Source organism: Astatotilapia calliptera, chromosome 17, assembly GCF_964374335.1.
Source record: "Astatotilapia calliptera chromosome 17, fAstCal68.1, whole genome shotgun sequence".
Taxonomy (NCBI): Eukaryota; Metazoa; Chordata; class Actinopteri; order Cichliformes; family Cichlidae; genus Astatotilapia; species Astatotilapia calliptera.
Window position 1 is genome coordinate 20,393,459 of NC_137438.1, and position 111,563 is coordinate 20,505,021.

The 111,563-nt window shown below is 41.7% G+C and overlaps 2 protein-coding genes and 1 non-coding gene across 16 annotated transcripts; 2 read left to right on the top strand and 1 right to left on the bottom strand.

Annotated features, from left to right (window-relative positions):
- Positions 1–1,700: 1,700 nt before the first annotated feature.
- On the bottom strand, positions 1,701–67,004 carry grip1 (glutamate receptor interacting protein 1). 13 transcript variants are annotated; one of them, XM_080292070.1, is made up of 26 exons: positions 66,769–67,004; positions 24,630–24,710; positions 21,761–21,896; positions 21,011–21,156; positions 20,838–20,921; positions 20,691–20,766; positions 20,455–20,600; positions 17,907–18,054; positions 17,381–17,550; positions 16,906–17,043; positions 16,673–16,822; positions 16,235–16,421; positions 15,778–15,923; positions 14,152–14,232; positions 13,635–13,704; positions 12,772–12,917; positions 11,380–11,524; positions 10,384–10,523; positions 8,955–9,158; positions 8,722–8,875; positions 8,092–8,130; positions 7,655–7,766; positions 3,732–3,842; positions 3,523–3,639; positions 3,287–3,433; positions 1,701–3,198 (listed from the first exon to the last, which is right to left on the bottom strand). In XM_080292070.1, the coding sequence occupies exons 1-26, from the start codon at positions 66,821–66,823 to the stop codon at positions 2,890–2,892; spliced, it is 3,438 nt and encodes a 1,145-aa protein (XP_080148196.1). In that variant the 5' UTR covers positions 66,824–67,004; the 3' UTR covers positions 1,701–2,889. The 13 variants fall into 13 exon arrangements, with proteins under 13 accessions (XP_080148196.1, XP_026001944.1, XP_080148190.1 ...); XM_026146159.2 differs by lacking the exon at positions 66,769–67,004 and adding an exon at positions 46,001–46,745; XM_080292064.1 differs by lacking the exon at positions 66,769–67,004 and adding an exon at positions 32,240–32,519.
- Positions 67,005–74,265: 7,261 nt separating this feature from the next.
- On the top strand, positions 74,266–74,338 carry trnav-uac (transfer RNA valine (anticodon UAC)). The gene has a single exon. It is a non-coding gene; the product is annotated as a tRNA-Val (tRNA).
- A 4,134-nt stretch (positions 74,339–78,472) lies between these two features.
- On the top strand, positions 78,473–103,361 carry cand1 (cullin-associated and neddylation-dissociated 1). Of its 2 annotated transcripts, none has more exons than XM_026146945.2 (26): positions 78,473–79,264; positions 89,643–89,718; positions 89,821–89,888; positions 89,973–90,127; positions 90,312–90,435; positions 90,519–90,606; positions 90,692–90,860; positions 90,947–91,052; positions 91,124–91,269; positions 91,448–91,599; positions 91,686–91,826; positions 92,252–92,408; positions 94,070–94,278; positions 94,366–94,534; positions 94,616–94,705; positions 94,840–94,993; positions 95,080–95,317; positions 95,396–95,584; positions 95,713–95,856; positions 96,116–96,251; positions 96,326–96,502; positions 96,596–96,691; positions 97,874–98,043; positions 98,124–98,288; positions 98,532–98,639; positions 102,051–103,361. In XM_026146945.2, the coding sequence occupies exons 1-26, from the start codon at positions 79,197–79,199 to the stop codon at positions 102,273–102,275; spliced, it is 3,720 nt and encodes a 1,239-aa protein (XP_026002730.2). In that variant the 5' UTR covers positions 78,473–79,196; the 3' UTR covers positions 102,276–103,361. The 2 variants fall into 2 exon arrangements, with proteins under 2 accessions (XP_026002730.2, XP_026002731.2); XM_026146946.2 differs by having other exon boundaries at positions 92,252–92,393.
- Positions 103,362–111,563: the final 8,202 nt, after the last annotated feature.

Below are 111,563 nucleotides of genomic sequence, written 5' to 3' on the forward strand. Positions count from 1 at the left end.
GTATAGCTTTCCAAAATACACTTTCCAGATATACTAAGCTAAGCATGGTTTGCAGATTCTTTTCTATTCAAACTGCCTACATACCAAAGATGGACAATTTATTTTCCCAAGGAGACACATGCTAAACTGGGACTGTTTTGGAGCTGAAATAAGCTGAAATAAGTTCTGCTCAATATTATTTTTTTCTCTTTATAAGTTCATTGGTGCAGAGCTCCACACCAGTCCCAGTTTCTCATGGCCTCCTCCTGGAGCATAGATATGCAGAAGTGATGTAAAAGCTGAATAGCATTAAGTATACATGAAAAATCAAATTACCTTGCCCTCACACAGAGCCAAGGTAAAATTATTTCTCTGTGCTTTGCTCCATTTTTTAATCACTGAGAGTTTTATATACTCAGCTGATGTTACACCCATTTTTATGCAGGCTTTTTAAATGTACTTTTTTGCAATTACCTTCTGCAAATTTTAACCTAAACTCTTTACCACAGTGATTTATGTGTTGAAATGTTTTGAGTTGTGTTCTGTCAAATTTTTAGTATTCCTTTCTAACCATACTCGAATTTCTTTTAGAACTTTGGTGATGGCTAGCGGTTCTCCAATCGTGCATATCATGTGTATCTAAAAAAACTAACAAAGGCTTGTTTAACAAGACCAATAAAAATTTCTCTGGTCCGAAAGCACCTTATCTTTGTCTTTTCACTAGCTTCAAGCTGAGGCGCAACAAACATAAATATATATGCAGCTGCAGGTTTTCCTGCTCAGTAAAAACCAGTATTGTAGACATGATCAAAACAGCAAAAGGTGACCTCTAGCGACCACATAAGGTATTAACCCAAGAATGGCTCCTACAAGTATCATGTTTCAATGTCCAGCTCTGGTTTAAAACTTTAAAACAGTGTTCATCCAGAGACCAACATCTCTGCTCAAATGCTAACTTTTCTCATATTATTCATCTGTATAGCGGCAATGGTTAGTAATAATGTAAATTTTGTGAATGGCGTCATAAAATATTAGAACTGTCAGTTGTAATTTATGGAGAATTTAGGAAATTAAAGTGATAGAGAGCAGGTTACATAAAATATAGCAGCCGTTCAACAGTGGAGCCAAAGTACAAGCCAAACCTTGTACAGTTTTAGTTCAGTAAAGTGCATAATCGAACTTGACTAAGTGCTAGTTATTATTTTTCCAATAGAATGGTAAATAAGAATGCAACAATGTTAAAACCCCTCAAAGCTGTCTGTCAACCTCTGCCAACTATTTAAACCAAACTAGTGAGCCTTAGTGTCTGAATTTTATCTGGTTATCATGAAAAACTACACCTGGTAATGCCCACAGGAATAAATCTCTGGGTTGCCAGACGAACTAGCTTAGGAGGTCTTTCCTTTTGTACTGTTTAATTTGGATATCTCTTTAGGTTTCCATGTCATGTTGAGCATTTATTTTAAGGAGGTACATCTCATCATAACCTTATGAATCCAACCTTGTATACTTGCCAAACCTCACCTAATCCCAACCATTTTTGAGCTCGAACTCTCTTTCTATCGTCATTTCCACTTATACCCTTTCTTCAAAACCTGCAGTTAACCAGAACCATTTTTATTCTCATCTCTTAAACCAACCTTCTGATACCGGTTTCTTGTGGGATCTGTACCTTCTTGTTCGAAAGCTTCTTTCTTTAATTCTATGTGGGGCAGTGCCTAAAACTACCTTTCCATCAACCTTCCAATGTCAAGCATAACTACTTGGAAAAGTTACACCTTCAGTAAATTCAGACTTACCGTCTTCTGCATTCTGAACAATCTAATTTTTAGTGTACTGAGGACCAGTTATTTCAGCTGGTTAAATATCAAATAGAAGACTTTCATAAGGATTTCTTATACACAAGCATAAGGATTTAGTAATCAGTATATGTTCAGTAATATCATCAGATGTAGACACTGATCAGAGCATCCCTAGTCTCCTTGGCAACTGTTATGCCCATCAGCAGGTTTCGGTATCTGGACTAGTGTCCCATCAGTCTTTGTGCTGCTGTGGATCTCGGCCAAATGCCACAAATCTGGTTCTAGTAGGCCCAGGATCCAGGATGGACTTCCCCAAGCACTGGCCATGGCAATGGCACAGTATCCATAGTTCCTTGGCCAGTGAGACCACAAACATGAACCATGCTTTGACCAGTAAGACAACTAGATTAGCCTCTGGTTTCACTAGAAACAATAGCCATTGTCCTGATCCCACTAAGACCAGTACCTGTGTGTCTTGGTATGCTAAGACTATTGGCTCAGGTGCTTGTTTAGTAGGACTTTGGTGGAACCTGGAACCATAATTCCAGAACCCATGTGTCTTCAACCTAGAATTCTAGGCTTCTAGAACCAGTAACCATCAATCTTAAAAGAGTAAGACCATTGGCTGCGGCACTGACTTCATAGGGATATATTTCTCGGCTTGTAGACCGTTAAGACTATTGGCTGTAGTTGTGGCTTCAGTAGAACCAGTAGCACTGGCTCTGGGCTAGAAGGACCAATAACTATTAATCTTAGACCAGGTAGGCCAGTAGCCCCAGTTGTGGCTATAATAGGATCATTAGAATTCTGGTTCCAGTGACACTAGTAATACCAGTATACAGAACTGGTTCAGGTTAAAAGGTGTGGAGTTGCTCCAGTCCATCACTGTGCTTTCAGGCTGCTTTAGCAGTTCAAGGGTCAAACTATAGTAGTCAAAGGTCATCCAGAGGGTGTGTGTAGCACCATGGGCGGTCTACTCCGAACCAGTTTAAACCAGTTTTAAATCAGTTTGATTCAACTTTGTTGTCCCCTTTTTCCTCACGATCTCTCCAGTCTGGTGTGGTTGAATCCAGTGTGACATAATCCAGTGTGACATAATTTTTGTCTGCTATAAGGAATTGTTTGTAACCTGCCCCATCCCAATCCCTGTCCCAAAGCCATCTCCTGGTTGGCTCCACTTAATTGGACCACTGTCCTCTCCCTGGCCAACAGAGAGCTCTGAGGATCCCAGGTCACTGCCAACTGGCTGAGAGGGGTGGCTGCTGTTGGTTGTGCCATCGGTGTGATTGGCCATCAGGGTAGAGGAGGAAGAGGAGGAAGGGTTTCGGCTGATTACAAGCTCCAAGCGGTTTGGAGACTCTGCAATCAGGGGAACTACAAGGCAGCAGTCAAAGTCCCTGGTCCGCACATGGTTAATCTGTAAGAAAAAAGAAATCTTAATTTAAACCAAGAAATGAAGAGTTGAAGGCTGTGGAGAGATTAGTGAAACTGGTATATTTTTGTACCTGTAGTATTCGGTCATAGGCTTTGAGACCACCCCGTTCCGCTGGGCCTCCGGGTCGGATGTTATTAACATAGACGCCGCGGTCCAGCAATCCATCAGAAACGCTGAAACCAAAATCCTCCAGGTCTGTCGCCTTCTCCAGAGTGAGCTATGAGTACAAAAACACACCTGTCAGTTAATAAGGATCACAGGGTTTGTGAAACTCCCTAAAGAGAGCAAACACAGGCCAAACATTACCTTGTGAAGTTCCACAGGGTTCTGGTTTAGGATGTCATTTACTTCCTGTCTCATCTTCCTCATGGCGAAGGCTCGGCGCTGAGGGTCAGAGGGCAAGGTGTTGGATCGAGGAGTCACCTGAGAACAATCACAAGAAAGTTGTCTTCAAAATCAATATTTCACAAAATAACACATATCACAGAGAGAGGTTAAAGGTCAGCGGCATGTACTTGTGGTCTGGAGTTGCTGCGCTCCTGGAAACTCGCCTGGCGTCCCAGTGTGCTCCGCAGAGGGGTGGGATCATGGTTTAGACTGAGGGTGGAGCCTGACATGATGGTAGCCTATGAGAGTCAATCAGAGAACAGCAAGCGCAAACATCCAATCAGAACCAGATAAATAGCAAACATGGTAATTAAAGATTGCTGCCTTTGAACCCAGGTGGCAGGAAAGGACCTCTTTCTAATCATACATCACTATTATTTACTGTGCCTCTACTGATGTTTCTGAATTTCCATTCCTAGGATCTGCTGCTGTTTTTGAGCAGGCTCAACTGTTGTCACCATTGACTGTTTTAACTCATATTTACTGACAGGATCTCTTGTTTTGTACAGTTTAATGGCCTGTAATATGAAGCAGGTTCAACATAACAAAGAAAATCTGGCTTTGCTTACTCTGATATCAGCAAGCAGCCACACGAAGGTGGTTATTGGTACCATTCAGGTCTATACAGTAAACTGTTTGGGGGAGTTTTTTGGCATACACTCTTTATATTCCCAGTGTGTCATTATGTTTTCCAGTGCTTTTAGATTTCATTTTAATATTTATTAACTGGAATTTTCTAACCTAGCAGTAAGTTTGACAACACCTATCAGGAGCTGATGATCTCTCTATAATAAACACACACCAGCCACATTTTTTTTTCTTTTTTTTAGGTAAACCTTGCTATTACCTGGTTGCAGAACTATCTTAATTCTTCGAAGTCCAAGTTGGAACTTCTTAATGTCATCTTGATGACATGTAGAAATGCACCATGTCATTTCTACATGATTGGGTGATTAGCTAATTGCTTTAACAAGCAGCTGAACATGTATACCTAATAAAGTGTCTGGTAAGTGTATATTACTCTATTTAAGGCTTATAGGAAAATAAAATTGCTTTAAAACGGCAGTTTTCCATTTTTCTTACTGGTCAGGGAAATAAAAACTACATACTAGTCATCAAGGTGTGAGGGATCTTCTAAGAATCAATACTGATTGATCAGTAGACTAAGGCTTTGTACATGCAGGTCTCTTATCTCAAGCATAGCCGACATAATCTAATAAGACATGAACTCTGAAAGCTCAGCATTCAACCTGAAGTTAGCTGTCTAATCATAAATCCTGCTTCGTAGTACAGACCTCTACAGATAGATTCTACTTTTGAGCTCACCCAGAGGATTTCAACTCTCTGACTGTCAATGTTTGATGATTGTGCTTATTTTCCACATCACACCCTTTTTTTTTTAATGGCTAAACTTCCCAACCGATGCCCACTTCAGCCAATCAGAATCAAGAACTCATCAAACGCATGCATGACTGACAGATCTGCTTCATGACTGGCAAAACAAAAAAAAAAAAAAAAACTACCCATGAGGCCTTGCGCAAGCTCTCCAAGCATGCCTTGCTCAAACTGCCATGCCTGGTGCAACAACATGACTCTGCCATGTGACTGTGTTTGGAAGCTGGGTGATGTCACTAAGATGTCACAATGACGTCACCATGGTCTGCTGTTAGAATGCAGTTAGAGTCACATTCAAAACCAGCAAACATGTCAGATGTTTGACAACGCTGGAGGTCCAGTTAGAGGAGACAGAAGAAGAGGAGGACAGGAGGAGTTAGTACAGGGGAGGGAGGATGGGGAATACCAGAGTGAGGAGGTGTGTCTCCTTTCCAGACTCCTGGAAGAGAAGGAGTCTCTTTTTTACTTCTGTGTGCCAGAGAAGGTATAAACATGTAGTTCTTTCAGCATGAATTGGACAAATATGACTAAACTTTGACTGTCAGTCCTCAGGGCTGAACAATAAGCCTCTCATCAGTGTTCACATCACTACATGATTATTTGTGTTAACAGTTTTTGTCCAGTTCAATAATTAAAGTGATCAATATTTCAGCTATATTTGGTTTGTCTTCATTCTTGTGGATGTGTGATGTGGTTTTTAAGTGTTTCTGTGGATAAGAAGAGCATTATAGTTGAGCTCATTACAGACTTCCAGCCTGTGTTGCTGTTCAGATCAAAATATCAATGTCATCCTGTAACAGTGCAGTGTATTGGGCACAGGAATGCTACAACTGTTTATTACAGAAGGTCTATACTGTAACTTCTCCAAAGCCAAGTGGGGAGACTTGATCTGGCTTGCTGTCCAAATGTTAAGTACTTGTGACAGTGTGGTGTATGGGTCACAAAAAGTTTATCTGTTTTTAAAAAATGCTTAATGAAGACTGTAAAAAGTTCACTTATGTTGAGCGTCTTTTTCAAATTGTGCTGAAATTGTGGACTTCAACCTACAAACCAGTTTTTAAATTGTGTTAATCAGCAAAGTAAAACCGCAGTTATGATAAATATTTTATGCCATACTTCCTCAAAACTGTCCTCATATTTAGTGCAGGAAGAAGCTATAAAAATGGGATTTTCTAAGGACAGTGACAGTTCTATCACAGAGATTTATGACACTTAGTGTGTTTGGACTGTGTTCTTAGTAGTGGTGCAACGGATCAAAAATCTCACGGTTTGGATCAGATCAATTTTCGGATCAGCAAAAAAAAAAAAATGTTAACATTTACTTATTAACTTATTTAAGTATTTTTTGCCTATTAAAAACATTCAACTCAAGACTCATTCCACGGAATTATATAAAAACAAATTAAGGTGCAATATAGGGCAGTACAGGGCTTTGTATCTACCACTCCGCTGTGATATAACGAGCGGTCACGGTCACGTGGCTTTCCGTTGCCCTGGAGGTCGACCCATTTGTAGTTGGGCAACAGAAGATGCCTGGGACAGTTCAGCCATAACTTTAAACTTTTCCTGCTCATACATGCCTGGGTACGATCTTGTCACTGAAGTGGACGCGCAACGGGATATCATAGCGTGGCTCAAGCACGTTCATCACAGTTTAAACCCCTTGTTTTGCACAACGGAATACGGCCTCCCGTCTGCAGCTAAACACCCCAGTAGCTTTTGTAATAGCTTTAGCCCGGTTGGACTGGGCAGCAAAGGGCTGCTTAAATGCCGCAAACTCCTCTGCTCCTCCACTTGGACCGCTTTCGCTGACCATAACTATTGCTTAACAGACTGACCACGCGCACCATACACATACTTTTTTGAATCTTCGGATCACGTGCGTGCCGAACCGTGGAGTGGGATTGGTTCAGATAACGGATCAGCCGTGATCCGTTGCACCACTAGTTCTTAGTGTGTAGGGTAGTTTTTTTTTTGTTTTGTGTGTCATAACATTGAGACGACTACTGAATGTCACAGATGCCAGTCAACAATCCACCAATGGCAGACTGCAGCGTAAACGCTGTCTCCTGGTGATCCACAGGAGGAGTTTCTACACCTTCAAGGTGTCAGGCCTGTGATGTGCCCCCTTGTCTTATGGTAGACAGGAATTTAATGTAAATAACTACCACATTTGTACAATTTGAAATTTACAATTTATATTTGCATTTCAATGTTTGTGGTTTTCACACTAATAAAGTCTAACTGTTGCAACTCTGATTTTTTTTGTGTGTGTGATTTTAGGTCAATTGTGTTAATACAGTATGTCAAAATGGAAAATAACTGTAAAGACATACATGTGAGATTTTATTGAAAGTAAAATCAAAAACCAAATAAACTCAACTCCAGAAGGTTAAAAAATTAGCCTTAATCCATCATCTTTTCAACATTTTTTCTATATCTTCTTTGAGAAAAGCCAGCCTATCAAACTTCACAGTGTAGGTGCTGGTATCCATACACCAGAGGGCGATGCAGAAAGGCATTAGCATCTGAGAATTCTTCATTTGCTGAATAAAAATTTCAGAAGCCTTACTCCTGCTAATACTCAACTCTTACTGTAAATACTTCTTCTACTGCTAACACTTCTCACTATAGTAGATTTCGTGGCGTTCCTCACCTCCAGCTCTCTGAGGATGCCGCTCTGTCCACAGGTCTCCAAGTCCTCCAGAGCCTGAGACCAGAAGTTCTCCTCCTGGTCTGGTTCTGTCCCATCATGTCCCACATTAAACCTGAGAGGGAAAGGTAACAGGTCAACCAGTCAGCATGATGGGTACACACACACACACACACACACACACACACACACACACACACACACACACACACACACACACACACACACACACACACACACACACAGGAAGCTAGTGGTCATGCTGGAGAGTGTTTTTTTAACAGGAGGGGGCATGGGCAGTGATGACATACACATCCACCAGGTATTGATATCGGTGTGGCGGGGGTTAAAGGTCACCAAGTGAGGGTATCTGCTGGAGGTTACTGGGTGTCACAGAAGACTGTGTGTGAAGGGTTAAAGGTCAAAGGTCACTGTGGTACCTGCTGTCAGAGATTAGACCGCTGGGCAGATTACAGCCTCTGCAGAAAGACACACTACTGTTATTGCTGTTAGCTCAGTGCTACATACTCCATTGTTCTGGATGAGGAATGCTAACAGCTACAAAAGATATGCTGCAAAATGTATCCGTGCACATCCATCTTCAGGCCTCTCTTCTGATGTGCTTCTGGGTTTAAGGGTATACACATACTAGGCAAGCTGAGTTTGTTTAGACTGATCTTATCACACAGTTTGAGCATCAGTGTCATAGTTTCAGTGAACTGCGCCAGTTTGTGATGTAGAGGAGGAGGATCGAGTATCTGTACCCTCAGTATTTCATCTGTATCTGATAATTCATGGGAGAAAACTTGAAAAATTGCATTCTGAGTAAATTTGGAAATCACTATGTGGCATAAGTGGCTGCTCAAAACTAGTATGAAAAGCATATTAATCCTTCTCCCTCCTCTGTAACAGTTTTGAATAATTGTGTTGATCAAAGTACTTTAAGCCCTGAAAACAGCTTGATTAAACCTGGAACAGTTGAATACTGTCTGTTGTATAACAAAGGTTATTACAGTTTTCTTTACTCAAGTTTTTATGTTTTTCACTGTGCCGTTCACTCAGTCTCTCACCCTCCGAGAGGTGGCCGGTCCCAATCATCGTCATTCAGACCCAGATCCGACAGTGGATTGGCTCTCTGGCGAGTGGAAGATGATGATTGGCTGTTGCTTGTCTTGGCGCTGCGCCACTCGTGGAAACTGTACAGTGACGACTGAAAAGTAGGAGCTACACACACCAGCAAAGGAGAAGTGTTTCATTACTGAGGCATTAATGAGGTCAGCAGAGGTCAGAGGTCGGTCCCTACCTGGGGTGGTGAAGCTGCTGTCCATGTTGGATCCATCCCAGGACTCCACAGCGCTGTCCACGGACGGCAGTGTGCTGAATGCTCTCTGGCTTGTCGGAGGTGCAACCATGACAACAGGCTCCTCCTCCCCATCCTGGTTCTCCAGGTTAGGCCCCACTCCTGGCCCCAGACCCGAACCAATCACGCAAGACTTTGGGCTTGACACTGCAGACAGACGGAGTACGTTTGTCAAACCACCAATGTGCGTTCGTGAATATAAATGTGTAAATCTGTAACTCCACTGGAAGTGACACTGTGTCCCGTCCCTTTAATGAGCTGTACGTTCAACTCTTCCCCTACCGCAAGGGGTCGCCACAGTGTTATGGGTAGCTCTGCATCTTTGATTCGGGAGCTTTATTCCCTTCCAGACAGAAAAGAAGGGACTGAAAAGGGGACTTTTCGCTTGTTGGGTGCTAGTTTGCACCACCAAACTATGGAGCCACTTAATGACCTGTACAAATAACGACCATCATTCAAACCTCTCCATGAGGTGTTAACAGCAGCGATGGCATAAAAGTGCAGGTTATAAAACTTCCCTAATGAAATCTTTAAATTACGGTAAATTATATTCAACATGTGCTCTGTGGAGGACTGTTTATAAAAATGGTTCTAATTCTTGAACAGTTAATGTTTAACTTTGTCAAACAGCCTGAATTAAAGCTTAAAGTCTGACTGTTCGATTTAACATCCAAACCACCGCCACAACTTCAAGCTGGATAAAACACAAAGCAATAAAAAGGAAAGTTGATGCCGAGGAGGGAGACTGGGTTGTCAGTTTCTTTTTTTCAAAGATCATAACTGGTGCTGATATTTTGATGTTTGAATCATTTGAGTCACAGAGGGGGAACAGAGGCTTCAGAAAGTCGCTGAAGTGGAACGATGCATTCAGCCACTGCACAATGTGTCTCTCTGAGGCCATCTTAAAGCCATGGAGCTGTAAAAGGAGGTTTCCTTTTCATGTGCAGCCGGTTTCACAGCAGAAGGCTTGGCAGTTTGGTACAGGTAACTGCACGATCAAAAAGCTTTTACTTTTCTTTCTGTTTAAAATGAAAACTCCCACACAGCTGCTGTAAGATCAGGACTAGAAAACAGTCTGTGGGCTGCTTGTGTGCAAGAACAAAACTTATAAGTTATTATTTTGCTCTTATATCAGGACATATTTGTTACAATTAAATGTCCAAAGCTGGTGAAACAGTTGGTCGTGAATTATTCTGCTTTATTAATAGTTTATAAAGGCTACTGAGTGATTGTTACTGGTTAAGTAAGCTGTATGAGACACACTACACAAGCCTGGCTCTTGATGTGAATCTCATTTCCTTGTGTTTTGCATTTGCTGTTGATGCTTGTGATTATGAACGGTGTTTATGGTGTGAAAAAAGCGTCTACGTACGTTCTCCCTGCTTCTTGATCTTCAACGTGACCGTCTCGCCCGCCTGCTGCAGCAGACTGATGGCTTCACTCAGAGGTTTCCCCTTCAGGCTGCTGCTGTTGATCGCAAGAATACGGTCGCCTACATGGATCGCACCAGTCCTGTAAGCAACACCAAAACACACAGAAATATACACTCAGGGTTCAGCAACTCAAAAATCATACTTGACAAGACTTTAAAGAAGACTGGAACTGAGTTAACAGTCTCAGGGAAACACAAATATACTTATACACAAAATAGAAATGAGAATCATTTCTGTAGGAAAGAGGTGAAAACCCAATTGATGATGAGGAAAATAATTATTTTTAAACAGCAGAGGGCGACACTCTCCACTTCATCTGGCATCCTAAGCTTATCATGTCTGTCACGGTTTCACTCCATATTTCATTCCTCCAGTCACTGATGTTATTTTTAGAAAGATGAAAAATCTTTTCTTATTTAAAATTTCCTTAATTTTTTATAGTGAGACCATTTAGATGGCCTGCGCTGATACTGTATTTCTTATTTTATACATCATTAAACATAATCCCTCAGATTTAGGCAGCCAGCTTTAGCATTTCCTCTGTTTACGACCTTTGACATAAAGATGGCGTTTACACAAACAACCCTGGTTCTAAGCTTCTTAGTGTCTGAGTTTCTGTAAATAAAATGCCGTATTAAGCACAGAATGTATTTAATACTAATCCAGAATCATACATAACACCAGCAGGGAACTACTAAAGACAATAGAGCCTGCACTAATGATAATAATAATAATAATAATAATAATAATAATAATAAACATCTATTTATGGCACTTTATAGTGAATAAATGCGATCCTCCAAATAGCTGAAAAGAACAGAAAACTAGATGTGCTGATTAAGTGATTAAATAATCCACAACCTTGACATGTTTTCTACAGGTGTGACCTGTAATTTATTTTTTATGTAATGTAATTAGAGTTCATGTGCGTGCACCTCTCTGCCAGCCCCCCCTTGCTCAGAGAGGAGATGATGATGGGGTCGAAGGGCTCCTCGGTGCCTGAGATGGTGATTCCCAGCGGACCACCATAGCGTTGAAGCTCCACTGTGTAAATGATGCTGCCAGACACCTCCTGTTCATCTGGAACATTCAATAAAGATTGATTCCACATAAGGTCAGTGGTGAACAGATGATCAGGAGAAGATGGCATGGGAAGGGATGATGTGGTGACACAGACTAAAACACGCTAAAACTAAGCCAGAAGTGCAACGTTTGTCCTGAAAGTAGCATTAGACACCTCCTTTAAACCTTGAGTAGGTTTTCAGGGACTTAAGGACCCTGTGTACCCTTAAGAGCGGCTGAGGACATTTAGAAAACCTTGACTGGGATCTATATCGCCATTAAAATGTTCTAAAGGTTATCAAGGTCCAGGGTCTGCCATAAGTTTAGTGAAATCCTCAATCAAGGTCAAAGTATTCAGCAATGTTTGAGTTAGTTTTGAAAAGAAGAGCCACCCTGGTAAGACACTTGAGAGTCCTTGAGGAGTTGATGGCAGATTTCAAGCAAACAGTTTGCTTTCCAGTCGTCCTTTAGGACGGTTGACGATCCGGCTCTACATCTAGTAGTAGTAGTTCTAGTAGTACCTTAGTAAATTTCTGTTCGTCCTTATGGACGATCGAGTCGATTTAGAAAATATGAATGGGGTCCTGAAGGATTCAGGGATGTTCTAGTTGGTGTTGAAGATACTTAAGATTGTGCTGGTCCCTTAGAGTCACTGATAAGGTTTGAAAGAATTTGGCCATCCTGAAGATCACCAACAAGATCCTAAATGTTTTTGAGAACATTCATTTTTTGGAAGAAGATTTCAAGAATAATGGATTAGTTTCTAGTCCTCGAAGACTCCTGACAGTCAGGTTGTGATCAAGTTACGATTAGATTTCATGTTTAAAGAGGTTTTAAGTTTAACTTAAAATGATACAAGACAAATGATTTCAAATCAGCTATTGATCTAGAGAGTTTAGGACCCCATCAGGACTCTCTAAAGTACAATAAAACTGTCATAAAGATGCTAAAGATCTCAGGATTGTCAGAAGATTAGTGAAGATTTTATGAGCACCAGTTTGGCTCCTACATGCTTTTAAGTACCACTGTCTTTTCACTTATTCAAAAGGATTTAGGTGTGACTGTTGGTGTTGCTAAAGCTCTTTAAATATGATCTTTTGAGGAGAATTTGGAAAGGTCCCACAGCTTATTAAAGTTGGCAAGTAGGTCACCACGGAACGACTCTAGAGGTTCTTTTTAAGGAGGATTAATGATACTGTGGGCATCCCTGAAAGCTGGTTTATCACTCGGCCTCTTGCTTTTGGGAATAGACTTAAAAGCGATACCAGAGTTGTCTTCATCTTTGCGGATCTTCAGTTTGACGAGCTCCTCACACTGCTGGAGGATCTGAACAGCTTCCTCCATGGAGCAGTTCTCCACACGGATGTTATCAATGGCCAGCAGCTTGTCTCCCAGCTCCAACGTCCCCGTCCTGAAAACACATTCAGGTAAATTAGAGGAACAAGTTTAATAAAGAAGTCAGCTGAGATCGTTATTATGTCATATTATCATAATCATGACTGCAGTGCATCTGCTTTATGGACAGGATGGAATTTTGCATTAATATTAGTTCTTCAACATATGAAATATAACCTTACAAATTTTACATGAAGATATGTTAACTTGTACATGAAATAGGAGTGAAGATATTGCTTTGGGTTTAAACCACGAGGTACAACTTAAACCAATTTTTTAGGCTTTATTTGTTTACATTTTGGGAAAATTAATCCCAATCATTTTACCTAATATCAGTTCTTTTTTAGTTTGTAAAGGACATCGAAGCTGGAAGATATCCTCTGAAATTGGTCCAAAATCTTGTAAAACCGCCGGCACTTTCTTTTCCGTATGAAGGTCTATAACTAGTCCTCTGCTTCCTGTTTCTAAAAGTCCTGCAGAGTAAACAGATGCTACCTGCCAGCAGAAGCCCTTTAGCTCATATTCTGCTTCACAGTCCAAAACACATGACCTACAAACCACGACATGCACAGGCCTGGACCGTTAGCCTAATTAACCAAACACGTACAGGCGGCAGTCTGAGGTTTAACACAGCTGACACTGTTTTATTTTAGCCTCACATACTGTGTGTAGAGTTCAGCCTCGGTTAGGTTTAAGGCTGGATTAGAGTTAGTTTAGCCATAGTTTGTGTCACCTGTGTGCGACGCTGCCTTTTTTGATGTCCGAGATGATCAAAGGATCACCTGGTTTCCTGTTGGACGGAGCTGCAGACACACAAAGAGACGAGTTGAAGATGAAACAGAAAACTGTAAATAATTAAACCTGTTTACACCACTACAACCAGAAGTAACGATTAAATGTTAAAGGGGAAAAGTAAAATCAAAGCAGGAAATGTAATATTGAAGTGACACCCAAGAGGAGGTCGGGCTGGATCTGGTCTGATGAAATCTGTCTTTCAGAATGAAAATTTAATTTCCCCGATGTGTAAACATGATGAATCACCAAATTAAATCATTTAATAAAAAATAAAACTACTGTCACTGACAATAAAAAGACTTTTATAATATTCTAGTTGCTTGTTTTGGCATTGGCACTCTTTCTTAATCAATAATTAACACAGAGCTGTGTTACTAATAAAGTCCATCTAAACCATCCACAGTAGCGACCTCACATTAGTGTGCGTGTTTGCGTAGTCGTTTCTCTTTACTTACAGCTGATGGTGATTCCCAGTTCCACTCCTGGTTTCTTTGGGAGCTTTACGTGGAACGTCCCTGAACTGGGGATGACTGACTCTGTGCAGAAAGATGGAGACATTTCAGCAGTAGAAATGTTTAATTTACTGTGAAATACATCAGAAGAGGAATAAAGGCTTTCTGCTCAACATCTTCTCAGTCAGAATCAGGTGATTAAGCTTCTGTTCGAGGCTTTAATCATACGCTCTGTATACAGTCCTGCCTGGCTTGATGAGAACCAGGGTTTCAATCTTACTCACACTTGGTTTAACGGTTATAAATACAGGAAGAAATAGAAATATTTTTTACTCAGAGACCTCAGCAGACATGTGGAAAACAATTTCAATAACAGTCAATGATTAATCACAAAGTGAGCTCATAGGTACGACGTATATGTTAGCTGTCCATGTATTAAACCTGATTCTACATAACTTAGAGGACACATCATGCTCTCAAATGTTTATAGAAGATCAAAGTTCAAAACTTAGAGGTGATCATACATAAAAATCTTTCCTGCAAGTCAAAAATCTTTAATGCACCATTTGTGATGACATCTGTCTGTTTTGTAGCTATTATGTTAAGAATGTTCAGGAAGTCTTTTGTGCTGTCCATTTGTACATTTTATTAATTTATTAAGTGAAGTATTGAGATTATTAATTGTTAATATCAACACTGACTGATAGAGACAAAAAAAGACTGCTACAGATTCACACTGGCCGTAGATGCTGACAGTAGGTGACGTAACATTTAACTTCACCATTATTAGATGACGCATAGCTATATCGCTTCTTCGCTACCATTCGGTACAGTAGACTGGACATCACAAAATAAATTGGGAGTTAATCTTTTACATAAGCCTTTGTTTATAACTGGCTATGAGCATGTTCATAAACATACATCCACTGCTTGGTCCCTTTATTCCGAATATCCAAAGCACTGTTAAGAACTCATGTTAAAACTGAAAATCCAGATGATCTTCTAATTATTAAAAAAAGCTAAATTGATCTGTTCTTGTTGAATTATCCTGTGTAAAGATTATCTATTACTCACTTTCCATAAAATCAATCAGCATAGATGATGACATTATAGAGATTTGTAAAATAAATGATTGTAGTATTTGGCTCCTTGCAGGTTTTGGAAGATGTCCCCTTGGACTGACTTCAGTTATGATGCTTTCAGGAAGTGAGGAAAATTTTCTCAGCCTTATGTTTCTCTGGGAAATAACATCCACGGTCTATATTCTTCTTTTGGTTAAATAGTGACTCTGACTGTCCTGTAAATGACATCTCATACAGTTAACCTTCCTGCAGCTACAAATCATACAATATGCCTGTGAGTCACTACTGACAGCTTGTTGTGTCGTTCTATTAAACTCAGGCGTAGGTGGTTATTTACACCAGCTGGAGTACGTTACATCCACAAAGAGTCTGACAAATTACAAAGAAGCAGAACCAAACACAGACTGGCAGTCAGTCAGCCAAAACACGACGACACAGAAAACAGATGTCTTTGCCCAGCAGACAGACATTCATCAACAAGCACAGTTTTCAGTGCTGATCAGAAGCATGAAAACACAATTCTGATAAAATGATTTTTTTTTTTTACCAGCTACATCGAACTCAATTTCCAGTGTGAGCTGAGCAGTGATGGACGAGTCTCTGAGAAGCTGATTGGTTTCTTCAAGGGTCGAATCTTCGGTTGGAACGCCGTTTATGGATAAGATCCTGTCACCGATCTGCAGGATGCCACACCTACACATATATACACAAATATCTGATCACTGGAGCTCTCCTTACAATACTGTAGAGTCTGTACAGAAGGACATGAGGTAATGGCATTTTGAACTGGTGCTGCAAACATAAAATGCAAAGCTGCGATATAGAAAATAAAAATTATATATATGTTACCATGATTATCAATAAAGACAAAATATTAAATATTTCCAAATTTCACAAAAAAAACCTGAAAATTGGGGGGGAAAGTTCAAATCTGAGAAGCAAGGGCAAAAGAATTTTTTCTCAAAATTTTTTTAAAGCCATCATAGCTGTGTCAGTGTGTTTACCTCTCAGCGGGGCTGTCGGGGTCGATGTAGGCAATAAGTGGCGGGGATGACAGCGTTTCCGTGGCGAACACTCCTCCCTGCAGTTGCAGGCCAAACCCCATGATGCCGTCGCCAAGCAGCGTCACCTCGGTGGTTTCCGTGTGGACTACCTGACCGGCCAGACCCACAGTGCTGGACGCCAGGGACACTGACAGAAACAAAGATTATTCTATTTTTTAGTCTCATTTTCCTCCCGTCCTGTGACAGCACCTCAGTCCTGTCCTTGTTTTCTGTCATACATACGCTGTTAGAGGGTGCAAGCTCATATTAAAATGTCATGGTTTAAGGGTTTGTAATGTTTTTTTACATTTTGTTGGTCATTATTGGTCATGTTATGAATTCATGTCTAAAACCAGCTAATAAAATAATAAGATTTGTTGGATTTGGAGACAGACTCACAGGAGCTCTTAAAGTCCTTTTTCTTGCCCTTCCTCCTCATCAGTGTGCCCCGTGGACTTGTGGGATACATGTTCCTGGGCAGGGTGCTCATGTTGAGGGAGGAGAGGCTATAGGCCGACATGGAGCCTGGAGAGAAGGAGTGGCTGAGCGCTGCAGAAAGAGAGAGGGCTGATGAGGAAAGGTCTCTCTCTCTCAACAGAAAACATGAGAGAGAGTGAGAGAGGTGCACGTACGAGGATTGTTTGTATGGCGGTTGTGCGATCTGGCGCCTGATTGGTCAGGGTGGTACGTGTTGTAGTGGTAGGGGGGGAGGATAGGGGCAGAGCCTCCGGTCTCCCAGGGGAGGGGGCGGGGACTACGCTGCACCTTGACTGCACAGACACACACAGAGGAGGGTGTTTAGGTTAAGACAAGAGGAAAGGTCAAAGGTGAGGCAGGTGCTTGGATCACAGCATCGAGATACCTCACTGGGAAGCCAGATGAGGAACTGTCATGCATACACAGGTGTGTGTCTTTCACGGCTTTATAAAAGATTACTCCTCTCTTCACATAATCTTTTATAGGGCCTCTTGAGTGTGTGTGTGTGTGTGTGTGTGTGTGTGTGTGTGTGTGTGTGTGTGTGTGTGCGTGTGTGTGTGTGTGTGTGTCTCTATACTGGTCTGTGGTGCATTCAGGGCCTTGTCGGATGTGATGTGTGTACGTTTATACCGTGCTGTGGTGCGTTCAGGGCTGGTCGGGTCTGGTGTTGTGGCAGGATCTCCAAGCGGACGGTCTGACAGGAAGCAGAAAGCAGCTGAGTGGCTTCAGCCAGGGAACAAAACTCCATCGACTTCCCATCAACGGACAGGATATGATCTCCTGCATGAAGAGCACCACACCTACACAAAAACACAAAAATAAACAGAGAATTTAAACCTGAACTTGGACAAAACTCATAAGTTAAATTTCTGCAGTTAAAAGTGCAACAAAATATTTCAGTTTCTGCACAAATACTGAAGTTAAAGTGTGACTGAATGAAGCTGAAAGATGACAAGGTGGTTAAAATAACCAAATTTACATAGAATCAAATAATAAGATAAGAAAACGGTGGTAATATTAGTTAATAAGCTGAAATTCCACTTTAGGCAAAATGAAAGCAGCTGGAACGATGCTCAATACGTGAAATCAATAAATAATAATAATAAAACAATGCAGTTAAAACAGTAAAACAGCATCAGGGTCAGAGGTTAGATACCTGTCTGCTATACTGGCTGGTTTGACCTTGTCGATGATGATGACCTGCTTGTTGCAGAACATGGAGGTGGACAGGGCCACACCCAGGCTAGACCCTGCCGCCTTGGCAACTTCAACCAGCAGCGGCCCTGATGCCGTGGCAACAGAGTCTGAAGGAGGGAAAACAGACAAAGTTTTTACAGTTTTTACATCGTGTAATTTACAAACGGTCCAAACGGTGTTCATCAGGGTTCCATCCTGGGTCCTGTTTAATTTTATGTAAAAGTTCCAAATAAACTAATCATCTGAAATCTTTATAATTCAGATGATACTCTTCTTCACATGTTGGTAAATTTTTAGAATTTTACTCTACACAGTACAAAGTACAAATGATCTTTTATTTTAACCAAAAATCACATTTTGGGTTTCAGATAATAAATACAAAATAATACTTCTCATGCACTGTTTCCTAATGTTAACGTTAACCAAGAACAGGACTTCACATAATACAGTTGGGATCAAAAGTCTATATCGACTTAATCATGTGCATGAGTGTTATGGAAATTCCAGTATCTATTAGTAACTGTTCTTTTTCCAGGGTTAAATGATTGTGCAGCATACATCTTTAATTACATAAAAAATAAATAAATAAATAAATAAAATTAGCTGCACAAGTTTGAATTTATTTTGGATTTTCTCTACTCCACAGTGCCCCTAAAAAAAAAAACCATGTTTCTGCCATAATTCGGGCTAAACGTTTGACCAATCATCTTGGCAGAATTGATACAGTTCATTTAAACTGACTGGTTTCCTGGGACATACACTGAACAAAAATATAAACGCAACACCTTTGTTACTGCTCCCATTCCCCATGGGATGGACGTAGAGACCTAAAATTCATTCCAGATACACAATATAACCATCCCTCCCAAACAGTGGTCACAAATCAGTCCAAATGTGTGGTAGTGGGCACATCTGCTATATTGAGATAATCCATCCCACCTCACAGGTGTGCCACATCAGGATGCTGATCTGACATCATGAGTAGTGCACAGGTGTACCTCAGACTGCCCACAACAAAAGGCCACCCTGGAATGTGCAGTTTTTTGCGCTATTGGGGGTCTGGGGACCCAGAACCGGTCAGTATCTGGTGTGACCACCATTTGCCTCATGCAGTGCAACACATCGTCGCATGGAGTCTATCAGATTGTCAATTGTGGCCTGTGGGATGTTGGTCCACTCCACTTCAATGGCTGTGCGAGGTTGTTGGATATTCGTGGGAACTGGTACACGCTGTCGTATACGCCGGTCAAGCACATCCCGAACATGCTCAATGGGTGACATGTCCGGTGAGTATGCTGGCCATGCAAGAACTGGGACATTCTCAGCTGCCATCTGCCCTGAACAATGTGAACCATGATTCATCCGTGAAGCGCACACCTCTCCAACGTGCCAGACGCCATCGAATGTGAGCATTTGCCCACACAAGTCTGTTACGGCGACGAGCTGGAGTCAGGTCAAGACCCCGATGAGGACGACGGGCATGCAGTTGAGCGTCCCTGAGACGGTTTCTGACAGTTTGTGCAGAAATTGTTTGGTTGTGCAAACCAATTGTTCCAGCAGCTGTCTGGGTGGCTGGTCTCAGACGATCTTGGAGGTGAACCTGCTGGATGTGGAGGTCCTGGGCTGGTGTGGTTACACGAGGTCTGCGGTTGTGAGGCCGGTTGGATGTGCTGCCATATTCTCTGAAACGCCTGTGGAGACGGCTTATGGTTGAGAAATGAACATTCAATGCACGGGCGACAGATCTGGTTGACATTCCTGCTGTCAGCATGCCAATTGCACGCTCCCTCATTGCTTGTGGCATCTGTGGCATTTTGCTGTGAGACAAAACTGCACATTCCAGGGTGGCCTTTTGTTGTGGGCAGTCTGAGGTACACCTGTGCACTACTCATGATGTCAGATCAGCATCCTGATGTGGCACACCTGTGAGGTGGGATGGATTATCTCAATATAGCAGATGTGCCCACTACCACACATTTGGACTGATTTGTGACCACTGTTTGGGAGGGATGGTTATATTGTGTATCTGGAATGAATTTTAGGTCTCTACGTCCATCCCATGGGGAATGGGAGCAAAAACAAAAGTGTTGCGTTTATATTTTTGTTCAGTGTACTTATGGTCTACTCTCTTATTATTTTTCTACTTACAGAAAAACATTAATGAGTTCTGCAGAACACAAACTTACTTCTTTAAATTGCTTTTGTCATTCAATGAACATCTCAAAATTGTATCTAATATCCACATATCAGGATGGACACAAATTCGAGCTCAGCTGCAGTCCTGGCACACTGTTTGGCATCGTTTCTCATCTGTAAGCCCCCTGGCAACCTACCTCTACCCAAACTTTCCATTAAATGTAATTTCAAATTTAATAACAATAAATGTCAAAACCAGTACAAGCAAGATTTCAGCTTGAATCCCCACAACCTTCTCCTTTTCCTGCACAGTTCTGATGTTAACTGATTAACGCTTTAAGCTCTGCTGGGAGGGGACACTGATGACTGACCCATCACGGAGACGTCATACTCAATCAGCAGCGTGGCCTCCTGTCCACACTGCTTCAGGATGCTCATGGCCTCTGAAAGTGTGCTGCCATGGAGACGAATCCCATCAATGCTTAACAACCGATCACCTGGCTTGATGGTTCCTTCCCTGCAGGTAAAAGAGAAAGAGAACAGTTTTTAGTCTGTACAAAGGCTCCCAAGGGACAAAAATCAGACAGACAGGTCAGAGGCCACGTACCGGTCTGCTGGGCCGCCTGGCCGGATGGTTGTAATGACGATGGGACGGGACTTGTTCCTGTCTTCATGGGCTCCACCTGCAAACACGCGGTCACATCACCATGTTTATTTTGATTTATTCTAAACACACAAACAGAACTCGCCTCACCTCTGATGACGAAACCAAAGCTGTTTCCTTCTTTGTGAAGCGTGACTTCCACATTCTTAAACATGACCCCTGACCCCTGCACCGCTGCAACACACCAGAACATCAACAACACATCAACATTGCAGCCGGCCGGGTGCAGCTGAGTGTACACGTCTTCTGCTGGCAGAACTTACAGACAGGCGGCAGCTCGTACTCGACCTCCAAGACGACCCGTTCACCCACGTTCTTCAGCAGACTGATGATCTCATCGTGTCTGAACTTGGCCAGGTTGATGCCGTTGACAGACCTGATATAGTCGCCCACGTTCAGCTGGTCACTCCTGAGCAAACAGCCAAAACATCAGCTTTAATTTTACTTAATCAAACCTTAATGAGTTCGTTTAAGAAGAGGCTGTTCCAGAAAGGATGCTGCTAAACATTAATAACTGCCACTGCTTCACCAATATCCATTAATCAGTCACCCAAAGTGTTCTGTGTCATTTTTGCTCATTGTCGCTTTGTAGCTGGTAGTTGATCGTACATTGCAGGCTCCTGCTGCAGCCCAGTCACCTATGCCTAGAGGGTAACGGCTGAGAAAAATATATATTATCAGGCTGGTTAAAGAGGGGTTGCTGGAGGTTGCTGGGAAGCCAGGGATCGAACCACCAACCTTCCGATCAGTAGATGACCCACTCTACCACCTGAGCTACAGGCTACAGCCACCCCTGGAGCCCACTATGTGGAATATTCATGTAATCTATAGGTTTTCACTAAGTACAAAGTGATGTAGAACACGTTTTGTCTTTTTAATATCTTATATCAGATTGCTCATCCCTTTAAACAACTGAAAATACCTGGCACAACTCCAAAGTTAGTCTCAATGGCGATTCTTTGTTTTTTGGCTCAAGTCCTAAAAACACAAAGACCAGATGTAGAAGACATTACCGGGCCGCGATGCCTCCCTGCCGCAGGTTTGAAACTCGAGGCTTCCCATCTTTGTCGATTCCTCCTGAAACTGTCAGCCCGAGCGTCGTCCCCTCCTTCTTCATCAACTCCACCACCGTGCATCCCCGAAACTCATCTGCAAAAAGGGACATGGGATGAACTGAATGCTCTTCCTCGCCATTAAGGATTTTTTTCTTTTCTTCTTCCAGTAAAAATTATTCCTATTTGCTTTTTCTTCTTCTTGACTGCATAGCTTCTACTCTCTTTATTTAAGCATGGAAAAAATAAATAATAATCTGGATAAAAGGAGAAATGAAGTCATCCTCTGTTCTGTCATCCATCTATATTTCATCAAACAGATGAAATATTTAACACACACAGAGAGAGACAGAGACAGAGACAGAGAGAGAGAGAGAGAGAGAGAGAGAGAGAGAGAGAGAGAGAGAGAGAGAATTTCAGATCAGACCTGCTACGATGGGCTGTGACCAGTTATAAGGTAATGAAACTGAAATCAGGTTCATCCTCTTTCATAAAGGCAGGATTAAGACGATCAGTCTTTGGCAGTGACCATCATCGTCTCCTCTTCACTCATCTTCCTCCTCCAAAGAGGCTTTACAAAAAAAGCAGCAGCGCCCTTTTCAACTTTTCGAAAACGGCACAGCTGACTCACACTCGGAAATAGAAAACCCTCAAATCTCTGATAAAAAAAACAAGATGAACAAGTTTCCTGCAGCGGCGCTGGTGTCAGCAGCGCGGGGGGGGGGGGGGGGGGGGGGGTTTAAAGTAGAGCTGGGCGATATGAGATTTTTTCATATCACGATATGTTTTTTTCATTTCAGGCGATAACGATATATATCACGATATAAGCCAAATAACTATATTTGTAAGATTTAAATGTGCCGTTGCTCACAAGTAAAATGTGAAATAATCAGCAGCTTGTTTTTATTTAAATATTTATTTCCCATAATAAGTTCAACAGGGTAGATGTACTTAAGGAACATGAGACTTTTTCAGATAAATAAAGGCAAATATTGCAAACTACACAAAAGGCAGCCGCTAAAGCGTTTAAGTTTCAAAATAGAACAAACGAAACAGACTACTAAATTGTCAATTCCACTTAGAAACAAAATATTAATTCTAAAAATAAATCTTAGTTTGTTTTACAGAAGAACAGACAAAACTAACTTTTGTCAATATCAAATAAACTGAGAACTAAAAGGAAATTCTCAATCTCTCCTTGTTGTATAGCTTAGCTTTTCAAACAGTTGTAACAGTTACTTTAGTCTGACAAAAGCCGAATGACGAATTAGCGCTTCCAGTCAGAGACTGAGGCTACGTCCACACGTACACGGGTATTTTTGAAAACGGAGATTTTCCGTTTTCGTTTTAAAAAATAATCCCGTCCACACATAAAGGCAGAAATGAAGGAAAACGCTGCTATGAACATGCCAAAGCAGCAGGTGGCGCTAGATTCCTAACCGTGCCGAAATGTTGGCCAATCAGAAGTCTAGAAGCCTCGGTGGGAAAAAGTAAACAAAGCTGGGGCATAGAAGCAGAACCGAGTCGTATGTGTGGAGGGACAGTAACTGTGTGTATATGTAAGCATTTAAACACTGCAGAGAGTAGAATTAACAGTAACAGTATTGTAGAAATTCATTTCACCGAAACAATAACGTGGCGCACAATGTGACGCATGCACCAGTTTATTGTATTTCCAGACTTGCTTTCGGCACAATTTACAGTGCACGCTACTCTGTTTTTTGTCAGACTTGAAATAGCCGAAGTACCTTCACACTACGGAACTTCTATGGCTCTTCCGTTCGACAATCTCTCCGGCATTGGAACCATCATTGGTTTTCTCTTCGGTCACGCTCGGTTGATTTTTCTAGTCGGCACACTCATTTCCTCCATTACCCGCTGGCTCCATTACCCGCTGGCTGCTTCCCAAACAAACACACATGCGGCGTGGCACTTGTGCTGTATGTAACAAGTCACGCGACGTGACGCTGTGGCTGTGATTGGTTCGGCTCTGCGCTACTTGATTTGGATTGGCTGACCCTTTTTTTTTTTTTTTTTTTTTTAAGAGGACAAGAGCGGCGAGGTCTATCGCGATAGCTTAATTTCTCTATCGAGTAAAAGTTATATCGCGATACATATCGTTATCGTTCTATCGCCCAGCTCTAGTTTAAAGTTAGCTTTACGCTGAAGGAAGCAGCACAAAGTTTCCCTCAAAGGAACAGAGCTTTGTTAAAGAGTTTAACATCAGGGGTATCTGGGCTAGGAAATCCAGACTGTATATGATGATTTAGCCTCTACGATGTCACCCACTCGTTTCTACAATCCGTGTTTTCAAGCTTCAGTATTAGAGCTCTGGTGTTTTTGGAGTAAGAAATGACCATATTTGAAGAAGAGGGTGCTAAGCTTATCAGCTAATATTGGTTAGTTTCATTTTTAAGGGCGGTTACCAATGCTGCACTGATACATTTGACCAATCACAGTACACTTATGTCCCTCAAAGTCTTTCTAATCTAGCAAAGGCACCCACTTATACTAAGAGCTGAGGAAAGACCTAAAACTGAAGTTCTGACGTCTACGATATCATCCCTAGGCTGTCTCTGACGTCAGTCTGACGGCTCTCCAAATCAGTGATGCAATTTTTATTCTCACAGAATTTTTGATTGTAGCACAAAGACATCACAAGTAGGACACCAGCTCCAGGTGGGAGGAGATAAACTGCGACTGCAAGCATCTTCCTCTTCAGGTCACAAAATGGGAAACATCAGCTGTTTCTGAGCGTGCTCTATTTTCAGCTGTGTTAATGAGCTCAGCTGGTGGATTCAGACACTTTGATTATAAAAATGTTTGTTACCTGGTATACTCTGCCTCCTGATGGCCAGCGCTCCATCTGGAGGTCGCGACCCGGCGGAGTGTTTCGTGTACGGCCCTTCATCTGGAACACAAGGAGACATGCAAGAATATTACAGACTGGATCCAGACTTTAACTGGTTCCAGTAGCTAGAAGTAACGCCTCATAAGGCAGGTTCTTTTCAATAGTTTGGACACAGTGGCTCTGATGGCATATAAACCCCCATCATCACCTTGCACTGAGTCCAAATCTCCATTTCCTCTTGCAGAAGGTACCAGACCTTAACCATTTACTCTAACTTGTTTCTAACCAGATCTAACTGGATCAATCGGGTCCTTTGACTAGTTTTAAAGCCTTTCCTAAAAACTGGTTAAATAGTTGGGATTTTTTGACAGAATGGTTACAGACCTTCCTCAATATTGGTATCTGACCTCTACCATCTCATCAACATGGTCTGTTTGATTGGTTTGGAGACTCCACTAGTGTCTGTAATTGGGTATAAACATAAACCAATTTCTTCAACTGGTCTCCAAGCTCAGATTTTTCCTCTAAGCGACCCTTACCAATTCAAACCTACTAACCAGCCCGGTTTTTCTGACTTGTTTTTAAACCCGTAGAACCACCTCTAGCTGGACATATACCTCACAAAAAATCATGACGCGTTTCCAAAGTTTTGGTCCTTCAAAGTGATTCTAAACTATATCCAGTTTATCAACAGTGTACCTGGCGGTACATCTAACTGGATATATTCCACAATTGTCCCACAAACTGGTTCTGAGGTTCTACCAGTTCTCATCACTGTTTTTAAATGCTTTCACTGCCCCTACATTCAAAAAGCAACTAGTTCCTTTAATTGAAATGGAGACGGTTCAGTTCCTGGTCCTAAAGTGTTTAAGAGGCTTTACTACGTCCTCTACATGGATCCAGACTAAAATGGCAAACTGGTTTTCCTTGACTGCTTCCTTTAGCAAGCTCCAGTTCAATCAACTGGTTTTGGAGACAACAGGAGATTTCAAAAGTTAATCCAACAATTTAATTTAAACTATACAAATATACAACCAGTGGCCGTTTCCAATATATAAAAATTCATTGGTTCCTTCAGCAGGTTCAAATGCTCCACCAATTCATCCAACTGGTTTCAAAAGTCAAACTGTTCATCCTTTAACTATTTTTCATTATCCATTATGTTTAGAAGCTTAACCAAGCTTCCTTTAACTAGTTGTGAAACTCTAAAATTAAACCTGCTGAGTTCTGACACAGATTACCTCAGACAGTATCCCCACACCAGGCTCCCATAATGCATCTGTACTCACCATCATCATCAGACAGTGCAGAGCTTCCACCACAGAAAAACATATCAGGGATGAGCTAAACAGCGAACACGTTAGTATGCTCGCCTTCAGGTTCTTTTACTCATCATCATCGTCCAGCAAAGCTCTGAAGGAGATTTCTCCTGACCACTGGTGTGTCTTGCTCTCAGCCTGAACAGCTGCTGAGCAGTCTGTCAACTCATGAATAAAGAAGCCACAGCCAGAGAGCGGTTACCTCATCAGCACAGCGACCAATCCCTGTGGAGAGCAGAGGTGGTCCAGCTAAGTCTGCACCAATCTCAGCAGCCCACCGGGAGATCCCGCCGGTGATGTCATCACGCTAAAAGCATGATGTCATGTAGATATATCTGGATGGAGTGGTTTGACTGTTTATTCCCAGTTTACAACAGGTGAGACTCTCCTATCATCTACTGCACCTGACACCAGGTACAGGCTTGAACAGCATTTGATCAAACCCTCTTATTAAATCTGACGATCCACCCGAAAGAGGGGAAAACTCGGGAAGATACGCATATTGCCTGTGAAGTGAATACTTCTATTATTAATTAAATGCTAATCTTCAGTTTTGTCTCCTTTTTATTCCTCTTTAGTGTGGTGTTGTTCTATTTTAGTTCTGCGTTTGGCTCTATTTTATGTCATTCTAATTTATTCTAATCTGCTCCGGATCTATTCTGTTTGGTTCCAGCAGCTGAGCTCAGAAACACAGCGAGGCCATTACGTTACATTCACCTCCTGAATATAACCTGAATATAACCTACCGTGAACCCCAAACCTCATACCAAGTCTTTATGGTAAAATCTCACTCGGGAACTTCCTTTTGTTCCCAAAAAGAAAGTCGAGTCCCCACAAAATGAGCATGCAAACAGAATTAGGTCCCCACAACATGAGTAATACACACACACACACACACACACACACACCATAACAAACTGAAGATGAAAGCTAAGCCTCCTCCTCCTCCAGATGTAGGACAGCAGCAGCAGCAGCTCATTTTTTCTGTCTCCATCTACAGTGCAATCTACATATACACACATATACTGGATAATACTACATTCTACACGCTGCAGTATCTCCTGTGACACACATGCACACAATCTTAGCTCCTATTACTGAGCTGCAGTTCTTTAAACGAGGTCACGCATCATCTTTAAATATCAAGCATCTGAAACCAGCATTTGAGTCCAATCAGGGAAGAAAAATACGAGTAGCTGTGAAATGGTACATATAAAAAAAAAGACTCCATGATAGCAACAACAACAACAATATTGATAATAATAAACACATCTTACAGGCAAGACAAATGCAACCAGTCAAATGTGTCTGCAAAAATGCCCTCACCACTAACAGACAATAAGGAATCACTAAGCAGCTGCAATAGAAATGCAAATTACACACAACGCCACCTACAGGCAAGACAGGTAACAGTAAAAATTTATAAATGAAAGGGCTCAAGAGTAACAATAATAAATGCAAGAAAACTAAGAAAAACGCACAAAAATATACATGTCTTATACACAAACGTCTGCAAAAATTTTTTTTTTTATATATCTATGATTATTATATGTAATAAAAATCATAAACAGCTAGGATGTGCAGTAAACAGCAAAACAAAACTGTACATCATGCTACTTAGGTAAGTAACAATATTAAAGGTAACTAAAATGACAGCAATAAAACTGAAAAATCAACAATAAAAAAAAGAAAATGTTAAAAATAAATGCCACCTACGGGTGAGAAATGTATTGTATTAGAAAACTGGGAGATCTATATAAAGCAAATGTGTTTAAGTCCTTTCAAGAATTCAAGGGGTTTAGCAGAAAGTGAATCATGGAGATATTTACAGCTGAGGAGCTGCATGAAAAGCACAGCAGTTATCGTAAGTAATAAAGAAAACGTATTATCATCCTTTTTAAATCTGTCTCAGGAAGCTCAATCAGCATCAGTTTTCTATAAATACATCCTTTGAATCAGTGGTGGCAAAGACTAAGGAAGTGTGGTCTGACATGGAATATGAAACTGACAGAATATAAAGGCAGGTGCTCTTTTCCATTTTCTGCCTCCACTAAGTTTTTGGAACCACTGTCCAAACACTAGTACTTAAAAATTGTATTCATCTATTATCATTTAATTTATTATTTTTAAAATAATATTTTAAATATTTTTTTTCTCCAATTACCCAGACTGTAAATATGTTCAATGTGTTTTAGATACTTTGATGGAAATGAAAAGATTTCTAAAAATTTGAGTTACAAAACTAAATAAATAAAACAATAAGTGACGATGCATTAGCAATGGTAAATATCCATATATAAAAATATCAACAATAATATGAGAGTATATGAGGTTTATGTATATAATACCTTTTACTAGATTTACATATTGTTTATTAATACAATTCAGACTATTCTCTTGCATAATCTGTTAGTCTTGACTTTTATTATTTTTTGTTAATCATTTTCAGAAGATAAAACATTTATTGACACATCTCTAAAGAGGAAACAATTATCAAACTAGTAGGAAACCTTTTGCTGAGATTAACTGTTAAATTTCCTAAGCATAAATTATTATGTATTTGTTTTTGTACAAGTTTTTAAACTTCCTACCTCCCGAGCACAGACGTTGTTTTACTTTTAATTAAAGGTTTATGCACACGTTTGGGTTAATTGTCAGTACTGACTGTGCAAAGTGTTTTATATTTTACGTTTTTAAACATCTTTTAATGTGCAAATGAGCTGGCACCGCTAAATGAACCAAAATGTTTTAATGGCATTTTTACTAATTATTTAACTTTTACGCACCAACAAATTTAATCACTGCTGTAATTCTCTGTACAATTGAGCAGATGTTTATTTATTCAGATAATTCACATGTTGGCTCTCTACTTTGATATTTAAAAACCTGAAAAACATGGATGTTCAGCCAAGCTCATGGATTTTTAAAATAAACCTCTTCCACTTACATTCATTTACAAAACCTCCCAAAGCTAACATCTAAGGTTTTACAGCCACAAGCTGAACTGTGTTTTCACTTGTATAATTAATATCCACTGAGAGCTGGAGCTCAATTTTTAATTATATTTATAACGCTCCTCACAACACATTCAAAGATTTCTCCAAACACTCAAACTTTCAGCAGACCTTGAACAGAAGTCAAATCTCCCAAAGAAACAAATACAAACAGCAGAACTATCAAAGGAAAACCAGAGCTGTGAAGACTTTGAACACAGCAGGGGTAAAACTTTCTTTGTCTGTATGATTATCTCAGCGCAGGAGGTGTCATCGAAGCCTCGTCTAATTTACTGGAAAAGGAGGATTTCAGCTCTTCCAGATTAACTGGCTTCCAGTTGAGGACAGGGCTCCGCATGTTCAAGTGTTTCTTCTTATTTCCATAATTAAGAAAAATCAAAGAGGCTGGGTGGACTCCAGAGCCAAACCCAGCTGTGTGAAGATAACACTCTGAGACCAGCCAGGTTTCCTCCATGTCTTCTGCTGCCAACAAACTGAACAAACTACTCATGCAATCCAAGAAGAGTCAAACTTTCCTGGCTTTCAAGTGGAGGCCAAACAGTGGCTGCTGAATTTCTCTGAACTCCTTCCTCAAGATGTGGACGTCAGCGACTAAAGCAGCTTTTTGTCCTTTGTCACCAATTTAAAAGCTTCAAATATGTGAACCTCACAGTTTATTTCACCTGTTTATGAAGTGATGGAGCGCCACATAATTTAGAAACTGGACTTCATGTTGTGTTAAATATGACCTGAAATTACTGAATGAAACCATAAACTGATCAAAAAAGCATTTACTGAGGTTGTAAATGAAGCCAGGAAAAGGTTGATTTTCTCATAGACGTCAATACGATCAGACTTCATATCAGAACCAAAGCATTCACCACTGGTGGCAATTAGAAAGAATGCAGATTTGCTTTACTACCTCATCACTACACCATTTTTATATATACAGCCCAGAATCTCAGTACTGATACTGTTGTTATGCTGGGTATAATAGTATCACTAAGTATCCAGCCCACCTAAAGATGGAATCAGAGTGTGAGGAGTTCTGTCAGATAACAGACTAGCGTGGATCCAACAACAGGTTTGGTGAGTGTATCATCAAATAATTTAGAGGTTTTAAGGCAAACAGAGCTGCTACAGAAATAAACCACACTTTCATCTGGTATTCTCACCTTCATCCACATGATATCCAGCATTTCCTACAGATTTACAATGAATTTGTGTTTGTGCCCAGCAGCACATGAACCTCCTGCAGGTTTTGCTTAGACCAACTTTTGAAAGTGGAACAAGCTACTGTCACCAGGTGCACGTGGAGACAGAGCAGATACAGCTTGTTTAATCATGAGATAGAGACCCTCTGGAGAGGAAGTTGAAGAAATCGAGGCCCTGTACAGCCTGTTGGTGGGCAACACTAGTGCGTTTTCAACACTAGGGCCAGCAGAAAATAAACTAAAAATAAAAGTGAAAGATGGTCCAAGGATGACAAATGGAGCAGTAATCAGAGGCGTCTACAGTCAGTCTCTCGTCCCATGGACGGACTTAACCTCTATTGTCTAGAACCACAGATGGAGATGGTAACCAGTTTTCCACCTGCTGCATTTTCTACTTTGAATCTAATTTAGCCTGGACCAGATCACCAGAGTAGAAACAGCAAATACTGCTTATAGCTGCATTTGGAGTTGGAGTGTACTGGAATGCAGGATGAGAGACTGAGTTTACTGTAGCAGCACAAATCCAACTTGTCTGACTGGAGCATCCACCTACCTCACAGTCCAAGATGCTGGAGTTGGAGTCTATTCAACAAGGGGACAAGAAACCTCCTCTCATGAACAAACTCAAGGTTAAATGTTCACAAGCCCGCTCAGGTCTGAGTACGTAAATTTGATTATTAGACGGTGACCACAAGGGTCCATGTGACTGTACACATGTTAGCCTCTTTTTTGAGCTCTAAAAATGTTAACTATAATGCACTACAGGCAATGGACTTAAAATAAACTTGAAAGAAGTGTAACAGGAATGACTGCTCAGCTGTCAGGTCCACTAAGAAATATAAACAAGGCTTCCACCATCTTGGACTGCAGCTGGTTAAACAGTTAGTAGTTCAAGAATGGAGACAGAGTTTGACTGAAGTTTCTGAACATTGAAGACCGCCACAACAGCAACGTACAGCTAGTCAACAGCAAACCACAAGACGGAAAGGGCAGCAACTTTTTCTTCCAACGAGGGAAAATAAAAATAGCAGAGCAACATTCTCCTAATGCCATTCTGTAGATGAGTTACAGGTCAACTGTCTCAGACTGAGACCGCCACAACAGCAATGTACAGCCAGCTAGAAGGGAAACATGACAGGACAACAACTGAGCTTAACTTAATAAGGAAAACTAGATGGTTCAGGGATGAGAAATTAAAAACAGCTGTTTCTATATTCAGTAATCCAGAGAACAAACTCCAGATCAGCTGTCTTAGACTGCAGCTGGTGACGCAGTCCTTGTTCAGCTGAGTAACATGTTAACCAGCTCTCCACCTGCTGCAGTTTCTGGTTAGAGTGGCCATGTAGAACCACCATCACCAGCTGTGGTCTACAGCGGCAGACACCGAATTCATCTCACCAAGGGAGGACAGGCTTTCAGGACATCGAGGACCGCCACAGCGGCGACTTGTGCCGCCTGCTGGTAGGTAACACAAGACAGAAAAGGCAAAAGCTTAACTTTTCAAATACGATTGAGGGACTGTGCATGGAGGAAAGATAGATATAATTTTTTTTTTTTTAAATGCTCAAATGAGTCATGAAATTTAATTGATCAGCCTAAATTGATGAATAAAGTTAGACGCTGGACACCTGAAGCTTCAAACTGAAGGAATTTCATAATCCTGATCGCTCTCTCAGGCTCCGCCTGCCCTGCTTTCTCTTCCCTGTTAATACAAACCATGAATATTACATTCATGAAAACAGGACCCCATGCTCGCGCGCTCGCTCACTCACTCTCTCTAGGGGTCTCTCGCCCCACAGCAACCTGCAGCCATCGACTGAATGAATCCATCAGGAGATCATTTACATCACCACACACACACACACACAGACACACACACACACACTTACAGCCGGCGTTGGTCATATACAAGCCACTCTCTCTCTTTTCAATGTCAGCAGTTTACAGCAAATGTCTCTCGACCACTCCTGCATGTATGTTGCACATGAAATTCTCCTCCATCACACACACATCCTCTCTCTCTCTCTCTCTCTTCCTCCCAGTGTTCCTCTGTGTCTCTCTACCTTTGTTCACCCTGCGCAGGATCTGGCAGCGACATTTAAACGACACGGCGATCATGGTGAAGCCGAGCCGAGCGCCACCTCCCCCCCAGCGCCATGCAGAAGACGTGCAGCCACCAAAAAAAACCCTACACCTCCCAATCCTCTTGCTCGCTCTCTCGTCTGCAAACGACCGAATGACCGACGACCTCCTCCTCAAACAGAAACCATCATCGAGGCGCTTCCTGAGGCTCGAGAGAGAGGGTGGGAGGGAGGGAGAGAGAGAGAGAGTGTGCTGCAGATGTGAAGCGCCTCCATAAAATCAGGGAGGGGGAGGGTGGAGGAAGAGTCTGCGCAGATGGGAGGATGAAGAGGAGCGGGAGGAGGAGGGGAGGAAAGAGGCTGCCATATCTCTGTGCTGGTTTGTAATGTGTGTTTGTGCAGCTGGAGGGAAGGAAGGATAGATAAAAAGGATTCTGATGTGCGACTGTGATAAGGAGACAAATGGAAGATGGAAAAAGGGACCTGAAGAAAATTATTAAAATTAAAAATGGAGGAACAAACATAAAAGAACAGAAGGAAAAAAGCAAAGAAATAAGAAAAAGGTTAATTGGATAATCCAAATTGCCACTAGGTGTGCATGTGAGTGTGAATGGTTGTCTGTCCCTGTGTGTTAGCCCTGCGACAGACTGGCGACCTGTCCAGGGTGTACCCCGCCTCTCGCCCTATGACAGCTGGGATAGGCTCCAGCGCCCCCCGCGACCCTGAAAAGGAGAAGCGGATGGATGGATGGAGATGAAAAAGGATTACAGAGAGAGAGAAAATGAGAGAAGAAAGGAAGGACATATTGAAGGAGAAAAGTGGAAGGATGGAGGAAAGGACTGAAAAATAAGGGAAGAAAGGTAGGAAGAAGAAAAGGGAAGAATTGAAGGAGACAAGGAATAATGGAAGGGATGTGATGAAAGGAAAGCAAGAACATTAAAGAAAGAAGGGAAAAAGAAACAAGGAAGGAAAGAAACAATAAAGGAGATGGAAATAAATGAAAAGAAGATAAAATGAAATAAGGAAGGATGCAATAAAGGATAGAAGGAGACAGAATAAGGAAACAAAAAGCAAAGGGAACGAAATTAAAGTAAGAAAAGGAAAGAGGGACTGAAATTGATAAAGAACAGCAAGGTTGGAGGTCAGCAAAACAGGAGGGAAGGAAATGAGAAAGTGGAGAAGGAAAAAAGAAAAGCAAGGAACTGAAACATAACAGAAGGAAGCAAACGAAAGGAAGTGTGAAAGGAAACAAATAATGAAGAACTAAGAAGGAACGGAATGAAGAAGGAAATGGGAAAGTGAAGATATAAATAAAAAGGCAGGAAATAAGGAAAGCAAAATGGTGAGTGAAAGAAGGAAGCATGAAGTGCAAGGCAAAGGAAAAACACTGGGCCTTAAAGTGTTTCTGTGGACATCAGCTTGTGATGTGTAAACCGGAGTTTAAACCCTTAAAACTGAAAATTTAATCAGAGGAATCTGAGTCTGCAGCCCTCCGGCCACCGCCGCAGTTTTCAGGAGTCAAACAGCAACAGATTTGTCTGCAGGAGGAGCGAGGTGACGAAGATAAACCTTTTAAAATCGCTCAACGGGGAGCTGTAAAGGTACTTCAGAGCCTTCCCTTACCACTCAGCATACGCAGCTGGTCTGATTTACATGATATGATTGGTCAGCTCCTGGGGGGCGTGTCCAGTAGCAGGTAGTGAAGTGGTCAGACATGTAGGTCAGTGTTTCAGATGCAGATTATTCTGGATTAGTGTCAGTGTGCGAGTATTAAAGGTATTAACAGTGATGTTACCATAACTGCAGTGAAGGCGGGTCAGTGTGTGTGTGTGTGTGTGTGTGTGTGTGTGTGTGTGTGTGTGTGTGTGTGTGTGAGTGTGAGTGAGAGAGAGAGAGAGAGAGAGAGTGAGAAAGAGACACGCACAGTTATTATATCAGGACATTTTTGTTCATGTTATTTAGAATGAGGCATGCTGCTGCTGATCTCTGCCGCCTCCTGCTGGAGACACTGCAGCAGCACAACAGCAAGAACTGCAACATGAATTTATTTAGCTTTTTATAACAGACAAACTCCTGAAACACAGAAAAAAAAAGAAAAAAAGAAGAATCACAACAGCCACAGGACGAGTGGAGACCCTCTGTGATGTGTTTTAGTACTGAGGAAAAAAACAGAAAGGACGTGAGTGAAAAGAAAAAGGGACAGAACACTAATAAGGGGGGGGGAGGAGGAAGGGAGAAAAAGCAAGGATGAAAGGTGAGAAAAAAGGAAGGAAGCATAAGAGTGAGAAAGAAGAAAGAAAATAGACAGGAAATGGGAGAACACTAGGGATGAAATAAATCCAAAAAACAGAGAAGGAAAAAAAACAAAATGGGAAAAAGGGAATCGGGGAGGGGAATAATACAGTGAAAAAAGGAACAAAATAAGGGCATAAACGGGCATAAATGAGGATGAAGAAGAAGGAAGGTGAAATGGTCCTTAGTTTGGAGGGTTTTTTACGCCATCGTCTTTCCTCTGTAGAAGTTTTTAACTTGTCAGGAAACTGAGATCAACAAGAAACGCCGGTTCTCCTGTCAGCATCACCCTCGTTATGTTGGCTGTAGCACATGTTTTGAAGCTTTACATTAGTCATTATGGTAACAAAACATGATCTAAAAGTCTTATCGACCCACAGTGAGATCATAAGCTCAAGTTCTGGTTTTATGTGGTCTTGTTTCTGTTGTTTTCTGTGTCAGAATCACACTGAATGAATGACACACACACACACACACACACACACACACACACACACACACACACACAGGTTCTTTGATTTAAAACACAAAAACATTCAATATAAACTTTACAAGCAGAACGTCCTGTTTACAGCCCCACATCACTGATAAAACACAGAATAATGAAGTGTTGAAGCCCGTCCTGCTCATGTCAACACACACACACACACACACACACACACACACACACACACACACACACACACACACACACACAAGAATGGCTGCAGCTGTTACCATGGAAACAAGCTGATGAATAATTGAGGGGAGAGAGCGAGCGACCCGAGCTGCACAAAGACTGATTTTTGAGAGATGAAAGAAGTGTTCACACCGGCTCACACGCACAAACAGACACACATACACACACACACACACACACACACACACACACAACTACAGGTTATCATCACAGCCGGCAGCATTTCAAAACAACCAAATCAGAGAATAAACCCTGACATGTAGTGTGTGTGTGTCTGTGTGTGTGTGTCTGTGTCTGTGTGTGTTAAACATGAGTTTGAGTCACTGTGCCATCGTCACATGCCCCCACACACTCACAAAAACACTCAGAGTGCTAATGATGCCGTTACAGAGGTGGGTGGGGGAGGGGGGAGGAGAGGACGGATGTGCAAACCTTTAATTAGCGCTAACGGTCGCAGTCAGACTGACGGGTTCACGTGTGTGTGAAGAACAGATGGGATGAACTGTCACTGCCGCCGCCACACTTGCTGTCAGACCCTTCAAGCAGATATCAATGCTGAATTTCCACTTATTGAAGGTTATTCAAAGTAGTCAGGACAAAATTGAAACACGCCTTGTTCCCACTTACTGCTCCTTACTTACTATCATTTGAAATTAATCTTTTTCATCTCAGTAGAGAAGATGCATTGTAACAGCTGGAAAGCAGCTCTACTGACTTGACTTGACAACTGAAGGTAGGTTTGGAGAAGAAATGGTTAACTACGTCAAGCAGAACAAGAGGATGTGCATACTAGCAGATAGCAAAGAATTAAATGTTTCTACAATGAAGTCAGCTTTTATTTTTCTTCTACAGCAAAGCACTCAAGCGTTAGTCTCAAAAACACCAATCTGTGAAGGGACGTTAAATGAAAGTCGCTCTACACACACAAAAATGTATACTCCATTACTAAATGATACTAAAACCTTCTGGCAGTATCCATCAGATAAGACACTCATTCATATCGATATCAACCAAGAACTGCTGCAAACACGCAGGTACACAGCCCTTCCCTTCACTAGCAACTGCACAGACAAGCTCCCCTCTTCCCTAGCAGCTGAACACACAGTCCCTCCCTTCACTAGTAGCTGAGCACACATATACGCCTCCTCTCAATAACAGTGAGGAGGAGCTAAGTATGTCTGTGCTCAGCTCACTAGCAGCTGAACACATACAAAGCTCCTCCCCTCACCAGCAGCTAAACACACACAGAGCTCCTCCCCTCACCAGCAGCTAAACACACACAGAGCTCCTCCCCTCACCAGCAGCTAAACACACAGAGCTCCTCCCCTCACCAGCAGCTAAACACACAGAGCTCCTCCCCTCACTAGCAGGTGATTATGTGAACAGGAGTTTAAAAAACTGATCAACACTTTAGAAAGAGTTTCAGGAGGTCATTAAAGATCCTGTTTGAACAACATAAAATATTGAACACTTATAAATGTTAGCTTTGATTAAGCTCATGTTACTGTTAGCTGTTTAACTATTAACAGTTACCCAGTAACCACATTAACCATTGGTTAAGTAATCATATGCAGTCAGTTCTGCCCATCTGTGACACTGTAACAGAAATGTTCTAACAAAGTAAAATTCAAATTATTAGAAAGCTAGGAAGTACAATATTAGAAAGACAAAAGTCAGCAGCAGCTCCAACAAAAGCTGAGAATTGAAGTTTAAGGAAAGCAGGATTTATCGCATTAGTTTGAGATACGTGTACCTAATAAACTGGAAACACTCTGAGGACTCTGAAGAGTAAAGAAAAGGAGGAAGTCGTTGTTCTTTAATTTAAAAGAACTAATTAAACATCAAATCCAAATAATGTGGAGAAAGTGCTGTGAGTCCCGAGAGGCCTGCAGATTAATTAAGGTGGATTTCTGCTCTACTTTCCGCCTCTCTGGTCAAGCGTGTTCATTGGCTGCAAAGATAATCCAGCGGCGAAAAGCACGCCGCCTCCGAACCACCACGGATTCAATCTGAGCAAATGGAAAAAAGAAGGAAACGTGGGCCGGCAGAGTCGAGAGGATCTAACGCAGTCACACATGAGAGCATGTGGGCGTGATGGCAGAGCTAACGGCAGCCGGGAACACAGGAGGACGGTTTCACCACTTCATCAGAAAAATCCGAAGCAAGAGTCGATGAAAAAAGAGAAACAAAATTACTATTCGAGGGCCAGCCTTCCCTCCTGCAGCCCGTTTTCCTCTTTAATCTCCATCATGTTGAACACAGGACCAGTTATGCTAATGAGGGCCTTATTTAAAGCTTTAATTAGCAAATATTTCTGTGTCAACAAGCCTCACACAGCACAGAACTGCTGTGAACTCTTCGCCGTGTTACAGTCACTTCATTAAGGTGCAAATTTATGCATCGTAATGTTTCAGCATGTAATGAGATCAGCAAGCACACGGAGAGGAGATGGCGGCCGGGCGGCGGGCAAGCCCGAGAGGGACAGGTGAGTTAGAGGTGTGGCCTGAGGCTGCAGACCAACACTTTTAACCTGTGCCCCTCAAAACTGGCAATACAAGGCTAAAAATACTCAATATTCTCGTATTTATTTATTAATATAAGTGATTAAGTGAAGTGATGAAACAAACAGTGGAGAGATATAACCACACATTGAGGTTAAAGGACAGCTTCAGGTCATTCCTCCCACCTGAACCATTCCAGAATCAGCTCATTGCTTCTGCTTATGTTTTTACAAAATGATTATATGAGATTGTTTTTATGACTCAACAGGAATCAAAGCTAAAAGATGAGCCTGGTATCGAATATAGGCAAAAAGAAGACCTTTCATATGCAATAATTAGTTTTGACTGGTCACCTATTCCACATGAGTTTGGTTGATGTTAGGTTTAATGATCCCCCAGTTCATTTCCCATGTTTTGAGTGGTGCAGGATAATGATTTTAGGTTTTTGCACATCCCGTTCTCTCATGTCAAAATAAGGATTTTTTTGTTCAGGTCCATTTTGTTCTGCAACAAAAAATGATTTTATTATATGCTATGTGATGGTTTATCCTTTAGGGTGTCTTAATCTTTTCCTTTTTCAAAGAACACCAGAAGACAAACACCAAAGAACTACATCCATCCTACACACGCTTCGGGAAAATCATGAAAATACATTTTAACCAGTCACCAAAGTTCAACACAAAACAATCCTCCAACTCTGTAATGGCAGTAACGGTAAATCAGTGAGTTAAAATACTTAAAAACTTCTTCAATTAATGATCAACGGTGTGCTGAAACAACTTCTATGACTTTATAGGGGCGATCGTGGCTCAAGAGTTGGGAGTTCGCCTTGTAATCGGAAGGTTGCCGGTTCGAGCCCCGGCTTGGACAGTCTCGGTCGTTGTGTCCTTGGGCAAGACACTTCACCCGTTGCCTACTGGTGGTGGTCAGAGGGCCCGGTGGCGCCAGTGTCCGGCAGCCTCGCCTCTGTCAGTGCGCCCCAGGGTGGCTGTGGCTACAATGTAGCTTGCCATCACCAGTGTGTGAATGTGTGTGTGAATGGGTGGATGACTGGATATGTAAAGCGCCTTGGGGTCCTAAGGGACTAGTAAAGCGCTATATAAATACAGGCCATTTGCCATTTATATCCAAAACATCTGTGTCTTGTGTCGAAAGGATATCTGCAGCATTTGAACTCAATCTGGGGCACCCTTTCCCGTAATACCGACTCGCACCATAGGATGGTGCCATGAGCCAAACAGGCATTGAGAGTATAGTCTTATTTACAATAGAATCCACCTGAGGAAATAGTGATGTGGCAAAAGAAAAAAAAATGGCAAAATGCTGCCCCTGGGGGTGAAAGTTTTAGTTTAGCTTTGTAGAGCATAATTACAAAAAGTCTTTCCTCCACAGCTCGGTTCAGGTATTTGATTTCTTACTTACAAAAATCATGAAACGGGAAATAAAAGTTTGTATTTCTTCATTTTCACGAGGATAGAACTGTTACATTTTTTAGCACAGTCACAGTCAGCACAGTGATTGTTTTTCACAGCATGTATGCAACAAACATTCAAGACTCATCAAAGGACCCATCACACTGTTAACCAAGAAAATAAGTTATCTTTTAACTCAAACCATCATATTTTTCAGGACTTAACTGTGTAGTTTTTAATACATACATCCAAACTAGTAGTTTCATATTAATATTATATATATATTAACAATCTAACGATCCAGTTTGTGGCCTCTAACCTCCAACTTCTAAACTCAGGCACACAGTTTCCAGCTTCCAGCTTATAGCATCCAGGTAGCATCTAGCCTCTAGCTTTTAGCATCTAGTCTGCAAAGGTTCCAACCTTGAGCTTCTAATTTCTATCTTCTAGTTTTCAGTTTCCAGCCTCCAATTTTGCCATTTTACAAGTAGAAAATAGTTATTTTCTGCTCTTGGATGAATCAATAGATATGAGACTATGAGACTGGTGTGTGAAACATTTGAGTTCAAATAAATTAGATCTGTGTCCAGAAACACAAATCAATACATCGTAAAATACTCAAATCAGCAGAAACTGACATGAGACTGTATAATATTTACAAATGATAAAGAAAATAAAAACAAACATCCCTCACAACAACTTAAAAAAAAATAAAGTGCAGCCGTTTATCTCAATGGTTTATAATTTTGGTAACAAAGAGACAAACCAATCCGGTCACAGCGCTCCCTTGGTGCAGGTAACAATGTTTTCTCCCTCTTTGCTGATTTTCTGTCGTGCTTTAAGGTGAATTCTAGGAGGGAGCGTTTCAGACACGGTTAAATGGACTCGACTTTAAAGGACTGCATGGAGGCTTCACCGGACAACCTGCTCTACCTCCTGAGGCTAAACGCAGACGCCGAAGTGAGCATTACAGACCAGGACCAGAAACAACTGATGTCATCTTTGTGTGAATGTTTTATTCATGAACTCTTTAAGATGCTCGGTCCAATAAACCAGGTTAACAAGGTCAAACCAGATTGAATCAAAGAGGAAATACGGGACGAAAATCACCCTAAACAAGGAGTGAGGAGAGGAGGAGAAAGAGTGTGTGTGTGTGTGTGTGTGTGTGTGTGTGTGTGTGTGTGTGTGTGTGTGTGTGAGCCAGTCAACCAACCTTAAAGTGCTTTCATATACAATCACATGCTGTGATAACACACACACACACACACACACACACACACACACACACACACACACAACCCCGTTCAGCTATCTTAGTGAGGACCTTCATTGATATAATGCTTTCCATAGCCCCTTACCCTAACCATTAAAAATGAATGCCGAACCTTAACCCTTACCCTAAATCTAACCATAACCCTGACACAAAAACCACATTTTGAGCCTCAAAAACACCTTTAAATGCCTTCAAATTTGTGAGGACCAGGTTGTGTGTCCTCAATAGTGACTGTTGGTTCTCACAAGTATAGTAGAATGCAGATTTCGGTCCTCACAAAGATAGCTAGACAGGATCACACACACACACACACACACACACACACACACACACACACACACACTGCTAGCTGGTAGCTTTGAGAAATGCCTCCTGGCAGTTCTGCACTACACACACAAATGGTTTATTTTCACACAGGAATAATAAGTTCAGTGTCAGCTATTAGCATCCAAACACTCAAATATGTTGCTCTTAATTATTAAATAATTAAATTTACACCCATAAGATTCCACAAAGGCTCCAGAAGGTGTGTGGATTTATTTTTGTTTAATCTGTGCAGAGAATCGGTCCAAATGTGTTCCTCGAGTTCATTCAGAAACTTCTGAGACACCAAAGTGCCGCTCGCGTCATCTGCTCGCCGCCCGCAAACACTTCTTAATAGGTGTAAATGGTTTAGTAGATGGCAAGTTCAAGTCCTGCTTGAGTTTTCTCTGCAGGGAGACAGATGGAGATGGGTGAGGCGTGAACCAGAGTTCAACTAAAAACATAGGCAGTTTTTTCATTTTAGCTCAGCTGACAGTTTTCTGAGAGGAACGTGTCAGAAACACACTTTCCTAGAAGCATGTGGACACAAAGAAGTTTCTGAGGGTGGATTTCACTTGAAAGCATTTCAGAAAACATTATCTTGATTTTGAAAAAAAAAAAAAAAAGCCATCAGGAGGACTGTGAAGGTGAAAAAATAAACTAGAGCACAGTAAGCTTCAATTTATCACTACCTGACTGGTTCCTTTGTTAACTCCTAGCTCAGCTCCCATCGTCTCATCAGAGTTAAAAATAAAGAAGAAAAACTTCAGAATGTGCTTTAAAAACACATCAAAGGGCATCAGAACAAACAGAATCACAATCAGAGACCAGAATAGAGTCAAGACGAGACCAAAATAAACTGAAATTCACAGCAGATCATTACCCGACAAGGGTCTGACCACACTCCTCCTGCCCTAAAGCTTAAACTCCTCCTGCTTTATCACCTGCTCTTTCTGTAACGTGAAACTAAATTTGCAACATGAACATCATCACCTTAAAATAGCGGCTGAGAACATAAAACGATCAGGAAGGTGTTTGCAGACAAATTTAGGAAGCGGGTTATTTTCTCGAAGACATGTTTTTAAACCAGAGGAGGCGCCCCCTGCTGGATATCAGAAAGAACATCATTTAAGACACCTCAGTATTGGCTTCAATCTTCACTCCTGGAAGCTACGTCCATCTGTTGCATATATCAGAGTTATATTGATGGATAACCTCGAGCACCGATGATGATCAGACTGATCAGTGATAATTTACTGATATAGGTGGTTGTTAGCTTATTTTTGCATTAATGCAGGGGGCCAAGTGGGTGAGAAAATTGCAGTAAAGTTTTTTTTAAAAACCAAAAGAGAAGAACAGATTCACTGCTTATTACAGAATGCTGGCCAGACCCACTTTAGATCAAATTGGGCTCTTTGTAGCCCATGAACTAAAATAAGTTTGACACGCCTTTGCTGGCGTGTCAAAGTTACATCATCATCATTAAGAGATTCGTATTGAAGTGAATCAGCCTCGCTAAGTGACCAACACTTCCATCGAGTTCAGCTGTCTTATTTCTGTCTGCAGGTGACGTGAACGCTGCTCGTGTGCAGCGACGCTCGTTAAACTTCATTTGCCGGTGAAAGACTCGGCTGTTTGTGTGGAGAGCTCGATGATGAGTGGAGGAGAGACTGGTGACACGTTTTACACAATTACAAAGCGGACTGGACGAGTTAGTGGAGCTATGAAGAAGACAAAAGGCAGGCAGATGTTATGACTTAATAACACTTTATCTGCTCAACTGATGTCCATCCACTTCAGCTCACTAATTACTACTGACTGAATCATTAATCGATAGGCGAACGAGGCTCTTCAGCTGGGACAGCTTACATTACTTTCTCTTCTTGCTTTACTTTCTCGGTGTGCATCAGGGAGGGAGGATAGCGTGATCCCACGATAACACTATGGAGATCACTCAAGCCTAAGACAAAGTTCACAGAAGAACAAAGAAGGAGAAGAAACCATTTCATATGATCCAGGTCCACACCTGTGGGGCTAAAAACAAACCTGCATCTCCACCACCAGACTGTAAACACACCAAACTTACAGTTTAACAAATCAAAAATCAAACTGTCTGTCACAATATGTATTCATTCAGTCATAAACAGCATGAAATGGAGGAGATGGGTTGCAAAGCAACTTGCAGATGCACAACAGCTGTAGGAAGGCTAAAGCAGCTTATATGGCTGCTAATAAGACGTCTAGAAGAACACCAGCAACGTCAGAAACAGGCTTCATTTATCCACAAACACAGAGGAAGAGTCTGGAGTGTGCTTAACTAGTCGATCTCAGTAGATCCACCAGCATTAGCTTTGTTGTTGTTGCTGATGCTCTATAAAAGTGGCCGAGCATAAAATAAGTGTAAAAGGAACCCCCAGATATGGGTCACAAGAAGACAAATTATATCTAAATGTAATTAACCCTTTAAGACCTACCATAGAACCAAGTTCGCCAGAGCTTATATTATATTTTTACATGCTGTGGAGCCATTTTTGGGAGCATTTCAAGTTGCTATACATCAATACAACCATTATAGCCCAAACTTTAATAATATGTCTGCATTAGGTGCATAGTAATTACATAAATTGCAAAAAAGTGCAATAAACTACAAAAAAATTGAAAATCGTTTTTGTTTTTTTAACATATATTTCTAGTTAGAGAAATTTAAGAGGCTTATCCCTCAAAACTGTAAATACAAAAAAGTTACACAAACTAGTTTCCCACCACAGGAAATTTATTTTGAGTGTCTTCATAGATTTATTTTTGAAATACACCAATTTTTATACACTGCAGGAAAAACGAAAATAAATATTATACTGCAAATTTGCAAAATAACAGCATATGCATCAAAATAAACTATTTCCAGCAGTGCAATATGAGTCTTAAGCACCACAGAAACGACACAGAAAGTCATAAAGTCAAACATAACTTTTTAAAACACATAACAAGTAAAACACAAGCTCATAAGGCCCCGATCGTAAAAAACTACATTTCCGCAAAATGACGTCACTTCCGGTTTCGGGCAGGTCATGCGGTCATGTGATAGTTCGCGCTGATGGACGTAGGAAGTGTTACAAACAGCTGATGGATCGGCGAAGCGTGTTTCTGGAATATCATGTTTTTGTTGCTGCAAGTGATTTTTATGCAGTTTTTGCAAAGCTATATGTGGAAGGAAACTGTGACCGAGGACAAGCTGATGGCATAAGATGTAAGTACAACTCCTCCAGTTTCATATGCAAAAAAAATTATTGCGCTAGCTTACTTGGTTGCAGAGCTATCGGGATTTAAAAATAGTTACGCAAAACAGAGCGTGCCCGCTCCGATCGGCTGTAAAGGGTTAAAGATCAGATAATTAAAGTGGAAGTGTGAGCGCCTAGAGCTAAACACATTATTCACGACTTAGTGTATCACGATCTGCTCCTGATGGGGGAGGAAATCCCAACTGGTCATATTTGGAGCAAAAGTTTCGTAGGTTCAGTCAAGAACATGGAACAAAAAAGGAGTAGAAACTACCGCAGGGCCCCAAAGAAGGACTGAAGCGTGCAGACTAGAACAACACAAGACGTCAAACCTGGAATTAGTGTGCGCTTTCCCACATTGTTCACATTCCTTCCTGCAGTAAACATCCTGCCCTGTTATTACCCACAAACCACCTGGTTCATGTCATCTGAATACCTGAGTGAGCGTGTGTGTACTGTAACTGAGCAGCTTCACTAACGACCTTCATCTATAATACAAGACCTTAAACACACACACACACACACACACACACACACACACACACACACACACACACACACACACACACACACACACACACACACACAGTGAGAAGAGCAGTATTTCCATCCCTTCACAGGACTAACCTCAAAGTCTTCACCCTGAACTTTACTCCATCACCTTTAAGAGGACTCAAACTTCTACACTGAACCAAGGTGAGTCTTCACAGTAAAAAAAGAAGCAAAAACACACACACACACACACACACACACACACACACACACACACACACACACACACACACACACACACACGCACACACACAGCTAACCCTGAAATTTGTTCCTTCATCTTACAGGGACTCGAGCTTTGTCTCCATGAGGACATCGAGTTTAATTCAAACTTCAAAGTCTTCATCTCCTCTTGGGAACTCATTTTAGTTCCCTCAAATTGGACTAGCTCTAAGTTCCTCTGGTCAGAGGGCCTGGTGGCGCCTGTGTCCGGCAGCCTCGCCTCTGTCAGTGCGCCCCAGGGCAGCTGTGGCTACAATGTAGCTTGCCATTGCCAGTGTGTGAATGTGTGTGTGAATGGGTGGATGACTGAATGTAGTGTAAAGCGCTTTGGGGTCCTATGGACTAGAAAAGCGCTATACAAATGCAGGCCATTTACCATTTACCATTCCAAGCCTTCAACCTGAAATTTTCTCGATTACGGTGGTTTTCCCTTCATAGGGCTCACTCTTTATTTAGACTCATTTTTTGTTCCCATAAGGAAGTCAAGTCCCTACAGTGTAAGAAGAGCAAACACAAATACGTCAAACCAATTACAATAAGACACACCTACAGCCCCCCCCCCCCCCCATTATATCATTACTATATATAGGACTCGCTTTTTGTCCGCATGTGCTTCCACGTAACCCATAAATACAAGACTTCACACTCTAAATATTTCCACCACTTTAAAGGTCTCGAGCCAACCCTGAAAGTCTTCACCCTGACATCTGCTCCCTCACCTTACGGGGGAGGTGGAGTGCAAGAAAGTACCCACAAGCCAGTGTCCCAGGAAACAAATTAAAATAGCACACACCCATGGAGTTGTATTTCCATCGCTTCAGAGGATTTACGTTTGTCCCCTGAAGGAAGTTGGGACTCCACATTACAGAAAAATTAGTGCATATATTTCCCCCTTAAAACACAAAAATTAAAAGACATCACACACACTCATTGGATTTCTTTTACTTTTGAGGAGTCGAGCTACCTGTAATATCATCGTCCCTGAAATTACAGCAATTTTGTCCCCTTGAGGAGGTCCCCACAGAGCACTAAAGTAAACACACTCGAGTCCCCACAATACATTTAAAACAGCGCACACCAACACAATCTAGGCCACTTTGAGTGCCATAATCTGTTGATAAGCCCCTCTCTCTCTCTCTGCATCATCTCTCTACCTCACTCGCTCTACAGTAGGACAATAAAACAAAGCCTCTCTCCCTTTCTCCATTGTTTCTTTATGGGACTCACTCACTCAGTAGGTGTGTGTTGTACTTGCTGGTGTAGTAGTAAACGTCTTCGTAGCCTTCCTGGTAATCATCATCCGCCCGGTACCTCCTCCCTCGCCTCCTCCTGCTCAGCAGACGTAGCAGGGCCAGGAACCGCTCCATCCCCACCACCTCCACCACAATCACACTGGGTCCAAACTGGGCCGGGCTACGCTGCAAGCTAACAGCAAGGCCAATAACGGTGAGGGCTAAGCGTTTATTCCACACAGAGAGATAGAGAGAGTGAGATCAGGTTTCCTCCTCCTCGCCTCCTCTTTCTGCTGCGCACACACACACACACCTCTGGATATCACACACACACACACACACACACGCATTAGCGCACATGTAGCACACACACACACACTCCCTCACACACTCCCTCACTCGCTCGCTCTTTGTATTCTCTCCTCTATCTGCAGCCTCCCTCTCCTCTGTTCCCGTCTTCTTTCGGCTGTTGGTGCATCTAGCCGGGTTCAGCCAATCACAGAGCTCGCAGCTCACAAACACACACACACACACACACACACACACACACACACACACACACACACACACACACTTTGCTCGCTTGCTGCTCTCGCCCTCTAACACACCACTCCTCCATCTCAGCCCTTCGTCCTGCACTTCCTTTCCTTCATTAGATCCTTCCTTCCTTCGTTATCTTGTCCCTCTATTTCCTTCCTTCCTTCAATCCTTCCTCTTCTTTCTCTTCCTGTCTTCACATTTCCCTTCCTCTCCTCCTCTTCTTCCTCATTCATACACTTCATTCCAGTGTGGGGGGAGGGGAGCCGGTGAGTGAATTCCTCAGAGTCTTCTGTAAGTGTACCAAGAGGAGGAGAGAGGAGAGGGGTGGAAACGTGCAGGTAACTGGTGGAAAACTGAGATAAAACCAGATTTCAGGAACTGAAAACCAGGATTATCCTCCTGGTATCAATATCAAGGTCCTGTTTGGGTTTGGGAGAGCACTGGTGTAGTTTTACACTCGATTCAGGAAACAAATGAAGACACAAACCACAGACAAAAGACGTGAAACCCGGATAAACATCAACAAAGAGCTCTCAGGTTCCATTTACCTCAGAAACAAGTGAACAACATCTGCAGTCATCCTTGGAGCACATCTGGCTGACAACATCAACTCAGGGACAGCCACAGGTCCACCTTACATGATTACTGACCTTTTAGGCCACATCTGGCCCCGTTAACCTCTGCCGTAACCGACATAAATCCCAGCTCCTTACTTTTTGCCTCATCTAGTTCTTGACAACCGTTGGAGTTGCAGTCCAAAGCCTAGCTTGTGACATCTGGGCAACATCTGGCCCGAACAACTCTCGCTGTACGTCACAACCATACTGTCTTGTGACTTTTGAGCCACCTCTGGCATCAACTCATAGACAGCTCCAAGTACAATTTATATGTTTAGTGGCATTTGAGGAACATCTGGCTCATCCAACCTTTTACATAATCGACATCTGGATCACATCTGGCTCATCCAGCCTTTGCTGTAACCCATGTAAAGCTCAGTTCGTGACTTTTGGGCCTCATCCAGTATCAACTCAAAAACAGCTGCCAATACACATTCAAACACACATTAGGTGATATTCAAGGAACATCTGGCCCTGACAACCTCTACTGTAACCCACCTCGATATCAGTTTGTGACTTTTGGGTCACATCTCAGGCATTACAGCTAAGACTGTATTTTTTCCCCATTTAAACTACATTTACAGCACAAAGAAAGAACTTGTAAATAGATCATATTGTATATATACTGTAAACTTGCAGGATGTTTGTCAGGTTAGTGAATAATTGTGTTACACAATCATAATAAACTTTTGGTTTCAAGCTCTTATACTTTTCCTGCTTGCATCACACAAAGAACTGATCACTCCATCGCTGCCTCATATATGTTACACCGTGAAAAGCCCGACTGTAACAGGATAATCAGTGTTATTCATCTTCAGTGTTTTGAACACCTGACCAGTGTATAATCCCTGCAGGTGTTCTTGGTCGGCCACCCAGAGTCTACACAACCTCCACAGAGACCTGAAGTCCAGACCTCACGCTTCCTGCATCAAAAGGGTCTGGTCAGGATAATAAATGGAGACACTTGTGCTAAAGCAAGGACTAAACAACGCTGAAAACAGCTTCCACTCTGAGTCAGTGGATGCGATCTGCTGAGGTAAGCCTGCTGCATGATGGCAGCATCCTCTGGTACCTGAGTACAAGGCTTCACAATAACACGGGCACTAAAGATCCTGAAACACCTTCATGATTATATCCAGCTGCTGACAACTTCTGAGAGATTTTTTATTAAAGAATAAAATAAATAAAATAGCAAACTTTTGCTTTTACCCTCATCTCCATTTATTTTATATTTATGCAATAATCATTTTTTGTCTTTTGCTGATCGGAGTTACGCTGCTGGCAGATGTTTAGAATTCATCATATGATATACGCCGTCATTTTACTCTGCCTTATTTATTGATTAATAAAAATGATGACAAATAAAGAGAAGAAGCAAAAAGAAAATTAAAACATGATCACGATCAAAAATTATATACGAAAACACTGACAAAATGAAACATAAAATAAAATAAATAATAAATTACTGAAAAATTATACTTTCAGCAATGATGAATAAAGTGTGCAAAAAAAAGGTAATAATATTTGGCATTATTTAAAAGCATAAAATATGACTATATTAATAAATAAGATACGTTACACAAAATACAGTAAAAAAATAAAAACAGAAAATAATAACAAAATAAAAATAGAAATAAGTGTAATAATGACAAGTGAAAATTAAACACATGTTTTTAAAATAAAAATAAATAAATAACCAAAACTGGAAAAAGAGTATTTTAAAAAAAATAAGGCTAAATAAATCCTGGCAGACTTACACACTGCCTATGGTCCTACTCCAAACTGCAGGAAATCTTGTGAACTGGAATTGATCTCAGCGGGCGCATCTTCAACCAAAATCTTCAACCCAAAAATAAACATCTGTGAAAACTAATGTTCTGATTTTTCATGCCAGGAAAAATAAAATATAATCTACAACATAGAAACGCTGGAACACGTCCCATTGGACTTCATGATCTGCTCGGGTCAAACATTTAGCACAATGTGTCGTTTCTTTCTTGAATATGTTGACGTGGACGAGAACGACAGCTTTTGTTGTTTTTGCGTAAAACTCTGAGCGACGGTCACGACATGATAACTGATCACAAGGACGGAGGTATGAAAAGATCCACGCTGAGCACGATTATTACTGTTACTGTTAGTTAGATTTGTTTGTGTTTGGTTGTCAACAAGTATCACAATTAAGTCAAAGCAAATCTAAATATCTAATGATATATGTCTAAAAAAATAACACAATAAAAGCTATAGGGAAAAAATAATCAGTACAAAAAAATAAAATAAAAGCATAAAGTTTGTTTATATAGACCAAACTATATTGATGTTTATTGGGGGAAATCGTCGCAACATTTATCAATAATGTAAAGAATCTGGCCTAGTTTTAAAAGCAGCTTTACAGATGTTGCTATTTTTGGTTTTTAACAGCTACACGCTCGAGTACAACCCTCAAGTATTTGAGTAAATGTGATTCAGCGTCAGAAAATCTGCTGAAGGCAGCACACAGCGAAGGACAGACTGCTGTGAAATCATAATAAAATATTTCTACAGTTTAAATTCCTTTTTTTTAATCCATTTGCCAAACGGTGGATTGGAGGGGAGCTTGCCGCTCGTCCAACTGGGTCCCAGTCGGCCCTGTTGGCTCAGGAAATGACAAACGGGAGGGGGGCAGCAGATTGTGATCAGAGGGTATTTTAATCATGCACATAAGGAGGAGATTAACCAAGTTACTGAGTGTTTGAGGGTCCCGAAAACGATCAGAGTGGGGACGGACTTCACGCCAAAATTCGGCCGTCAGGCTCTGGGACTGTTCTTAAGCCAAGAGTATGACGGCTCGCGGCGGCATGAGATTTCTACAGAAAGAGAGGGAAAACCCAGAATATCACCAGAGATGAGTTTAGACACAGGTGAACTGGTCCAGGCAGGTAAATCTGGACCTTTCCTCTCTGTGTGGCCATCACACTCAGCCCCTCTCCAATGTGACTTTTGACCTCTGACACACAGTGACTGACAGCTGGTCGCCAGGGTGTTCAGTGACAGTCAGAAAGCCCTGTCTCTGAGCTGTGAGTGCTGACCTTTGACCCCTGTCATGTCCTGGAAGCTCATGTTTCCCACGCTGCGCTGAAGCCTGACAGGCACAAAACTTCTGATGGAAAAATGACAGCACACACACACACACACACACACACACACACACACACACACACACACACACACACACTCATAGTAAATGCATTGATTACTGGATCAGCAGCGGGAGTGAAGGAGAAGCTTCAGATTTTGTGGATCCTGCTGCACTGACACCTTTTGTCATCTGATAAACACATTTTGAAGCTGTTGGCAGAATAAAATCAGCACTCTGCTTTCATCCAGGTGAGAATGAAGTCATGTGGAGTCAAGGTTTTTTTTTTTTTTGTTCCACTCTGAAAGTGACGTTTACACCCGGAAGGAGAATCTGCTGCAACCATCTCCAAACAGCGTCACGTCTTAGACTGTGCACGTGATTTATTTTCCTTTTACAGTATAAGAAACACAAATCTAAGGCACATGACTTAAAGCTTCAGAACACAACTGCAGACCACGCGTGAACCGAGCAGCTGGATCTGCTTTCATTTCTAAGAATTTCTGATCTCACAGCGACTCTAAAACTGAATCAGTTGCAGCTCAGGTCTGCTAAATGTTATAGATGCAAACCTGTCTGTAAGGGCCTCTCTGCCGGGTTTAACTCAGCATGTCGTTGTCTAGTGCAGGAGATGTTTAAAGGTTGCAGCACTCGCTCGTTGCTAGCAGAAAACTAGCTGATTAGGAAGATTACACTTATCTCAATGAGACGTTTTCCTGTGTAATAATATTCAACATAGCTATCAATACATTTTTCAAAAAAATGCCTCTCTGTGTAAAATGGGTTTAAAAACTGTGGGAAACCGTTTTTCCGTGATTTGAACCGAGGGAACAAATCGTGGCAGGATCAGCCTGATGTTATTTGTATCCCACTGTAACTTTACTGTATAAAGAGCTAATATCTCCAAAATGTCAGGAGTAGTTAGTCATTACAAGAAGTGTTTGTGAACTAAAAATCATAATGTGGGATACTGTTTGTCTGTGATTTGAACAGCCCAGCGCTGCTCCTGGAGGGAAAAGCAATTCTGCAGGCTTCACCTTGGCACATGTGCAGGTGAAGCCAAAGGGAATTTGATATACCTTTATTAGTCCCACAAGGGGAAATTTCATAAGGCTGCCAACCTATTGCACGCAATGGCGGTGCCATCTTACCCTCCGACCATACATACATTACACAAAACATCACATGGGGAAGACAGGTCAGAGAGGTATAACAATGGAAAAATGCACCACAGGAGGAAAGATAAGGAGAAACAAAAATAACTCCCCCCAGACTGAGCTCCAACAGGGAGATCAGTTTGAGAACAGCAAAAACCACCTCTGCACATGAAAAAACTCTTAATACACCAAAGAAACACATGACAAGCAACAGGGGTGGGTAAAGGGTGAGAGACAGCCTGTGCGCAGGTCTCCTTGATCCACCGTCAGCATCGGAAGGAATAAGCGTCAAAGGCGTTTGGAAAGCGACGGGGGATGAGTGTGTGCATATCAGTGTATATGTGTGTGCGTGTCCAGAGTTCAGCTGAGACAGTGTCCTTCGCCCTGCCAGGCTAAGTAAACAGTCTTCCAGCCGATCCAGGTGGCCTTGCATAGAATGGGAAGGAACAGACTCAACACAGTCGTTATCAGGGAGATTTTGTTCGGCTCCAGCCTTGAGACCGCAGCTGGCGCCGAAGGGGTGTCCGCATAAGTGATGGTGGTTTTTACTTTAGTGCAAACAGCTCATATGAATTTCAAAGCAGTTCTACAGTCCAACAGTGGTCTCTCAATCTCCCGTTGGAGAGCCGCGAGCTTCGCCATACTTGCGTTCTGTTATTTTGTCATTTCTTGTGCTCAAGGAGCTGATTCTGAGAACTCACGACAGTGTGCCTCCCTGACATGCTTCACCATATTTTCTAGTCTTTGGCTTAGAATGAAGTTGGTTTGGAAACATATTCAGCGATGCTTCATCTCTTGCTTTGCGTTAGTGTGGCCGCCCCGTGCTAGCAGTGTCCAAGCGTTGTTGTTTTTTTTTTTTTACCCTTTTCATACCGCGCCCCCCCTGCAATGGCTCTGCGCCCCACCTAGCGGGCGGGCCCCACACCTTGGGAAGCTCTGCTCTAAACTAACACAGGATGTCATGCTGGTCGTTTTTCACCTTTTTCCTAATGTTTGATTAGTGAGTTCATGGTGAATACAGCTGCGTCTCTGCCTGCAAGACCTGGACTACAGTACGGTCATTCAGACAGTGTTTTTAAAGTTTCTCGCATGAGCTGCTCTCACAACACAAGAGCTGCCATTAAATGTGAGGGAAGAAAAAAAAAAAACCCAAAAAAACCCCCCACATCAGCGGGCCCTAAAATTAGACTGGCTCCGCCTCCCTCACCTGTCAGACATGCCTGGGGCTTTAACGGCCCTCCAGGTGCCAGCGGGGCAGATGGTCGAGTCACATTTACTGACACAGGTGACAAAAAGAGAGAGACGGAAAGGGAGAGTGATGCTGCTGCTGCTAAAAATGACAAGTGAGGCTTCATTTGCATATCGCTGTCAGGATTCTGCTGCTCTGCAACCTGATTGGCTGCCTGCCTGCGTGTGCGTGTGTGTGAAATCCTTTTCTCCACGCTCCTCTCTGAGAAAGACTTTATACCCTACCTCCCCCTGGTGGTCACTCAGAGAAGCTGCAGCTTTTAAAAGACAAGTCTGAGGAGAAGACAGAAAGTGTCAGACGCTTTAGACGTCCAAATCCTGCCAAAAATACCTATGATTTAGCTGGGCAGACGTGCAGACAGCGATTGATAAAGCCGGAGGGAGGACAGCAGAGACGTAGAGACCCAGAAACCAGCAGAACAAAAGGGAGCCTTAATGGACTGCTGAGTGACTGACCCTGATTCCTAATGGACACAAACACATGACGCATTGACTTTCATTCATTCCCCGAAGGGTCGGCCTAACCTGAACACAGACCAGAGGAAAAAAAAAAAAGCAGCTGGGTAACAGCTGTCAGGAGCCACACAGATTCATCTCAGAGCAACAAAGAGGTTCAGTCAACAGAAACTCGTGTTATTGATCCAGAGGGGATCGCAATCCATCACACAGTGATTGGGCATTTCAGAAATCTAAAAGTTAGTTTTAGACTTGCAATTAAAAAATGTTGTTTAATTAAGGGACATTTCTTCCAGCTGCACCACTTTAATTGCTTTCAGTTTAAACAGGCTTTTATTTGAACACCTGGATTAACACCAAAAGCAAACATGTAGGTTTGAAATGAAATAAAGATTTTTATTGTGAGTTAGCATTTTCCTAGTTTTACACCGCTTTTACAACCTGACATGGAAAGTGTAGCAGCCTACATGAGAGTTATCTATTTCTATTCATATTTAAAGAGCTGGCTATTTTCAGCCAGCCTGGAAGATGAAATATGGCATTTTTAATTCATAATAAAAGTCGCACCTTTATGGTTGTGCCACCCTGAAATCTGAGAGCAAACAAATCCCTGGAAGTTGTTTTAATAATCACAATGGTTTTGAATGTATTGCTGCTGATAAATATATATATATAAAAATATAAATGTATTATTTTCAGAGTTGTATACAATAAGGATTTTTGAATTCATCATTAAAACAACTGTGCCACCGTTTTGGTGTTTAGATATGAAATTATAAAAAAAATATTAATTATTTGAATGCAGTCAGAATATATCCAAACTAAAACAGTTTTTCAGGATGAAGTCCTGAAATCATGAATTAGAAATAAATTATTTTAAACAGAAATGATGCAGAGACACAAAGATCAGTCTGCACATGGCATCATTAACCTGAATATGAACAACAGAAGTGACTTCATCAGACTCCAATGACTCTCCTCTGCTTACAGAGAGAACGTTTCACTTCTGCTAATCTTTTCTTCATCATTAACAGTTTCAGTACTTTTATTTCCTGGTATTAAAGCATCTGCTGCTCTGGTTTTCAAGTAGTTTGTCACTTATCTGCTAGCATAGCATTGCCCTTTTGCTGTTGTAGCAGCCTTAGCCGCTGCGACCCTTTATGGTTATTTGTGCCGAGAGCTTCTTGTTAATGTTTGCAGGAGTGTCTGCTAAACACACACATTCACATGGTGAAGCAGAGCAGTTAAAGTTTCTGCCACCTTGATGTGAGCCTGTTAGCTTTAGCATAGCATTAACCAAATATGTATATGTATATAAGTTTAACAGGGAAGTTCTGCATGCCTGTCACCAATGAAATGAAACTGTGATGTTTAGCGGCTTCGTTACCTACAAACCTCAGCTCCACTACCTTACTGAAGATAGCGGGTGTACTTCTCTGGGCTCAGCACTGATAGGCTTTTACTCATGATGTAACCATGGAGCCCAAGTTGAAACTGGCTGGGAGATGCGCTGAGCTAGTTTAAAAAACTGGTGAACATAGAGAAAGTCTTTTATTAATTAATTTAACTGCATTATTATCAGAACAGAGCTAATTAGAAAAATGTCTCACAAATAAAAAACTCAGCAGCAACCGCTTCCTGAAGGTAGAATATGGTGAACAAACAAAGATGGCCTCAGTATGTGACTACATTTCACAGTAATCTGACACTATGTCGACTGTGGGGCTGTGGCTGGTTTCTGTATGATGGTTAATCTGAATGTGGTGTGGGTTTAAGGCGGGCCGAGGACAGCCTGCACAGGAGTGCTAATGTTTTATTTTCTAATGCTGAACCTTAGAGAGAAAGAGGGACAAAGACAGTAATCGGGCAGCTGCAGCTGGCAAACACACACATGCACAATAATGGATAAAACAGATCAGAGAAAGCAGTGGAAATACTCTCCTCTCTCCCCGTCTCTGCAGGTTTCAGTGTCAGACTGACTGCTGGACCATCAGAGACACCCTAAGACACAACACATATGAGTGTGTGTGTATTAGTAAGCGTGTTTGTTAGTGTGTCCATGCTGGGCTTATTCAAGTAGAAAATGAGTGAGTGTATGCGATGCCAGAAGCTCGGCTGTCCACCTGGATGCTGCCCAAGGCTCAGTATATGTGCGAGTGTGTGTGTGTGTGGGATTGTGAGTGTCAGGATATAACAGATGAAGGGCAGTAAAGCAGATTCTCATCATGAGTCTCTTTCCTTCTGGTGTCCACAAATTAAACGTTTTTAAAGCTTCCTTGCTGCTAATTCTCTGATTTCATGTTCGGCTGTTAAATGCAGCTCGATGGTTGGAGGTCAAGTGATTGAGTCAGCCATTACTGAATTTTCCAGAATCAATAAACAGCACATTGGCAGTCTATACACATGCCTACACTGCCTCCTTCTCCATACTTGTTTCCTCTTACTAGATGCAGATGCTGGTTTTCCAAAGAAAAGCACTCTTGAATTGTTCTTTTGTTTGTTTGTTTGTTTGTGTGAGTGCGTGCGTGCGTGCGTGCGCGTCAGTCATAAAGTTTCATTTCACATTAATGTTTTGGAGACTGATCTCTGGTTTGCACCTTGAGGGGAACCCTTTTTACCATTGCAACGATCCTGAAAACCTCCCTCACAGCTGACTTCTGTGATCACTTTTAGGCTTGGGTATTGCATTCTGCGCTGCTGGATGTTCTGATGGGGGTTCCTTTTTTAGCATTGAAAGGACCCAAAGATCATCCCCTATGGCAGCTTTCTGTGGACCTCCAATCACCTTGTGCCAAACCCTACTGTCTGCTGTAAAGTCTTAATAATAAATCATCTACTTCCTGGTCAATGCTCTACATTTGGCTCTGTGTTCTGAAGAAGGTTTTGTTAATCATGGAAAGAATTCTGTGGTCATCCCCTGCAGCTTTTTTTGTTTTGTTGATGGCAATAGTTTATCCTTTCACCAAAAATATACCAAACCCTTGATTTGGATTTGTTTTTCTGGTACGTCTCCAATGACCTTAATGAGGGTATTTCTGACTTGCACTGAGAGACTCTTTGAATGTGTGTTTTGGCTCCACAGCCTCAACTTTCAAATGCAACTCTGGAGCTTTGACCTACTTCATTTATGATGAAATATCAAAGAAATAGGCCACATAGGTCTGGAGATTACAGAAGTGAACTGTCAGCAAGTGTTAATATGGGTTAATGCATACACAGAACTTTTCTGACCATCCAGAAAACAGTCAGCCAGTCGTTAACCTTTAAAGAGTTCTTCCATATGTCTAAATTTGGTTGAAGTGAAATGTTTTCTTTTTTTAAAATACAATTTTCTGTTGACTATAGATCTAACAGGTCTAAATCTAAAGCTAATCATCTACTGCTTTTTCTGATCTGGATCATGGTTCCTTTTGACCAAGAGGACCAAAGACTTTACCCTGAGGTGGAGCCTAGACACCCTTTATGGGAACTTCACTCCCACCAGACCTTTGATTTCATTCAGTTAGTACCCACAGCTCAAGGCCACAGGTGATGGTAGGAACAAATATTGACCAGTAATATGAATTCTGTCACTTCTGAAATTGCTGCCTCAGAGAGGTTGATTGTGGGCAATCTATGGTGTCGCAAGCAACTTACTCTGGTAGGGCTTCCCAAGCTAAACTGGTCCCGGGTGAAGGGCCAAATTAAAGAGGACTTAAAGGAAAACCCAAGAACGAGGCGCCAGTGTACACTTGAACACAAAAACATAATTCCCGTGTATCCATAATGTGAATTAAAGACCTGAATCCAGGTCTCAATCTAAACATGCTCTTCTTCTCTGTAATGTGCTCCAGAACGTCCTGGGTCCAAGATACGGCTTAGTCAACCCTAAACTTTTGTTCCAGGTGGGTGAGAGGCTGCTCATGTATATTACAAACAGGCAACAACAGAATAAATCACCTACTTTTATTTAACACATAAGACTCTTAGTGACCTCAACATTTCTGTGTTCGTTTGTAAGAAAATCCCGTCAGCCAAGTTCAACATTTGGCTTTAAAATCCCCGCAGGTCCACTTACTTTTGGTCATGTAGACGATTACACAATATTTGCACACACCTTAACAACATACACACTCACACACATTTAAATGGATGAAAAAGTCAGGAGATGACACACACAGAGTCAGCAGTTTGTTCAACAGAGTCGTGGTGTGTGTGTGTCTGTGTGTCTTGGTAAAATCTGTGAGAGACGATACGAATAATACATTAAGCTGAGAAATATGGATGTAAACACAAACACGCACACATACAGAAGCACATCTTCTATTTGAGGAGCCAGGCAATATGTCCTCATAATACTGGTGTCAAGTACAAACACACACACAGATTCAGGTCTGCTTCAGTAATCCTGAGGACAAAGATGAGCAGAGTTCTGACATCAGCACCTCTTAAAGGACACAGTGTGTATTTTACTGTGTGAGAGTCTGTCGCAGTATAGAAAACGATTTTGCGACAGTGTGTGTGTGTGTTTCAGTGTGTGTGTACTTGTGTTAAAGCCATTTTCTCTGCTTCTTAGCTGAAAAGCTTAAAACAGTGGGATGATGTCATGCTGTGACACACACTCTTTATCGCGCACTTGCACAGACACACACACACACACACACACAGATGCAGCCTAATCATAACGCCCTTCTATGTGTGACTTCTCAAAGATTTTCTCGTCTTTTTAGGGAAAGAAACACTTTAAAACCCGTTTAATATTTTTAAAGAAACAAGTCGATCTGACAGCCGTTCAGCTGCTGCTCCACTCGTGTCACATGACCTTCAGCGCCAAAAGGGAAGCTAAAAATTGACGACACAGTCTGACTGCACTTCACTGAAACAGCCACAAAATGTATTTAATGTTTCCATGTTATGACACATCCCTGACTTTACAATCACTTTATCATAGTCACCAAAGATCTTTTCAAACAAAAATACAATTTAATCTTCGATGACTCATCTGTGATCCAAATTGAGAAGACGGTTGACTGTTTGGGTCATTTTTCACCAAAAGATCTCAGTAAATAAACAACTACACAAACTGCATTTTCCAGCCTGTATTTGGAATACCTGGAATAATTATCTCATTTACTTAAGACTGGTTTAACAACTGCAGCTGTAAGTCTATGGAGGGCCGTAATTGCCAAAACACATAAATACAATTAAATGTTTAAGGAAAAAAACAACAACATAAAAACGAAATAAAAGAAATTTAAAGAAAATCTATAATATATAGATTAAATAAATAAAATCTAAACTTTTATTAAAATATAATAAATTCATTTGTTAATTTATTACATCTAATACAAATAAATCTATTCCCACAATGATTTTTTTGTTTGGTTCTAGATTTCATGGCACATAAATCAGAGACATTTATTTATTTATATTAATTTTGGCAGCAACTGTCCTCCATAAATCACTGTCTGTATGCCGGCGGCTGTAGTCTGGACTCTGTGTTTATGAGGACATCTGTGAGGTAGATGCTCCTGTTGAGCAGCACATCAAATCTGGCCACGGATCAGACTTTCAGAGCGGCCTGCAGGCGCACAGGTGCTGGACCCTTCTGGACCTGCCAGGTAAGAAATCGGGGTCACGCACCTGACGCTGTCACCGCTTGCATGCTGCAAAAAGCTGCCTGCTGCAAAAAGCTGCCTGCAGCATCCGTGTTCTCCTCCACAGGCTGGCCTCAGCTTCGTCAGTGAAGCCAGGAAATAATCATTTACTAAATCCACCACAGTTAAACGTGAAAGAGGAGACATAAAAACAGTCTGAAGAGCCTTTTCACCTCGTAAAAGTTAACAGAGCGCACGCACACACGAGCTAAAGCCCCATTCGGATGGGATTAACCTTACAGAGGGAAGCTGGGGTTAAATATTCCCCCGAGGTCTCTGGCAGGGATTTGAAACTTTGCAAGATTACAGGAACAGACGAGCAGAAAGCCGCTTAGAAATCACAGAGAAAGATTCTGCAGAACTTCCCTGAAAATCGCCACATTTTCATAAAAAATAATCCTGGGATAGCTTCCTTTAGATCCACCACATTTTAATCAGGAAGGTCTAACAGCTAATACAGCTGCTTCTAATGGCACCAGGTGCGCTTAAAAAAAAAAAAAAAGAAAGGAAAAAAAAAAAAGGGAAAGGCGTCATCATGATCACGTCAAACTTGTACAAGGCAGCGAGTGTAATAGTCTCATCATTAATTTCCAGTACTTCAGATGTCACTTTGCACCAAATTCTAAAGTAAAACACTGAACTTTAAACATATCTGAGCCCTCACATGTTAAATACTAACAAAACATGAGCTTAAAGAAAATTACACCTCAATATAAATGAAACTACAAATCTGTAAGAGACACTGAAAGAATGTGATATCAATGGATTCATGACAGCAATTAGAGGTCTAAGAGATGTTGACATAACCATCCATCTATCGACTTTCCACCTCTTCTCCGGGGCTCTGTCCCACGATGGAAGTTCAACATAGCCAGGATATGATTTCCCTCTCTGGCTTCATCCCTAAGGTTTCCCAATCCAGCTTGAAAGAGACAATGCTGCCAGAAGTGACCAATCAGAAACACAGACAGGTCTAATGGCAGCAGATCAAACTGCAGTATTAGGAAAAAAAATGGAAGAAAATGAAAAAACAATTTTAATCAAAATAATGGACTGACAGTTTCTGAGAATCTCGAGGGAGAAGGTTTTTCATTTGACGACGTCCATGGATACTCGACTTCAGACAGTCATTCACTGCAAAGGATTATTATCAAAGTATCGAAAACAATTACTAAAATGAAAATTATATTTGGTTTTACAATTACTTCTGGACCTCTGAAAATGGGGTAGTGTATGAAAATGCCTAAATTCTGGAGACTTGATGAAACACTTTTTATGAGAACAAGATCACATATTTTACTTAGGATCAGGGGTTACGCTTGGAGTTTGGGTGATTTCTTAGAGTATTTTAAATTAAATATCAGTAATTTAAGCTGTTAATTTGCTCACTTATGTTCTTGTTTTTCTGTCTTTCTACCTACAAATCAGCTGTTGTCACATCTAATCACTGCCTGAATTTCTTGAACATGAGAACATAAGATTTATTTTTATTTAACTCTGGGTTTCCCTGCTCAGTTAAGAAAAAAACTCATGGGAAAATTTAACTAATTAACCCAAAATTCTGCTCAGTTTTTCATCATTTTATCTCACGGGGCTCCTGCGTTACTCCTGACTCCTGTGTTTAGATTTAATTTCTCATTTTCTTTGAGTCAAATCCCTTTGAGATGAGTAGTGACATGAAGCAGTAGCGATAAACATGTAAGTATAGTAGTACACCGTGTTTCCGTCATGGTCTGTCTATGTATTATTTACCCGTTGTCTATATTTATTCTGCTGCTTTCAGCTGCGTGATATTTTTTTTGTCCTGTTGTGTTTGGGTCTTAGCGTTTAACATTTTGATGTTTTGTTCTTTTTTCCCAGCATCCCGCTGTGAAGGACTATGACCAGTTTAGCTGGAAGCTGTACACACACGCGCACACACACGATTATATTATTATCTCTCCAGGAGCCCCACACACAGGTTTACAATACAACACCAAAGCAGCACCGTAACGTGTTTGGAAAATGGCTCTGAGGCTCAAACTGCTCAGATTGTAGAGGCTTTTTCAGTCACTTATACTCATCCAAAGCTAGGAATAATTATTGGGTTCATTATCAGTTAGTTTGTTTAATGATGCTTTTGTTCATTGTTTTGTCTGTAAATTGTAAGGACACTGTGAAAACATTGGTTTTGATTTTTTTTTAACAAGAAGCAATGGAAAATCCAAATACAGAGTTTACTATTTTTTTTAATCAAAAGAGTCTGAAACATGGGACACTGTTTGTTTATTTTATTTTATTTTATTTTTTTTGGGGGGGGGGGGGGGTTGTTTATTTGTTTTGTTTGGGGAAGTGCATAAGAAATTAGTCAAATATATCAATAAATCACATTTTATTTATATAGCTACTGAATTCATGCCAGACAACTTAAGGGCCCTTTTACTTTCAAGGCACTTACTTTTTGAAGCACTTACTGGTTCAAATCTTCGTGGTGTTCCCCAGGGCACAATTCTGGGGCTACCGTTATTAATTTTATATCTGATACACTCGGGACAGATTACTGAGACGTTTTCCATTAGTACCGTATTTTCACGACCATAAGACGCACTGTGCTAAAAGGCGCAGTCTCAGTTATGTGTGCCCTTACTGTATTTAACACACATAAGGCGCACTGGACCATAGGGCGCATACAAGTACCGTATGCGTATTTAAAAATAAAGCGGGAGCAAACCTGAATTCGGTACCTTACTCACATTTCTATTGCCGGTAATCGTCATCATCAACAACACACAAGTATACAAGTGTGCGTATTTAAAAATAAAGCAGGAGCAAAACAAAGTTTGGTACTCACATTTTTATCATCAATCAAACCCATCGAAGTCCTCATCCTCTGTGTCTGAATTGAACAGCTGCGCTAAATCTCCATCAAACATGCCAGGTTCACTGTCTTCACTGTCAGAGTCACTTTCCGTGCCGTGCGGCTCCTCGGAAACGATGCCGGCTTTTGCGAAAGCTTGAACAACAGTGCCAGCAGACATGTTAGCCCAAGCATCTACAATCCATTGGCAAATTGTGGCGTAACTCGCCCGGCGCTGCCTTCCACTCTTAGTGAAACTGCGTGGAAAAAACCACCTGGTCTCCTTACATACACCTCCCTCAGCCAGTCTTTCATCATTTCCTCATCCATCCAGCCTTTTTCATTTGCCTTAATGATGATTCCTGCTGGAAACTTCTCTTTAGGCAAAGTCTTTCGCTTAAAAATCACCATAGGCGGCAGTTTCTGTCCATTAGCATGGCAGCCAAGCACAACAGTAAAAGAAGACTTTTCATACCCCGTTGTGCTTATCGTTACCATGCTGGTCCCCTTCTTCTCCACAGTGTGACTCACCGGGATGTCAAAAGTGAGCGGGACCTCGTCCATGTTTGTGATGTGGCTGGGCTGGATGTTTTTGTCGCCGATGTGTTTGCTGCAGTAGGAGCGGAAGATGGCCAGCTTTTCCTTATAATCCGCTGGAAGTTGCTGCGCTACCGTAGTCCTGGTCCGGATGGAAAAATGGCACCGTTTCATAAAACGAAAGCACCAAGACGGACCTCCTTGGAAATGTTCAATGTTCATCTCTTCAGCTAGTGAAACTGCTTTTAGCCGAATGGTGACCGTCGAAACGCTTCTCCCGCTCGCTCTTTGCTCGATGATCCACCGCTCGAGTCTTTCCTCCAACTCGGGCCACCTCGCCTTATGTCCGCGGAAACTCAGCTGCGTTTTCTTGACCTGCCGGAGCTTGTTTTCCAGCTTCCTCCATTTGCGAACCATCGATTCATTAATCTTAAATTCTCTCGCCACTGCTCGATTTCCATGTTCCTCCGCGTAGCTGATGGCCTTCAGTTTAAACTGTGCTTCGTAAGTGTGTCTCTTTGCCATTTTCAGGGTTGTTAAAACAATGATGTTCCGCATAATGCACATACCTGTCCTTTTATACAGGTATGTGCGATTGTCCCGGTATATACAATCAACGCCCACACTTCACCCTTTAACGTTCTCATGGTGTTCTCTACTACGTCCTCCTTACAACACATAGGGCGCACTGCGCTATAGGGCGCGCCGCACTTTTTGAAGAAAATCTAAGACTTTTAAGTGCGCCTTATGGTCGTGAAAATACGGTACCACTTATATGCTGATGACACTCAACAATGTTTAATTTGCAGTTACATAAAAAAGAGAGTGTTATAGTTTCACATTTCTCTTTCTGAAAATCAGCAAATGTTTGGGATTTATTTAAAATAAATTAAACTTTTATTTTGGTCTAGGCCGTCTGGAAAGAAATTGAAGGATGATCATAAATAAGCCTCAAATATGAGTCAATAAGCAAGCGATATTAATATAGTACTTTTTGCAGTCGGAAAAACAAGAAGTTTTTACAATGCGAGAATAAAATTATTTTATAAATGAGAATAAATGAATGAAATACATAAATGTGAACAAATTCAGAATGAAAAATTGGATTTTGACAGAAAACTAAAAGAAAAGATGCTCCTGGGATTATCATTCGTTGTTATAACCAAGTAATTAATAATAAAAAGGCAAAGATTTTATAAGAGGTCAATCAGCACGCTGTGGGTGGATAAGTAAGACGTGAAGACACGACCCCTTCCAATTAGGATATGTTTACATTTCATAGTTTCATTTATGAAGGAGATTAATTGGTACCCACTCAAATCGCAGGCTTCACTATTTTCAGAATTTAGCAGTTCAATAAACTTTATTCATCCTTTGTGGGGAAGTTAGACCTTAAACAGCTGCCCAGAATTTGGGTGCTCATCTGCCAAATTTATAATGAAGAGACAAAATTGTTGGCAACAGAGGAATTATTGCATCTTCAGTTTGTTGCACCACCCATTGGTATTCATGTAGGTCTTCTTAGTGCCCATAAAGGTTCACTACAGAGCTGGGATCATATTGGGAGCAGTTAAAGGTTAACTCTTACATTCATGACCCACAAATCTGGATAATGTTAAACACTTAGCTGTCTGTTCAGGTCTCTTCAGGAATAATGTGAATAAAAACACACCTCTTAAGTAAAGTGGAGAATGTGTGGCAGTGGTCATGAATAGTTTTTATAAAGTGAGCTAAAATGGTTTGCTGAATCTGACACAGAGTATAAAAGGAGGAAAACCTACTGTGAGTACACCTTAGGTGAGTGTTGACATGTTTGTTTCTATTCTAGCTTGGCCATGTGGTCAATCAAAATCTTCTTAAAATCAGGTTCATTAAACTTCAGCTTATTGTCATGACAGGATGCCTCTGTATAGACTCAAGTTTTATGTACAACAAAAGAGAGCTAATGATCATTTCTAATAAATACTGGATTATATTTAAAACCAATTACGTTATAATCAATATGACAAAATGTTCAATCCAATTTAGAAATGCCCAGATAAACAGGAGTTCACCTACTTGCTGAAGAGTGAAAAGTATCCACATACATTCTACACAGTGCTTTGGTTTGTGGCTTTCAAGACCACAGAAGAGCACAGTATGGTTAAAAAAAAAACAAAAACAAAACCTTTGACACTAACTTTCATTTACAAATGATTGTTTAGTAAATGAAACCCCAAAGATATTTGAATTTATCCTACCAAAGACTACGATAACAAGCAATGTCTCCACATTCACGATACTTGGAACAAGCTTTTTTTTTTTTTTTTATCTTTTTACCCAAACAGTTCGCTCACTGAAAAATAGAATAATAGGTGGTAGGCTTTGCCAAATAATCTGACTGATATTTTTTTATTCCCCTTATTAACTCTACCAAGAAGGTCAAACTATCCACTGAGGTTGAAGAAAGAGATGATGTGGCATCCAAAAGACAACAACTGTCCACTAGCTAGATTGAATCATTTTAAATGTAGACGGGATTAAAGTTCAAGACCCTAGCTGACTGTGGGGACATGACTCTTCTCTAATGCTTTTCCCAGCCCACACATGAAACAAAGCTGCTAGATTATTTCCCAACACATGAACAGGGTTCCATATCACCAATGGCTTGATCGTGCAGAGCCATTAAAAAAAAAAAAAAGTATGTCCACCAATCACAGCTCCAAGTTCACCCGTGAAGCAAACCTCACTATGAAGTTCTTTTCTTGAGCCAGTCGGCCTGTTCTCACAGTAAAGAATGAGCAGTTGTTTGTTCATAGTAATAAATAATTGTACCTTGCTTTTTGAAATGGAAATGAACGTGTGCAACGTAAAATCAATCACAAGTCCAGTGAACATACTTATCCTGCTTTCTACCACTTAGAGTGACCAGAATTTACAGAACTAACTTCATCCATTTTCTACTGCTTATTCAAGGCTGGGTCACGGTGCAGCATTCTACTCCTCCACCTCCTCCAGCTCATCCAGAGAACACCAAAGCATTTCCACACCAGCTGAGAGATGAGTCTTTCTAACGTGTCTTGGGTCTACCCCTGTGGTATCCTACCAGGAGGACATGCCTGAACCACCTCACCTGTGGAGCAGTAGCGGCTTAACTCGGTGCTCCTCCCAAATGACTGAACTTCTCACCCTTAAGTCTAAGGGAGATCCCAGCCACCCTTTGTAGAAAGTTCATTTTTACCCCTTGTATCTTTGATCTCATTCGTTCGGTCAATACTCAGACCTCAAGGACCAGAGGTGAGGGTAGGAACGTAGACTGAACTTTGCTTTTACACTCAGATTATCCACAACGGACAGGTACAGCATCCACATCACTACAGACACCACCCGAGGTACTCAAAATCCTCCACTTTGGGCAGTAACTCATCCCGCAAAATGACCTTGTTTTAACTAAAACTGGAGTCATGGATTCAGTTAGTAGTAGGGTAATTTTCCCATAGACTTCTATTCAAATGTCAGACTTTTTGCAACCAGGAGTGTCGCCCCCTGGTGGGGTCTGAAAAGAAAGTTGCATCCATGTTTATACTGTATTTAGGAGGACCTGTGCCGATAAGGACAGTGAAGATGGCCCAGTCTTGCTATTTATTGGGCTTTGAGTACGAAGACAAAACAAAGCTTGGTCGTTTTGGGTCAGAAGAGTCTTGACCAGCATGCACAAAACACATCTCCTAAAGAACACACTTCCTACATACATCCTAACTGACTAATAAATTGCTTTTTCGAGCTGTCACTGCAGCTCACAAGAACTCAGAGCTGCCCATCAGCAAGCTTCCAGAGGCTGGCCAACTGGATGAAAGGGAGAAGGGTCTTATAGAGAGAGCAGAGTGGCGATAAAACAGCTTATTTTGGACATGGAGGCACAGAATTAGATTATTAAAGCTTACTCTGAACGTGAATGATGCAAAAGGCATAAATGGTTCCCTTTAACAAACACCACAAAACATCCAAATGCACACACTCACTGTGGGTTTAACACCCTACAGCATTCAGCCATGTGTGGCGTTATGGAGGGGGTGTTATGGAGACATTACAGGCTGCTGTCAGAAAGCCTTAGTCACCGATTTTACCGAGCACCGGTCTGTATGCCAGGCATTTAAACGGCTCACCTGTCATCATGTAGTCAAGCCCTCCATTTCCACATTCATCCAACTAAACTGAGGTCACACATTTCACTGTAACACCGCCCGCGCGCACACACTCATACAAGGGCAGACCTTCGCTTGACCAGCCGTTTATCCCGCTCGGTTTACCCGCCTGTTAGCCCGTTAGCAGCCCCACTGCTAGTAACCGGTCACCGGCTGATCAACGTAAAAATCACCGTAACGTCGCTGTAACCTCAGCCGCTGCGTCAGATTAACAGGAGACAACACACACACTCTCGCGCGCATGCATGCATGCGTACACGCGCGTGCGCCGCTCTCACTCACTCACTCACTCACTGGGTATCAGTTACCAAGTTTCACTAATTTAAAGACACCAACCGTCTGCGCGAGCTCCACCAGCGGCGCCAAACCACGCTGCACAAGAGATTGCACGAGCGATAATTAGTGTACACATACACACACTAGTCGCCGGTTTGATCGTACCTCCCTCCTGGTCCGGTTGGAGGCAGGCCGGGATGTTTTTCTTCCAGCCGGGCATGATGCACCTCAGGGCGGATAGGGAGTCCAGGGCGGCCGCTAGCAGACACACACCACCAGCAACGGAAGGAGCAACAGCAGCGGCGACAGCAACATGGCTAGTTAGCTTTAGCTTAAGCTGCTCCACTACACAGGGATCCACCTCCCCCTGCACGAGCCTACCTCTCTCTACCTCTCCCTCTTTTCAACCTCACACAGGCACGCGAGCCTCCCTCTCTCTCTCTCTCTCTCTCTCTCTCTCTCTCCCCACTCCTCCTCTTTGTCTATGTCTCTCTACCCCCTCCCCCCATCTGTAACTCTACCCCGCGAGCCTCGCTGTGGTCTCACGGGAGCGGGAGAGCGACGTTTACAGAGATGGTCAAAAGAAAGAGAGTGGGTGACGTGATGACCGTGAAGGAGCCCGCGAGGCACTGACGCTTTGATGTTACAGAGGTTTCTGAAGACTGTTACAAATGTATCCAGGTTCCACTGAGAGTCCTAAAGACTGTTACAAATGTATCCAGGTTCCACTGAGAGTCCTAAAGACTGTTACAAATGTATCCAGGTTCCACCAAAGGTTCTAAAAACTGTTACAAATGTATCCAGGTTCCACTGAAGGTTCTAATGACAAATGTATCTGGTTCATAGTTTAGTTCCTACAGAAACGTTGCTAGTGGCGCACTGTTCTACTGTCTTCATTCATTCAGAGCAGAGATAGAGAGAGAATCTGTAAAGAGACAGAAAGAAATCAATAAGACTGTGAGCCAGACATCCTCCTCCAGCAGCCAGTCAGCCTGTACAGTGATGAAGATCCATAGAGGCAGAGGCGTGGAGGAACTACTGAACCAGAACCAGCAGGACATGGTCCAGAGACCATATTCTGTACACAAAGAGGTGAAAAACAGCAACAATGGACAAAATGATGACAAGATGAAAAAACAAGCAAACAAAAGAAAAACAGGCAAAAGAGCTACAAGTCGATACAACACCAACAAAAGCCACAAGTAGTGAAAAGTCATCACAAAAATATATATTCTAATAATAATTTGATGGTGATCTTGGTATTTGGTATTTTCATTGCCAAGTTGTGTCTCTTACTCTTACTTATAGTTGTAAAAGTATGTCAGCAGAATTCAGCTGAGGGGGCACAGTGACCTTTGTGAATGGGCCTGGACCCCTGGGCTGTCATAACACCAATGCTGATGCAGAATTAGAACAAAGAGGGAAAAATGTAAGTTAAAGTGAAAAAATGACAACTATTACAGAGGGAAAGAAAAAAAACAAGCATAGAGAGAAACAAACCGACAACAAATAATAACAAGAACACTGAAATATACAATATGACCACAGTGGCTCCAGAGGGACACAAAAATATTCAAAAAAATACCTCTACTGGAAATTTAAAAAAGCATAAAATCATGCAAAACGGCAACAACGAGAAACAAAAGAATGACAAAGAGATTTTTTTTTAGTTTGTTACCCAGAACACTGCAGTAGTTATTTATAGATACACATATAGTAACAAGTAATTTGGCAAGAACAGATAAGACTTTTGAATCCATGAAAGAATTGTTGAGGTTTTTTTTTCTGTAAAGAGGACCCAGAAATGCTCCTCTGGACTCGAAGAGTGAAAATATTCTGAGGACTGAATCTGAGCTTCTTTGAGATCATGAACACTATGTCCTTCCAGCCCACAGTTATTCCAGGAAGGGTTTTGTTTATTTAAGCAATGCAATCGAAGCCCAAATTTCAAAGCCAGCGTCTTTGATTGTATGGAGGATCATTATTGCACATGTTATCGTATATCTGTGAGGGCCCCAATAATGCTGAACAATTTATACACATTTGCCATTGCTTTTGGGTAACTAATGCATTAATTAATGTTTTGCTTCTTTGTTGTGAAGCACTCTGTAATACGTATATATGTTATATATATGTTTTAATATAACTATGAAAATAATGGTTTAGGCTGAATTTCATGGTGTCCATAAACATAAATCATTATGTGATTTTTAAAATAAGCTGTTGATATTTATCCAATTCTGTCTCAACCTCTTGTTGCCAGGAGCAATGTTCCCTCTAATTTTTCATGTGTCTGAGCGAACACACAAACTCCCTGAGCGATCCCGTGGACCACTGTGAGCAACAGCAGACATGGTCACTGTGGTCACGCCAGCATCAAATCCATCCAAGTTACATGGTTTATTAAAATAATCAAATTACAGCATTTACATTTATGTTAGACTACTTTTAATTAACTGCTTTAGCCCACTTACAATGAAAATTTAAAAAAAAAAATCTTGTTCATGACCTGTGTAGTATGTTAACACTATTGGAAGTAAAAATAACTTGAAAACAATTTTGAAAACACAACTTTCCTTTTTTTTTTCTTTTCTGATTTTTATAAAGCTCTGACTTGTATTATGAGTATGAGTCTGTGGTCTGGGAGAGAGTCCTGTAACTCTCTGTCTGTATATACAGTATATAATGACCAATGTTGGGCAATTAATTATATAGTTACTTCTTCAAAAAAGTAACTGAGATTTTTGCAGCTGTTTACCTAAAAATGCAGCCAAGGCGTTTTTTTAAACAAACATTTCAAACTATTTACAGAACAATCAGCTGTTCTGCATCAAATTTGATGCCACACAAATTATTTGTGCAACTCCCAAAAATAATTTCTCTCCACTATGAGATGAAGGAGAACAGTCTGATACCTGCAGGCCTGACAACAGGAGATGTATCACTCCTGTAACACCTGTAACATTCAGCAGTCGCCTCATTGTTCTGACACACACAACAAAACAGTGGCTACACTACACACTAACTACACAGGATTTGCACTAAACATCACAAATGTCTCACATCTCAAAACACCGCCATCACTCCTAAAACATCCCCCCTTCCTAAAAACTAAATGCCATGTTGCCATATCATTTTTTGATTGGTCAACATGGTACATTTTTCGACCAATAGGAAAGGGTGGGGGTTTTGGGCGTTGTTTTTGCTCACAGGCGAAGAGTGCTTTCGAGCGTTTTCATTATAAAACGCCGTTTTTACCGTTTCTTCCCGCAGTAAATATAAACAACGATAGTATTCAGGAAGAAAACCAAACATTGCAAATATTTTTATCATAACTCTGGTTTTATGTGGCCTATCAACACAATTTATAAACTGGTATAAAGTCCACACTTTTCCGTCAATTGTTCGGTCTGTCCTGCTCACATCTCCAGTGGTTGTACATGTTGTCAGTGCGCAATTGCGCACATGCACAGCTTAGAGGGAACGTTGACCAGGAGATGTTTACAGGGCGGTATTACAAAGATCTGCGAATATTGAGAAATTAATTCTCACTACAGAAATGTAAAATTGATGTATTAACATACAGTTCTGGTGTTTTGTGGGCCATGTGGGTCAAAAATAAGCACAAGGGCTGACAGCCAAGTGTGAAAAAACGGACTGATCTAGTCAGTGTATTTTTAAGTTTATAGCACATCTGCAAACAACAGACCAAAATGCAGAACAGCACAAAGTCAAAAAATAAAATAAAATGAAATAAAATAAAATAAAAATGAATGAATGAAGAATGAATTTTTTAAACTTCATATAAAAGATATTTCATTATACTTTTACTAAAACATTTGGAATGATTATCCGGGAAAAGCTTCTTGTTATCAGCAGACTTGAAATGAAATGCCCAGCTGGTTTTTTTTTTTTTTTGTATTTGCCTCTCTGGATTTGTGTAGACTTCTGACCTTTGACTCCCAAACAACTTAAAATAAATGTACACCGAGCACTGCTGGGAGTGACTCCTCCTGATATCAAGACATGTTTGGGATGGTTTCTGCCTCAGTCCTAGCAGTGGGATCTTTTTAAAGCATTTCCAACCTCCTGCAGTAATTTTATTACATAGGGTATAAAATAAATATGACCCCTGTGTTTGATTTCCAGCTTCAGCTCTAAAATGAAGTGATAAAGCACACAGATGTGGGCAGCAGTGAACCTGCAGATGTATTAACAGGAAGCCACACACAGATAATGGCTGCTCGAAGATATTTGAAATCTGGTTCCTGTCCCGACTCGCCTCTGAGGAATTCACCCCATCGCCTCCCAGCTGAGGATTAAAGGGCTATTCCACTAAAAGTTTAAAGGAAAGGAGAACGTGGTGTAGGTGACGTCATGTTAATGAAGTGAGAGAGTCATGTCACCATGGCGACCGAGAGACGGGAGCATTAAAAGAAAAAGGGGGTGTTTTAATCCAAACTGTAATGTTTCTAGAAACGTACTAAAGTTGTTTTTTTTATTATACTTAATGATTCATTTAACTCAAAGCTATTAAAATTAATATAAATTGCATGTAATTATCTTTCTGAGTGATTATTTGCTCTGAGTTTTATACCCTCTAAACACAGAGAATAATATTTTTGTGTGCATGTACACAAATTAGTACATATGCGACTGAACAGAAGAAAAACTTGGAGGAAATTAATATGAGTCCACAAACACCAATCAGAACATTACAGGCCATGATCATTTCAGTGTGTAACTGAGGGGTGCGATTGCCCTGTCCCACTGAAAATGAACAAAATGACTACATAAACATGACATGGAAGAACTCATTTTTGAAAACTGTGCAGATCTCAAAGTCCAGATCAAAATGATACACATACCCAGTTCTACTTTTTAAAATGTCTGGATTTAAAGATGAATCTCTGTAGGACCCATGAACCCATCTTTATCCTGCCTGAACAGGTTATGACATGATCTCTGGTGCTTCTGTGGGTCAACTTATCTCCTCTCTGAAAGGGTTTGACAAACTTTACCTTCACACTATGAACATCTTCTGAGTTACAGGCCCTCAGAGGGCAGAAGAGTGCATTGAAATTTGGTGTTTAATCCCTCATAGCTTCATGAGTACCGAGACATCAACATGATGGTGATCCACATTAAAAACAACATGTAAGCTGTGTTGGAAACTGCAACCGAATCCATTTCACACCAACTCCAAGTGTCACAATCTGAAGCCAACATCTCGTTTCTTTGTCAGTAACCAACTCTGAGCATCACAGGACATCATAGTTTAGATGAACTGCAGGAGTCTAACATCAGATTAACAGAAACAAACACCGATGCTCTGGATGTTTGATCTGATTCTGACTCACTGGACAAAAATCACCTCCTTTCTCCCACACTGTTAAAGCTATAACTGCATTAACATGACTGGAAAGAGGTTCTGTTGATCCCGCAAGTTAGAATATGCAAATTATTATTATTATGCCTTTATTCTGAATATTTTTAAAATAAAACAACAAAAAAGACAAAACCACAAACAAAAAAAACATATTCATAATTACAATAAATAACCTCACATGTTTAAAAAAGAAGTAGGAAGAAGTGCCTAATCACAAGAACGCTAACCTCAAGGTGCTTTATATTGTATGATAAAGACCCTATAATAATACAGAGAACACCCATCAATGAGTCAGCTCCCAATGACCAAGCACTTGGCGACAGTGAGAAAGAAGAACTCCCTTTAAGCAGGAAGAAACCTTCAGCAAAACCAGGCTCAGGGAGGTGCGGCCACCTGCTGTGACCAGTTCGGGGTGAGGGGAGAGAGACGGGACGAAAGACACTCTTTTATGAGTTTTTTCATGATTAAAATTTGTTTTTATGTTTTTAAGCATTCAGTCATTAACATGTTGCTGTGTGGATTATTTATGCTCAACAAGCAGGTCAGTGGAACAATATCTGCAGCTGTGGTTAAAGCTGAGAGTACTTTATCTGAAGATGTTTTTCTCCTCTTGTCAGAAATAACAGTTTAAACACAGAGACAGGTGGGACTACATCTGCAGTGGACTCTGACAGGAAGGAGTAAAAAAAAAAAGAAAAATCCCCTGTATGTCAAAACAACGGCAGCCTGTCTGACAAGTGCAGCGATTAACTGACAGCCTTCAATGTGACGAGCGGCCATCTTTCATCCCCGTGGATTGGCACAGAGAGGGAGGAGGAGGAGGGACAGGAGGAAAAGCAGCAGTGAAGCGGAAGAATGAGTCTCTGCAGGCTACAAGACAAAAAGCAGAGACTGACCTCGATATGAAGAGAGCGGGCGGGACTCGTGTGGTCCCATCAGAGAGAATCCTGCAGCTTTACAGCTCTCACACCAAACCTGCACTCACAAACTATCAGCAGTATTTATGGTGAACATTGTTTATCTCCTCACAGAGTCATCTGCACTCAGTCAGTGTGTCTTCAAATATGTTCAGACTCTCCATTTTCAGCCTGTAAGGACTCCCAGGACATCATAAAATACATCCAGTGAACTCCTGACCTCAAAAACAGCTGATCTCACCACCAGGTCCATTTAAGTCTATGCCCGGTAGCTTTGGACCATCTCACATGATCCCCAGCAGCAGCAGATGGAGCCTGGCCTAGTCCTTCACACTTAGTTCATATATAAGTTTGATGATCTTCCAGTCTAAACATGTAATTCATAATTACTGAAATCAGTGCATGCTCATTCTTCAGACTCGGCTCATGTGTTGCCGGGGGCTTCAGGGAGCTCTGTGCCAAATTTGAGGTCATCTGGTTGAGCGGTTTTCATGTTTTGGCTAAATGTTGCTCTCCATTAAAGGGACTGCTGCCTGGGAAATTCATTGCTTTATATCACAGATAAATGTGTTAACCTGAACCTTAACCACCAAAAAAACCTAAGATGGGTTTTAAAAAACCTCAAGAGCCAAAAAGTTCTAAATTTTTGCAACTCACTGGCTCTCAGAACAGAGCTGCATTGTTTCCAGTGACCAGCAGGGGGTGACTTCTCTGGCTGCAAAGAAGACATTTATTAGCCCTTTTTGATTAGCATCTACTTGAATTGTCTTGTGACAGCTCAATACGGTTTAAAGGTTTTTCATTAGGTTGTAGTACCTGGCAACAGGTACCTTTTTAAGTACCTGCTCACCCGGGGTTCCAAGTAATCTGAGGTGATCTGAAAATGTGACATCAACAGACTGAATGAGTCATGAAAGCGACTCCTTGAAAATCAATTCTGCCAATGCTGAAATCTGGCAACAAGAGAAACGTTGAGTCACATCAAGCTTATCCGAGTAGGTACTAATGGAAATGGGCTATATAGAACTTCAGACTTTGTTTGTCTCCAGTTTTAAGTCAGTGCAGCATGAGGTTCATTTAGTAAACTGTGGTGTGACTTAGAGTCAAGCACACATTAAAGCAGGGTACTTGGTGGGACAGTGTGGGTTTTGATTCAGCAGGGGCTTGCTTGCAGTTGGGTGGAGATTTCCATCTTCAGATCTTCTTTTCAGGCAGTTGATGGAGTTTGGATGTTTTGTAATCTTTGCTAATGAAGTAATGAAGTTACCATGTCAACTTAAAGGGGGTTTAGATTTGAATTAGTCACCGTTATTGATTTGGGGCAGTGAATGTGAGCTAAGCCTGGTGTGGCTAGGTGGTTCTGTGGTGTAGCGGTCATCACATCTGCTTTACATGCAGATGGTCCTGGGTTCAATCCCCAGTGGAACCACAAATCCAGCTTTGATGCCAAGAATGTCTTAGATCAGAGGTGGATAATGAATTTTGACAACTTTTTTTTTTAAAGACAAAAACATGGTCTCCTTTTCATCAGAGAGTTTATATAGTAATTTAAATGTATATGATTATTTGAAAACTGAGTCTAAGTAGAGGATTGGCTGGAGCTGTTTTTCAGACTAACCAGGTGCTACGAACATGTGGAACTTGGGAAAGTTAAATATTGCAGACGTACATGGATGAGGTTAGAGCGATAAGAGGAACATATCCCAAAAGAAATTCCACTAAACCCAGAGCTGCTGCAGTTTGGTTTGTATCCAGGAGGACAAACAGCAATAAAACAGGCAAACATCAGTGAACTCTTTTAGTATAATTTTGTGTCCAAACTCAAAGTCTCACAGCTATCAGAGGAGGTGAACGACACTCAGAGACTATGGGTGGATCAACCACAGGTGACAGGAAGTGGGGGGTTTAAATCAAACCATCACTAAACTGGAACTCATGCACCAAATCCCCATCTTTTATATACAGTCTCAAAGCCTTGGTGTGGCCCTTCTAGTAGCTTCCAGGAATTCATCAATCAGACTAAAGTGGACTTTTAGGGAGGGAGGCTCTTAAAGAAACAGGAGAGGATAGACTGAGGGGCTTCATTCAGTATAAGGACTATTTTGACAAGTTAATTAGAGTGGGGAGTCCATGTGGCTAATGTCATCTTTTATTTACAGTTTATGGGGAAACCAAAACCAAAACTGCAGCTCTTGGTGCTTCAGCCTGAGCTTCATCTGTCGGACCCTGAGCTTGGGAGCTTCATTAACATGCAGGACATGAACACAGTGATGAACTCAGGTGAGCCTGCGAGGATTTTTCATCTTCATCAAGCCAAGGCTGATGATAAGCTGATGAGTCTGAAAGTGTGAATGGATTAATGATCGTCTTCATTGCGTCTCCGTCGAGTTAGAGAAATAAAAAAAAGTGCATCATCATTATTTCCTCAGAGATTTCAGAAGAAGACTGTGAGTACTTGAGATGCAGCTGTAGCCTCATTTCATAGATTACTGTCAAACGCTGTCAATGCTTTAACACACTCGTATGCAAACACGCACACACACGCTGGAATCACAGCGTGCATATGTCAGAGGCTGCATTATGTGTCAACAGAAAGAGAGAGCGCCTGGGGGTTTGTAAACATCCCACTCAACTGATCTGTGACTCATCACACACACCACTCTGCTCCCGCCTCTGTGAGGACCCCTCACTAATGCCAAGCATGTCCTTTTCCTTCTCTCGGACTCCAACCTGAACCTGAAAATCAGGCCTGGAGAAGCTCCAGCTGCACCCGAAGCAAGGACAAGCTGAAGCTGAGGCTGGTTCTTCCGAAGGCAGACATGAACACGCCCCCAGCCTCATGTTTCCATAATTTCAGAGTGTGTTACACTGACTCACAGTAACGCAGAGGAGACTCTGTGGTCTTTTCGTGCGTTACTTTGTTTGTTTTTCCTTCTTTTGTTGTCATTTTGTGCAAAAGCCATGTATTTGTTTGTGTTCATGGATGCAGCTGGTGATGAGCCTGTTATAGTGAAAATCAGCATGAATTTGTAATGTTTCTAATGTATTTCAGCAGGAAACTATTCCCTGTCTGCAGTTGTCCAGACAAAGTGGGAACACATCACCATGGTAACCAAGAAAACAGAGCCTTAAAAGAAGTGGCAACCTAAACGTAAGCGAGCAATGCATCCTGAATCCTTCAAAGAAAAGATAATTATGTGTGGAAATCAGTGACGTGCACAACTCAAATTTGGGTCTTTGTGTGAGCTGCATTTGCTTCTCTGCCAACATGTCCGACCTCACATTTTGTTTGTCTGTTAAAAGTGGAAAGAATAAAAAAATAAAATTATCCCCCCAAAAAAGAAGAAGTGGAAATAACCCTGCTCATTTCACTCAGAACAGAGATTCAATCAGAACATCTCTTACAAACTGAGAAGTCTATCTTCTTCTGCCTTTCTTTCTCTCCCACTGCCTCCTAATATGCCTATCCCTCTCCTCTTCTTCTCTTTCCTTTATCACAGTTTCCACCAGCACCTGCTGACCAACAGCATTGAGGTAGTTATTGGTAATATGGGCTCCGACTGATGCACTATGGAAATTTCATTCTCCTTTACCCATAGGTTTGGTTTAGCAAAGATTATACACTTGATGCATCCCTCCACATTTGTTCTACATTGTTCATGCATTTTGAACTGTCCTGTAGATTCACACAGTTAAGCAGCTCACATGGAGCTCAGTCCGTGTAATACAGCTGTGAATTTTTTCTTCAGTTCAGGATGTACATGTTTCTGATCTGATTAAAAATGTTCTAACTGTGCTAAGCACTCAACTTCAAGGAGTTTTTCTCTTCATTTACTTTTATGACATCACCAAGAGCAGCTATTCCTAATCTCAGGCTGAGGGGGAGGGGCTAAAACTGCCTTTTTAAGACAGAAGATGAATGTGAATCATGCAAAGCTGCCCTAGCAGAGTCCGAGGATAAAATACAGTCACCATTTACTAAGAGCAATATTTTATTTTATATTAATTCCTGAATTTCACGCAGATGACTTTTAACATCAAATAAAATCCAGATTTCATTTTAATGTTCATATTTACACAGTGAGACTCATTGTTTTAGTCCCTAGAGGATCCTACAGTACACCTCTGAAAACAGTCATGTCCTCACAACATCAGCATTACACACACACACACACACACACACACACACACACACACACACACACACACACACACACACACACACACACACAGAGAGAGAGAGAGAGACTGAATTGCATACTGAATGCATTCAAGCAACAAAAACAGCATCCTGAATATCCTGAGTGCGTCTCCCGCATGTATAAAATTACTGTGTGTGTGTGAGTGGTGATTCATTTCTGAGCAGAGGATAATATGCTCAAAATAGCTGTAAACACACACAGGCACACACACACAGTTTACAGATCCTGTTAAAGGGCGGAGCTCTCACTGAGGCTCTGAATAAAAACACCTGCTGCAGGTGAATCACAGCATTGAACACTGCTTGTAAAACTGCTGGATTCAAGAACACAGTTTAGTCCAGATGTTTGCAGCCTGCAGTTTTGAGTCCCTCTGCAGCGACAGTGGGTAAATCTGAGGGGCCGTGAGAGGATTTCATGGAATCGAGTGTGAAATTACATCTTAAATATATAGGGCAGAGCAGAATGACTGAAGGAGGCAACTTTTATGTCCTGATGGGGGACGTTTTTTGTTTTGTTTTTAAATTTCATATGTGATTCTGTTTAACTTTTATGCAGAAAGTTAGAATTAGAAGATAAAAAAAAATCATTTTATCCTTTGTGTCTTTTATTTCTGATGTATGAGTTCAATGACTGAGGCTGTGTTTTAAATAATCATTTAGTATCTTTATCTTTTTTTTAAATCTTCCCTAAGGCTTCATTAAAATGGAAAAACAAATGTTATAAATCAAATTTAACTTTGAATTTCTCATCATCTACGCTAAATAACTGAAAGATTCTGGAGGAATCTCTGTGCGCAATATTGGTTGCCTGTGATCTTCAGGCTGAGGTCAGACAAATCAGAGTTTTAAATTCTTTTTGGAAAACACAGATGCTAAATGGAAGAGGGGCCACCAAGCTCGTTATCAGCGCTCAGTTCAAAGCCTGCATTTCTGATCGTATTGGGGTGTATTACTGTCAATGGAATTAGCAGCTTTCACATTTGGAAATACATCACCAATGCTAAAAGGTATACGCAGGTTTTAGTGCAACATCTGGTCCATGGGACAATATTGCTCTCCCAAAAGTTCCAAAAGTGTTCTCCTCAGTTCCCAGATCTTTACAGATTGGTGGACCAAAATCGTCAACAGTTTCTACAGATGTGCAGTTGAATGCATCATCATCAGTTCAGTTATGGGGTGGCATCGAAGCCCCTCTGTTCAGGACAGGAAGTATCTCCAAGAGAAATTAAAAGTTGCCTTCCTATCAACACTGGACATTATCCCTGATGACTGACTGTCACCTCCTCAGTGCAATCATTAATCTTATCTCTCCAAGTCCGTTTTTTTTTAAGCTGACATCTTCTTGCCTGTTCCTCCTGCCTGGCAGCTCCATCTTCAACATCCTTTATCTAATACAGCAACTATCCCTCCTCTCCACATGTCCAAACCATCAATCAGAGAAGGTCACACTAACATCTTGTGAACCTCTCCCATTCACTCTTGCTGCTATCATTCTATTACTGCCTCACTGTTTTTTAAGCTGGCCTCTATTTAACTATTTTTTAAACTATATTTTATGTATCACTACTTAATTTTACTGTCCACGTGATAATAAAACCTCTTAATCTGATTCTTTTTGACCCCAGTCAAAAAAAAAGGAAAAAGAAGGAAAAAAGGATAAAATGTCGAATTTATGATTTAAAGACTTTCAGTGAATCGTTTTAATTCACACTTTGGACTCGGGTGAGTGTTTTATGCAGATTTTCATTTTACTTGGGGTAAAATGACCTTTTATGAGGGTTTAGAAAGACAAACTTGACAGAAAAATTGGTCAAACTGTGACCTTCGACCCCACATCGTCCAGCGCCGCTAACCCCGCCCCTCTGCGGAGAGAACGGGAGCTCCATTCAAACACACCAAACTGGTAGCCCCGGGATGCGACAGTCGCTGTAGCTGAAGAGAAAGGTGGAAGAAGAACAGAAACACACTCTCTACCCCTGAAATCATCCGAGCAGGGCGGTCACACAGCCAGCCAGAGACACCAGAGCCCGCAGCCGGAACATCCTCACCGAGCGCACTCTGCTAGTAGGAGGCTAACGGCACCAACATGGCGAGCGCCTCGTACCACATCTCCAACCTGCTGGAGAAAATGACCTCCAGCGACAAGGATTTCAGGTAAAACAACGCCCGGGTGGAGGGATCTGACCGTCAGTTGTTGTTTATCGCATCGGAGTGTTGTTATTTCGCACTGAAAGCGGCGCTTTGCTGCGGCGGGCCTGCCGCTCTCAGGCTAACAGCTAGCATGCCACCTGTCTGATCATCGTCATATCCGCGGTTAGCTGCTAGCATTAGCAGCTAGCCTGCAGGCTAGCGGGCTAGCACCAACTTCTGTCAATTCGCAGGCTGGCTTAGCATGAGTGACGGCGCTCTGTGATGTAGATTCAAATGTGAAGGTAGCCCCCCGCTAGTGGGATTTCTCCCGGGAAACGGGCGGGTTTAACGTCAAAGTGTCGCTCCAGCTAACGGGGGTGTGGTGACGCCGGTAAACAGACGGAGAAGGTCGGAGCTTTAGCCTTGCACTCACATAGACTCTGTCAGCGTTAAAGGTGTCTTATTCTGATCCCATTTCTGTGGTTGATTTGTTTTAAAACTCTCGTCAGAGCAGCTTTGCGTGAGTCACAGTTCAAAATAAGCCAGCTTTGTCTCTCACTGGGCCTCGGTACAGCCTTGCAGTTCATCCTCCCTGAAATAAGCTGCTGTAGCTCCATCAAAACAGCTTGTTTCATACAGAAAATTGGCTACTTTCTGGAAGGAAAGTAGACAAACGACTTGTTTCAGACAGAAGGTAGTTGTTTTTAGACAGTAAGTGGCTTGTTTCAGATAGGAAACAAATAGGAACAATTTCTGTTAGTCAGAAAATGTCTGGTTTCACACAAACCTGGCTTGTTTCAGACAGTTTGAACAGTAGGTAACAGAGCTTCTGGGAAGCTGCTTTCTTTGATATTGAACTAAGTCAAGAGTAGAATATGAAATACTACTGTCCTCCTGAGGGGTCAGCTTTTAGAAGCCTGCTGTGGGGCAGCAACCAGCACTATACATAGTGTATTTAAAAGATAGTTGCAGCTAGAGTGGCAGCACCTTTTGGCTACTGGACTGAGTTTTTGTTTTTGTTGGAGTAAGAAGAGACCATATTCAGAAACATGGAAGCTGCATCAGTACACTGTACAGGGTCAGCATACCTGGTAATTAAAATCCAAATTAAATCTTCGATTTAGGTTCGTCTTTAACCTAAACTGGGGCTCAGACTTCTTGGATAGTCTGTTAGTATGATTAACTACACAACAGCCATATTATTAGTCAAATAATTTCATTAAAAATGTTTTTAAAAAAATGCACAAACGCTCCAATCCAGAGGTCTAGTTCAGACAGCTACTGTAATAGAAGCCAATAATGCACACTTTAACCCTTAATTGAATTTAATGGGATTTAAACAGGGCTGGACTGGGACAAAATATCAGCCCGGCACCAAAAGCCCAGAAGGGCCAGCACAAGAGAACAAAATTGCTCCTAATCACTACATTTACAGAGACAAAAGGGTTCGCCCACCAGGTATTATAGGAAAAACCATAAAGCCTTTGAATGAAAACAAACGCTGTTGTCACAGTGATATACACTATCTTGTTGGCATATATGTATCAATCTAATGAACTTAAAGTTTATTAGATTGATACATATACACCATCCTCCCTATGCTGGCATTCTAAACAGTACAGAAACCCAAAGACTGCTTGGTTGAGTTAACCTCCTGAACTATCTACAACACATGGTGGAAACCTGAAATTAAGACAGAGAAGACTAGAGGTGAGACATGACCATTACTGAATATTAAAAATAATAAATGACAGATTTAGAGATATTTTCATAAACTATTCATTTACCACATCAATAAACAGCATGGCAGGGCAAGATATTTTTTCTAACATGACAACCTTTAAAAAGTGAAAGGAGACAGAGAGACAGGTGAGAAAGAATAAAGCTTAATTGACTTTTTGATGGTATTTTACACAAAGTACTAGTACAGTATCTAGAAAATGTTGGAAAATACTGGCATCATATACAGTACTTATTTCTGAAGAAATTATGATGGGACCCTGAAAAAAATTACTATGAAAGATAATGGATTTCTATACATTTAGTCAGATGACCACTTTTGTTGTAAGATTCAGATAATTATGTATTCAAAGTTTTTAAATGACATAACAAAGAAAAATATTTCTTGGTGCCCCCCTTCCCCTGTTAATGCCCTACCTAGCCCCCTGGCAAAACTTTGCTAGACCTGCCCCTGCACAGTTACCAGCTGTCAGCTGCTTAGAAAAGGATCCTGGTGTTATTTGTTTCTCAGAAACTGCTCATAACTTTGCTTCAACTTAGAGCTGGGCGATATGAGATTTTTTCATATCACGATATGTTTTTTTCATTTCAGGCGATAACGATATCTATCACGATATAAGCCAAATAACTATATTTGTAAGATTTAAATGTGCCGTTGCTCACAAGTAAAATGTGAAATAATCAGCAGCTTGTTTTTATTTAAATATTTATTTCCCATAATAAGTTCAACAGGGTAGATGTACTTAAGGAACATGAGACTTTTTCAGATAAATAAAGGCAAATATTGCAAACTACACACAAGGCAGCCGCTAAAGCGTTTAAGTTTCAAAATAGAACAAACAAAACAGACTACTAAATTGTCAATTCCACTTAGAAACAAAATATTAATTCTAAAAAGAAATCTTAGTTTGTTTTACAGAAGAACAGACAAAACTGACTAACTTTTGTCAATATCAAATAAACTGAGAACTAAAAGGAAATTCTCAATCTCTCCTTGTTGTATAGCTGAGCTTTTCAAACAGTTTTAACAGTTACTTTAGTCTGACAAAAGCCGAATGATGAATTAGCGCTTCCAGTCAGAGACTGAGGCTACGTCCACACGTACACGGGTATTTTTGAAAACGGAGATTTTCCGTTTTCGTTTTAAAAAATAATCCCGTCCACACATAAAGGCAGAAATGAAGGAAAACGCTGCTATGAACATGCCAAAGCAGCAGGTGGCGCTAGATTCCTAACCGTGCAGAAATGTTGGCCAATCAGAAGTCTAGAAGCCTCGGTGGGAAAAAGTAAACAAAGCTGGGGCATAGAAGCAGACCCGAGTCGTATGTGTGGACGGACAGTAACTGTGTGTATATGTAAGCATTTAAACACTGCAGACAGTAGAATTAACAGTATTGTAGAAATTCATTTCAACGAAACAATAACGTGGCGCACAGTGTGACGCATGCACCAGTTTATTGTATTTCCAGACTTGCTTTCGGCACAATTTACAGTGCACGCTACTCTGTTTTTTGTCAGACTTGAAATAGCCGAAATACCTTCACACTAAGGAACTTCTATGGCTCTTCCGTTTGACAATCTCTCCGGCATTGGAACCATCATCTGTTTTCTCTTCGGTCACGCTCGGTTGATTTTTCTAGTCGGCACACTCATTTCCTCCATTACCCGCTGGCTCCATTACCCGCTGGTTGCTTCCCAAACAAACACACGTGCGGCGTGGCACTTGTGCTGTACGTAACAAGTCACGCGACGTGACGCTGCGGCTGTGATTGGTTCAGCTCTGCGCTACTTAATTTGGATTGGCTGACTTTTTTTTTTTTTTTTTGAGGACAAGAGCGGCGAGGTCTATCGCGATAGCTTAATTTCTCTATCGAGTAAAAGTTATATCGTGATACATATCATTATCGTTCTATTGCCCAGCTCTACTTCAACTCATTCATGTCACCTAAAAGGTAAACCTGTTTCTCCATCACCTGTTCAGCTCTGATGATTCAGTAAGGACATCTCCTGGTTTCATCTTCATGTTTCCCTCTCACCACATGTCCAAACCAACATCATGACCAGCAGCTTTTACAGCTGTGGCTCCAGAAAACATCAGCTGATACTAGAAATTAATATCAAATAAATTCTAACAACAGCTGATCAAGCTTAAACGTGCTGCTGTTGTTTAGCGCGACCTCCACTGGTTTCCTTTTTCTGGTGCAAAGTGGGCGATAAACAAGAGAGAAAAGCTGATCATTGATCAGTTTCATGATTGATATAACAACCAGGGGGCGAGAATGAGAGAAGAAGAAACAGCTGTGCAGCATAAAGACACAGAAAAACTCCAGCTTTGTGTCTTTTTCATTGTAGCTGAAGTACCGGACAAACTGTGTTCCTTTTCACCTCAATACGAAACGCGTAATATTTTCTCTGAATACGAGACGATTCCGGGACGGTTGGCAACTCTAATAATTAACCTTATGAATTAAATAAAGTTCACTATTGGTACCATCATAGCACCCACCCAGCTGTATAGAAACTCCATCACTCTCCATAAAGTCGCTATGGAGAAAGAAACTAGTTGTAGAGGTTGTTTATTGCTGGGTAATTATGTCATTGGCATCGATGAGCCACTGTCAATATGTGACATATTGAAATCGCGTTTGAATTTGCGCTTGTTTTTTGCTTTCACTTTGCAATCGCACGAACTGTGTATAGAGAGCGACAGCACTGATCTGTGAGTGATGATAATTTGTGCACCAATTCCTCTGACATCGTCTTATCAATCGTTAGCTTACTATGCAAACATGACAAGTGAAATCTCCCGCAGCTTAAACATATGAGAGGTTGATCGCGCAGAGAATCGCTGAGTTATGTGAGTACGTGTGTAAAAGCAGCAGGATATATATTTTAGTTCTGCTGAGCCAAATAAGACAGGTCAGGGTGAAGAAGTGACAGCCAAAGAAAAGCTTACCGCAAAACGGAAAAGTTATGACAAATCAGACTATAAGGCAAAAAGAAAGTGCAGCTTTATGGTTTCATGGACAAAATAATTTCTGTGGCTGCAATATGACGAGCTATATAACCAGGGCTGCACATAAGTGGTCCGCAGGTGCGCATTCGCTGTCAAAATAAAAAACGCGCACAAGATAAGAAGTTGCAACGCGTGTTTGCGTACATAAGATTTTCAGGAGGACAGACATTTGTTTAGAACTCTTAAAGATGTCGAAGAAGCTCCTTTAAGCAATTACTGTGATGTTCCTCCACCTCCAAAGAAATGTCAGAAGGAGTCCGAACCACAAAAGAAGCGCGTATTCTCGGAAAAGTGGTTGCAGGAGGTGAGCTGGCTTCAAACAAATGATGAACGCACAGAGATGTGGTGCGGAATGTGCCGTGAAAATCCCACTCTAGCGCACAAAAACAGTGCTTTTTATATGGACGCAAACGCGCGTTGCAACTTCTTATCTGGTGCGCGTCTTTTATTTTGACAGTGAATGCGCACATGCGGACCACTTATGTGCACCCGTGTAAATAACATAATGTTCTGCCGGGTGTGTTGTTGGTTTTCTCTCGATTTCTGAGTCGACAAGCGCCTTTGTTACTGGGACCAGTCATTTTAAGGCAGGCCCCCATTAGAACCCATGACAAATGCAAGAAATGCATTATTGCTCAGTCTGCAATATCTTTCCCAGAACAAACACCAATTGCAAATAACATACTAAAAAGAAACCTGAAAAATCTGTTTAGAACAGCGTACTATGTTGCAAAGAGTGAACTACCACTGGCACAATTTAGCAGTCTTTGCAAACTTCAAAAAGCAAATGGCCTCGATCTTGGTTCCATTTGCCTCTTACCCGTGACTTCAGTGGAAATTTCAAATTCAGGATCTGACACAGACTGATTCATGTCCTACACAGTTCTTACAAGTTCATAGAAATTTCTGTTCAATTAGAACCAAGTATTTGAGTTGATTGAGTTGTAATTTTTAGACAATGTTATAATTTGTGTTTCAACAGTTTTTTGATTAATGTTTTGTTTCCGTTACAATATTATACATTATAATATTGTAATGGAAACAAAACATCAATCAAAAAATTGCTCTTTTTTTATTCGGGCTACTTAACACTGAAGAGTCCCTGCCCGAAGGGCTACCAGGGACTTTGAAATTTTGCGAGCCCTGGTGTAAGCTGAGATGATGGTGACGGAGCATGCTCTTTGTAGAAAATAAGTGTGAAGCCAACAAGGGAAACTCTTGGTCAACCTGTTCTTCCTCTTTGTCATTTTCAGGATGACAGAAAAAGCAGTTGCTGCTTTTTAACTGATTACCAACTGCATCCCTCACCCCCCACCCCACCATAGGGGTTTTAACCACAGGAACTCGGGGATAAAACCTACATATATAAATGACAGTATCTGAAAAACAAAGGGGAGTTCACAAAAGGCCTTCTTGCTGTTTTCTGTTGCTGTTTTTCATAATGTTTAATCGATTCATCTTCAGTATAATCAGCAGGTGAAATTGAAATGCTGCAGTCGCAGCCTGAACTGAGGCTTCAGATTAATGAGTTTATTAACAGGCAGACTGAAGTGACACAGTTTGTATTGATCATCTGCAGCTGATATCGTCTAGCAAATAGTGAAGGCAGATGAAGCGTCTGACAGGAGGTCCGTTAGCGCCAGACGAACACAAATATGCAATGATTTATTTATGTTGGAGCGTTCAAAACTGAGCTTATAAACTGATTTGACAGGAAGAAGAACGTCATCAGGCCCTGCGCCAGGAGTTTGTTAATCCTGAGCTCAGGGGGAAACTGGGTTTTCTGGTTCACAGTAAACTTAAACTCTGTGCCAGTTACCATGGTAACAGACTCTGTGAACTAAAACTGTTCTCTGGCTCCTCCCTTCTTACTGCACCTGAACCAGCTGACTGACACTCAGTTTCATTTCCTCATTCATGAAGTCGCCGCCGAAGATTGGAATGAATCCATCTACAGACAATTTTACACACACTGAAATCCCAGTTTAGGTGTTAAGTGTGTTTTTACTTTACACAAGCGCTTTTAAGGTCAGTCAATCGTCAATATATGAGGGCAGATTCTGCGACTACATCACTGATTTATAATCAGCTCAGAATAAACTGTAGTCTCATCTTTCTGCCTCCGAGACTGTGGGCAGTAACACAGCCGTCAGACTGTCAGTACTAACGTTTACTGTACGTTACTGAGAAACAGTGGTTAAATCAAACTAATCTGTGTTGTAACTGATCACACTGATGGAAAAACATCTGCCACGACTGGAATTTTGGAGATGCAAAGATGAAACTGAACTAAATTTATTTAAAAGTTAAAAGTGAGTTTTTGGAAGCAGCTGCACACAGTCTGATTGTAAACTCATTACGTGTGTTCATCGATTGAGATTCAGTGATTAAATGATGCCAAACAACATTTTAAATGGATAATTAGATTTAAAAATCTAATCAAATTAGGATTACTGCATCATCTATAAGTTAAAGTGCGGTTATCAAGTTTCATTCAGTCAGTGATGATGACAGAGTGAACAGAGCTGATTAAAATCACTCTCTTCTTCCCTCCTGTTTGAATATCACGGTCAGCACTAAAACGTCTTCATAGCCCTGCTCATCTGCTCTTTAGTTACCTGTTACCATGGTGAATTATAGTGTTGGAGCTCCATTGATGATGGCTTTCTTTCATTAACTCAGGGTAAACATATTGAGAGCTGATTGAAGTAACTGATCAGCTGTTCAGGAACAGGAAAGAAAAGAGTTGTCGATCCCAGGTCTCCACGTTTTTGTTCTTAGACTGTGCAAGCGCAGCTTTGCATGATTCATAGTTCAAAATAAGCCACATTTAACTCATGTTCAGCCATCCTTGGTCTAAAATGAGCTGTTTTAGCTCCTCGCCCTTTAAGCCACCATTGAACGACATTCATAAGCATCAGTTGGGCGGGGCTTCACTTCCAAGAGCAGTCTGATGCCTGTTAACGTAAAACTTTGCCACTGGAGAAAGAAGTACGTGGCAGAAAATAAAAAAAAGGATCCTAGCAAAATTAGAATACTAAGATAATTTTAAACATAAATACTACTTTAGTTTTATCTGTGCGGTCTTTATTTCCCTCGGTATGTTTTTGCTTGATTGTGTTGGTTTTTTGTGGTGGTCGTACTTTGAGCCATGTTGATGTGTTTGTGAGGAATGTTGCATAAAGAGGTACAGAGTGGCTTGGATCAGACTCTTTGACCAGTAAAAAGAAGCTCATATTTAGCTTGAAATTCAGAGCAGCCTGGCCCTCTTTGTGTCAGCTGCTCGGGGACGATCACAAGCTGGCAGCACAGATAATCAGCTTCATCGCTTCGGCCGCCCTCTCAGAACTAGGAATCCTCGATATCATGAAAAGCTGTCAGTTTTGCCTCCTGTTGGGTAAAAATTGACCCACTTTTAGGCCTGATCTGAGCGTTTCCACACGGCTTCTGTGAGACAGGAACTACATATTAGTTATTTTATAAACGTATGGAGCATGAGGTGCTTGGTGCAGATGTCTGAAATTGCCCAAAAATGAAATAAAATTCACAGAATGCCAAAAAGAATATACTAATATTCAGTGCCCCAGTACTGTTATATGGAAGATAAACATAGGCATAATCTATAAAATACATTCATGTAAATATAACATTTAATGGTATTTAATTTTTCATTACATTTTAAAATGTGTTTATTGTTTATTTCTCAGATTTATTCATTAATATAATAATTGTTAGACTTATTTTTCTGTTTTAATGCTAAAGTTTGCACACTGATACTCTATGAATGACCCACTCCTTATTTTCATAATTAAAAAGAAAGTAAATGTATTAAAAAGATATAATGAAACATTTTTAAGGTGGGAAAGAATGCAGAATTAAATGCACAAAAAAGCAGACAATGATTAGATTTATAATTAACTGGTTATGAATGAAATGGCGAAGATTTCAATTTATAAATGAATGAATGCCCACAGTTGGTAGATTCTATTCCATAGTTTTATTGATCTTTATTTACTAATTTTTAAAAATTCCTTAAGTTATTCATTGTTAGTTAAATAAGCAATTCTATTTTTTTAAATTAATGACAAAGTAAAGAAATCCGAGAGTAAATTAAATGTGGATTTTATTCATTATACTTTGTGTCACATTTTTCTTTATTAATGCCAATAATAAATTCAGCGTAATTTGTGAAATTTGAATTCATTATTTTGTCAATAATATATTTTTTGACATCACTGTGTATATTTATAATAGGTTTATTGCCTCTTTTATTAAAATTTATTTACTGATGGTACATATTTTGAATATTTTTTTACATTTTGCCCTGTACATCTCAGGGTTTCTTTAATTTTATATATATGCTTTTAATTCATTACATTTTATGCCTTTATTTTTGCATATTATCTGACTTTCTCTGAGAATTTAGTACTTGGCTTATTAGGTAAAATAAACAAAATAAAACATGTATTAAATATGTGCATTAGTACAAAGAAAAACGCAGTTTATACATTTCTTTCTCTCTGATGTTGGCAGCTTCAATCCTCTGTATTGGGCTCTATATATGTGAACCTCGGTGGACTGACAGCACCTTTGATTCTGCATTAAAGGATTTGGATCTGCAGCAAAAACGGATCCATTTAAAGAAGTTAATAAAAGTGTCCTAAAACGGCTCGTTTGTCATCCTCCAGATTATTTTTACCAAGCTCGCTTTAGAGAGACGCAGCTCAGACAAAAGAGAGGGTCTTACATAATTTCATTTATTTTCAGTTTGCTTCGTTGGTTTTTATAAAAGCTCTTTTAGCAGAGGTCGGCATGTCTGAATGAAGCACTCAGGACTTTGGCTGATGCACATTTGAGGAGCTAAAAGACTAAAACTTAAATACTCTGAAGGTTGATCTCTCAACTGTCCTGCACCAGCGTCAGGTCCGAGGGCTTCATCCTGACACCCAACAGCAGTCAGACTTCAGGTTGTGGAGGTCAGTGTGACATCAGTGACCCACTGCCAAACCGGTCGTGTTGGATGACGTCACAGACGGGAAGTCCGAGAGTTTGGTGAGAAACGTGCAGGGGGTCGTTTCACTGCTCTGACACACAAACAAAAAAAAAACACCAGGTGCTGAATCCTCTACTGATCCTCTCAGTGTGAGAGGAGCGAGGTTTTTTTTTTATTTTTATTTTATATCGTCTACTTGCTTGTTTGAAATCCTGCTGTAATGAGCTCGACCTAACGGGGTTTTGGTGTAAAAATGAACCGTTTCATTAGGACAGCTGGAGAATAAACTGACGTGAAAACACTTTGGGAAGAACATGGACTGATGAGTCTTAAATATGCAATTTTTTCAGAGTTCATGATCTGATCTTCTAGCAGAACAAATAAGTCCTTCTTTGTTGCCCGTTTTGTCATGTCCTTTTCCCTTTTAGTACTTTCCATTTCCTGGTCTCTTCAGCGCCTCCTGTTGGATGTTTTACTCCAAGCTTTAAAAACTCAAATTAAAATCAATTCTTTTTTTCTGAGATTTTCAGGAGGAAAGCTAAGACTTCAGCTCTGTCTGAAGCAGATGTTGTACTAATGACTCGCCCATCTGTGCGTTTAATCACCGCACACTTCGACTCGCTTTATTCATTTGTTTGTTTGCTATTTTCCAGATTTATGGCAACTAACGACCTGATGACGGAGCTTCAGAAAGACTCGATCAAGCTGGACGACGACAGCGAGAGGAAGGTCCGTGTGTATGACCTCGCACTGCTTCACCTGGTGTCTGTCTAATGAATGGTTATAATTTATTGATAATTTATTGAACTTTTGGTTGACACTGATGAACAGGTGGTGAGGATGATTCTCAAACTGTTGGAAGACAAGAATGGAGAAGTTCAGAACTTGGCTGTCAAATGGTAATTTATTTGATTTTAAGTTTTAATTTCCTATTTCCTGTTTGATCGTGTCCATGTGTGTGACTGTGGGTGTGTTTGTTTCAGCCTGGGCCCTCTGGTCAGTAAGGTGAAGGAGTACCAGGTGGAGACGATCGTGGACACTCTGTGCACCAACATGCTTTCAGACAAAGAGCAGCTCAGAGATATTTCCTCCATTGGACTCAAAACAGTCATTGGAGAGCTACCGCCGGCCTCCAGTGGTAAAATATTTGACTAGTACTGATCTCATAACAGCACATATTTCATTCAGTATCACTTCTGAGCGAGCGAGTTTTGATCTGTAAAATGTGAAAATTTTCAGCATCCAGTGATTTCATGAATCTTCAGATGGTTTTGCTGTGAAAATGTGAAGATTCATCTTTTCTCCTCCTGCCTCCGTCTCAGGCTCGGCTTTAGCGGCCAGCGTCTGTAAGAAGATAACGGGTCGTTTGACGAGCGCTATCGCCAAACAGGAAGACGTATCTGTGCAGCTGGAGGCACTTGACATCATGGCCGACATGCTCTGCAGGTACGTAGTTAGGCGGTCGCCGATGGATGGCGCTGGTGGGGATGGGTGAAGTTTTGAGTTCTTCTCCGTGTCTTTGTTTGCAGACAGGGGGGTCTGCTGGTGAATTTCCACCCCTCCATCCTCAGCTGCCTTCTGCCTCAGCTCACCTCCCCCCGGCTGGCCGTCAGAAAGGTCTGTCCAACCGCTTTGACTTTTGTGTTTTTGAGCTTTCAGGAAGCTGTTTGTGTCCTTACCTGTTGTGCTTTGGGCGTTTCAGAGGACCATCATGGCTCTGGGCCACCTGGTTATGTCCTGCGGAAATCTGGTATTCATCGACCTGATCGAGCACCTCCTCGCCGAGCTGGGGAGGAATGACAACATGTCGACCACCAGGACATACATCCAGTGCACGGCCGCCATCAGCAGACAGGCTGGACACAGGATCGGTGAGACGCCCGGCCTCCACACAGTCATGTCTCTGATTTAGAGATGAATCCTCCCTGACCTCTGACCTCTGGTCTCTCTTTAACAGGTGAGTACCTGGAGAAGATCATCCCTCTAGTGGTGAAGTTCTGTAACGTGGACGATGACGAGCTCAGAGAGTACTGCATCCAGGCCTTCGAGTCCTTCGTCAGGAGGTAAAACCGTCTCAGACCGAAGAATCTGTGGCGGCGGTGCCTCGTGTGCTCACTGCTTTTATTCTTTCCAGGTGTCCCAAAGAAGTTTACCCACACGTCCCCACCGTCATCTCCATCTGCCTGCGCTACCTGACCTACGACCCCAACTACAACTTTGATGATGAAGATGAGGATGACAACGCCATGGATGCTGAGCAGAACGACGAAGACTATCAAGGTACTGAAACCCTGTCTCTGGCTATCGCTGCTGAAGTAAGACACCTCCAGTTTATGTTAAACTGTTAAAGGCTCAGCTGATTGGTGCTTTGAAATCACATGACACTGCCCACTCATTTACATCCAAATTAAGCGTTTGAACATTAATCGGTGACGCCATCTCTTCATTTCCTTTCCAGGCAGCGACGATGAGTACAGTGATGATGACGACATGAGTTGGAAGGTTCGAAGGGCGGCGGCGAAGTGTTTAGATGCTGTCGTCTCGACTCGTCATGAGATGCTCCCGGAATTCTACCGCACCGTGTCTCCTGCGCTCGTCTGTCGCTTCAAGGTAGCGTCGTTCGATCGGCTTCTATCTCTGAGATGTGTAACGATGACCTTTATGTCTGACCTGCCTCTGTGTGTATGCGCGTGCAGGAGAGGGAGGAGAATGTAAAGGCGGATGTTTTCCACGCCTACTTGTCGCTGCTCAAACAGACCAGACCAGCTCAGAGCTGGTTGGCTGATCCAGACGCCATGGAGCAAGGAGACACGCCGCTGACGATGCTGCAGAGCCAGGTATGCTCCTGCTGTGGACAGAGCTCTTTTCTCTTTATGCTCGCCACGCAGAAGCAGAATTTTTTTTTTAATTAATGAAATAAAGAGATATTAGAGATGTATAAAGTATGAGATATTAGATTAAGTTAAGGAGTAGGTTATTTAGATACAGGAGATAAAAGTTATCACCTCCTTGCAACCAATCAGTGCTCACTCTATATGAGAAATGGGTGTAAAGTTTTCTCTCAGCACAGTTTCTCACTGGTCTCTGGCTGTAGTTCAGATTTCCTACAGTAGATGTCAGTGCTGCACAGCTTTTAGGAGCATATCTTTGGTTCTCACGGCGACAGGAAACCCTCAGCATCCTGCAAGGCTGACCGCAAGCAGCAGGAAGTACCTGCGGTGGTCTCCTGTGATTCTCTGGTAACATCTGTCGCCCTCCACAGGTCCCCATGATTGTGAAAGCTCTGCACAAACAGCTAAAGGAGAAAAGCGTGAAAACCCGTCAGTGCTGCTTCAACATGCTGACCGAGCTGGTGAATGTCCTCCTGGGCGCCCTGACTCAGCACATCCCGGTCCTCATACCAGGTGACGCTGCCGCAGGTCAAGAATAATCTAGATATGATAGAATAAGATAAGATAAGATAAGATAACCTTTATTAGTCCCACACGTGGGAAATTTGTTTTGTCACAGCAGGAAGTGGACAGTGCAAAAGTTATGAGGCAAAAATTAGAATACAATAAGAATAAATACAGTACACAGCTGTACAGAATAGAATAAAATAATATACTATATACAGTAGAATAAAATAGAATAAAAATATACAATAAGATAAAAATAGAATACGAATGCTATATACAACTGAGTAAAAATACAACGATGCCAGAAAAGATTATTGCACTTAGTATTATTGCACATGTGTGGATGTGTGTGTTTGTTCAGTTAAAGTCTTTGTTGTGGAGTCTGACAGCAGTGGGGAGGAAAGACCTGCGAAATCTCTCCGTCCCACACCGTGGGTGCCGCAGTCTCCCACTGAAGGAGCTGCTCAGTGCTGTCACAGTCTGCTGCATGGGGTGGGAGATGTTGTCCAACAGGGATGACAGCTTAGCCGCCATTCTCCTGTCACTCACCACCTCCACTGGGTCCAGAGGGCATCCTAGAACAGAGCTGGCCCTTCGGATCACCCTGTTCAGTCTCTTCCTGTCCCCAGCAGAGATGCTGCCGCCCCAGCAGACCACACCATAAAAGATAGCAGAAGCCACCACAGAGTCATAGAAGGTCTTCAGGAGTGGGCCCTCCACCCCAAACGACCTGAGTCTCCGCAGCAGGTACAGCCTGCTCTGCCCTTTCCTGTAGAGGGCGTCTGAGTTATGAGTCCAGTCCAGTCTGTTGTTCAGATGAACACCAAGGTACCTGTAGCTGTCCACAGCCTCAATGTCCATACCCTGGATGTTCAGTGGTTGCAGTGGAGAATGCTTGTGCCTGCGGAAGTCTACCACCAGCTCCTTGGTTTTACTGGCGTTGATCTGGAGGTAGTTCAGCTGGCACCAGTCCACAAAGTCTTGAGTCAGTCCTCTGTACTCCTTGTCGTCCCCATCAGTGATGAGGCCGACTATTGCAGAGTCATCAGAGAACTTCTGCAGGAAGCACTGGGTGGAATTGTGGGAGAAGTCTGCAGTGTAGATGGTGAAGAGGAACGGAGCCAGAACCGTTCCCTGTGGGGCCCCCGTACTGCAGACGACCCTGTCCGACACACAGCCCTGAGTCCTCACATACTGTGGTCGGTCGGTGAGGTAGTCCAGGATCCAGGTAGTGAGGTGATGGTCCACTCCACTCCAATACAGTCACTATACACAGATACAAATATTTTTCACCAGTATTTTTGTAGTTCTTTACATAATTCTGTGGCCCAGTCGTGCAGAGTTGGTGCCATAAAACTGTAAGCCCCCCCCCAAAAACAGATTTCAGGGAGGACTCAGGAACACACCCACAAAACAGCATCTTAGTCAGATGTCAGAATGGCTGGCTTTTCTGCTGGGGTTAGGTTACGGCTCCAAAACGTTTTGTATAGGCTCTTGGAATGTTTGATGTTTCTGTTTTTGCTGGGATTACTCTTTGGAGCGCTTTGGAGCTGTGTGTCTTGATAGCAGTGAGGTAATTGTGTGTGTGTGTGTGTGTGTGTGTGTGTGTGTGTGTGTGTGTGTGTGTGTGTGTGTGTGTGTGTGTGTGTGCGCGTGTGTGTGCGCGTGTGTGCGCGCTGCAGGTATCATTTTCTCTCTGAACGACAAGTCGAGCAGCTCAAACCTGAAGATCGACGCTCTAGCCTGCCTCCACGTCATCATGGTCACACACCCCGCTCACGCCTTCCATGCCCATGTCCCTGCCCTTGTCCCGCCCGTGGTGTCATGCGTGGGAGACCCCTTTTACAAGATCACCTCTGAGGCTCTGCTCGTTACTCAACAGCTTGTAAAGGTGGGAGTCAAACTCACAACCTCCTCCTTTCTGTTTCTAATGTCATAGCTGATTTTTATCCTCCATCCTGTTCTGTGTCTCCACCAGGTTATCCGACCACTGGACAGCCAATCAGAAGCCAGCGACAGCTTCGATCCCTCCCCTTACATTAACGACCTGTTCACCTGCACCATCAAGCGCCTGAAGGCCGCCGACATTGACCAGGAGGTGAAAGAGCGAGCCATTTCCTGTATGGGGCAGATCATCTGTAACCTAGGTAATGCACACACTTCCCAGTCACATGATGTGATGTCACAGAGCTTTCCTCGGTTTAATGTCTTCCTTTTTTCTGGTACAGGTGACCATCTGCCTGCTGAGCTTCCGGGAACGCTGCTGATCTTCTTAGAACGCCTCAAGAATGAGATCACAAGGCTGACAACGGTGAAAGGTAAGCCCCGCCCACACACCAGTTGTGTCTCAAAAGGAAGCTTGTCTCTTTTCTGCTTCCATATCAAAATGAAGTGTTGGATATTGTTCACCGGGCTGGAGCTGTTAGTGTTTGATGTGTGTGTGTGCACACAGCTCTGACGCTGATTGCCGGCTCACCACTGAAAATCGACCTGAGGCCCGTTCTTCCCGACGCCGTTCCTATCCTCGCCTCCTTCCTCCGGAAGAACCAGCGTGCCCTGAAGCTCTGCACGCTGGCCGCTCTGGACATCCTGCTCAGAAACTACAGGTAACACACACACACCAGTAAGCCCCACCCACCAAACCTCAGCTCCACCCTGTCCACCACCCTCACCCTCTCATCCTGTGCTTCAGCTCTGCGGTGACTCCGGTCATGGTAGATGCTGTCCTGGCCGAGCTGCCTCCTCTGATCTCTGAGAGCGACATGCACGTGTCTCAGATGGCGCTGAGCTTCCTGTCCACGTTGGCAGTGACTCACCCATCCTCACTGGGTCAGCTGAGCGGAGGGAACATCCTCCAGCAGCTTATTGCGCTGGTTCGATCCCCACTGCTGCAAGGAGGCGCGCTTTCTGCTATGCTCGACTTCTACCAGGTACTTCCAGCTCCGCTTACCCTTCGGCGTGTATGGTGGGCGTGAATATGCATATTAACCATGTGACTTCCCGCTTAGGCGCTCGTGGCCACCGACACTCCCGGCCTGGGCTACATGGACCTGCTTAGGATGCTCACTGGCCCCGTTTACTCCCAGAGCGCCGCCCTGCCGCACAAACAAGCATACTGCTCCATTGCCAAGTGCGTCGCTGCTCTGACCAGAGCCTGTCCCACTGAGGGGCCCGCCGTGGTGGGACAGTTCATCCAGGTGAGTCAGAGTGAGCAGCGTTCACCTCTCTGCAGGTTAATTGAGCTGTTTTTAAAGGTTTTCACTGCCTTCCGATGAACAGCGAACAGTAAGAGCCACGAGATTCAGAGACCTTGTGTTCCTCACAGGATGTGAAGAACAGCCGTTCCACAGACTCCATCAGGCTCCTCGCTTTGCTCTCATTGGGTGAGGTTGGACACCACGTGGACCTCAGCGGCCAACCAGAGCTCAAGACTGTCATCCTGGATGCTTTCTCCTCCTCCAGTGAAGAGGTAAGTACACCTGTCTACACTCTGAATCCAGATGTGACATCCCCCAGCTCTGCTGCCCTTCCTGCACTGTTCTATCTGAATAAAATGAAAAAGTTCCATAAAAAAATTTTAAGAAGGATTTTACTGACTAAATAAAGATGATGGAAAAGATGCTAATCTTTGACGTGATGTGTTCAAAGGAAGCAATGAGCTTTCCTGCGGTTGTTCACCTGTGCTGTTGTTTCGGTGGAGATTAAGCCACCTGCTCTCTGTGTCGCAGGTGAAATCGGCGGCCTCGTACGCGTTGGGCAGCATAGCAGTGGGGAACCTGCCAGAGTACCTGCCCTTCGTCCTGCAGGAGATCTCCTCCTCCAAGAGGCAGTACCTGCTGCTTCACTCGCTCAAAGAGATCATCAGTGAGGAAAAACACATCACATTTCCTGTGTGTGTGTGCGTGTGTTTGGTTTTAACATTGTTTGTTTGTTTGCAGGCTCGGCATCCGTCTCCGGGCTGAAGCCCTACGTGGAGTCTGTTTGGTCACTGCTGCTCAAACACTGCGAGTGTCAGGAGGAGGGAACCAGGAACGTGGTAGCCGAGTGTTTGGGCAAACTGACGCTGATTGACCCCGAGACGTTGCTGCCCCGCCTCAAAGGATACCTGCTCTCAGGTGACCCATATGGTTAGCCAATCAGATGGGTCGTTGCTGGCGATGAGGCTGATCAATATCAACACTGATTTATTGATTTCTGCACGTTTCCAGGTTCGTCTTACGCCAGGAGTTCTGTGGTAACGGCTGTGAAGTTTACCATCTCTGACCAGCCGCAGCCCATTGACCCACTGCTGAAGAACTGCATAGGTAACCCACACACAAATCCAAATGATTTATCTTTCTTTGGTCCCTTTTGGGTTCTTTTGGTTTTGGTTTTTGTTTACACTGTTGTCCCAGAGCTCCTCTTGTTTTTCTCTGTGATGGGTTAGTGTTGCCTGACCAACTGTCTTGTCGTATGACAGTCAGCGGTGTCATTTGCTGTCTCTGGTCTGCTTGAAATTCAGGAACGTTTAACTCGGGACCCACAAGCTTCATGTTGTTGTTGTTTCGTTTGGGCGGTGTGGACATAGAAGTTTGTGAATGTGAGCAGGAGCAGCTAAAAATCTCAGACGAGTTTGAATCCCGGTGACCTCGACCTAAAGGTCAAGGTCAGGGCTCACGTTTTCTGAAAGTCTTGTGAATTCGATAACTTCAGAACAATGTGACTTTGCAATTGATGCCAGAGGTCTGTTTACTAGGAGGCTGAGGGGTAGCTGTGGCAGTTGCAGATATTTTTGTCTAGTCTGTGTCGTCAAAACATTGGTTGGCAAGAACAGGGGATGAATTTTTTTTCTGCTGCTCATATCCATGTTTTCATTGTTTCGGTGACAGGCAAGGGTCTGTGATTAAATGAAAACTCGAAAAACCACAAATGCTAGCATTACTGCTGGCTTTCCATCACTTGTGAACATGAGATACTTCAGGTTGACGCTCTGGGTGGAAATCGCCCCACCCATCTTTAATCTCAGACTTGGAGACGCTGATTGTCATCACAGTCACTATACTCACAGCTGGACGAGGTGAAGGTGGCGCTCTGATGATGCGAGCAGAATCAGGAGACACAATTTTCAGCAGTGTGTGAAACTAGAAAATGATCTATCAGACTTCTCGTCTTTGTTTTATTCTCGGGATGGCAGCTTTTGGTTCTTGTTTTAATTTGCTGATTAACACATATTTAGTAATATTGTGGTAAAAACGCCCATTCAGTTGTAATAAACACAAGTTATGATAGAAAAATTTGATCAGCTGTGAAAGGCTATAGATGCAGGGCTTTTTCTCCTTCTTTATGTAAACTCTAAATGTGACAAGAAGACCTTATTTTCTTAATTAAACACTATAAAATGTCTGAAGTTGATGTTTTTATCATTAAAGTCAGAGTTTGTCACACTCTGGTGAGAAATGAAAGTTTCCCCCTCTGTCTGTCCTCTGATTGGCTGTTTTTGTCCTCAGGTGATTTCCTGAAGACGCTGGAGGATCCAGACTTGAATGTGCGGCGTGTTGCCTTGGTAACGTTCAACTCCGCCGCCCACAATAAACCCAGTCTGATCCGCGAGCTGCTAGACTCGGTTCTACCGCAGCTGTACAACGAGACCAAAGTCCGGAAGGAGCTGATCCGAGAGGTGAGGACACCTGCAGCGGGGAATCGATTGCTGGGAGTGGGCAAGTTCATGCGTCTGACTACTGTCCTACTACTCTGCAGGTGGAGATGGGACCCTTCAAACACACGGTGGATGATGGGCTGGACCTTAGGAAGGCTGCGTTCGAGTGTATGTACACTCTGCTGGACAGCTGCCTGGACCGACTCGACATCTTCACCTTCCTCAACCACGTGGAGGACGGTCTGAAGGACCACTACGACATCAAGGTGTGTCTGAGCCCCAGGGCCTGGATCCTGAGGACGGAGTTACAAACCATAAGTGTATTTTAACCTTTAGCATTTTCATTAAATTCAGGTTTAATCCTTCCATTAAAACTCAAATATGAGTGGCTGGCTTCATTTATGGTCCAGTGAAAAACCAGGAGTCATTTGTGTATATCTGAGATCATGATGTTTAAACACCATAAGGTATTTGAATCATAGATACTGAAGCTGCTGCTGTGTTTGCAGATGCTGACCTTCCTGATGCTGGCTAGACTGTCATCTCTGTGTCCCAGTGCTGTTCTTCAAAGACTGGACAGACTAGTGGAGCCACTGAGGGCCACCTGTACCACAAAGGTATTTTTAAACCAGTTTCGATCCAATGTGTCCAACATATTTGTTTATTGTGGACTTTTAAGGATTTTTCCTGGTTAAAAATAACCAAGATTCCTCATGGTGTTCCTGGAGGCCAAAAATGTTCATGCTTTTTAATTTGTCATTTATTAAAATTATAAATATATATTTTAACTCAAAAGTACAGTTTTTAAATTTAATGTTGCTGAAACAAAATAATAAAAAAAATAAATCTGATCGAGAAATCACTCATCTTTGGAAAAGAGAGTTTATTACAGAGAAATGGCTCTTTCCAAAATAAAAGCTATACTATACGCTTCTTCTGGGCTATATTCTCAGCAGCATATTAAACATATTAGGTCTCCATAAGGAGAATCATGTGCTAACGGCTGTCTAAATGACTCTGGTAAAGTTTGTAGCATGCATGCTTGTTGTTTTTGTCTGCTTCCACTTGTCTTTGCACTAGGATGATGTCGGCGTAAATGTGCAGCCATATTCGTTGTGTCTCCACTAGTGCTGTCAGCGTTAATCTCGTTGAAATGACGTTAACGCCACAACACGGCAAATCTCCGTTAACGAGTTACCGCGGATCGCCCCGTGCGTGGGGCTGGACGGCCAACACGTTAACGAGCTAACTGCGCTAACGCACTAGTTCCCACCAATGTAATTGAGCATTGCGTGGCACATCCAACGTACTGGTTTACTTTTGTCCATGACGCGCTTACCTTCAGGGTTATGCTTCACATGAAAACCAAAATAGATCCAAAGGCCAGATCTGAATGAGGGTGGGGGAGGTTCAATTTCCCATGTTGCAACGAGCTTAGCTTCTGTCTTACTAGCTTGCGCTGCGCTCAGTGGATCTGCGCTCGACAGTGCAGCCTGGGCGGAGTAGTCAAACGCAGATCCACTGAGCATCGTCATAAATATTAAGCAACCTAACTAATAGGGTTGCAAACTTCCAGCAAAAAAAAAAAAAAAAAAAAAAAGGGAACCACCCTCCACCTCATGATGCTGAATCGACGTAATCAACTTTAATTTGATGCAGTGTAGAAAAAAAAATGCACAGAAATTAATTTAAATTTTCACCAATTTTCAAAAATAATTAAATAGATTCAACATCTTTCTTCAACAGAATTGCAGACTGCACAGATGGTACCTTCCCAAAGGAAAAAGTACTATAGCTTACTAGGGTATATTAGACTTAATAGTTACTATATACAGTAATGGACTTCTATATATTTTACATAAGATTAAAACTTTGGGTGTAAGATTCAGACAATTATTTATTAAAAGCTAGACATTTTAAATGAGAATAAGAAAGAAAAGTATGTCTTTGTGCCCTCCTTTCCCTGTTAATGCCCTATCGGCCCCCCTGGCTAAACTTTGCTAGATCCGCCCCTGCACAGTTACCAGCTGTCAGCTACGTAGAAGAAGATCCTGGTGTAGAAAGTAATATTAAATAAATTCTAACAACAGCTGATCAAGCTTAAACGTGCTGCTGTTGTTGAGCCGCTGGTTTCCTCTTTCTGGTGCAAAGTGGGCCAAAAACAAAGAAGAGAGACGGACTCGCAACAGAAAAGCCGATCAGCTGATCATTAAGCAGTTTCATGATTAAAGTGGCTACAAGAAGAGGCACTCGCTCCATATATCGGTTGTTAAGCTTAACGTGGGAATGCTTTACAGACATTCAGAGATGAACTTACACACTTGCTTTACTTCTCTCTGCGATAACTTCCTCGGAGATGAAATGCTGGTTTGGTAGGAAGGCTACAAATACACACAGCCACTCTATCACGTGAGCACACTGCTCCAAAGTGCTAAGGTTATGAGCTGAGTTACGCCATGTCGCAAGTTTTGTGAGGTGCTTTTTTGATATTTAATGGATCGGATTACATTTGTTTTTTTTGTTTTTTTATTTCTCTCCGATATCCGATCCAGTAATTTATGTCAGTATCGGACCGATACGTAATATCGGATTAGTCCATCTCTAAAAAAAATATATATATATATCTCACTGAAATCTTTTTGTAAATGGTGTTGAAGGTTCTATGATGTTTTCACGTCTCATGCGTGATGATGATTGACTATAACTGCCAGCATAAAAATGATTTGTTTGACAGCACTGGATTCATGATACTCAGATCAGTGGGAAAGTCCAAGTAACTCTGTGATCCATGAAGCAGAGTTATAGATTTAGAAAAGTCAGAAAGGTCTGAGGCCATTTCTAAACATCATCAATTTCTAAGTTCATCAGTTCTAACAAAACTGTATGTAACTACAAGTTATTCAGATTTGTTGCCACTTTGCCAACATCTGGAAGATGACCCACACTATCACCCTCAGATGAGAAGAAATTGGTTTGGATGTTCAAAGAACGACACGAGCCACCAAAGCTTGAGCCTGGCATGCCTGCCATGAATTGGAAAAACTGCCGGAATACCTCCATCGCTGTCCACAGTGAGGTCACTTTTAGAACACTGAGAAAGAATTCCCTGCTCTAGAATCAACACATTCAGTCAACTTGGTATGAACAGAATGACATCTGCAGAAAAGCTTTATGGTTAGAGAAGACAAAGATTGAGCTGTTTGGCCTCAGTAACAAGGTATGTTTGTAGTAAACATAGAACATTGGTAGCATCATGGAGTTGGCTGTTGTTTTGTACAAAGTAGATGGAGTAATGATGGAGGAGAACTGCTTTAAAATTTTTCAAATTTATCTCAGATCAACAGCTAGATGGTTGAACCTTGGATATACTTGGGTGTTTCAGCACAGCAATGATCCCAAACACTTCAAAACTGGTTATGGAATGGCCTTACCGAAACCTTGATCTCTCAAACCTTTTGAAAATTTGTCTAGTCTGTGTCGTCAAAACCAGTTTAAATGACCTCTACTGAGTCTACCAAGAAGAGTGGTCAAATATCCATCCAGAAGTATGCCAGATGCTTTGTTGATGTCTACCAAAAGCATCTGGCTAAAGTATATTTAACCAAATGTTAGTGAGGTGTATTTGTATATTTAGTTTTGGCCCTGTGTGGATGAGGAAAAAAAATCCAAAATGTATCCAAACATGTGCTCCCAATTCTTGTTTTTAAACTTATTAAAAGTGTATGCAAAGATATACAATACTTCCACCCAAAAAGAACAGTTAAAAAAAAATAACAAAAAGCCTAAAATTACCCTGAGATTTATGCCCATGTTGCGTGTGTATAAACCTCTGACCATGACTGTAAAATGGAAAAAGTATTAGCTCCAGCACAGAACCCTGAGGAACACCATGACTGACTTTTGTGTTTTGACGACTCATTTATAGGAGGCATCAGAGTGCTGTTGCATTTTACTAACTGATGTCCCTGGAGTTATGATTGCCTAGTTGTTTTTTTGTTTTTTTTTAACGGTCTCCACTGTCTCTGTAGGTAAAGGCGAACTCAGTGAAGCAGGAGTTCGAGAAGCAGGACGAGCTGAAGCGGTCTGCGATGCGAGCCGTTGTCGCACTGCTCACCATCCCCGAGGCCGAGAAGTCACCGCTGATGTCAGAGTTTCAGTCTCAGATCTCATCTAACCAGGAGCTGGCGGCTATCTTCGACTCCATCCAGAGAGACTCCAGCTCTGCCAACATGGAGTCCATGGATACCAGTTAAAAAACCCCATGGACAAAAAGAAGTTCCCACGATGCAACACGGCACCACCCGCTGCTGGAGCGCTAACCCTGCAGCATGTTTCCATGACAACAGGACGCAAACACACACACACACACACACACACACACACACACACACACACACACACACACACACACACACACACACACACACAATTGTAGTGACACACCCTCTCCTAGCGATCGATCGTTCCATGATGCATTGCACTGAATCAGCTGTTGGAAGAGAAAGGAAGTGGACGGACGGATGGACGGCTCACACACGGAGAAATAGGACAAAAACAAAAAATTACATACAAGGCTTGGAAGCTCCTCCCACTTCCTCTTTGTTTTTCTAGCGAGGTCATCTAACTGGTTGATCTCCTTGTTCATCCTCATTCTTCTCTTGTTTTTTTTCTCTTTTCTTTTTTGTAATTCCTGAAAGTTCCACAGGTACTGTACTGCAACCTGATTCGCCGCTGCTGAGTGACTGACAGTTGGCATGTTATCGAAACTGACCAATGGAAGGGCGGGGGGGAAACAGCCTTTTCCGCCTAAGCTGTGGTGACCAATGGGAGAAGGGCTCGCTCTGGGTTTTTTTTTTTTTCTTTCTTCCTTTTTTGATTGATGTAGGCAACCAATAGGAGGCTATGGGGAGATGAGCAGCGGGCGGGATTTTACTGTGTGTGGACCAATCAGCATCTTTGTTTCCTCCTGATTCAGTAGATCCACCATTGACCCCTCTTAGGAAGGAAGTGAGAGTGGAAAGAGGAGGGATTATTGGATCAGGCCTCATCTGACCAGACCTGATTGGACCATAGTGGCTGTTGCCGTGGTATTGCAGTGTAAAAAACAAAGTAACAGTGTTCTGCTGGTTGTCCACAGTCTGGCTGCCTCAAACTCATTTCTGCTGGTTTAGTCCAGTCAGCATGGGGTTGATTTTTACTGTCTTACTGGTTTCATTGGTTTAATCCGGTTAAACTGGGTCCAGTCTAGTTCATTCCGGTTCATTCTGGTCTGGTCAGGACAATCCACTGTTGTTAATCGCCCGAGGAAAAATAAAAAGGTCCATTTCTGCCTGCCTTCACGTTTTGACTGGGTTTTGTTTTTCTGTGTTATGCGTTGCTACATTTTAGAGATGCTGATTTTCCTGATGGTTCGATTATTTCTGAAAAGCAATAATCAGTATTTTATAATAAATTTTGTTTGATTAGATGCTTATTAAACACACAGCTCATGAAATGAATAGAGAACAATAACAAAGTTCTAGTTTCCAGGCCACAAACAGCTCAGCAAAGACATTGACTGGCCACACCTCCACACCCAGACTGCATCCAGAAATTCAGTTAACTTACAAGCTGTGCCAAATGACATGAACCCTCAACAACAGTAAAGTTAAGTCTTACTCCACCTTCTTTCAGCTCATCTGGAAACCCAACACAATACGCATGTCTAATATGCTGAAAATTAACACTAGCTGATCTGGTTTGATAAGAGTTCTATTAGATTATCAGCGGCTTCTTAGGATCCATGTGTGGGTCTCCAAACAGACTTTGCATAAAGTGAATTATTTCTGGCTCTTTAAGCTGATCTACCCAGACCCTCTATTACAATCTACCTTTGGTACAGTTTTATTGTGAAATCATTCGTTACAGATACCCCCTCAGCTTCAGTCCTGAGTACAAACGGTACACTGGGGTTGTAGCTATCGTGACATCACCTGCTCATCTCTGAACTTCTGAAGCATTTCTGCCATCACCATCTTGGTTCTAGGAAATTGGATGTGATAAGAAAAGGCTGGTGTAGAGTACTACGTGACAAGAATTTACCCAAAGCAAGCATCTCATAAACTGAGTGTTCAAAGAGGTCCAGCCAGAAAGTCATTTTCCCAGACTTTTTGCAGCTGTCGCCATCTGGTAGTCTTCAGTTTACAGCACTTCTACATTGACATAATTTTTCCATCTTGGAAGCTACAATGCTGTGATCTCTGTCACTGCCATCAAATCCTTGAATATTTCACTCTCCACAAAAAAGACTGAAAACTGACTAAAGTCAAAAATATAACCAAAGTGTGTATTTGCAGCAGTTTAAATTAAAATGTCAAATTAACAATTGACACACAACATAACATTAAAATCAGTGTGTATTCGATGTATACCCCCCTAAAAACATGATGACCTCTTTAAAACTTTCAGTTCACTCTGAGTTTTTTTGTTGTTGTTTTTTTTATTTTCAAACTTGTGGCGGTTGACTGTAACTGCTTGAATCGTAAAATGTTCAGAAATGCGGACCTGGATTTGGACTGCTTGTAGGGATTTATCAAAATATCTGTACATAACTGAAGTTATGAGAAGACCGCCATGAGTGTTTTCAGTTTAGTTAGTGTAGTTTTTAGCAGCAGAGGGAGCCAGAGTTCAGGTCACAATATAAACCCAAGACCTAATTGAATGAACAGTTACAAACAGGAGTCTTAGCTCTGTTTAGTTTAGTTTTATGGTCAGCCTAGATCTGCCTAAAAAAAAAAAAAATACTGTCTTAGACGAGCCCTGGCTAGACAGAACAGGCACTATGCAATAATATAGAGACATTGGACCTGCCATTCATTAGCACAAACATGAAACATGTATGCTTCAAAAGCATCAACATCAGCTCTTCTCTGACAGCATGGTTGGAGTTTCTAAAAATGACTGAGTCTTCCCGTGGAAACGTAGATCCTGACATACTACAGAACAATAATATGATTAACTTCCCAGATTGGAGTTGTAAAGGAATTAAATACTTGAAACATATATTTGAAGGAACATACTTTATTATGTTTAACAGATTAGTTATACGATATGGGCTTAAGAATAGATAGTTAGAATATCAACAAATTTAATCTATAGTAAAAAAGAAAGTTAAGCCTACGCAAGTCAAATGACAAACACCACCAAGTGTGGTACAATTCCTTAATCTGAAAACCCCAAAATTACTAAAATATGCGGGGCACCCTCCAAGTAGATGGATCAATCTCCCTTCCTACTGCAAAATGGGAGAGGGATCTATCAGCCAGCTCAGACCAAAACATCTGGTCTCACATATGTTTAAAAACCTTTACATTGATTAGAAATGCTCACATTGTCAAGGGAATACACCTGACAGTTACACCCATGTTCTGTCCCCCAGTTCAGAGGTTTTGGTGCTGGATATGTGAGACTTCTCAAAGTGTCTGAAATGTAACATTCCACCCTCCCCTTCAGTTTGCTTATTGGGCAACTTAGATGAATACAGTCCAGATGGCTCTCACTGCCCAATGCTTTGCTAAGAAGACTATCCTCATGAACTGCATCTGGGGGTTCCCTAGGGGTGGGTTTCTTTGGGAGCTGGACATGAGAGCTGTGTTCCTGACCTGGATGAGGCTCTGGTGGCTCTTGGGTAGTGATTCTCTGGCGACTGCGTATGGCAGGGCCGGAGGAGCGTCTGTGCTAGCGGACGTAGGTTAAAGGCCACGCTGCTCCTGGGTGGGGCCGGGCTTGGGGACTTGGCGGCCTGGGGGTGCACCACCTCTGGGCTGGCGTTCTTGGTGGCCCTGGGGGGCTTGGTTCCTGGTTTGGTGTGTCACTGGGGTTGTGGGTTGGTGCATGCACGGGGCCCTGGCCCTGGCATGGGGGCCTTCGGTGCACCGGTGGAACTGGAGGCCTATTCAGCTGGTGGCGAGGTTGTTATTATCTTTTGCATGTGATCTCTGCTCTTGTGGAGTCCACTCTGCAGATTGGGGGATCCAGTAGAGGTGGAGGATGAACTCAACCTTGGTGTCTATTGTCTTATGTAGTCTGAGAGTTGACTCAATGTTGGGGTGGGTGTAGTTTTTCCCCTGGGGTGGGGTCAGCGCTCTGTGGGACTTGGTGATGCTGCTGTTGTGGGCCCCGGCCTGGGCCCCCTGACCTTGGTGAATTTCAAGGAATGGGGGTGCCTATGGGGGTCAGTGGGGGAACTTGCAACATGAAAGGGGTACTTTGCCTCAGTTGGGGGCTCATGGGTCTTGGGTCCCTCGGCCCGCTGCTTAGGTGCAGCAGGCTTGTCGCCATGGCCCCATGGGGCAGGGCTGTACCTCCCCATAAACACTGTTAGATACTTAAATGGAGAAACCTTATGAATAAGGTGCTTGCACACACAGGTGTACAAATGGGTAAGCATAGACGCACACTATCTTGTCTGCTGCTGCCTCTAAACATATCATGTATTATTAGTCCTGTATGCTCCATTTAATATTTATTATTTACTGTTACTACTTATGTTGGTTGTTGCTGTGTTTTCCCTCCTGTGTTGTTTTTGGGAGGATTTTCAGCAGGTGTTTAAGCAGATTTTCAGTGTTTTTTCTCTCTATATATCCCTATTCTTCTCACTTTTTCTCTCCCTCTCCTTTGAACTTACTCTGCAACGTTTCTTCCCAAATCATCCCAATAAAAATCTAATAAAATATGAATGAATGAAGTGGACTATCATAGCAAAAGCTGCAATGGTCCACTTGGGAAAATAAATCTGCTGGGCATTTTTTTGGCCTTCAGACAACAACTCTGATTGGTACACTCCCGGACAGGAAAGGCAAAAAAAATCCCCAAGACCCGAGTGAATGAACCATTACAAACAGGAGTCCATGCTGGGGTCAGTTTAGCTTCATTGTCAGCAGCAGGGCTGTTGGGTCTCACCTGTTTACCCGGCGTGCTGATGTCATCACAGATCCAAAGGTGAGAATCAGAGGGCCGCACTCTGATTGGCTACTGAAATGAGGCAGAAATTCATTAGCAGGCAAACAAACAGGATGACGCTGGTTCAGCTGGTCTCCTAGCAGCAGCTGAATTGATGAGTTTGTATTTGTATGTGTGTGTGTGTGTGTGTGTGTGTGTGTTTTAGCCTGGCTGATCATTGACATGCTGATGATTTTTACCCTTTGAAGTTTAGTAATTTATTCTGCTCAGACAGACCCCCGCCTCAGCACCAATGAGCCGAGAAGTAAAACAGCTCCAAGTCAGAAAAAACTTCCTAAAAGAAAACTATTAATAGGAACAGAGGAGACAGGAAATGCATACAAAAGCAGCACAGCAGACTCACAAATCAAAATGACAAAATTAAAAACAGCATATTTCATAAAAACATAAAAATTTAACCTCAGTTTGCTTCTTTAACTTTGCTTATTTGGAGACAAAAAGAATATTAGCTAGCATGAAGTTGTTCTGCAGCACGTTTGTGTGTTTGATGACTGACCAACAAAGCAGGATAATTATTCGTACATGTATTAATATTATTATTGGTGCTCATCAGAAATTAGTTTCTATTCCTGAGCCTTTCCCTGAGGTCCAAGGGATCTTCCAAGAATGAGGAGCCTGTTTCCCAAAGATCTGATTGGTCAGTTGGTGGTGTGTTTACACCTGTTGATCTCTTGTCTTGAACATCACCTGCTTTGAAGCAGCTAAGGTCTGCATGATGAGTTACCCTGGTGGTACAATTAACTACACAGCAGCCATATTATCTGTCAGATAATGTCATTAAAAATGAGCCTAAAGGCTCTTGTTGTCAGCTTCACAAATCTGGGTGGATATTTCCTCCTGACATTTGCACACAAAGCTCAACTACAAGAACTCACAATAAACGCTCTTCATAATTTAGAGTTAGAAGAATACAAATTTATGTATCAGGCTTAATTGGATGACATATCAATGTTTTATCATACAGTTTCATTTGGAAAGGCAGTGAGGTTAAATCAGTCTGAGGGAGAAAATGCTCTGCTGGCTCAGTAGTGTTGAGTGGAGCAGGTGTGACAGTAATCCTATATAAAAATAATAATAATAAATCAAAGGTCAAAGGTCACCAGTGAAAGAACAAACAAATTACAGAGCAAACTGTGTATTAGGGGGTGTGTGTGTGTTACTGGCATGAACAGCAAAACGTGTCAGAGCGTGTTGGAAGTACGCCTCAACACACACACACACTCATGTTTCCATCATTTCATTCCAGGACTTAGACCAAAACATCACCTGAATGATTCACCTTAAGGCGACCTTTTATGATGCATAGTCAGATTTGCTGTATTGCCACACAACATGAGTAACACACGCAGGCACACACACACACACACACACACACACACACTGTGTTTACTACAATCATAGATACAGTACTGTGAAGCCACACCCAAACAGGAAGGAGTCACCAAGAATAGAGTTGCCCTCCACCCAAACAGCTTCCCTTTCACTGACACACACTTCCTCAATGTGTGTGTGTGTGTGTTTAGTAGCCTGAAAGCTCTGGTGCAATATGTAGAGTTCTTCACACACAAATGTAATCCGGCTCAGTCATCAACGATGATGCAGCACGGGGGGAGGAGCAATGTGTTGGTATTGGGGTGATTGTTGTGTCAAAGCAAAGGGAAGTCCAAATGAATTTCTTTAGTTTTAAATTGATGGAAATTTTGATTAATGTTGTCATATTACAGCCAAAAACTGTTTGAAATATCAGTAGTGTGCTCAGGAATATCAGCAGGTTGTTCTATAGAGACATACTCATAAAAAAAAAACACAAAATGTTATTCGTGGTTAGAAAAAGATGACATATAAAAGTCTCCATTTTGACTTAAGGGTATCTAAATGTCCCTTTTTCATCATTAATTTATAGATTAAACAGGAAGAAGATTGTTTAATAGAGGCATAATAATAATTTAACTTTTTAATATGCCAACTACAAACTTTACTATTGTTATTTATGGTGGGTATTATTAATATTAGTTTCCAGATTTGATGCTATTTCCATATCGTTTGAATTGTAAAGGACAGAGGTGAATGTAGGTTCAGAGTTTTAGAGGGGCTCAGCCCCCAGTCATAATGTCATGCGTATAGCACCTTACAGTTAATATTAATGGAATATACCACTTTCAAATGTAGTCAGCTCTTTTCACATTTGCAAACCTTATTTCAATAAGTAAAAGCAGTAAATTTAAAAGCAACTTAATTTTAGTTATCAATCTTCAATCAAAGGCTCAATAGATCAGAATTTTCCAAAGTAAAGAACAACTTGTGAGGAGAAAGAAGAAACATGCATTGTGTATTTTCAGTCTCTTAACCACATAGAAGCAGCTGACCAGATCATTAAGCACTTAAAGCAGCACAATTCAACAAAGAAAGTGGAAAATCACACTACCACTCCATACACCTCAACATGAAGTAAACTGATAAGACAGCTGCTTTTACATTAAAGATTGTAAATTCATACAAACCCTCCTTTTATTATGCAGAATCAGCACAGAGCATCAGCATGTAGCCCCAATTCAAGAGTGGAGAACAGATTTGTAGTCTGTGACATCAGTGTAGTTTCAACTATCGTTTTATGCCATGTTTAGAGTGATATAGATCCTGTCAAATTCTACTACTCACGTCAATAAATATGTTCTTTCGAACATGCACCATTTTCAGTGTGCTGCTGGAAAGCACACAAAGCATCCATGAAACGCATGTCAACATATTTGGTAAAAAAAAACAATAATCATTTAATTTCAATTCAATTTTATTTATATAGCACCAAATCACAACAGCAGTCGCCTCAAGGCACTTTATATTGTGCAGTAGATACAGAGAAAAACCCAACAATCATATGACCCCCTATGAGCAAGCACTGTGGCGACAGTGGGAAGGAAAAACTCCCTTTTAACAGGAAGAAACCTCCGGCAGATCCAGGCTCAGGGAGGGGCGGGGCCATCTGCTGCGACCGGTTGGGGTGAGAGAAGCAAAACAGGATAAAGACATGCTGTGGAAGAGAGACAGACATTAATAACATGCATGATTCAATGCAGAGAGGTCTGTTAACACATAGTGAGTGAGAAAGGTGACTGGAAAGGAAAAACTCAATGCATCATGGGAATCCCCGGCAGCCTATGTCTATTGCAGCATAACTAAGGGAGGATTCAGGGTCACCTGGTCCAGCCCTAACTATATGCTTTAGCAAAAAGGAAAGTTTTAAGCCTAATCTTGAAAGTAGAGATAGTGTCTGTCTCCCGAATCCAAGTTGGAAGCTGGTTCCACAGAAGAGGGGCCTGAAAACTGAAGGCTCTCCCTCCCATTCTACTGTTAAATACTGTAGGAACAATAAGTTGGCCTGCAGTGCAAGAGTGAAGTGCTCTAATAGGCTGATATGGTACTACAAGGTCATTAAGATTTAGTCACCTGGTTCTTCTTCTTTCTCTCCATCTTCCTCACTCCTCCATTCCATACAAAAACATTGTATACAACTACTTTGATATCAGTATAATAGAATATTTAGTTATGTGAGTCATCAACAATAAATGTGGGAAAAACAGAAGCTGAAACTCTAGAATATTTTGCTGTTACATGTTGCCTACGTGTCCACTGTTATCTGTTTATTTCTGCTCTCTCCTTTTCTCTCCCTCTCTATCCTCTTCTCTAAGACTGTGTGCCGTCATCCAAAAGTTAAATGTTAAACTCAGTTGTTATCAATATTACGCAATACCGGTCATGTTTAACCATATGGGAATTTACCCAGATTTATTTATTTATTTGGACAGAGATCTTGCCCCCCCCCCCCCCCAAAAAAAAGAAAAAAAGTTCAGCACAAAGTTACCCCGATGTGCAACACTGGATAGTTTTCACTCTATCCTGTCTGCAGTAGATGAGTTGGGATATATAACATTAGAAGACAACATACTATTGCTACAGTTATTTTTAGGGATGCTGTAATTAAATTTAAGGGTGCTTGAGCACCCCCAGAAAAGGACCAAGAGCACAGCCCTGGGGTACTCCACAGCTCAAATGCCTCTGATACCACATGGTCACATGGAAACTTTTGGTAGTTTCATCATTTTCCATGATTGTAAATACAAAATCTTACCCAGTGGTTAGAAAAAAATATAGAAGTCTGTATTTGAATTACAGTGCACAAAAATGTCCCCTTTTCATTATTCCTGTGCAATTTGTACATTAAACAGGAAGTAAATTATGTTATAGACGAACGGTGATTATGAAAATGTTAATAATTAGTGTAGACTTTTTTATTTGTTGTTATTAGTGGATATTAGGGCTCTACGGTTGCTGTATTTGATAACATTTATATAAAATTTGAACAGTAAAGGCCCAAGAACAGAGACGTGGCAGTTCATTTTTAGCTAGTGAATATTTGGCAGTTTCATTATTTTCTGTCACTTTTAGAATGTTGTTGTTAATATACTTAAACAAAACCCATTATGGATGCCAAACAATCAGATGAAAGGAAAAAAAGTTTTTTGTAGACTTCAATTGGTTAAAAA

Bases quoted from the DNA above. Each gene is read 5' to 3' on its own strand.
- grip1 (XM_026146159.2), bottom strand. From the start codon at position 46,136: ATGGAGCGGTTCCTGGCCCTGCTACGTCTGCTGAGCAGGAGGAGGCGA. The intron at 8,876-8,954 runs GTAGGGACCGAC...TGGTGTGTGTAG, and splicing joins CAGCAGCTTCACCACCCCAG to CTCCTACTTTTCAGTCGTCA. The intron at 3,843-7,654 runs GTGAGGAACGCC...TGACTCTCATAG, and splicing joins GCATCCTCAGAGAGCTGGAG to GCTACCATCATGTCAGGCTC.
- cand1 (XM_026146945.2), top strand. From the start codon at position 79,197: ATGGCGAGCGCCTCGTACCACATCTCCAACCTGCTGGAGAAAATGACC. The intron at 89,889-89,972 runs GTAATTTATTTG...TGTTTGTTTCAG, and splicing joins CAGAACTTGGCTGTCAAATG to CCTGGGCCCTCTGGTCAGTA. The intron at 90,128-90,311 runs GTAAAATATTTG...CCTCCGTCTCAG, and splicing joins GCTACCGCCGGCCTCCAGTG to GCTCGGCTTTAGCGGCCAGC.